The following is a 144,179-nucleotide window of genomic DNA, read 5'->3' as shown; positions in this document are numbered from 1 at the left end:
AACTCAGAGCAGTGATCAAAAAGTGTTTGAGGAGCGTGTCATTCTCCAGCAGATCCTTTCAGCCTTCGGCAGCAATGCTTCTGCCATTAGAGGTGTGTCTGATTTCCAGACTGCTGTTTCATTGCCCATTACAAATGCACAGTGATCGCCGCCTTGCTGCTCGTTTACCTGTTGTACCATCGTGGTTTTCCTGCCAAGTTTCTCTGCTCTATTGAAGGCTCATCACTCTGATAAAGTAGCCATACAAGTGCTACCGCAGGAAGAAGAAAATCTTACTTCACAAAACCTTGACTTTCTCTTTTTATCCCATCTTGATGCAATCAGCTCCTCATACGCCGGTACCCTCAGTGCATGTAAATTTCATTAAAGCCCTCTTGGTTCCTTGCCCACTTCCCCACCATGAATCCAATCGCTGTTATTATTTCTGCCTGTGTCACTTTTATTTTCTCTTACCTTTTCCCTCTCGGTTTTATGTAAATAATGTTTGGATAATGGAGTGAAATGGTTTCCATGGTGCTGAACAAATACAGGTCACAGTGTGTGGGACTCCTCTGCACCTGAACATAAAGGTGAACATGTATATAATTCTAAATTATTTGGTTTCTTACAACTAGGAAATAAGTTTTGTGTGTCTTGTAGCATCGTTCTGTTGATGAGGGGGGAAAAAATAGTTCATTATGAATTGTGCAGAGGTAATTTTTTTCCCACTGTATTCATACTTTTGTAAGGAAGTGATGCTATTGTGCATTACATTACAGCATCTGATTAAGAAATCTGCTGGAATAATATTTGCACTGAACATCTGTCATTGACAGCTGTAAATATGTTCTGTATTTATCTACAAGAAATCAAGCGAAGCGCCCCATGCAGTCAGCAGAACTTCTGACAATGCCTGAACACCCATTGCCAGGCGTTTTCTTCCATTACAGATGTCCTCAAATGGGTTAAACACGTGGACCATTAACTCAGACCCTGCAGAAGTTATGCAGGCTATCTGTAAGGTACTCGACAACACTTACATGCATCCTGGGGCACTAGTTGGGTTGTGCAGGTGTTGCTGAGAGCCTCAGCCCCGTGCCTTGCTGCTGTTCTCAGTAGGGGAATGTGGGCACAGGAATCTTCTTGTGCATTCATTTGCTGGGTCTGAAGAAAAGTCTGAACAAAATCAGCAGATGGTGTGGACACAGAAATAGATAATAACTTCCTGTTCTACGTGGTGTGCGCCTCTCCATAGGTTTTCTATGGCTTTCCTACCTACTGCAAACACTGAAAGAGGATTTCATTCATCTTCAGTGAAAGGATGATAAAATGGGTTTTTGTCATCTTTATCTTATTGCCTGAGTTCTGCCTAAACAGAGTTTATCATCTAACTATATAGGTCCTGCCTCTACCTGTCAGCTCTGTTAGCTGGGCTCCAGGCAGGTGTGTGGGCAGCAGTGTGACACCGTTCCTTACCTTCAGTGTATTCCTCATTGAATATCATTGTGCTGCATCACATTGAGCAAGCGGTGGTGGTTTCTAAAAGAGAAGTGTAGGATCTTGTTTGCTGAGGAATTAGAAGCAGCTGTTTTGCTGTTTGTAAAACTTGCTCCTTCAAGCGGGCACGATGGGGATGGGCTGATGGTTGGACTTGGTCGTCTTTGAGGTCTTTTCTAACCTTAATGGTTCTATGACAAGTTAGTTGATAGAATCTTGGAGCAGAAGAGAGTTTCTTTTTTTTGTATACAGGTCTGCAGCCAAGGGATGCCTTGACTAGCAGGTGAAAATACATTCTCATACATGGTAGGGAAGCTTGCAGAAGCAAAGCGGTGTCTCCTTTTCAGAAGCTCAGCTGAAAAGTTCCAGGGTTGAAGGTACTTTAATTGAATACTCCCTGCCGAATGGCTAAGGCCTTTATATCCAGTCTGAGTTCCCTTAGCTGGGGGTATGCAGGCCATTTGGAACTTGTAGGATAACTGTCTGATGAGAAACAACACTGTGTGGCTGAAATGACCAACCAGACAGAAAACAAAAGCCCAAGGCAAGGCTCGATGGTCTGTCAGCAATCTCTAGTTATCCTTGTTGTTGTAAATGAGTCACTGAATAAATCAAAGTAGCTTATAAATGAGTGTAACAAATGGGTATCAACAGAAGTTTGTGTAGGGATAATTCATAAGCAGAAGAGGGTGGGAACGTTTGTCAAAAAAATGTTCTCCGCGTGTAATTTATCCATTGCCATAATCATCACCTTGAATTAGTCCTGGTAGTGAATAAGGAAGTGGGATGGCCTCTACCATTGTGATATAAAGATATATTGTCTTCAGCTGACGACCTTAAATAATCCCATTGCCACATTCTGCACCAGATGGAGAGCGAGTGACCTTTTGGCACAGCCTCGTGCTGCAGCCCGTTGCAGTAATCCAGTCTGAGGGCGACAAAGGGATGAATGACGACTGCGAGGGCTGTGTCTGAAAGGAGAATGCGGTGATGTGCTGAGCCCGGTTTGGAGCTGCACTGAGCTGTGCAGAGCCCTGGGTGTCCTTCCTGCTGCCTTGCTCTGCTTTTGGGTGAGCAGAAAGCACAGAGCTTTAGGACTGCCCTCACCTTGTGGCTGGTTAATCGTGGTGCCTTTTGCCTGGTGTGCGTCGCAAAATGAGGGTCAAAGGGAGGGCCTATGGTGTGGGGATGGAGCTGGAAGGTTTGCTTCTGCCTACCTGTGGCAATCTGAAGTTATTTAAGTGATGCCATTAGTTATAACATCCTTTGGGTGTTCCCTTTGCCATGCTGAAGGACAGTGATCAAAGCTGCTTGTTGCATTACTGTTGTGCTGGGTGTGCTACAGCACTGTTAACAAACATGAATGCAGATGACTTCTCTTTGCATAAAGCTGCTTTACGGAGCAGGAGACATCTCCAAGGATGATGTTGCTCTGTTAATGGCCATTGCAATTCCATACACTTGGCTTTTGTGGCCTCACAGATAGGAAAATACTGGCTTTACAGTACTCTGTTTAGAAGGTGTTTTGTGTGAAGGAAGTAGAAAACTGGTGGTTATGGTGGAAAACCAAAACCTGTGTGTTATAACCTGTTAGAAGCGACAGCTGCCAAGAGCTGCTATGGTGTGGGACAAGCTTTCTCCATTGTTCTACCCCAACTGTGATGAGTCACAAGGGAAAGTGTTTTGCCGAGGAGATGTAGAACATGAAGAGGCATAGGAGTGAGCGTTAATTTGCATCCTTCAGATGTTACGTCTCCACAGTGGGTTCCCCAGCCACAGGCAATTGGTGTGCAACTGCAGGACCATTTACTGCAGAACTGCATCAATGCAAGCATCTGCCAACCTGCATCATCTCCAGCATCACTGGGCATCCCAAAGGGACCAGGCATCCCAAACTGCACAGCTTCTCTATTTGAATGCTCTATTTAGGATAACACCAGAGCTCATCAGCTTAACATAAAAACAATAGCACGGGGTTGGTGTAAGTAGGAAAGGCAGACCCCGTGCTATCATTCTTATTATTTAAAGGAACAACTCGATGTTCTTTCATTACCGCATGTAAACGCTTAGAAATCACGTTTACATTACACAACAAAATTAGGTTTCTTTGTTTGTGTTTTTTTTTCTACTGTCATCTTACAGATTAAGCGTACCAGAGTGATGATAACAGCCTTTATCAGCTATTAATAACTGTAATTTTCCCTGAAGTTTTGACAGTAAAAAGTTTGCGGGGAGAATTATGGCACTTAATATCAGCAGTATGTTATGGTCTAAATTTAGTTACTGGTGCTGTAGGAAAGTAGGGGAAGTAGTTTGGGTTTAGGCTGAGGCTGAATCAAAGAAGCCCACCCTTCTCGGGAATTAATGGAGGCTTTCATTCCTCCTGGCACAGCTACTTTATCATTCATATGACTAAACAGACAATCAATTTAACAGCAATGTATGGGAATGGAGGGAATGAACAAATAAGCTATGAATGATGAGAATAGAAAAATCAAGTCCCCCTCCCTTATTCTCTTTTAATGGCTAATACCAACAGGGACAAGACCAGTAAAAAGAGGTTAATGAATTGCAAAGATCCTTTGGAAAGTGATTGACTGGTATTGAAGCTCAGTCAAATCAGTCATAAATATTTACTTTTATTAGCAACAGTGGGTTGCCTGTTATTTTCAATTGATTTTTAAAGCTGTCAAAAATCTACCACTGTGACTATTATCAAGTGCTTTATTTCATCGATATTTTCAGGCTGCATAGAGCTGGGTGAGGCACCGTGTCCCGGCTGCTTTGTAAGCATTGCTCACCAACGAGTCAAAGAAGGAAGGCGAAGGGAAGGTTTGCTGTACGGTGCGGGCTGACCCTCCCCAGCGCTCCCTCGCCACTCTGAGTTGCTCATTTAATGCAGCATCCACTCCGTGCTTGCTGGCGTGTGCTCATCTCCATTGGAGCGCTCAGGAGCCCTAAACCTGCAGTTCTGCAGCTTGTTTCGCTGCGTGGAATGGAAGGAGCCGCAGACACCTGCAGCACACCCAGTTCCCAGCTGGGAGGGTTGTGATGGAGAGCCCCCAGGGGTTAAAGCAGCAGCGCTGCCTGCAGGCACCGTGCCTGGCTCATGGCACTGAGTGCGGCTCTGCAGCGCAAGCAGGGCTGCATCCCTCCCTCCTGCCCATGGGATGCGGGTATGGCCGTGTTGGAGCCTGGTTGTGGCATTCAAAGGGGGATAACAAAAGGGAATTTCCTGGAGATAACAACAAAGAGTTAACGTTTCCCAGGGCAGACAAGTTTCCAATTCAATTAGTTTTAATGAACCTTCTGCTCACTGGTTACTGAACTAGAAAGAACAGCAATAAATGCCCAGAGGAAAGAGAGCGAGGATATTAAAGGAGGGTTAGTGTATAGTATATAAATTTCCAAGTTGACTAAAAGAGTCGCCCTGGTGTGGTTTTAGGAAGCAGAACCGCATCATGGGCTGTGCTTTCTGCTTGCAGCGGGTGGGTGGGCTGAGCTGCCACCTCCTCAGGCTGTGCCAAATTATTGACCCTCCATTGTCGCCGAAATACTGCAGGAAACGGCCAAGTGTATTCTCGGCTGGGTTCTGTAGTCAGCTGGACAGCTTGAAAAGGAAGGGTTACAGTGTTAGGATTTCATTAATCGAGCAAAGAGAAAGCGCCAGCTAATAAGGAAACGGAAAAGCAAATATAAATCCTCCGGTGAGAATTTGGTATCAAATGTCTTCTTAATACAGAATTCACAGTAATTTTTAGCAACCCTCTGAAGGCGTTATCCGGCTGATTGCTACCAACATTTCTGCGCTCGTTTGCTCTAAGTTTACAGTACGATTCTGATACGAATTTTGGCCACTGAAATCACGCTCTCTCATTTCTCTTTTGTACTTCCAGCGCCCGGCAGTGTGTGTCAGATTGTGGTTAACGCAAAACCTCACAGCAGCACATATTTACACATCTGTGCTGTCTAAATATTTGAGAGAAATAGTAGGTTCTAATATGTCCTGCATTTTGTGCTCTAGTTTCAAAGAGCGTTTTCTGTTACATGGAGCCTCTTTCTCCCATTTATTATGTGTTCATTGTTAATTGCTCAGGCATAAATATTTTGAAGCCGATTATGGGATTTCAGTCTGTGTCCTTCTACCAGCTGCATCGAATGCTCAACGTTCTTACTGTCTTTTAACCATTAGTTTTGCCGTTGATCTGTGATTGAATTTGAACTGGTTAAGAACAAAAATGTTTTTCTTTCTACTGGTGCAAGTTAACAGCAAAACTCTGCTGGTTGAATTGTGTCAAAAATACTTGCATTTAATCCCAGTGCTGTTCAAGCAGATTCTCAGTTACACACAGTCCTGTTCAGCTCTGCACTTCATTTGCTCTCGTTCGTTCCAGCAATGCTTATACCCATCAGACTCCTACATGTTACCAGTGCTGTATGGGTGTGTGCTGTGAACAAAAGCCATTTCTGTGTCTGCTGACCTATTCTAAGGAGAAGCTTTAGCACTCTTCAGCCTTAAGACAGGAGATCTTGCATCCTTTCCTTGCTGACAACTTAGTGCTACCAATAAGAACCAAAGGTTTGAGCTGTATTTCTGCTATGGTTTTGTTGTGCATACAGGAGATGGACCTGGTAGATTAACAAACGGTGATGAGTCCTTCCTTGTTCATTAAAGTGCTTAAATAATCCAAGTGTTGTTGCCCATGCTTCCATTTTGGCACAGTGTAACCAGGTGGTAGATGGTGAATACAGCACATGATGCCTTTTATGCTTGTTATGAGTCAGGGACAAAGAACTTCTTTTTTGTTTTTATTTATTTTGTTATCCAGTCTTTGTGACAGCATGGAAGATTATTACAGTAATTTCAGAGTGCTTGATAAAGGAGAAATGGAGGCATGGGGCAAAGCTCTTTAGGAATATATCTGTTGGCAGGGCTAGAAAGGAGGGCATGGGAGATGCATGGAATTAGTCAGCAGGGCTTCAATTGGCACCTGAAGGATTTCCATTGCTCACCCAATTGGGTCCTTGTCTGTGGTGGGAATGTTTGCTCTTTTCAGTTTCCTGTGCAGTGAGAGTCAGATGGTCACTCGCAGAGCAGGACTGGTGCATGGGTGGGCAGTTCCTCTGCAGCACTGCAGGTCCCACAGCTGGCACTGGGGAACCGCGGGGAGTGGAGCAGGAACCCATCAAGGAGATAAAATAACTCTGACTTCCAGTTTCTTAAATAGCAACTAAAGCTCCAGAACTTGCCTCTGAGATATTACAAGAACTTTGTCAAGTAGCACATGAGAAAATAGAGCCCACAGCCATATAGTAAGCAAAAAAATTCTGTTTGAGTATTGACATGACAGTTTTTGAAAGTTCAAGCAGAAAACCAATTATAATGAGCACTGAAAAGCCCGAAGCCCTACTGTTCAATAAATAAAAAAGTACAACAAACTATTTTCCAAAGGGGTTCTGGAGAGTTTCTTCTTGTCCCACTACTTACGATATGATTACATAAATAGTCTCTATTTGCTGTTGAATTGCCAGGCAGCTGTATTAAAGTACAAATCAAATCAAGTCAGGATTAGAAAGTAAAAGAGCATGGTTTAAAGTAATCTATCCCCCAGGAACTGTGCTCAGATTCATCAAACAGAGCTTAAAGTACAGTATATCCTATACCCTTGTGTTTCCGTGCTGCACTGCTGCAAAACCAGTTATTATTTTTGATATCCAGAGAACGTTGCTCGTAGCTTTAGGAGGCTCACTTGCTTATTTAAAGCACTATAAACCTCCTCTGTCACTTATTATTATTTCTCTTGGTTAAGATTCATGAGGAGGACGTAAGTGTGGGAGACAAGAAGCTTCCTTATTGATCAGATCATATTTGCCTCTGTTGAATTGCTCTAAATATGCGCCGCGGATAAAGGAACGATACGTTTTCCTCTTGGTTCCCAGTGATCTGCAGGTGCAATATTTTTAAAAGCTTAAGTACTGAGCGTCGTTCTGCCTCATCAGCAGCGGCTGTTCCTCCCTGGCTGTGCTGCAGGACCGCTGCCTGAGGACCCGGATCAATAATCTTTATGCGCGCAAAAGTACTAACTGCTGCTTGCCTAATAAAAGCTATTTGTGTTGTTTCAGAAGCGTAATGGGCCCTCAGGATGAGTGTAAGTCATGCCATCGGTGTGCCTTCCTAGAGCTTTTTTTGTACTGCTGTTTTGAGACCATAAAGATGTGTAACTGCGTGGGATTCCACTCTGACCTGTCTGTCAGAGGAAGGCAGAGATTTGGTCTGGTTTTGTGCCTCTGTGGGTTAAGATGGAGACTTGGAGGGAACAGATCCAAGTTCTCGTCGCTCCTTTTTGCAAAAAGGCAATGTATAAAAAATAATAATAAGAATCATAAACGTGAATTGGAGTAGAAGAGTGCTTTGTTACCTAGCAGCTTTGTGTTCCTTTCCTAAAAATAACCAATAGCTGTCTGTAACTATCAGCTGTCTGTTTGATAACAGCAATCTGAGTGTATCAGGGAGGTCACCGAGCAGCGCTGGCTCTTTGCAGAAGGTGCAGGCAGGGCTGCTGCTGTGCTGTGTGCTCCCAGTGCTTCCTGCTCACCAGCACAGGCTGCTGGAAGGAGCAGAGAAAGGGAGATCTAATGCTGCCTGACGGTGATTTCCTGCATGGACCCGTGTGCTTGTGATGATTACCCCTTCTGCTGCTTGCCTTCTGCAAGGCAGGATGCTGATGGTGTTGGGAAGGTGGCATGGGAAGGGCTTGGGCAGCCCCATAAAGCAACCCAGCCTTTATGGTAAAGCAAGAAGTACTTGTATGCTCAAGAAATGCTGTCAGGGAGACCCCTCTGCTCCCTACAGTACCCTGAAAGGAGGTTGTGATGAGGTGGGGGTCAGCCTCTGCTCCCTGGTAACAGCGATAGAACAAGAGGTGATGGCCTCACGTTGTGCCAGGGGAGGGTCAGGCTGTGTGTCAGGAAAAGTTTCTTGGGGATCTGTGGGGATGTGGCACTGAGGGATGTGGTCAGTGGGCATAGTGAGGTGGGTGGGTTGGCCTTTAGGGATCCTGGAAGACCTCTCCAACCTCCATGGTTGTATGAATCTATGTCTTGTAGAATGTGGCACGCGTGTGGTCTTTCAGTACTTGGAGACACTGGGGGCCTTCTGCCATCTGTCCCATCTTTTGGCCTCCTGCTGTGCTCTCATGATTTCTGCTTTGGGAACTTGCCTTGCTGTGTGGCTGTTGTCAGTTATTGTCATTCTGCTGATGAACACCATCCTAAATTAAAAAAGGAAGAGCACCTTGGTCTTGTACTAGGTTGCTTCCTTAGGAAGGCTAAAATAGAACAGGCCTAGGATGGATTTTATTGGTCATTTCTTCAGCTGCCTTGTGCTGGGCTGGGGGTGATGATAAGAGTGGTTAACATGAACCACTTGTAGCTCTTCCCCAGAAACTTCATACTGGAAAGCCACTGTTGTGCATTTCATTGCTAATGGTGAGAGACTGGGACATGTTCTTTCTTTCTGCCATCTCTTCCATTTCCACAAGCTGCACACCTTTCTCCCTGCTGTTTTCTAAGCTGGCAGTGGTTATACAAATGTTAGAGTTTTTTACATAAATAATCTCTGTTTTCTCTCCCCCCTTCCCGTGCTGAAATTAACGTTTTGGGGCATCTTTTAATGAAGTATTGATTTTTATCAAGGGCATCAAACTAAAGGTAAATGTACCATTGTGTCATGTATTAAAAAAAACAGTACAAAAAAGAGCCCTGGTATATTACAGGTAAACTAAGATAAATGACTTAAGTGCTCAGTTTGTGGAGTAAATTGAAACCATACATCACGGGCTTCCATTATTTTATATTATAACTACTGTAAAGAGTAGGGAAGATGATTGAACAGTAATATGGAATTAGTGTTAATTGTCACGGCTGCGTTGATGAGGAGAAATGTGTGTTTTTAATATAAACAAGGCGTAGTAATCCTCATAACGGGAGTTATTTTGTCGTACAGCCGGCGATTGCAGGGTGATAATCGGAAGACTCTGACATCCATTAAATTGCCCTTCCCAGATCCTGCATGAAGAAATGAAGGGATCTGTGTTAATTTTAAAGCTCCCTTTGATTGGGTGAACTTGTCTCCGTTTTGTGTGACACTGTTGCCACAGGTCATTGCCTGGTGCAGTGTACCATGAAAAAAACAAATAGAAAAAGGCACCTTCTGGCACTTTAAGTTTCCCTGCCATCTGACTGCAGCCCCGGTGGTTTGAAATGATGAAAAGCACAGCCTTGGAAAAATCTTCCTATGGTTAGATTGGGAAAAATGAGTATGATTATCACATGTGCTGGGAAGGGCAGGATAGACAGCTGAAGTCATCTCAAAACTCAGGAGAGAAGAAGAAGACAAGAGGTCACAATTATATTCTGGTATCACACTCCCTTTCACGGAGACCTGATATATTTGGTTTGTTCTCGTATGGTGCTTAGGGAAGTTCTAATTAAGGGAAGAAAGAATTTTGACACATGTGAAGCAGAGATCAATATTTAGCACTATAATCAGCAATTCCTGATGGTTTGACAATGTCACTATACACACTGTAACTATCCATTATTCTCTGAGAAGGGAGCCAGGCGGAGGCTAACAGGCTTACTGCAAGCTATCATGAATCACATAAAGCAGTGCCTCATTCACTTCTATTTGTCTTCCTTTTCATCTTCATTCATCCTTATAAAGAAGGCTGCGCTGCCACCAGCATGGAAAAGCCACCGTGCTGCAGCCGAAAGGGAAGCAGTCACTGAGATGTGTATTGCATGGGAACAGCAGCTGCTGCTGCTAGAACGGGGAGTGTTTGTGACACCTAAATATGTGTAGTACCACCACCACTGACACAGCTGCTGGCAGCTGCTGAGCCTCGGACTATTTCAGCAGTTGATAATACAATGGGAAATGGTAACAAGCCCATCGTACGGTAGCCAGAGCCCCTGGTTCTGTCTCCTCTAACAAGAAATTGAGAGATCAGGCAAGTTATTTTTAGGGTATGATCCTGTACCTGCTTAAATTGATGGCATCCAGCTCTAATGGTGTAGCAGGAAAAGAAAAATGGAGATGAAGAACCAGCTGAATCTCCAGTTTTTGCTACTGGCGCACCCGAGGCAATCAATCATCCTGTTTGCTACTTGAACTCTGAGTGGAGCTGGTAGAGCATTAGGGAGAAGAATGGCACACAGATGAAGCCCCTGTTTGTTTGTTTGGGTTTTGTTCTTCTGCAAGCGTGGCTTTAATTGTTTAAATGTGGAAGTCTGCAGGGCGTTCATGGAGCGCTCAATGGGTAGTGAAACGTTGCATGTTTTTGTGTAAATAGAAGTGTGCCTATGTGTTCTGCTGGCCTTGGGGTGTCATCTGCTCCTTTGCATTGAAAACTGAGTTCCTATGGCTGGGAAGCACAAATAAAAGATGTGACTGTGTGGCTCTGGGCAGCCTGGGCTGCTGGTTGGTGACCCTGCACACAGCAGGGGGTTAGAACTGGATGAGCACTGTGGGCCTTTGCAACCCAGGCTGTTCTGGGATTCTATGTCTGTCCTGGCTGAGGACGCTGAATCTTCCAAGTAAGTAACTCTTAAGAAAGGGTGAGTTTGTACTTAGCCATACAGTTCACACGTACACAAATGATGAAGACATTAGCAGATGCCCAATGCAGTTTATGAGCTTCACAAACTGATCAATTCTCAACAGAAACTGCACTCAGCTCCTGTTTGGGTGGAACGCTGGTTGTAACAACGATAGCACAGTTTGTGTGGGTGTGAGTATGTGAGTGGTGCAGGGCTTTGGGTGGCAGTGCCTGGTGCTACACCATTCAGCTGTGCTGTGGCATTTCCAGCTAAGTGATAGAGAGTAATGTTGTTAAACAGAAAGAATTAAAGCATGAAATTCAGTGTGTCTTCGCGTTATGCCTTGAAAACATCTGCTGGCCAACTTCCACTCCAGCCTTTGTGGTGGTGTGCAATTTTGTATCCTTCTGAAATACAGTTATTTACCACGGAGTGCTCCTGCTGCCCATCTGTGGTCCCAGGCTGTGAGTCCTCATTTTGCAGAAGAAACAAGGATTTCATATTGAAATAGTTGCATGACACCACTTTGATTTCAAGTCAGGGTGTTTAATGAGCTAAGAAGTGATTTTTTTTATCTTTATCTGTTTATTCTTCCACCTCCATCACTAATTTGGTTGTGCAGCTTGTGCATTTAGTTTGAACTTAAAGCACTAAATGCTTGGTAAGCTGTAACAATACTCAGAGGCTGTTTAACGCAAGGAAGGCTGTTGCACACGTTGCTGGCAGCAGCACCAGGTATGCAGCTTGCATTGTGCTTTTGCACCCTGCAGGTTGGCTCTGTCTGTGTGTGGACGGATCCTGCCTGGTGCTGAGTGCTGTGTGTGCTCAGAGCCCACCGGATGGGGACCCACATGAGATGCTGACACAGGCGCTCATCCTGACTATCCCAAGTAGCACTAATTAAGGGCTGTCCAACTGTGCTTTCTGTTGAGCAGTTTGCTCCGGTGGGTGACAGGAAACAGCCTGGGATCTGTCTGCAGAATGACATAACAAAGAAGGAAGGGAGGAAAAAAAAAACCCTTGAAGAGGGTGGGCTGGAACAGAAAGCCCTAAACTAGACCTGAATTGCGTAATTTGTTACTGTAAATATGGAATCTCAGATTAAGTACTGCAGCTCTGTTACTGCTTTCATTATACATTTATTAGAGCTCCGGTGGTTACTCAAGTGATAATTACAGAGGAGCATAAATTAATAAGGAACTTGGGGAGGGATCTTCCCTTTGTTAGAAAGGTTATCAATAAATCTTCCTTTTTAAAGGAAAACAGAGATACGAGGGTGGTCAGCACTGTTGCTGCTCAGCTGTTGAGCTGGGAGATGCGGCACAGCCGGGTGGGAGCAGAGACCTCCATGTGGGTGCAGGCAGAGCAGCAGGCTGTGCCCCATGGAGCACATTATCATACACATCCATTGGAGCAATGAGGGGCAGAGGTGTGTTCAGCCCAAACTTGGCTTTCCTGTTGTGTGTCCCACACCCCCATAACGATGCCCCTGGGTGCTGTTCTGGAAGTCTCCATTGCCCAGGGTGCCGCAGTGGGGGTCAGATGGGGTAGTGTTACAAGGGACTTCTCCAAAACCTGAGAGATACTCCCAGAGTGTTTCCCTGTGCCCAGCCTGGGTCACTCCTGCCTTCATTATCATCCCCTGAGCTGATATGATGTTAGTAAGGTGCAGTGAGCCCCAGTGCTGTGTCCTGGCAGCCCCACGCAACACCTCCCACCTGCATCTGCCGCTCATAAATACTGTCTGGCCTACTCTGCTACTGTCCTTTTACAGAGGTATCATTTAATTGTAAACCAAAGATCAAAGGTCTTTAACTCTTTAACCAAATTCCAATGTCTGCCAAATTCAATAGCTGTCATTCCCTTAGAAAAAGACAGTGTAATATGTGCGTTCTGATCTAATTTTATAGAAAAAGACAGAATTTACATACTGTTTATTTAGTTAAGCCTCTAAAATCAATACCTTTGTCTGTAGCTCTTTTATTTAAAATACATCATGACATTGCAGACCGCTGGGTAAATGAATTTCTCTAAACCACACACATTGTTAATGTTTTGCTATTGCGCATTTTTTGGGGGGAGTTTGAATCGTAGCATTTAATAGATCAACTTAAATGCATTTTAATATTGGATTACTAAAGAATGTGAAGTTTTACATTTCTGAAATTATAAATATTATTTCCAAAGGTCAGTCATTTGCCCAAGACGTATCTGTCCAGTGGAGAATATATTTCAAACCATCCAGACACAGAAACCGATCACGTTAAATACTAAGAAAAAAATGAAATCTCTTAATATTGCTTTTTTTTTTTCTTTCTGAGGGAATAAAGGAGTAGCCTCAGAAAGAGCCACAAAGAAAGTACATCTGAAGGCTACCAGCAGCACCTCAGCAAAATAGACCTTTTTTTTCTTGTGAGAAAGAATGGTTGTTCCTGGTGTTCATTTACATGTAGGTTAAAGAGTATTTTGAAGCCTGTAAGCAAATGTAAGAGGACTTTTATCACTGTTGGTTTGGCCTGAGTTAGATAACATTGGCCTGTGGCTGCACTGCTTTCAGTGCCCAGGTGAGCTGTAGCTTAGCTGTGCAAAGTCGCTGGTACCATACAGTGTTATTTAGGCTTGTATATGGTACAAATGTACTTTCTGTGATGAGGATGGCCACCAAAGAGCTGCCAGTGCCCACGTAGACTCAAGAGCTGCTGTTAAGGCAAGAGACAACCAATGCTTGTTGTGCAGAGTTATGTCTCCAGGCAGGTGTGGGCTCTGTGCAGGGAGATACCCTGTGGTTGTGCCAGGAGAGGATTTGGTACAGGCAGTATAGATAGCGTTAGGGCTGTGCTTGTGAGTGTTGGTCTGTCTTCATGCCAGCTACAGCTTGGTTGGTTTGGTCTGTGATGCGAGCACAGTGCTCGTTGAGGGCCCAACTGGGGAGCAGCTCAGCCAGGACCTCTGAATTGCCCATCAAAACCAAAACTGAGTTTGTTTCTCATCTTCTTGACCTTGAGCAGTGCTGCAAATCCTGGCTGGAGGCCTTCTTCCCCTCTCTAGATTTCAGCTCTTCTAGGACAAAGTCATCAATTTTTTTTCTAGCCAGCGTAGTTGTTTCTTAACATTTGTTGGAGTTTTCATTCATGGTCATTGACTAATGGCTTGGTTTTCCCTAGAAGAAATAGAACTCAAGTCTTTCTGTTTATCCCTTGCATAGTGAGTTCAAGATCACGGTAACCTTCAAAACTAGTTCTGGCACAAGGTATTGTGGAACTGGCTATAAAAGTTATCTTCAAAGTGGAGTAGTTATTCATCTCAGTATAACTGTATAAACTCTGTGTGAGGGTTTTTGTAGCTTTCTCAGTTGGAAGAAACAACTGAAACAGTTGAAACAATTCTCACTAAAGCATGTCCCTCAGCACAGCATCTAACATCTAAAGTTAGATCATAAGTTCATCTGATGTACTTGCTGTGCTATTTTCTCTTGATTTGTACCTTTGAACTGGATGCTTCCATTTATTTCCCTTGAGCTATCAGTATCTCGATAGACAAATTAACTCCTGTGCTTGGCCAGATAAACTGGTGTATGACTGAACATAACCAATCACTTTCAGACTCTATTAGAAATGGAAAACCAAGGTTGACTTCATGTTTCAGTTCTTCCTCTTGCTTTCTAACAAACACGTTCAGATCTTACTGCCTTTTTTTGCTAGCGAGTGTCTGTTCTGAGAAGTTTTGAAGCCTAGTATACAATATTGCAACAGTTTGCAGTAAGCTCGTGGCTTGTATGGTAGCATGCTATTAATCAAAGGGCAGGTTTTTAGTTGTAGGAAATAGTAGGGCTCAGCTCCCAAAATTCTCTTCTTTGTGTTATTTAACCACTACCTGAAAAATGGCTCCTACAGAATTCCTGCTCTTTTCAGGTAAGTCATGGTCCTGACTTACAGCGTGTATTTTAAACATGAGAGAACTGAATTTTCCCACATAAGTAATAAAAAAGCAACTTGATAAATTACTCTATGTTCATTTTGCTTATAGTGTTTAGTTTATGTGGCAGCAAAGTCAAGCTAATGTTGTGAAGAGTTATGATACATTCCAGCTATAGAGTTGTAGGGCTGGTTACAACTTGGTTTCCAGTTGCACATGATGTACTTGTGTGGATCTTCTGCCTTCTCCTTCCCACCCCATGCGGCAAGCAAGGTTTTTTGGAAGGACTTTATCACCAATTTAAAGAGCTGCAAAGTTGATTCTTTATTATCAAATAACCATCATTGAATTTCTTTTCCTATCAGTGGACAGTTTGTGCTTTCTCAGAAGTTTAGAGATTTAGTTTTGATTTATAATGAAAGGTTTGTAATGGAGCCAGATTAAATGCTACACTGTATTTGCAGGACAGTGGGCATAATTCACCTTTGAGGAAGCACCTCATAACAGAACATCCTCCATAAGGGGCCTTTGCTTCAGCATTTGCTGGTTGATTTTAGAAGGAGTCAAAAAGCATATGAGTAATGGAAAAGATGTAATGGAATATACAATATATGAATAAGCTAATGTAAACCATGAGGTGAGCAGTGTGGTCATCTGGAAGAGAAGTGATTGCACCCCCCTCTGTGAAACACAGCTCATTGGTGGAGTCTGAAGGAAAGAGCCTTGAGTTTAAAAATGGAGCATAGGTGCAGTGGATTTGTGCAGTTTAATGCTTCTGTTGATGAAAGCGTAAAATCATTTCAAAGTCTGCAAGTGATACCAAGACAAAAGGATTAGTGAATATTGAGTAAAGCAGATCTCTGATATAGAGAGGCTTGGTAAGTTTTACTTAGGAATATGTATTTAGACTGCACACCTGGGGATAAAATGTGTTTGAGGGCTGAAGGCACAGAAGAAGGTATCATCCTAGGAATCAGCCTCTGAAAAAGGCTTGATCATCACAGTGATGTACTGCAGTGCCATGTCCAGTTGTGCTGCGGTGAGATGGATGTTAATGAGTTTCTGGATGCTCTGAAAGATTAAAGGAGTAAAAAAGCCCCCATGATTTTTAGCTCCCGTGATTTATACTGGAGGATTGTAGAAGTTCACCTGCCTATCTGAGCGAAGACATGGTTAGGGAATTATTTGATCAAACCCCAGAGGTCCTTATGAAGGTCAAACTTTCTTAGACTGAAGAGCCTATTAACAGAGGTCGTTTTGTAGATGGATGTGTAAGCATCAGTAGCATGAGCTCCTCTTGTACTCATTCCTGTTGATGTGGTGGAGACATCAGGGCCCCCTTTTTGGGTGGGAGCTGCTGGACCCCAGAAATCTGCTGTCCTGAGTGCAGGGGTGAGTTGATTCTGGGTCTGGATTTTTTTTTTTTTTTTTTCCCCTTTAAAGTGACTTGCATATATAATAGAATCATATCAGTGAATGGCCTAGGTTGCAAAGACCCACAGTGCTCACCCAGCTCCAACCCCCTGCTGTGTGCAGGGTCACCAACCAGCAGCCCAGGCTGCCCAGAGCCACATCCAGCCTGGCCTTGAATGCCTGCAGGGATGGGGCATCCACAGCCTCCTTGGGCAACCTGTGAACAGTGCCTCACCACCCTCTGAGTGTCTTCTAATTACATTACACAGCCTTTAGATCTTGATACAGTTTCCTTGCAGTGGGTAGGAATTTCTCTTGAGCAACGCTTGAGTAGGGCAGAATTCAAACCAAGTGATGAGTTAGACACTGGAAAGCAAGAGAGGTGAGAACAATTCTGCCTGGATGAGTGTGGCTGGAGGCACCACTTCTACATCCCAATCCCCAGCTTATGCATGCTGCTTGTCATGCCTTTTGGTGGCCCTCTCTCTTTGAATGTGAATGCACAGCCAGAAGAGTTCTGATTTGCTGTCTGGTTACTGATCTCATCTGACTTAGCTGCATTACACAAAGTTGTTGCCTATTCACAGCGATGGGAGAAAGACTCAGGCCTCATAAGTCACTCTTTTCATTTCAGGATTCAAATACCTGTCCCTTTTCTCTCAGAAAGTGGAAGGTTATTCTTTTGTGACTGCTCACTAAAAAATGCAAACAAAACCTTTTTATTGATTTGTGTGTATTGGCAGAATTACTGTAATTGCATCAAATGACATAATTGGTGTAAATAGGTGTAATGATGTCATTAACATGTGTGATTGTGACATTTAACAGTGTAATTAAAATGTATAATGACATGGTAGAAGTCCTTATTAAAGTATGCAAGAAAGGCTCTGCAGGTGGACCATGGTTTTAAAAATTCAATATTGCTGTCATTCTTTCATATTCTTTTCAAAGAAACAAAAGCCATTAGGTCACATCAAAACTAATTTAGGAAACCAAAGGTCTGATCCTGCAAAGCCCTTCTCAAGCAGGCAGGTTCTTGGCAGCACCCTCGGTGACTTCAAGGGGTCTGTTCTGAGCACAAAGTGTGCTCGTACATCTTGGGCCCATGGCTGTGGCACATCTCTCCTGTGGCACCATGATGATTTCTTTATGGGCAAGCAGGCTCTGTGTGGCTACAGGACAGCTCAGGCTGTAAGGGACCTTGGGAGGTCATTGCCTTCCTGCTCCAAGCAGCACTGGCTCAGAGATTCCTCTGTGGAGATGTGTCAAGTCACTTAAAACCTCCAAATGATGAATTGATGCACTGATACAGAGAAACTCCCTAAATGAACCTCCGAGCTTTAGAATCCCTGGTTGCTCTGTTTTCAAACAAGAATGCCCCAAGTGACATAAAAATCCTTTCTTGCACACTTGTGATGGCACAACGTAGGCTCCTACACACAGCTGCCAATTCTTTAACTGTTAGGAAAACAGAGTTATTTATTCCGAGTCTTTGATTTTTGTTGGCTTTGAGATGGTCACCGTTACGTCAATGGAAATCCTTGTTTGCTGTATTTACACAGCGAAGTTCTGAGGGTGCATCAAGAGGGAATGAGATCTGAGGTGTCTTCCCTTCTGAGTGTATGGATGGCTGAAAGTAGGTTGTGATGTACCTGAGAGAGTTTCTGGGGTCATGTAGTGCTCAGGTCACTGGTTTGATTGTAGAAGCAGACATTTTGGGGGGTAAAAAGACAAAAAAGGGAAAAAATGTGACATTTTCTTTCCAAGTTTTCCAAATGGAGCTTTTCGCTTTTCATTTCAGAATGACCTTTTTCTCATTTAATACTGGCCAAAATCAAGCGGGAGAGAGTTAATGGAGGAATTAAAGGATATAAATATAATTTGAAATGTTTTAGAGTAGTGAAAAGATTTCAGCTTGTTCTCAAAGGATTTTTTTCCCCTCAGAAAACAGAAAGAAATTATATATATGTGTATATATGTAACATATGTGTGTGTGTATATGTATGTCTGTAGCTATCTATCTACATGTTAGTTATTCTCTTCCCTTTTGAAGTCAGCCTGGCTTATGAGATCCAGATTCCCTGGGGCTGGGTGCAGTGTTCCAGGTGAGCTTCTCTGGGCTGCAGCTGCAGGACCTGAGTGTTTGGGGTGGGGGGGAGCAGTGCTTGCTGCTGGGTTGGGCTCATAGCTTGTGTTTCACTCTGTTCAGATGGTGGGAAGAGAGCAAAGCTGCCTCTCCTGCAGTGCTGCTGAGTGAAAGGTCTGCAGGCCAGTGTCACAGCTGCCCTAGGCTGCGAGCACTGCCTGTGTAAGCCAGGATCCCCCAGGAAATTGGTGTAAATAGGCAGTGGGCAGCACTGAGTGCAAAGCTGCATTGAGTGCTGGCCTTAGACTGCTGGATTGGTGTTGTACAGTGGCCACTTGGAAGCACAGCCTGGCAAAAGCTTAATTAATTATTTTATTTTTGTTCTGTTCAGTGCTGTCTGTGACCATAACGAGTTCCAAGGAGCGCTCACTTCCCCACTCTTTGCTGATGTTCCCATATGGATCCTTTCTAATTGGTGGTAAGAGTGTTCTGCAGTGAGCTGCCCAGTTTGGAGATGCTGCTGATTCCCTGATTGTAGAACCATGGAGTCACTGAGGTTGGAGAAGGACCTTAGGATCCCCAGCCCACCCTATCATGCCTACTGTCCCTCAGTGCCACATCCACAGCTCTGGGACACCCCTGGGGATGGTGACCCTCCGCTCCCTGCGCAACTGTGCCACCCCCTGACTGCTCTTTGGGGAAGGAATGTTTCCTCATTCCTGCCTGGATTGCTGGAAGCAGTCAGGATGTTGCCCCAGCTGAGCTCTGACCTCCCTGCTCACTGACTGCAGTGGGGTTCTGGCCCTGTTTGACAGAGGGGAGCCTGGTGGTCTCATGGCGGAATCCACATGCTGCAGTGGGCAAAGCACAGTGTGGGTCCATAGGACTGGCAGGCACAGCGTGCCATTGCAGTGCTGTACCTGGTGCTTTGTGCTGAGGGCAATTCCTTCTCTGAAGTTTGGTCACCTCGGTTGTGTTGATTATGAAGGGCAGAAACTGTTGCTTCCCCTTGCTGATGAACGCAGTTAATTCTACCATGGGAATATCTGAGTGTTTGTCATTCATCAACTTTGAGCCAGTTCCCACCACAATAGGAGTTATTGTCTCCTTGACTTAATAATGCAAAACATTTTGTTTTTTTACTCCTGGTGTGTTAGTAGTAGCCTCTACTGAAACCACATGGGTAACTTCATTGAGAGACTGTGTCCAGCAAGGGGCTCATGTGGGACCAGATATTGTCATCCTGCATTGCGTCCAGGATGACATGAGTTCTGTTTCAGTTATAGGGTTTTTTCAGTGTAAGATATGTTTTCTGTTGGAATGTTTTACTCTGTATGTGTCAGCAGAGACAGATAAATGATATGATAAATACTACTGCCCCAATACTGAGAGTTTTGGTGTGTGTTGAGTTATTCTTAGATCGTTAAAGAGCAGACCCAGGAAACAGGATCCAAGCACATTTCCTTCCTGTGAAGTTCAGTTTCTTTAATTGCACTTTTGGATCAGGACAGCAGTGTGGAGAGCTGCAAGCTGTTTCTCTGTGTGGCATCTATTCTCTATCCCATGGGTTATTGCTTAAGCTTAAGTTTGAACCTGATGACTTTATGTTAAATTAATGCTTTATGGTGTAACTTGGTGTAGAAGTGGGTTGGGTGCAGTTGGGTTGGGGTTGGACTTCCAGTGGTTGGCGACCCTGCCCACGGCAGAGGGGTTGAAACTAGATGATCATTATGGTCCTTTTCAACCCAGGCCATTCTATGATTCGGGGACCATAGAGGTCTTCTCCAACCCATGATTTCCTCTGCAGTGTGCTGGGACCACAGTGGTTAGCGTAGGTACAGCCACAGCTGCACAGCTCAACATGCAAAGCTTGGCTGCTCTGTGCAGGGCTTTGAGTCCGCACTATTAACTCCCTGCCAAACAAAACAAATCTGACAGCGCGGAAGGCTCTGCAGACTCACTCCTCTGACACTCGGAAGGCTGAACCATTTGTAAGGACACCTGTCACCCGGTGGCTTTCCCAGCACCGCCGCCTGTCTGAGCACAGCCCCTCTGTCAGCCCTGGCAGCACGGTGGAGGTCCGCTCACTCATCCGGCGGTCAGTCACACTCTGATAGCGTGTCTGTCATCCTGCTAAAACAGTCAGAGGGTGACATACTTTATGGGCACGAACATGTTTTAGAGATGAACAAAAAGGATTGGCCTTTAAAAAGAAGCAAGGGTAGCATTTCCTCGCGGTGGAAAGACGTATAATTTGAAATAATAGTGTGTCAACAGCGCTTATAGGAGATTGTTGGAAAACGGGGATTTCAGAGTCGGCCTCCAAGTGGGCAGCAGGAGGGCAGTGCTGTGCAGCAGCCCCAGCTGGCCATGGGGTCCTGGCTGTGTCCTGCAGCTGTGCATGCCGAGCTGCACCAGCCACTGCTCTGATTGCACATCTTCCAGTGGGGAGCATCGCATGTGTTCAGAGTGACTGAGGAGTTACTTCACATTAGGGTTACTTCACATTAGGCGTGAAGGCTTATGGTTATGATGATATGTACGTACCTGGCACTTAACATGCTGCTTTTATCATGGTGCACGTCTGGATGTGTATGAGAGACAACATTTGGAGTGACTCCATTCGTTAAACCACAGATTATCCATTTCTGTCCCAAACCATTAAACGACCCAAACTATTTCTAGGAGGTCTCTACTAATTTGGCAAATAATTAAAAGTGCAGAATGCTTCAGCAGGGTTTGCTGCCCGGGTGTGATCGCGGGCTGTCATGCTGTAATTGCTCATTTAACTAATTTAACAAATCCCAAAGCACCTCGAGAGCTTTATTTATTTAGATGCAGGTTCTATATTATTTAAAGATGTTTTATTCATGTGAATTTAAGCTCTCTCGCTTAAACCTTTGCAAAGAGGTAACGGTTCTTGCTGTCATTTACTGCTTCCATCGGCTGCTTTGGAGGAGGAAATATTTCAGTTTGAAGAGGAGAATTCTATTACTCCAATTACCATTTGCTAAGTAACATCACTCAGTGTTCTTGGAATGGCAACTAAACAATTCTCGTGCCTGGTCAGACTTAACGTTGTTCTTAAAACTGCATGTTTTACACGCAGTATTGTGATGGTTAAAGAAGTCTACAAAGCAAGACAGTTAATGTAAGAGTGTCCTTAATTTTCTAACTGCTTCTCCTCTCTCAATGCATTTGTGCCATGATGTGCCGTAAGCATATTAAAATGCATTATCAATTGGGTAGCAAACTGCCTTGAGGTGTTTGTATTCATGAGGCAACTGTAAGCAGAAGAAACACAGCTTTATTTCACTTACTCTGCGGCTTTGTTCATTAAGCTAATTACTATCTCCTGCATTCCTCTTTTTCATCCGGCTCGTTTCTGGAGCTTGATCCTTTCCCAACCCTGAATCGACTGTTACCGAACAGTTGAAGCTGAACAGGAAGGAATTGCAGGTGTCAACTCACAGTTTACAAATATGACATCTCCTCTGGCATAGCTGGAAATATGAAATATTGATTTATGTGCAGTAAAAGGTCTTATAAAAATGATCACATACACATGAGAGATTAATGCGCTGGAGATCAATAGAAATTTCATTCTTGACGCTAGACTGTCACCTATGGTGAAATGCTAAAATACAGAAATCAATATTATCTATGAAATGTCAAATTTATTATAATTATGAGGATGAAAGCTGGCCAAGTGGCTCCCAGGAGAGAAGGAAGGATAGGTTACTGTGCTGAAGCATCCTTCATGTCCCTTGTTCACTTGCTGCCAATTTGAGAGCAATATTGGTGCAGGGGGTTTTCAGGCATTATGTATCGCCGTGCAGTAACAAATTCCTCCTGGAATATTTAACTCTTGAATCTGACAGTAACACAGGCATCTTCGTGGTCAAATGGCTCACGAGTTTTGGGGAATACAGTGCTGCATCTGTGTGTGCTTTTGCACCAAATGCAGGGTTGTTTCTTAGCACAGTTCATAATGTTCCACACTCTGCAGCACACCATGTAGGAAAACTGAGTTTGGAGAGTTGCACGGCTGTGAGGGGATCGCTGCAATTTGGCTCATGCTCCCTTTTGTTCTTTGAGCCGTGTGCTGGGAGGACTTGCCCGTCACCAGACTTCGCATTTCCTACAGTCTATATGGATGTGTTTAAGGATATGTCTGCCAGGCCTGCTGGCTTGGCCAGGCAGCAGAAGGCTGTGGCCATGAAGGAGTGTGCTGTGGGTTGGGCTGGGCACATGGACAGCCCTGCTTGGAGCAGCCTTTGCTTCTGCTGGGGCAGCCCTCACTCCTTTACCAACACATTGGCATCTCTTTCTGTTGCCTGAGATGCTTTATCTCACACAGCATTGGCTATGTGAAAACCGAACCCTTGGTTCTCCTTGCCTTCCTGTACCCCTTTGGTGCCTCTGTTCTGCCTGTACACCCAACCAGCCCAAACACCCTCACCTGTGTCTTTGTTTCCTACCAGGACACTGTGCTCCCTGCAAAGCCCTTCTGCCTCCCTGCAGGTAACGTTCCCCATTCCTTCTGGGTTAGCTCGAGGAACATTTCTTCTGAGTTCCTTCTTCATCTTTATGGCCCTTGTTCTGCTTTTATTTCCTTGTTATCCTGTAGGTGGGGAGATCAGCGTACTACACGCTCTTCATGATGTGACCTACTTGCAAGTGACTTTATCTCTAGAAAAGAAGATTTTGCATTATCAGTATTTCCTTGTCCTGATCTGTCCTGCATACAGTCCTGATCTTGTTTGCCTCACCCGTATCTTCCCATTTGCAGTGGGCAGATGTAAAGGAACACAGCACAGCTGCTGAGGTGGTAAGAAATTGGTCCAGGGCAAGATCTGAATTTCTCTGGGTGTTTTCCAGGGGCAAAGAGCCTTGGAAATGTTGGTGTTTTGTTGTGTGTGTTTGTTTTTTGTTTTGTTTTAAACAATCAGAAAAAGGAGAAATCAATACTTATACCAATGCAAAAGAACACTGTGTTTTGCCACTCTGCTGGCTTGCAAGTGACACCTATAGTCATGAGTGCAGAGCTCCTTCCTGTTAATGGGCTCCTGGGAGGGACAGGTCCTGCTGTTCTGCTGCTGTTATGTGCTGCAAATTAATTGGCAGAAGAAATATTGTTTGGTCCTCCTGAGAAATTGGGTTTGAATGGGAAGACGTCATTAAAGCTTTTCTTTCTTTATTTTTTTGTATAAAGTAGAAAACAGTCATTCATGAGGAGTCATTCTGGTGGGTCACCATGAGGTTGCCTGGTAGTGCATTTTGTACCAGCATCTGTCCAAAGGCTGCAGGTAGCACTGATGCTTTCTCCCCATGTTACAGAGGATAAGATTGACTCAGAAGGATGTTCTTGCCAATTTCTTCAAAAGCATTCTGAATCATAGAACGTCCTGGGTTGCAAAGGCCCACAGTGCTCATCCAGCTCCAACCCCCTGCTGTGTGCAGGGTCACCAACCAGCAGCCCAGGCTGCCCAGAGCCACATCCAGCCTGGCCTTGAATGCCTGCAGGGATGGGGCATCCACAGCTTCTCTTCAAGGGCTGGCTGTGCTGGCAGTGAGATGCACACCAGGTTCCAACATGAGGAGGGATCAGCTGCTGTTCTTCACAACTGGAAGGGCAGAACAGGTCGTTATGTTGAGACAGAATGAATTCTGTATCACCTTTAGCTTCTAAATAATTCCTTACCATTAATTTCTTAATTGTGTCGCCTATTCCTTTTCCAGAACATTTGCATTGTAGCGCATTGCTATTTAAGACAATATACATAAGAAGTCTACTTTTGTTTCCAGCATATGCTGCTGCTTTTTTTTCCTCCTTCATTTGAAAGAGGAGAAGCAGAGGAGGAAGGAAAAGGATTTTATTTTTTTATTGCACTGTAGCATTTACACAATTTCTCTAAATAGAGATTTGGGGAGATTTTTCACCTTTTTCCTCTCTTCTTAAGGTTTTCAGCACCTCAAGTAGCCAAAGCAGTTAAAGTTAATACTTAATGCACCACACTTTAAGAGATAGGCATTTCTTGCAGTCAGGTCTCAATTAAGAGATAAAAGACAAAAAGTGCAAAGCGCTTGATAAAGCTAAGAATACAAGGACCGGCATGGAAGTGCTTGAAGCTGTCCATAGCGATAACTGGATAGCCAGCTGGAATCTTCTTGAAATGAAGTGGGTGCTCTAACTTATCAAATTCCACATATGGGGAAATTATTGGTGCCTACAGGGGTGATTAACACTAACTCAGTGGGTCAGAAACAAGCTGGGATAAAGGTGAAAACTGTATCTGACTATCAACACCAAATACATCCATTTAGAGGAAGATAGCGGTATTTTCTTCGCCTCTCTATATATCTTCAGTTGTGCAGGTTGTCAGGGTAGGCGCAGAGGAGAGGCTGCACATATAGAGTGTGCCGTATAATGTGCAAATTGCAGTGCACATTAAAATGTAATCTATTTTAATAAGTCATATTAAGATTACATTTTAGATAATTGTGTGTTTATCTTATACAACAAATATTTGCCCTGCTGCATATACTCTCTGTCTCTGTCACACTCTCTCTCCCTTTAAATTAGAAGCACCAAAGGAGGAAACGCTGTAGTCAGTGCTGTGGCAGTTAGCTTAGAGCCTGGATTAAGGCTCTGTGCACTGCTTACTTGTGAAGTTATTTGAGTTTGGGTTGGATGCTAGGAATTATTCCTTCTCCAAAGGAGAACCAGGTGCTGGAATGGGCTGCCAGGGAGGTGTCACCACCCTGGAGGTGCTTGAGAAACATTTAGCTGTTGTACTGAGTAGACATGGTTAAGCAGGGAAGCCACTAATGAAAGGCGAGTGGTTGGACTGGTTGGTCTTGGAGTTCTTTTCCAGCCTTGGTGATCCTATGAACGTGGGTTCAGGGTTCACGTGCTTTTGGTGCTTTGGCTTTTATGGCTTTATTCATCATCTCACTCCTGGTTTGAGTGGTTACTGTTGCTTACTATGTTGTTGTTTCCTGAGAACTGTGGAGCTGCCTGAGGTTTTTATTAGCAGTACTGCAGAGATGGAAGCTGATCACAAGTTGACACCCGCAGTGTGTCTCAGGACCACTTATGGCAATGGTCTGTAGTGCAGCAGAACCGTGATCCAGCCGTAACCTCTGTGGTTTAAATGGTTAAACTGACAATGTTTGCTTTTTATTTTGGATCAGAAGCTGAAAATTCAAATCATGAGCTGCTGGGCCCTTTGCTGCTGTAATACGCAGCTGTTTCTTCTATGTAGACCACCACAAATGCTGCATGTCTGTTGCAGCTGGGGGTGCTGAATACCTTAATTTGGTGGTGTATTCGGCCTCAGATCCCACCCTTTTTTGCTCATTCTGTGGATAATCCTTTTCATTTTGGATAAATCTTTTCCCACCTTTTCAAATAGGTGGTAATTTTTAAATGAGGGTTCGCTCGTTTGGCAGAAAATTAATCAGCGGCTGGAAAATGAGACAAAATCTTAGTAAGGAAGTGTTCAGGAGCAACCAGCTGAGCAGTGGGGTCAGCAACAGGACTTGAGTGAAGCTGGGCTGATGGTGGCTGACCCTGCCTGTAATCTTTGCTCTTGAGCATCGTGCTGAATGTCAGTAGGTTATAGTCACAGTCACATCCCTCGGCCTGGAGATCTGAGGGTATTAAGCATCTTCTTCCCTGGCCACAAACAAACTAACAGCTACAAATGGCTCTTAACCTTCATCTCCATGAGCTCCAAAGGACCAGTGTGAGATGTCTTTGTCCCTCATCGCTGCAGAAGTCCAAGGACAATGTGATCAGTGGGCTCAGGGGTTGTGCCTCCTTATCTGCAAACATCTTCTTACGTTCCCCTTCCCTTAAAAACCCAGGAGAAAAAAAACCACAGTGTTTTAGTGTAGCCCCTTCTACCCATGGGTACTTATGGTGAAGCAGTTCCAAACTCTTGATGTGAAAAAGAATAACATCTTATCCAGACAGTACTCGTATCTGTGTTTGTTTTCTGTGCGTTGCATGTTGTCAGTAAAAGGAATTTTGGGGGTACCACACAACCTTTTCTTCTTTGATGTGTTTATTTTCCTCTTGCACTTTTTTGCCATGAAAATTACACAGAAGAAACAGCATTAAAGCAATGCCAGATTTAAATAGTTCAGCATCTCTGAATTGGGATGCTCGGAGTGTAAGATAACCCCTTAATAGTTGCGTGCTTTATTTCTCTTCATTAACAGTGCATCATTAACACTGTTACCCCATTAAAGGAAATGCTGTAATTTGCCTGAGGTAGCAACAAAGGCAGAACAGCAGCATCATGTTTGTGCTCTGACTGCAGTGTTTGCATGGAGCAATAGAGAGGCCTGATGCTACCTGGGATGAGGTGATGCTGTTAGGAACACTGGGGGAACTTAGTAGTAATTGCTTAATATTCCCTGCCTGGAGGCATTTTGTGTTGCTGGGGCTGCTGCCTGGGGAAAATCCATCTACTCCTTGGGGAAAAAAAGTTGAAATATCTTAAGGAAGCGTGTTATCTTCTGAGTATAAAGCAAATGTTAATCAAAGTTGTGTCTTGCTAAAATGAAGTAGAAAGCATAATTGTACTCCTTGCATTTGTGGCTGGAGGCAGCATAAATCTGAGAGTGATCAGCAGTACTGTCATGGTAAAACCCAGGTTGAATTGGGCTCTGGGCAGCCTCATCTGCTGGGTGACAGCCCTGTCCACAGCTAATCATTCCCAGTCAAAGATAAGCCAGAAGCTGTTGCTCTGTCTTCTTATTTTCAGTAGTATGGGTTGGCACTTCCAACCTCACAGCTAATATAGCAGTCTACATGGGCTTTTCTTCTTTATAAGGAACGGGGCAGAAGGACAACCCACATTCCAGGGCCTGTTTGATAGTGTGCCACAACTTGAGTTAAGCAGGTAGCCGGGTGAGATATAAAGGGCTTGCTAAACAAAGAATTTTTATTTCCTGGTTTGTGCCTGCAGGGGGGGAATAATGAAAGCAAAGCAGAAATCTGACAGCCAAAGAGCATCCCGAATTTTTAAATGAGCTGTTTTATAGTTGTTTTATAAAGCTATGCAGATTAACTACAATTTACAAATAAAAGAGGCTTTTGCAATGATGAACCCTTAAAAAATGAACAGAATGTCAGAGTGGTCCATTATACCTTAAGAAGTTGCTTTCTGAGGCTGCCAGAATAAGCTGCCCTCATCTGCCTGGTTCTCATCTGCAAACTGCAGGTAGCAAAGCTCGGTTGGGCCGCGTGCTTTTTGACCTACAGAAGTATGAAGTGGTGCGCAAGTGGTGGTGGCTCTGTTTCTCAGGGAGGTGAGCAGCTTTGGGGTGCCCCATCCCAGCCTTCACCCCACCTGCTCCATAATAAAAACATCTACAAACCGTGAGCTGCGCCGTGAGCTCCGGCGGCGAAACCGCACTGAGCAATAAGCAACCCTTGCATTGCTGAAATTAATAAAGTTAGTTTGAACCTCAAATGTCACCTATTTGCTTTCCTATTTTCATAGGTGATTTCACTAAGCAGAAGCACTTGCTAATCCCACATTCACATAGATAGAAGGTCTAAGTTGGTCAGTGAGCCAAGAAATACCATATCAGGGTTTCTTTCCTCTCCAATTGAAAGAGGTATAAATTGTGGAATTAGTGTATTGATTGAAGGCTACAACTTCAAGCAATCAGTTTTTCTGGCTTGACAAGATTATTTTATCCTACTTTTCTTTTATTATTATGTGTTGTATTTGAGTCATCCTTCAGGCAGATGAAGTGACAGCTTGATTTAACTCAATAAAATCCACCAGTTAGGAAACCTACTGAGCCGAACAAAAGATGAAAACGGCTGCGAGGGGAAGGTGCACAGTTAGTGTAAGCAAGCATAGCATGCTGAAAGAGGGCAATATTAACCAAAATTATGCTCTAATCAATGCATTTCCTTGGGAACTTGGGAGAAATGTGTAGGACCCTTGTGCTGGGCCAGCAAACAGAGAATGCTGTGGGTTTCTTTGGTTTAAAAGATATCTATAGATATTTTTTGCAGTGTTATTGAAAGTGTGCTATTTAGGAAGACACTGTACAAAAGAGTGACTGAAGGCTAGTTGTTTCTACCTCTGTGTGAACCTGTTTGTAAATAAAGAAACACAATGGCCTGGGTTAAAAAGGGCCATAACGATCATTTAGTTTCAGCCCCCATGCCATGGGCAGGGTCGCCAAGCAGCAGCCCAGGCTGCCCAGAGCCACATCCAGCCTGGCCTTGAATGCCTGCAGGGATGGGGCATCCACAGCCTCCTTGGGCAACCTGTGAACAGTGCGTCACTACCATCTGGGTGAAAAAGTAGCACTGCTTCCTCTTCCTTCCATTGGATCTGCTCCCTGCAAGGTGAGCGATTCCTTTCAGTAGGACGGCTGAAGGCAACCTCCTTCCAGTTTTCACTGCTTCTTTGGGAACAGCATTTAGGTGTTAGGACCTGAGGGTGCCGTGCAGCACCTAGAGAGATGCTGTGTATAAATAAAGCAGCCTTATGGTCCGCTGTGCTGGCTGTTAACTGAGCATAGCTGGCACAATAAATCAGAATTGTTGTACCTTGTCCTATTCTGGGAGGTTTCCTGGAGCGCTGATACCGCCCTCAGCAATTGGCCTTGATTTCCCTTGGGACTGCATTGCTGTTTGATTTTCTTTCTGTAAAGAACTTTGCCCAGCAGCAGGAAGATGCAGCTCCATCAGTGTCCCTCCAGGGGCTGCTGGGGCCTGGGACCCACTGGCTTTTTGGGTGTGTTGGGGGGGGAATGGTCCCAGTTCCTCCTTTCCCTGCCCAAAAGCCTCAGCGTGCATTAAAGCAGCGTATTTGGAGAACAGCTTTATTTGGGAGTGGAGTACAAGATCAGAATCCTCACTGCTGACTCATAAATAATCTCCTGCACAGTTTCCTTGCGGAGCCTTTGGATTTACTAGCAGAATGTTTTTTGCCGCTTTAAAGAATATTTTGCATGTTTGCAGTCTGAGACATTCAGTTGTGTGAGAACTGCTTTCAGAGTTACATCTCACGGCGTGTAAATACATATCGAATCCCCTGCTCTAAATAGCGTTCCCGTGGCTAATAACAATAATTGTAAACCAGTTGTGTACCATTAACGTGGCGCACCTGACTCCCTTCCACGTGGTCTGAGGACTCTGCCCGTTCCATTTCAGCCCCTGTCATTAAGGTGAGGTTAGAGCGCGCAAAGGACAGCCGTGATTGCCAGTTCCATGCTGAAGATCAGTCTGCTGCGTAATTATTTCAAAAGACATGGTTTGTGACTTTCAAGGAGGGAGGGCGGTGCATTAACATTTGTTAACTTGTGTGTAATTTCTCCCACCCAACATTTCTTTACCATTTAAAGTTGTTTTCGTCTTTCTGGGAAGAGAGTGTGTTGCCTTGATCTCCTTAAGCTGCAGTTTGGTGAATGACTTGTTTAAATTTAAGGAAAAGAGGTTGTTGATAAGTATAGTTTTCTAATACTCTTCCTCAGCTGTCATTTACTTTGACTAAATTTATTTAAACCACCTTAACCTTTCAGAGAAAGGCCAGGAGATGTTTAAAAGAATAATATGTGTCTGACATTTTGGTTTACCAAAAGGACACCATCATAATTCTGTAGTGCCTCTGTTAAAAAATAAGCGAAGAAAAGGAAACGAAAATCTTTCTCTTTCTGCTTAATTTTGAAAGAGTGGAAGGGAGTGTGATAGATGGCTGCATTAGGAAGTGGCCTGTGAAGGTGGTCACCAGCTGCGTGGGTCTGGCGCTACACCAGGAGATGCTGAGCACCCTCCACCCATTGGCTGTCTTTCTCTCTCGGTGTTTGGTTGGCGAGCACTTGCTCTGCCTGAAGCTGACCTCTCTTTGCCTTTACCTTGCCATGCCTTTACCTTGCCATGGTGCTCCAATGTCAGCCAGAGTTCCTGACACACTTCAACCTAATTTTGCCTTTCCTTCCAAGTATTTCTTCTAATAGCGATTCCCATTTCAGTGTTCCAGAGCCGTGCTGATTTCTTCTCAAAAGTCTTTAAGATTTAAAGATCTCTTCTAGCAGAGCTGTACAGCTTCTTCCACTCATGTTTTTGCTCTCAGTGAAACTGTGTGATACTGAGAATTGATAAGCAATGCAAACACAAAGGTTTTGCATGTTGTAGTTTTGTTATCTTGTGATTGCAGGTGCAAAAGTTTCAATTAAGTCTCATATTTTTATGGGGTTCTGGGGGATCAATGCAGACATACCTGGATTTTAGCAGTGGGTGAAGTGACCAAATATCATCATATATGTCTGTATGTTCAGCCTGGAGAAGAGAAGGCTGTGGGGAGACCTCATTGCAGCCTTCCAGTACCTCAGTGGAGCCTATAAGCAGGAAAGGAGTCACCTCCCTGGAGGTGTTCAAGGCCAGGTTGGATGGGGCCCTGGGCAGCCTGGGCTGGTATCAATGTGGAAGTCGGTGGCCCTGCATGTGGTGGGGGGAGATGTGGAGCTTTGTGATCCTTGATGTCCCTTCCAACCCAAGTGCTTGCATGCAGCAAAGCTTGGCTGTGTTTGAAGCTCTTTGGTGCAGCCCAGGTGGGGTGAGGCTGAGCAGGAACACCTCTCCCTATCAAAGCTGGCTCTGACTGAAGCACCACCCCTGCCCCAAATGCTGCTCTGAGAACTTAGCAGGGAGGTGAGGGAGCTGATCTGTAATCAGAAAATTCCTGTTGGTGTTTAATGCTTCTGGGGGATTTATTAAATGAGGGAAAATAGTAAAACTAGAACGAGGCAAAACTAATGATGCTACAAATGTGTAGGTTCTATTTCACTGTTTCATTATGCAGAAGCAGAGTGGATCATCTGTGAATCCTGTCCTAAACTCTGCTCGAGTTATTGTGCGGAATCCCATTAAACCCATTAAAATTGTTAAGTAAGCAAACACTGCAGAGTGAACAAGTGGTTTTGGGTTGAGAATCTCGGCTATGTAGTTGATAAAGGATCAGATGTGTCGTTTACTTTCACTTTTAAGAGGTGAGTGGGTGGGAAAATACTACTTTCTGTTGTGTTGATGGTTTGCTGTTGTTTAACTTCAGCCCAGCTGCTCCAAGGGCTCAGCTTGCATATAGTACTTTAACTGTGTTGTATTGGTGATGATGGGTTGATGGTTGAGTTTGCTGATCTTACAGGTCTTTCCTGACCTTAATGATTCTACGATTCAATGATTCTATTATTTGTGTGAGATTTTATTGTTTACTCCTTTGTAACATTCAGAAGGTGTAGTGATGTCATGGCCGTATATGTGCTCACATTATTGCTAGTATATGATTCCTATGGTAGAACTGGCATAATGAGTTCCTGTACAGGGTGAACGCTTCATGATATTCCAGCTTTCCTGGGTGGTTCTCTGTAGTTTCTTGTTTTGCTCAATCCAAGAGTGGTAACAAAACCAGTTTTTGTAGATAAAATCTTGGGCAGCACCTCTGGCCTGCAAGGAAAAGAGCAGCCCGTGAGTTGGGCACAGGAGCTGCATTAAAAGTAATTGCTAATTTCCGTGAAAAGATTTTCTTCCGCTGAACAGAAGGGTTAAAAATTTTAAAGGGATGCGTTAAGACGTGGTTACAAAATGACAGAAATCAAAGTCTGCAGACTTCACACCATGGCTGCGGATGCACTCCTGCCCTCCTGTCCTTCCCAGCCGCTGTGTGAATTAGGGGCAGTGTCAGCTATGGCTCTGCGCTCCCCAGCTTTTGTCACTTTGTGTCACAACCTGAAGTGAACTTTAAAAAAACAGAATACATATCTATATTTAATATTCATCTTCAAGCCGTAATTCCTGTTAGTAAAAGTGACATTTTGTAAAGTTCATTTTTTTTAATTTTTTTTTTTTTTACAGAGAAATCTCAGGCACTTAAGAAAAAAAGAAGTAGGCATTAGATAATGGAACAGTGGTGTCTCCAGGCTGGCAGCCATCCCCGCAGTTTGTCATTTCAATATGCAAATACCTGTGAGAAAGATATTTGATACTTCCTGCGTTATTTAGCCTGACCCAGGCGACCAGCTGCTTGGGAACTGAATCCATCAGCGCGTGCTGCATCGTAACACCTCTGCAGCTCCTTGGCATCCAACGGCCACCCCATGTCTGTGCTGCTTTTGATGCTTCTGCGTGGCATTTTCAAGCAGCGGTGCACCATGAAAACCTCTGTCGGGTTTATCTCCAGCTGTGGTTTCATGGGTGTGTGGCACAGCGTGGGCACCATGAGCTCTTACCTTGTGTGTGCCCGATGAGTGATCAGATGGTATCGTGGCGTGGGAGAAGTGGGCTGGAGATGCGTGATGTCCGTGGCTCTTCCAGGAGTACCCAGTATGGCCACAACTCCTTACTTTGAAGGGGTGGTGTAGTAAGAGGCAGCTGCCCCTCTGTGGAATGAGGTTAGGCTTACAGGATACAAGACTGGTTGGAAAAAGTGATGGAAAAGGCAGGTTTTGACTGTTTATGCAATGTTGTTGAGTGAATTGTAATGTAGAATTTATTCCTGCTGGGAAGACTGTAGAAGTGCCAGTATGTGCTCCCACCATCCCAACTGCTGAGCGGGTTTGAGCTCTTCTATTTTTCCACTCTCAGGAGGCAACTAGCAGGCAAATGATTCCTTAGCCATCTCAGGCCTTGAGAACAGCAAGCACACCAACGTCAAATGCACTGTGATGAGTAGGAGGGGCAGCAGGAAATGGCCTTGTGATGCTTCTGCATGAAGCCCCATTGCTTTGGGGTAAGCAAGGGAGAGGGTTTTTGGACCTGATTTGTTTCCCAAATGGAAATGCGGCCAACTGGCCTTTAAAGTTGGATATTCTTATGCCTTTTCATTTACAGGAACACGACAGAAGGAAAATGTGTTCTCCTGTACTTTTCTTAGGGCACAATTATCCAGATCCTGTAATGTAAAAAATGAATTTGATACTTGAGTTGGGAGATATGGAAAAAAGACCAAACTACCATTAAATCTGAAAGTTTCAGACATGACTGTCATGATTAAGGCTTGGGGTTTATTTAGCATATATCTATTGTTGTTGTGAGAATAAATATCCTATATTTGAGGGGAGGGGGTTGGGGAAGTGAAAAATGAATAGGATTTTGCTAAGATGTGTGTTATGATTTTGCTTCATCCAGAAATGTGCTACTATGGGAAATTAGTAACAAAATAACCTATGTAGTTTGTATGGGTGGTTTTATGGAAGGCAGGCAGGCTCTGCGAGTGTGGTACCTGAAAGCATCTGGAGGGCATCAAAGCTTGAACTGGAGAGAACCAGCACTCCTCTATGACTGTTTCAGCCACTGCAATCAGCAGCCTTATTCTGAGCCTTGTGCCAGCAGACTCCAGTATCTCCTTTAGATAGCAGCTTTTAGAAGATGAAGCAGACCTACAGACAGGGTGCCATAGGAGGTTGCAATGTTGCAGCCACTAGCAGCCCCTGTAACTGATGGGATGTAATTCAGGGTGTGCTTTAGTACTAATGGAGCAGTGGAACTTGAGAATGATGTTGAACTTGGTGATCCCATGAGGTCCCTTCCAACCCATGTGATTCTGTGGCTTTATGCTGAGAGATACAAGCACGGTCATGTCTTGTTCTTGCTAGCTAAATGCCGGCTCAGGTATTTGAAGTTCAGCCCTGACAGGTAACTTTCAGAGGACACCTCTGTGCTCTTTGTGTCTGTTGGACAGGAATGACCACTGCCCACAGCTGTGCTGCAGCCAGCCCAGGGGCGCCTGGACACATCACCATCCCCTCATCCCAAGTTCTGTCCTCGTGCTGTTTCCATCAGGCAGCATTTTGCCATCTTTTGTGGCATTTAAGGAGAGCTCTGGGTCGGTGCTTGTAATAAAGTGCATCTTTAATGGAATGACTTGGTGATGGAGAGTGTAGGATCCCATAAGTAAGGAGGAGAGGGGGACCTGTTTGTCACAGTCTGTGCCTGCTGTCAGCAGCTGATTTTTGTCGTACCTGAGCTGAGTGCTGTAAGCCTCCTGCAGGGGCAGGTCCCCTTCCCTTGCAGTGATGCTCCATCAGGTGCCTGGTGTCACATCCCTTGTATGACAAACATTTGATGTGACACTTATGCACGCAGGTTGCTCCAGAGATATTTTTATAGGTCAGACTAAATATCACACATCCAGCCCTTCAGTCAGGTAGTGGAGCAGGCTGTGATTGCAGCTAATGGTCTTGGAAGTTGCTATGGTGCCTGGTAAACAGCAACCTGCGGCTTCTGCTCTCCTCTGCACCCAAGCAAGGAGGCAGGAAGCGTTGGGGCCATTGGGTGAGTGGGCACCAGCATTAGCTCCAGGTCACTCTGTGCAGTCAGCTAACCCAGCTGGCTATCATTTCTATTTATTTCCCCTCCCTGATGGACTCTCACCTGCTAGCTGCCTTCTCCTCAACCCCACATTCAGCTGTGTCCAGCTGCTCAGTGTCTGGATGTACTGTGCCAGGCCCTATGTAGCACACCACAAGTCAATGGTTTGTCTCCAGCTAAGGCTTGTGGTGAATGCTTGAAAGAAGAGTGTATGGCCACGAAGCAAAGGAGAACGTGAGCAGGGGGGTCCTTGGAGGTGTGTGCACATTGAGATGTAGGCAGTTACGCGGTGTGCAGCAGTGCTAAGCCCTGCCTGAACCGCTTGGGTCTGTCCCCATTGGTGCCCTAATGCAAAGAGTGTGATGTAACAGCAAAGCTGGTACTGAGAGATTACAAACCATCTAGAAATTGGCTGTAGCTGTTGGGGTGTTTCGTCTGATGACAAACTGAGGATGGTGATAGTTAACATTTGGAAATGTAGCTGCATAAAACAAATGTGGTGGGTTTTAATTTTCCTTTAGTCATCTCCCAGCTCTCTTTTGGCTGATGATTTACAAGATGGGCTTTCCTGGTATCTCTGATGTCTTACAGGGGACTCTTGGGGAAGGGAGCATTGCAATGTGAGAGCTAGCAAGCAGTGCTCTGCTTTGTCCCCCTCTTCCTCCCATGCTCGTTGCTTGCTGTGGAGGTAATTCAGCACTGGAATCTCTGATTAGCTCAATTTTCAATTATGCTTTCCTGTCACCTTTAAACAACCGCTGCTTAACCCACGTTACAGAGAATGAGTTGCAGATTCAGAAACAGATATCTACCCAATTATGTTCTTTTATGTATTCCAGATAATGCCAAACAGGGTTTGTATTTACTTACGTAGGGCATTCTCAGGCTCTGTGTGCTGTGGGTGTTTTGTTATCTCCAGTTGACGCCACGGGGACTCTGTTGCAATGCTGTCTGTGAACAGCTCTGTCTAAACATCTTAAATGCTTCTAACATAAATACAGAAAAACACCGTGTACCAATTATTAAACCGGCACAAACGTCTTACTGATTTTAACAGCGTTCGAGTGGTAGTTTGTTCTTCCTTAAGGTAAACAAGGAATCTAATTGGAATGCCTCAAAAAGATCTGCTAAGAGGAGCACCAGGAAGGAAGCAGCCGGAGGTGCTGTCTGGAGGGTGGGCAGGGGAAGGCGCTCATGCAGGGAAATGCTGCTGTGCTTTGGAATTTAGGAAACGAGTGTAATGTGTGGAGTTTTGGAAGTGTAAAACTCAGAAGAAGATGGGAAGCAGCAGGAGAGGCTGAGGAATGGAGGATGAAGACATGCTGTGTGAGTGTTGTTTTATTACTTAATGAAATAGTAAAGTGAAGAAAGAATGTTAATTCACTGTCATTCATTGTGCTGGGCACTCACCAGTACATATGAAAATCTTCCTGGCCAAAGCTGCCCCTCAGCCCTTGAGCAGAAAGGTGCATGGATCAGAGGGGAGCAGGGGGGGCCCGCAGGGTGTCCTGCAGAGCAGTGATGTGCTGGAAGGACAAAGCTGGGCAGGGAGGATGGCTGAGGTTCTGCAGGTGGGATGGGTTCAATGTGTGCTCTGGAACCAGAGCCATGGGTTTGCTTTCCATTGGTTTTGCTGAGGATGATGTGGGTTATGGGAAGCTGTCAGTGTTGATGAGTTACAGACCACGGGTTGTGATGTGGTGTATTTATTGGTGCATAGGTTGGATGCTGAACTTAAAGCTAAATTGGTGCTTTGACAAACGCTACCCCTTTCATCAGGGGTTATTGGTTTGAAATGCAGAGCCCAGCCTTTGGGTGAGAGCTGAGGGGTTTCCTGGGTAGGGGAGGGGACAGTGCAAAGGGCTGGGCAGCCCACTGCCCTTGGGTTCTGCCATCCCATATTCATGGTGCCAGTCCTGCCATCATCTGGAAGTGATGTTCGATTTACCCCAGATTGTTTGAGCAGAGGTGGCTGTCTCCAGACTCCCTGTCTATGCCTTTCATCCAGTTCTGACATAATTTATTGGAAACAAGGGGAATTGTTTCAGAACAAGCATCCCTGACAGCTTGGCAGATTGATAGAGAGGTTTTCCGATTTCATCTCTTTTCCTACTTATAATGATGCCTTCTGACCACTTGCCAATCTCTCAAGTACCGTTGGTGTCATGGTAGCAGATGCCGAGATAGCAAGTTCCTGAGTTAGTGTTGCAAAGAGGAGCTTGTTTAATCAATTGTGCCTTGTCTTTTGGCTATTTATCCTCTTATAAAACTACTAAGTCTTCTAGTGACATGCAGAGTGTGTGAACTGTGAATTTTATTCAGCCTAGGAGGAACCTCAGCCAATGTACTGTGGGTGCTGAGCTGGCACTGAGCAAGCCGTGTCAGTCAGAACCCAATCCTGCAATGGGCAGAGAGGCAGAATTCTCATAGTCCAGGGGGTTGGAGCTGGATGAGCACTGTGGGCCTTTGCAACCCAGGCCATTCTATGACTCTATGAAGGTGTAACTTATGGTCCCATGAAAAAGGTTTAATGAAGTATTTTTTTCTCCTTTTCAAGTAAATAAACATCTTATTTTGGATAAACTGCTAAGCATCCAAGTAGTTCTTGGGATCAGCAAAAGCCCATTTCTCTGTCATGATCCATACTCCTGTCTGGTGGTAACTGGACTCTGCTGATGGCAGGAGAGACCCAACGGTTTGTGCCAGCTGAGGTTGTAGCAGCTATTTGAAAAGGCAGGAACAGATCACGGCTCTGCTCTGAAGTCGGTTTAACTGAAATGCAAAAGATCCTCGCAGGTTAGGTGCACATTTAATTAATTGTAATCCAACCTCCCTAGACAAACCACAGATGCTCTGCTTATTTAGCACAGCATCTCCTAACCAGCTGCACTCATCTATTCCCTAATACTACCCTGTAGCTAAACATCTGGAGAAAGCTGGGAAAGAGAATAATAAATAGTGCAGACATCCAACAGGGTAGACACCTCCAAGTGACTGTACAGCAAAGCGAGGTGTGATTGGGTGTGTGGGTGAGAAGCCAGGCTTGGGGCCTAATGCAGCCTTGGGGAGAGGAGCATCCCAGAACCAATGTAGATAATGCACTGATCCAGCATCTGGTGGTCAGCACAGTGGCTCACGCTCTGTATTTCATCGCCTGGAAGTGGCCAGTTAAAATATTAACATGCAGTTCTGTGAGCTCAGCTGGAGACAGAACATCTCAACTGCATGGATGGAGCACTGAGATTTTTAAAGTCATCCCCAGACACCATTCTTTTGGGAAATACACCTCAACATGAGGACACCTCCAATTTCACACTGGGACCTCAGGATTTAACATAGACATTTCATAGAACCACAGAACAGCCTGTGTTGCAAAGGCCCACAGTGCTCACCCAGCTCCAACCCCCTGCTGTGTGCAGGGTCACCAACCAGCAGCCCAGGCTGCCCAGAGCCACATCCAGCCTGGCCTTGAATGCCTGCAGGGATGGGGCATCCACAGCCTCCTTGGGCAACCTGTGAACAGTGCACGTAAGGAATTAACATGTTTGTGGCTGTCTAAATTAAAAACAAAATCTTTTATATGTATGTGTATATATATATATATATATATAATTTATTTATTTATTGCTTTTATTTATTGGAGTCATAGAGGAAGTCAGCAACATTTTAGTAGAAAAAAATGATAATTGGCACAAATATTCATCAGAATTGCAGCTCCAGTCTGCCCTACTTGTAGTTATGCTTGTGATGCTTCGATGAGTTCTGCCTTAATTCCCTATTAGGTCTTCCATCATTATCTGAGTGTTTGGAAAACATTTTTTTATGGCTTTCTTTTCTGCCTTGGAAAGCTTTCCAAACCATTCTCAGAATTGTTGTCCCATCAATTAAATTACCCCATAAGTAAATGTTATCTATCAACTAATCTGGGAAGAATGGAAACAGACTGATGTTGCTGTGCTCCTGATCCACATCAGATGCTTTGGATGTGTGTCACATTGCTGCAGCGGGTTGGTTAGTACTGGTTTGTCTCCCCGCTTTGTGGCCCTACACAGGTTGTTAGTCCTGAATGGAGCAGGGCCCAATTCCCTGCTCCTCTTGTAAGGCTTCAGGTGTGCTGCTGCTTTGCACTCCATCCCTTTGACATCCCCAAGGTAGCAAGTCAACTAACTTGCCCTTTAAACCAGGGGATAAACCTGCAGGCACGTTTGGAGGAGGCTGCACTGCTCCCCAGACCTTTGTGCTGTCCTTTCCCACCCTCCCAGCACATCTCCAGCCCCGCGCTGCTGCGTTCTGCAGTGCCAGCACCTTCCTCCTCCCCCTGCCCTTCTGCGGCCGCTGCGGGAATGGGAAAACGCTTTTCACCTCCAAAGGCTAACCAGCCCTTTTCACATTCCTTTAAATAGGTATCAATACCTGGCTTTTACAAACAGGAGAAATTAAACTTTGTAGCATTTTGCTATTTGAATGACCTACTCAGTGGAATTACAGTGGCAAACTAATCCTTTAGGAGAGATGGCTCTATCAATCTTTGGATTTTTCTAATGTGGAAGCTACTCAATTGCATCTCAGAAATCAGGGAGGTAATTACTCATGCAGACAGCACAAAATGAAAAAAAAAAATGCAAGTTCTGCTGAGTATCCCTTTTAGAACAAGCAGTGGAACAAGGAAAACAACCTCTATAATCAGTCAAATTCTTCCACTAATTTTTCAGGTGTTGAAGGCTATAGTGAGGATACATGCTATGAAAGTTAACAAAGCAAAGTGGCTCTAACAGAGGGTTTTACCGGAGAAAAATGCCTCTTATTAGGCAAACATCCTCTTCTGGATCCAGTTCTCCGTATTACAACTTCATTGTTGAAAACAGACGTGCTCTGAACTGAATGTATTTGCAGATCCCTTCCATGGTGTTGGGCTGCCCTCTTCCATGAGGTATCTGACATGAACAGGGGTAACGTTGGCTTTCAGGTAGGCACAGACCAAATTCTGCAGCCTGGCTCCAACACAGCATTGCGATGTGAAGGCGTTTCTTTCTTTCTCTCCTGTGTGGGATCAGGCTAAGTGCAGCCATCTGGTCAGGTTAACCTGAAATGAACCCAACTTTTGGTAGGTTTCTTATAACGGTAAGACATTTGTTTTCTCATCCTATGGTTATTATTTATTTATTTTTGAAATGCACGTTCTGCCTTGTGCTAAAAAAAAACAAGCTACCAAAAAAACCCAAAACAGATAAAACTGTGTGAAGGTCGACCAGATTTGGTGGTTGGGGCAAAGAAGGCAGCGATTGCCACGGTTGTTTCTAAGTCATATCTCCTGCTCCATTCAACAGCAGTGCTTTTCCTGGTCTTCCTTCCTTCTGCAGGTGACAATCATGGAACTGTTCAGAAATGCTCAGCTCTACTTTCCCTTCCCTTTAAGGTGCAAAATATGTTTTTAATGTAAGCCACATACCCTTAAACATGAGCAAAAGATTAAGCAAATACTTTGGAGAGCGTTACTGTATTAAGACAGCAGTGACTGCCACGCGCTGTTGTTGATGCCAGTGTGGGCCCGGTGACGTATGCAAAGATCTTCTTAAAAGATTCATGAAGTGAGCAGTCGTAGTTTTTGTTTAAATCTTGAGACTCCCAAGGAAACGAGGAGGGAGCGGTGCTGCCATCAAATGCGCTGTCAGTTAGACTAAAAATCAAAGGGATGCTTTCAGTGTATGTGAGGGCCCAGAGGGTCTCCCAGTGACTTCATGCCAGATGCTGGAGCAGGGGTGAGGTCTGCTCAGCGCCCACCCTGAGAATTCCTTCCGTGCTCTGCTGTGTTTGGGAAGCCCAGCTTGTCTGCTCACATGTGGTTCCTAATTGGAAATAATGATACTTGGGAAATACTGAGTGAGCATAAATGAAGAACGCCAAGTCCCAAAGTTCTGCTAGCTTTCTTGATTACAGTGAAGTTACAGCGACGTATGCCCATCCAAATCCAGCTGTGAAGGGTTGCAAAGGGAAGCCTTTTCAAATTCCTGCCATTGCTTTGTGTGCACATCACTCAGCTTCTATGTAGAGTTGCTGAAATCCATTCTACAAAAACAAATGCTTTAGAAGTCATCCTGTTGGATATGAATTTCTGCTTATTATGAGTGTGGTTTTCTTGAAAGCAAAAGCAGGAGTGCTGCACAACGGTGCTCTGTGCTGGCCGAACACTGGGCACCTGGAGCTCTGTGCAGGCTGCCAGCATGTGCCCATCCCCAGGGATGCTTCCACCCCACTCCTTCTCAGAACTTGAGCTCTGGTGTCAGGCAGAGGGGAAACACTCCCTGAGAGCCTGTGCTGAAGCCAAGGGAGTCCCTGTTCCTGAATCATAGAATGGTTTGGGTTGGAAGGGACCTGTAAGATCCATCTCATTCCAACCCCCTGCTATAGGTAGGGATACCTCCCTCTAGAGCAGGTTGCTCACAGCTTCATCCAGCCTGACCTTGAGTGCTTCCAGGGAGGGAGCATCCACAGCCTCACTGGGTAAGACTGAAGACTGAAAACCTCTGGGTAGGCGTTGCAGGCTCTGTAACCCCTTGTGCACTGGGGATGTTTATTTTTCCAACCTACTGCTGCTCCTTTTGACCCCTGTCATTGTTTAGCTGTGTTCATGTCTGGGTGCCCTCAGAGATAACTGGGTTTTGGTTTGTTTTCTGGGTTACTTTTGGTAACGGTGCTTGGCTCAGCCCTCTCTAGCCCATGTGCATAGGGATGTGGCAGGAGCCATGGAGGTGAGCATGTCCTGAGATCAGCTCCATCTCTCCATGCATTCTGAAACAAGGAGACCATGCTTCTGGTCTGGGCAACAATGTTGATCTGTCCAAACCTCCCCTGCTTTCTGCTGACAAGAAAAAAGACTCCTGGCTTCTGTCCTAAGCTGGTAGCACTGCTGTGTGTGTTACCGTTAAACGTTTCCATCACCCAACTCGTGGAATGGTTCGAGGCTTAATTATGCAGTATCTGCAAAGCACCTTAAGATCTGCAGATGAAAGGCTCCACAGAAGTGCAAAGTATTATTTTTATTGTAGGTTTCACAGGCAGAAGTGGGTGCGTGCTTGACCTGATAACGTTAAAAGCCTGGTGGGTTTGCCAAGCTTTAATATGATCTGTTAAGGCAGAATTAGTGGGGTGTCCGGGTCTGAAGAGCCACGGCTCTGACGACAAAGGATTCGTGCTCCCTCGCTGCTGCAGGCACAGCTCTTGTGCAATTACTGCTGGGGTTTGTGGAAGGAGAAGGAATTTTTCACTGCCTTTTTTTTTTGCTCCTTATTTTTACTCATCCGTAGCATCCTTCTACGCGCTCACACCGAGTGGGTGTTCGTTCCCATTTGATATAAGCAAAGGGTTTTTATTTTTAAAACAAGGCAATAATCCTTTTCTTTTTTTTTTTTTCTTCCCAAGCCTTGCACAATGTTTGCCAAATTTGGAAATATTCCCTCTTTCTCATCAATCCATCTTATATTTGTGTGTAATTGTTAGAACTCGTGTCATAGAATCACCAAGGTTGGAAAAGACCTAAAAGATCATCCAGTCCACCACGTGTTAGCAAACATTTGCATTGTTTCATCTAATTATTTCTACAGCTGATCATTAAAAATAAAAGATGAAATTAATAAAATTAGCAGAGGTGAGAGATCAGCTCTCAGCACACACACATTTATATGTATACAGGCATGCTCATGTATGTGGCTGTATGTGTGTGTGTGCATGTGCTCCGGTGATGTCTGTGTGGGATATAAATAAAAGCTTATGATTTGTACTCACTTCACTGGCATGAAATCACAGATCCACCCCCAAAGGCGTTGCAGTAATTGCTGGAGCAAGAGCAGAAAAATGGAAATAATCTTTCAAGGGTATCGTTTTCTGAAAGCAAGAAGCTACAGCATAGCTTGCTGTTGGTATGTGCGTAATGGAAGTGTTTGGAAGGTGGGCAGCTCCTCTGTTTTGGGACTGAAATCTTGCCTGCTCCTTGTGCAGTACTGGGAGATGTGATCCCGTTATAATGATCCGTGGTACTTTTAAGGGATCACACATGTTTAAAAGCACATATTTGACGCCAACATTTTAAATTGTAAAGTAAAGCAGAAGCATTTTGTGTGGTGTGTTCTGCAGAAGGAGCTCTCAGGAGAAGAAGGAAAAACAAAACATTGCTTGCACATAATCCGCTGCATGGATTGTGTTCTTGTAAGGGAGTTTAAAAACCGTGATCCGATTAAAAATGCTGGATAGAGCTGAATTTATCTGTATTGGCGTGTTTAATTACAACCTCAATATATGTCGACATGATGCCCCAGAAAATAATGCAAGCTAAAATAAGTAAAGTGTGTCCAGGTGAGTTTGCAGTTGAGTGTTACTGCCGTGCTGTGTAGGTCACTGCATCGTGCTCATCTTCACACCGGGGTAAACTTGCTCTGTATTCTGCTCACAAAGCTTATACTGTTTATTTTTCTGTTTTCTGGTATCTACCAGGTGCTGCTCGGTCCAAACTCATGATGGAGTCCCTTCTGCCATGGAGTTGACCACAATGCCCCCCAACACTGGGTGCTGGGCACCGTGCAGATGTGCCCCAAGGACGCCTCCTGCAGCACCAGGTGTGTTCCACCTCTTGCTTTGTGCAGCACCCAACCTGGTCTAACAACCAACCTCCTATGGGCAGCTGTATTGTTGCTGTTTTTTATGTGACAAATGCTGTTGATGAATGTTTTCTACTTAGTTAATTAGCAGAACAGGGACTCCAACTGGCCCTCCGTTGGTCTCAGAGTGGTTTAGCGACTGTAGGTTTCACTGGTTGCTATCAGTTTGTATTTACTTTCTGTGTCATCTTCTGCTTAAATGACACACTGCAGGACTCCTCATGCTGAATAACGTCTTTCTGGTTGCTTCTCCCCTAAAGAAAATCAGTGTTCATGGCTGTCTCCCTCCCCGCTCTGCCCTTTAGCCGATGTCAATCCATTTTATGTTACATTTCTGTCTATTCCGCTTCCTTTCTTTCTGTAGACCTCAATCTCCGTGCAAAGACCTTAATCTCTGATGTGGAACTTTGTCAAACACTGTCTGGTAGTCTGGAGGCTGGCTGCCCAGCATGGGGAGGTGTGAGCCTGAAGGTGACAGTGTGGCTGAGTGAGGAGCAATGCATTTTTGCTGCTGCAGAGGTTTCGGGCTGTAGCCCCGTGCATGCCCACAGACACCACTTTGCATTATTGCCCTTTAATGCAAATTAATGCCCTTTAACCTACCCCCCAAAGCACTTTGCTTTGCCATGAGAGCGCAGTGTGTGAACAGAACTGCTCAGATAAAATTGGTTGTAGAGGAATCATAGAATGACCTGGGTTGCAAAGGCCCACAGTGCTCATCCAGCTCCAACCCCCTGCTGTGTGCAGGGTCACCAACCAGCAGCCCAGGCTGCCCAGAGCCACATCCAGCCTGGCCTTGAATGCCTGCAGGGATGGGGCATCCACAGCCTCCTTGGGCAACCTGTGAACAGTGCGTCACCACCCTCTGGGTGAGTAGTTTAGTTCACATTTTGCAGTGCTGCTGAGGACAGACTGTGTTATTTTCCTTGAAGTGTATGGAAAAGTTAAATTGAGGGCAGGAAAAGTTGTGTTGTGGTTTTTTGTGTTTATTTTTTATATATCAGATTTAATTTGTTTAGGAAGTAAATGTTATCAAATACGTGCAAAGAAGCACTTGAAGTCTGCAGCGTACTGCTAGTTTTGCCCCTGCCAAACACTTGGAAAGTCTCTTAATCTTTGTGTGCATCAGCACTATAAGACAGGTAGTGCTTATCAGTTTGTGAGGGATTTTGCAGCCTTTGCATGCCAGACGCCTTGGAAGCACCAAGAACTTTGGTGCCTGTGGTTTCTCGCTAACAATTCCCCTTTTCTGTTCTTACGATTTTTTAAAAAATATTTCTTCCAAGCAATAAGTAAAACAATGCCACAAAAATGCAATAAACAAACCCATTAGTGAGCCTGCCCTCCATCCCAGCCTGCTTCCCTTCCCACGTTCCTGGCCAGACAAAGGGGAAAATGAGAAGTTGCTTTCCCAGCGCGGGACAGCACAACCAGAACCACCGCGAAGCAAGGCAGCGCGGTGCATTCTCATTACTCATCAGCTAATTGTTCTGTGCATTTCCAGCTCTCTGCTCCCACACCTACAGGAGCTTGCTGACTCCAGTGCCGCGTGCCGCTCTCTGCAGCCAAAGCTCTTCTGATGGTCAGGGAATGGATTCAGCCCACCAAAATATGTTGCATGTTGCAAGTGGAATTTGCCCTCTGGCCTTCTGCTCCCCCTCTCCTGTGACCAACAAGTGCTGTTTTCTCCTCTCTTCCCCTTGCTGGTGAAAGCTGCCTTTAGCTCGCTGCGGGTTCTTGGTTCGGAGCCAGTGACGAGTTTCCTTCACGCCTCCGTCTGCTGTGCAGCCAGAGGAAAAGCAATGTGTGCCATTTTCCTCTGCAGTGGGCAAAGCCGCTGCTTCCCGAGCGCCCTCCCTGCCCCACCAGGACTGGTGGGGGGGGGGGGAGGGGGCACCGAACAAGCCTCATTTTGTCTCATTTCTTAGTATCTGTGGTGACACAAAGTGAAGTAGTGATAATGGAAATGAAGTCTTGGGCATCAAAATATAAACCAATTGATAGTGAAAATCAGGAACAGGAGGGTAGGCTAGGATGAGAGTGATGGAATGAGAGGTGGTGACTGTAAGTTGCGCTAGAAGAGGTTCAGGTGGGATACTAGGAACCATTCCTTCTCCAAGGAGCAGTCAGGCAGTGGCACAGCAGCACAGGGAGTGAGGGGCCACCAGCTCTCGGGGTGTCCCAGAGCCGTGGAGATGTGGCACTGTGGGCAGTGGGCATGGAGGGAGAGGGAGGAGGGTTGGACTTTTCCAACCTTAGAGATTCTGTGATTCTATGACTATAAATACAGCAAAGCACAGGAGGTGACTGCACTTGTGTGGTGTTGCTGTGTTAGTCTGTGTAGGAAGCTGTGTCTTGAGCTGAGGGTTTGCTGTGTTCGGGGAGCCTCTGGCCCAATGGCAGTGCTGATATTCCCCATAAAGGCTCTCCCTTCTGTCCTCCCAGGAGCGGCATCCCCCGCTCTGCATCCTTCACTGACACTGGGGGGCTCTCTATTGAAATGGTGGTTTTGTAGTCAAGGGTGCTGCGAGGAGTTCACACCATTCTTCTGTAAAGCCAGGCTGCTGTGGTCTGAAAAACTTTGTGTTGGTAAGAAAAATCTCTGAAAGAATCCTCTCCTTGTGAGAAAGAAATTCTTTTCATGTGGTGCTGCTTTATCAGTGCCATGCAGGCATCTAAAGCAGAGGCTCAGGAGGAAGAGTGGATACAATTAGAAATGGGATCCAGAAAGCGGGTGCTGGGAGAGGAGAGCTGTATGCTCCCAGCACAGGGGCAGGGCTGGCTGCAAGCTGGGCTCTGCTCACAGGGTGCAGGTGGAATGGGAACATCTTTGTTTTTCATCCACACTCTTCTGGAGTTACATAGCCAAAGTGTAACATTTGGTTTCAAAGCTGGATGGAAAATGCAGTCTTTCATCAGGACAGCTCTTTTGTATTTCGTTATTAACCAGTCATCAGTCTTTTGTTGATGATTTTTTTCCTGCTTTATTAATGTAGCTGAGCTAGCCCTGATTTCTGCATTACCTTCAGCAGAATGATGTTTTTTCTCACTGTAAGACTAATTCTCGGTACGTTTTTAGCTGTGATTTTGGAGTTGCGTCATTACTAATAATGAGAAGGTGAGCAATAGCTTCATTAATATAGTGCAGAAGAAATGAATAAGATTTCCTTTTGCTTGTCTTTGAAGCTGTGTCACCACTGCTCATCCAGCATGCTGCTGCTCCTTGAAATACACTTGCAGGATCCATTCTTTCATAGCCAGCTTGTTTTCTGTCTAACATATCCACATCCACCCACAGAGGCCAGTAATAAAGAACTGAAAATTAGCTGGATTTTGGCAAACTTTAAATCTGTTCCTGAGAAAAAAAAAATCATTTTTAACTACTTGTGGGAACAGGGCATTAAAATGAAAGGTAAGAAAGCAGCAACAGGTGAAAAATTAAAGTATAAATTTCCATGTTGCAATTTCACGTGCAAATATTGCTCAGTTCATATTTAATTCCAATAGAACTAAGCCTGCTTCTTCCTTCTCTTTATATTGTTTTATTGGAGAAGATGCTGGCCTGTATTAGCCACTTATTAGATAAATACAGGAAAACTGCTTGTCATTTATGGGTTTATCTGTTATCAGCGCGAACATCGGATGGAGCAGCCTGATTTCAAAGTGACAGCTGGTGGGACCTCTTCTTGATACATGCTAATCCAGTTTTTATTATGGAAAAATTGCCTGTGCTTCCAGACGGTGAAAGGCAGTTACAAGACTTAGCTGCCGAGGGTGGAACCTTATGATCTCTACTCTAACAGCCTAAAAATGAACTATTATCTGCCAGCGTAATAGCATCCTGATAAAATACAGACTGTGGGTAATGGATGGCACGAGCACGTCAGCACGTACAGTTACTCTTAGGGTCTCTTTCGTGCAGTAAATAAAGAATAGCCGGTTCTGCAGCAGCTCCAATTCGTGTGATGGATGATTGGGTGGGATTGGTGCACACACTGTGCTGCCTCTGGAGGGGTTGTGGTGCTGGGAAGGTGTCCCTGGGCTCTGGGGACCCCTGGGGCTCTTTGGTGGGAGGCAACACTTCAGATCAGAAATGGTGGTGACTGGGAGCTGCCACAATGCGGGGCTGCTGCTCCTTTCCGAAACCCCAACCCAGTCAATGTGGCACTGCCTGTGGGGTGGGGAGGAGCGGCTCGCTGGGGGCTGAACCGCCAGGTGGAGAAATGGGCTGTTTGTTGCATTCTTCCCACATTATCGGCCTCTCTCTAAAAATATTAATACAGCTGCTATATAACAGAGCGTCGTTTAATCAGGAGTATAATAGATGCTCTGAACTTTGAAGAAAGGCCAGCGAGGAGCTCCAGTCTCAAAATAGTGAGGTAGCAGCAGGAGATGGGGTTAAATATGGCTTTGAGACGTGGTGAGCAGTTGCTTTTGGTGAGGCTGTCTTACGTATTTCAAAGAGAAATCAAGTGCTCAGGCACAGAAGCAGCGTTAGATGCTCAAGAAGTAGCTAATTAAGCTCCCAAAGATGCACGGTCCCCGTTCCATATGGTCTGTGCATGAACCACACGCAGGGACCGGAGCTGGTTGTGTGCTGGGTTAGAGAGACTTTATGAGAACAGAACGGCCCCTGCAAAGCGCATTGGCTGCTCTGCCATCCTGGTGCAGCCGACAGCCTGGCCAGAAACATTTTTGGGAAGAGCGTGCCATCGCTCCTGTGAAATGCAGTTCTGGGCTGCGTTGGGGGTTGATTTTGTTGGGAAGCTGGCTATGAATTCATTTCAGTGGCACTTATTAATAATCCCCATCCCTTTTGCTATGGTGGGTGCGCGCCGCTCCCATCAGAGAGGTTTTGTCCTGGGCTCCAGGGTGGAAATACGTTTTGTTTTCTGAGAATGTTTCCCATACACAGGGATTGTGCATGCTATTTTCTTTACTCCATGTACTACATCTATCTGCGCATATGTGATATTACAATGAAAGGAACAAATTCTGAGCCTTAAGAGAGCCCATTGGGGTGCTGGGTCCCATGGATGTGAGGGGGCACAGCACAGCGCTGCATCCGTGGTTCTGAATTCCCCAGGTTCTGAGGATTTAATGCGTTTGAATGCAGTTTTCTGTGATTTAAATGCAGAATTATTTCAGTTCCCAAACTGGGAGGAAAATAGCCGACACTCTTTTTGCTGCTGCTCCCCCTCTTCTTCCCCCCCCCACCCCCCCCCAACCCGCCTTTTAAAGGAAAGAGCTTTATCTTAATTAAAGTTTAATTAAGGATCACGTTTGGCAGTACTTTTCACACCGATCTCCACCAGCAGATTTTCTAAGGCTTAACTTTATCGTGCAGAAAATCCTCTTTTATTACTCCCAACCTGTTGTAAAAGCTGTTGGCATGGCGCGGTGGCTGCCTCATTCGGTGGCCTTGTTTGCCGCTGGAAAATTCCCAAGTCTCCAGAGATAGCACCACTGTGGTTCAATTTAATATCTGTCCCATCACTACAAGACTCCGGCTCATTATTAATGATACTATTCATTAATTTCTTGTTGGGCTGATGTTGTTATTTATTAAAATATTAAAGAAAGCTCCTGAGACACATACATAATGAGGGACACCTCCATTTGGCGAGCTGCACCAGCGGAGGGAATGAATGCAGCGCAGATTTAGCCGTGCCGTATCCCTCCCTCATTAGTCCTGCTGCATCTCTGAGTGACACCGTAAATTCATTTCGCACACTGTCCAATCGGAGCCTAATACAAATGTGGGGCTCTTTTTTTTTTTTTAATGAGCCATTCCTATGCAAAATGAATTGACTACTGTCCGACTCATCTAATCGGCGCGTATTTGGGGGAAGGACTAAATGGCCTACATTTATATAGGAAATAAATAAAAGTCGGCTTATTTTTTCCCTTTCCAGTCTCGCGTTTGGAGAATTTCAACATCATAAATTCTGCATTTTAAGAACCTGCCGCCTCAGTTAACTGAATCCCAGCATGACATTTAGACGGGCGATGGTTGTGTTGAAAAGAAAAAAGCCTCGACAAGCAGTTTGTGCCCAGTGCCGGCCATTTGATGTGTCTTTCCTCCCATCCCAGGTGTAGCACACGGAAGGCCCCGCAACACTTGATGTATTGCTCACTCTTTTAATCAGGGAGGTTTCTGACCGCGCTGCTTTGAGTGCGAGGCTGCACGGAGGGAACCGCGCAGCAAAACGCATCAGGCAAACTTGGAATTAGTTGAGCCATGACGTCACGTGCTTGTTCTGATTGCTGGGAGAGGGGCTGGTATTAAGGGTCTTTTTTCAGGCCAAATGAAGATCTGCATGACAATTGAGGTAGCATCTGAAGGTAAAGTTTTAATTTGTTCTATATGGTTGTTATTTCCACCCTGTGCAAATAATTATCGCAGTGAAGAAATACCTCAGTTTTAAGAGGATTAACAGGGTGTAATTGCAGCCTGGTCTGCTCCCTCCTTTAATAACTATGCTCTCCATCCATGCTCAGGGCAGCAGCTTTGTGTGCTGCTCGAGGGCTCTGTGCCAGGACCCCCCAGCCAGGTGCTGATCGGGATGGTGTGTCACAGTGTCACACGTGGGCATGGGCTGCAGCGCTGCGCCCTGCTTTTTGTGGCACGAGGGGTTGTGGTGATGCAGGATGGGGTGCTGAAAGCAGGGGCTGCACGGCAGTGAACGTTGCTGTAGAAAGTAAACTGCAGAGCACTCCTCTTCCTTTCCTACTTGTCAAGAAATACGAGGTTCCTGATGTGACCAATATATTGCTTTAGTGATATCTCTGCAAATTTAGAAACTCAGCTTGTTTAAACAAAGTCCTTTATTATATGTTCCTTGCTAATAGTCTGGCTTGCCCGCATGAACTTACTCCTTAACTTGGTTTCTTTCCTCAAGGCTGACCTCTGTGGGGTGTGTTTACTCATTCCCATCATACCTACAGCGATGTGGTGGTCCCATGCTGTGCACTCCTGTTCCCCGTGGCCCTCAGTGGGGTCTGATGGTCCACACTGTGCTCTCCCATGCAGCTCTCCAAGGCAGAGCTGTACCCAGCAGCCAGGCTGCACATTCCTTGCTGTGGGAGCAGGGTTGGCTCAAGCAGTGCAGGTGAGCATTTCTTAGATTAGATACCAGTGTGATGATGTGTCAGCCTGGGGTAGAAAGCTCAGCAACCTTGTGATTTTCCCCACAACTTCCCCACGTTAAACATGAAGTATTTTACTAGGCAGGTCTGAATTTGCATCTTCAATAAGTGATGTGAGAGGAGGTTTCCTTAAGGCAATCCGTGAGTGCTCTCAGAGGTCACGGTTAGGCTTTGAGGTGCACCTGACCCACCTGTGGCAGGGTTTCCCTTTTGCCTTTGAAAGCTTGATTGAGTAGGGTGGTATTATTTGACAACTTGCTTAATACCCTGTTCACACCTTCACTACCTCTCTCATGTGCATGCAGACACAGTGTGTGACTTGAGGTCACCCAGTGAGATAGTAAAGGACCAGAAGAACCTGTGGGTGAAATTCTAATTCTGCCTGCAATGAGAAAAAGTCTGTTCTGAACCTAAAAAGGAAGGCATGGTGCTCAGATTGATGGAAAGTATTCCGGTGCTCCTGTCAGAACTGTAACCCATGCTCTTTGTGCTTGAAGTCAAAGCTCAAGATTATTAATGATAATTAAAAAAGATTGGGAAGTCTGAAAGCAAAGGAGAGAGCAGATTTAATAAAACTCCTGGAAGGAAACAGATTCAGAATGCTGTGTCCCTAAGATCTGAGAACACTGGGAGGAAAAGGAGCCCCTCCATGCAGTCTCAGAGAATTGCTGGACCAGCTGAGTGTTCAGGCACATTTCTGTGTGTATGTTAAAGAGGTTTGGACTCTGCTCATCAAAAATAGCGATGTTTTTTGGATGAAACATTGAAGGTGAATGGCACAATCAGAGTTCTTGCGTTAAGGGAGGCTGTGGATGCCCCATCCCTGCAGGCATTCAAGGCCAGGCTGGACGTGGCTCTGGGCAGCCTGGGCTGCTGGTTGGTGACCCTGCACACAGCAGGGGGTTGGAGCTGGATGAGCACTGTGGGCCTTTGCAAACCAGTCCATGCTGTGATTCTATGATCATTTCGTCACCAGTCCCCCTGTGCTGCTGAGCAGTGCTGGCTTGTTCAGGCACTGAGCTGCCGTATTGCCAAGTAAGTTGCTAAAAAGTGTTACAGGATGACACCCCAAAATTTGCTGACTATTAACAGAAAAATCTTTGCAGTCTTGTTTCAATGGCGCATTTTATTGCTTAATTGCACCTTTCCAAGCTACTATAGGTTGCTACAAGTTTTTCTTGCAAAGCTGTGCTCCAGAACATAGTTGCAGTTTTCCATACTTGCATACTATCCATGTAACACTCCAAGGCTCTCATTTAAAAGCCAGGAAGGCTGGAACTGTTGAGCACCAGCAACTGCCCAGCTCACCTCTGAGCTGTCTGCATGGAGAGCACCAGCATTGCACCTGGCTGCTGTGGCTGCAGTGAGTCAGTACTGACTGCTTTCAGAGAGATGAAGGCATCGAGCATGGCACTGTAATTAACAGCCCCATCCATCTGATTGGAAAATAGACCATTTTCCATGAGAAACCACCCTAACAGTGCAACGGTTCTGATTCCAAAGACTGTGATTTTCTTTAAATTCTTTCCATCACCTGTTGTGAGCTTTAGTCAGCCTGTGTGCCATAAGCTCTTACAGCAGATACGCTGCCAAGGCTGGCTGCTGCTTGGAGCCCGTGGGCAGCACCAGCTGCTGGGGGTCTGTGGGGCTCTGCAGGAGGGTTAATAACGCTCAGGGAGATGGGAAAAAAGAAAGTACCGTGTCTCTCACAACTTGCAAGGCTGGGAAATGCTTCCTCGTGTAATTTTCTTGAAGTTAAAGTCGAGGTTATTAGGGTTCACTTAGCAGATAAAGTTTGCCACAATTTTCCTGGTCTCCACGATAAGATGACAAGATATCTAATTTATAAAAGCAGAGCAGTGCGCTGAGGGCTCTGAACCATGCTTGAGGGATGCACCGAGCTACTGCCAGCTCTTCTCTTTCCCGTGTATTTTTATTTACGAGGAAATTTGAAAGCAACGTGCTTGAACTTCACTCGGTAACCCTCAGAGCTGCTTTCAATTTGTTTCTTTGTAAAACAATCCATGGTGGCTGCACGGAGCTGAGGCAGTGGGGTGGGATGGGAAGCAGTGCTCACTGCAGGATCCCATGCCCCATTGCACTCCTGGCCCCATACCTACATGAAACCTCTGTTTATCCCCAGCCATGGGGATAAACGCTGTGATGCCTTCTACCGTCTTATTTAACTTAGCTGTTTAATTTTATGTATTTTATATCATCTGGTTTCGTAATACCATAAAAGATATCTATAGGCATGTTATATATAGACGTGTATGTGTTCACTGTTTTTGAATAATTTGAGGCTGAGGGATGCAAATTCAGCTGGAGTTTTAGCAAGAGGCGTGAATTCTGCTGCTTTCCCCCCCTACACACACACACAGGAAAGCCCTCCTGTTGCCCTACTGGGAAAGGTACAGGCACAGCTAGTCAAAACACGCCCTAAGGCATCTGTCTGCTGCTGGATCTTCTGGGTCTTTATGTAGGAAATGAGGGAAGGCCTTGGCATCAGAAATTTGTTACCCACACGAGTAATTTAGGTCATGCTCAAGTCACAGAATCATAGAATGACATGGGTTGGATGGGACCTCAGAGGTGATGGAATGGCATCTTCTGAGTACACTACATAGGTGGACCTTCTTGATGCTCTCTGCCTGCTGTGGGTTCTGCAGACTCCAGTCAGTCCTGTAGCACTTCTCAGGAAGCTTTAAAATCTTTAAACACTGTTTGTGAAAGCTGAACTTTAGAAGAGTTGTCCTATAATAGATTGTCCCATTAATGGTCTTGCCAATGGTGTATGCATAGATAAAATCACCCTCCTTTTTCTACTTTGATAGTCAGTTTCCTGTTGCTTTCATGTTATTACAAGAAGTAGAGAGAGGTTGAAGTTATTTCTATCTTCTTTTGGTTTTATGAGTGGGAGAGAAGAATTACAAGCTACCTTCCTTGTCAGTGATGTTTGTTGTCTTAATGAGGGAAAAATAGCCATTAACTGGCCTTAAGCATGTACTTGAATTTCACTAAGTGTTTTCTTTGTGTAACTGAGGACAGGTAACAGATCAGACTTAGTAGCTACTGGATGTGACCAATTTATAAATGCTTCATTTGTAAGATTTTCTGATGCCACAATGTGTATCTTAAATTAAATAACTGATCATGGGAACTCATCAAGTGCTTGATTTTTAGGTCTCACTGTTTCACCCAAGGTAAAGGCGAGAAGACGTGTCTCAGAGATGCAGAAATACTCTCAGCTGTTCCAAATTGGTTAATACCTCTCCATGCACAGCCTGAAGTGGAGCGTGTCTTCAGGCAGCTCTTGCATATTGCACAGGTTGCGTAGTAGAAGAAAACACAAGGACAGTGGTATGTCTAAAGAAGGTGGAAATAAACAAGAGGCTCTCTTTGAACTCTAATATACCTCTGTGGCACATGAATGTGGCACTGCTTTTCAGGAGATAATAATTAACGACATTCAGTTGGCTTCCCTTATCTTAAATTAGGGTAAGCTTAAGGTCTAAAGACTCTTTGTGCTGGCTGTCTGGAAATAATGGCTGTGGAGTTCAGGTTTCTTCAGCATTGTGGAGTATTTATTTTTCTGTTGAATTTCTACTTCTTGCTGTGCACTCAACCTCTTGTCTTTCACAGCTGAAAGAAAAAGTAAGGATACAAATCTGTGTTTCACCTAAAATTTTGTTAGATGGGTGTTTCGAACAGTGGATTTATATATATATATATATAAATATATTGTATATATATATATATAATGTCCTTCTTCTAGGCATATTTTGCTTTCAAGGGCAGTTTTTAGCAAGGAAATGCATGTAAATAGTAAGTCTTCTGTCTAAAGTTGCTATTTATTCGTTCTGCAGTTGTGCTGGAATACAGAGGCTCATTCAGGACACCTCTGTTACATGGAGACTCTTCACGCTGTTGAACTCCAGCGCTGTACTAAATTTTATGTTAAACAAAAAGTGCTTAAGCTTTGATAACGTTGCAAGAAGAGAAGCACGGGGCTCTGCCTGCTTGCCAAAGTGCGAAAATCATTTTTATTCTCTCCTTTTCAAACTCCCATACATATGCTTTGTGACTGTAATTACGCTCCTTGGGGTGTGCAAGGCAAAAGGTGGTAGTCAGGTGAAAAACAACACTGGGAGATTGATGATGCTGTGTTTTGTTAATACAGTGCAAAAGATGCTAGAAGATTATGATGCTCACATTTGCCTGTTCTATTACTGTGGTCTAAATGTTGTTTCCTCAGTGGCTTCTGAGCTGATATTTCAGTTATCTCAACTGTCTTTATTAAAAAAATGATTAAAGCCCCCCAAGAAAAATGAAAACAGGAGAACAAAATAATCTCGCCCTCATTTTCTATGAAACCATTTTAAAGGCTCTCGGGACATTGTTTTTCATCTTCAGATTAGAGATGTGTGCTTCTTCAGATAATCTCTTCTGCATACAATATGGGCTAATGCTGCCTACCTGGGTGCAGAGGGGAGCCTGAAAATACGAAGGCAACTGATGAAATGAAGGTTCCCGTGTACTTTTAATTGGACAGACTGCAAGTTTCCTTAGGACAAAGTCAGATAAAGACACATGAGAATAGATCTGAAATGTAAGCAAGTGGTTCTGCTTCTGGTGTAAGCAAAGCCTTTTGATTAGCAGTCATGGATTATAAGAGGTTTAACAGCTTTTTGTTTTCCTGGGCAGGTGAAGCACTCACAGTTTCTGAGTGAGTCCCCAGTTGTTTCATGCTGCTGTGTGCATCCATGGTCATGATTCTCCTGGTGGAATTCCAATGGTGTTTCATTTAACGATACTACTGAACTCCTCATTACTATTTTTTTTCACTTCTTAGCTGTTACATGTGATTGTTCTGTATTATCTCCTACCTTTCTTCTGGGACAAAAGGGCCCAGCTTAACATGCAAGGAAAGCTCGTTTTTTATTCCTGCTTCTTATTTGCAGTGACGTGCAGTTGGTGTATGACCTGCCATAGATATTGCATGAGAAATGTGATTCCAACAGCATGTTTACCGCTCTTGCTATTCCCCTGCCCAGGGCGGTGGTGGATTCACCGACCCTGGGGGTGTTCAAGGAATGTTTGGATGTCATGCTGAGGGACTTGGTTTAGTGAGAACTGTTGGTGATGGTGGTTGGACTGGGTGATCCTGTGGGTCTTTTCCATCCTTGGTGACTCTGTGGTTTATGACATGCCTGCCCATGGAATTACGGCAGGAGCAGCTTATGAGTGTAAGCTACAAAATGGCAACACCAGGATGCTCTCGTGTCCGAAAGCACAGAGTTTGTAAAGGGTAATTGTATAACGTGACTTCCAGCTTACATGGTAGTAATTTGGAGCTTCTTGTCATTACTGGGATGAGTTTGGCAGGTGAGGGTTTCCATGCACCTGGCTACAAATGTTACGTGTGTTTTGGCTGGGTCCCTTTGCGTTTGGGTTTTTAAGAAGACATTTTAAAATCAAAATTGTATAAATTAGATGATTTAAAGATACTCAGTGTCCTGCTGGTTCTCGTTCCAAAGTGGCTGTCACCTTTTGGCCATTTTTTAGCAACAGGGCAATTCTTAGAACTCGGGGTCAGCCATCTTTGCGGTGTCCTCCAAATCTCCATGCTGAGGTGCTTTAGAAGTCCCAGCTTGGTGTTTGTTTGATTCCTGCTGTTGGAAGGCATCATTCTGCATCTCTGATGTCGGGCTGGCAGAGACCCTTTTGCATTTTCTCAGTAGCTTTGCACCCAAAACATCAATGCCCTCATTTCTACCTCGGTTTGACGAGGACCGCTGTCGCATATTACAGATTAAAATCACATTCAAAGTCTTTGAGTTTTGAGCTTTACGGTAATCCAGGCAAAATCGCCATCGCTCATCTGATTCTGCACCCCCCTTTTTTCTAAAGCTTTTTGCCACCTGCGTGGAAGTCCCGCTATCTGATTTTTTATATGCTGCTGCCATTAGGCTGAAATGATTTTTCCTCAGTTTGCTCAAAGACAGATTTAAAGTCAGGTCCCAGAGGTAGCAGGAAAGTCGATCCCCTAAGCTACTCAGTCGTTGTTTGCTTTTTTACATGTAATATCCCATTTCTAAGCCAGAGTGTAATTTAAAATACAACACACACCACAAAAATACGTCCTTCAGAAATGTTGTAATTTGACATTTAATGGAAATTAACGGCTTTTATTGTCAAGTTTTCTTGCACTCCGGACCTGAAGAAAGGATAAGGGTATCTGGGATTGTTTAGAAATATTTCCCAGCCTTTTCTTTTGGCCGGAGTTCCCTGACTTTAAATCAGTACAGCTCTAGAATAATGCTGTTGAACTCATTTAAAATACATCCAAAAATATATAATGTTGAGTGCATTAATTCACTTAAAAATTAAATCTCTCTCTGACCCCGTAGTTGTGTTTTCATCCCCACTGAATACGCGCAGGTCTGCAGGGAAATACCCATTAAACCCTCAGATTTATTGCAGAGCTGAGAGCAGCAAAGGGTTACTTCAGCCCCGGCATTGTAAGTACAAGCAACAGGACTCCATTGGCTTTAATTTGTCCATGTCTTTCATTTGATACTACCAGTATTAATAGCTTCGCAAGGAAATTCTGCAGTCATTAATCATAATAATTAATCAGATCCAATTATATTGCATATAAATGCGAACAAATTGCTGAAAAAATAATGATCTATCACCAACATGTCAGAAGGAAAAAGAGACTAAAATAGTAATTAGAAGCAGGGCTGTAGTTGTGTACAGGTACCCCGCGACTGATTTTAACAGTAGGATCATCTGATGATGTAATTAGTGGGAAGAAGGTCCGGCTGGTTCTGCAGCAGCCCCCCACATACTGGGGGTGGGGGAGCAAGAAGTCATCTTCCCTTCAGTGACCGTTTTTACATTCACCACCGATTCCCTGCTTTTGACAAAGAAGATGCAGGAAATGTGGCTGTGGTCATTTTACACCAAAGTTTGGCTCGGTGTATTTCCAAAATCCCTCAGAGCCCCTCTCAGGCTGGAGAGGAGCAGCAGCATTTCCCCCCTCCCACCTCCCACCCCCCCCACCATGAAGGTGCCATTTAGTGAAGATTTGTGCAGCTCAGAGGAAACACTCAAGTGGGATTATCCTATAACAGGGACCCTGCTCCCCCAGGTCCACGCGTCCGCTCCTTTCCCTGCAAGGCAGACTTTCAGTATGGGCTTTTTGTGTGCCGTGGTTTGTTGTGCACGCTGCCGATGGGTGCACGTTCAGTGAGTATTAAAGCATCCCCTTTTAGAGAAAGCACCCCCAGATCTTCAAATCCTTCTGCAGCGGTGCAGTGGATTACACTTGAAACAGTTAAGGACTGATGAGCAGTTTTGTGATAGATTTTCTACTCGAAAATAAATGTGAAGTTCATCATAGTTTTCAATAGTAAGCACTGCACTTTGCTGCCTTTGATCTCAGCGTTGTGACTACTACAAAGAAATAAAACCTTATCTTACCTTTTCCAGCATCTCCTGCGGAAGACCTCAATAATGCATAAGAACATCTGGAAGTGCGGTAATTTCAGCTATCAGAGATAAGAATTGACACAAAACAGGTAAACCCTACAAAGTCATCGTGTTGAAATGAGCTGATTAAGGTCTGCTAACATAAAACATCATGTAGAGTATTTCCATGCTTGCTACATCTTCCCATTTTATATATGAAAAAAGGAATGCCAATTATTTAATCCCTCTCGGTGTGTTTAATAGGTTGATTAGCTGGGAGCTATATTATATTTTTCCATAAAGAGACGGAATAGGCTGCAAATCTATTGCCGTACCCATCTATTTCGAGCTAACCGTGAGTTCATAGAAAATACATGGGCATAGTAAACAGGGTTTTGAAATGACAATTTTTTACTGGTTGCAAGTGCTAATTGCTAGTTTCTCAAGGGTATAGAATTAATCACCTGCTAGATTTACAGTCTCTAGGTTGAGACCTGAGGATGGAGGCAATAAGAAAAGCTCTTGAGGGACATATCATATGGTGAGTCTAAATATCAGTCTCTATGCATATGTAAATTGGCAACAAAGTTTTTTCAAAGCTCAAGTATGCTAATTTCAAACAGGCAAGACTAAAGCTAGCTTTTAGCAGCTGTTTAACGTCTGCCTGTGGGTGGTAGAGAGAGCTTAAAATACAAGCAAACAGTGGTGCATAAGTAATTAAGCAACATTTTGCCGGGCATAAATAATTCTGTTTATATTGCTCTTTGAAGAGTATAGAATACAAAATAACAGATCAAGTGCACCTTTGGTCGCCAGAGGTTAACTGCTCTTCCTCTTCACCTTTTCCTTGCTTTCTGATTCTTTTAGAGAAGAATTAAGTGGGGGTCGGTGCTGTTCCCTGTTACTTGTATATCGAAGGCAAGTTTAGGATGTGCCATTTTGGTGGCTCAGTAGCATCCCCAGATGATTCCTCATCCTAGGATAAACTTTTCTGGCGATACGGGGTGGGTCTGATGTGGACCTGTATCTGTATTTCGAGCACCGTGCTTTCCCCAGGTCAGACAAGGCTGGTAAAATTATGCTAGATTCACTCTTTTGTTAAACTTACAGAAATTGGTGAGTGGACTCGGCTGCGTTCAAGGCCACAGGGCTGCTGATGGGCCGTAGAACAAACTAATCAGGCTTCAGCAGTCTTCATAATTTAAATTATCCACTGTGTTGAGACCATAGAGGAGTTGTTGTGATCACATTCTTCTAAAACCCTGAGCTCCCGATGCGGCCGAAAACAAAGTGCTCCTAGAATTTGGCTGGATGCTCAGGGTTAGCAGGATTGGCTAAAAGCCTGAAAGGCTGCAACAGGGGGGTTTAAAACATATCCTGTTGGATTCAGTAAGGAGCTTGAAATTAATCGGAAGGAAGATGAAAGATTTAACGTGATTTGGAAACACCTCCTCTGGAAAAAGGATTATGAGTACTAACAGTGATAAGAGCCGGGATTTTAACACTTGATTTTGATGAGATGTTGATGCTTTAAGGAATGAATAGGTGAAGCGCTAATGGTTACGAGAGGAAGCTGTGCGTGTGGATGTGCTGTGTTGCTATAGCAAAGGCTCGTGTAGGTATTGCCACCCTTCAGACAGTGACCAGTTTGCTGTCCTGAGAAGGCAGGAGGCTTGAAGAGAGGGAAGGGATGTGGTGATTTGCTGGTTGAAGATGTGTTTAGTGTTTGCAAAGCAGCACAGGTGCCCACGCGTGGGGTGACTTCCCTTGTACACAGCAGCTAGGGCTGACACTGAGCACAGCCTGGCCAGGCTAACTCAGGACATGGCTGCCAGCCTCTCATCATTCCAGCTTCCCTCAGCATCTCCTATTTCTCTGAGTTTAATTATTCATTTCTTAATTCCCTTGCATCTCCCTGCAGCACCCAAGGGTAATTTGTCATTGCGTCTGGGGGATGTGGTGTGGATCAGGCATTGCACCCATGGGGATGGGTGGGAGGGCACTCCATGAGCTCTGCCTCCAGCACTGCACAGCCCACTGCAGTTTGAAAGGGACCTTAGAAATTGTAGAGCCACAGAATGATTGGCTTGGAAGGGACCTTCAGGACTGTCCATTTCCAACCCCTGCTGTTGTCAGCCACCAGGCACAAAATCACGCTGCCTGAGGCCGCATCCAGTCTGGCCTTGAATGCCTCCATGGATCAGCACTGACCATCCGTGTATTCACTGCCACAGAGATGTCACTGCACAGGCTGCGAGCCATGAGCAAGAGGTGGCCCACAAGGTCTAGGGGTGGAAATCACTCCTGTCTGGGTGGAAATGGAAGCTCCCTTTTGTCCCCATGAGGGTATCCTGTGGCATGAGAATTTCTACATACACACACAAGGGGGGAGGATTGGTCCCCTGGCTTACCCTGATCGCCCTCTGATGAGCACAGTGGTGTGGCTCTGGAATGCTGCCTTGTAATGGCATATCTGGAGAACAACATCTTGTATTGATTTTTCATTTTATTTTGTTTTTCCTCAGGGCTTTTTTATTGGTATGATTATGTGAGTTGGCTCCCACCTGCTACCAAGCGCTTGCTTTCATCTTATGGGCACTCATTTACATAAAACCTAAAAGCAAGAGATAATAACAAATATTTGGCTATCCCATGAATTTTAAAGCTGTTTTCATCAGCGGGGAGAAATATGAGTTCCTACTGAATATTTGACTGCTGTCTGTAAAGTAAAAACTCCAAACAGATGATGAAGGGAGTTTCCTATTTCTCTTCTTTTGACAAGAGCTTTGCATTTGCTTGAATGTAAATACTTTACAATGGAAGCCCTCTGATTAAAAGGAAGCAACGCACTGCCAGTGCTGCTGCTTCCCAGTGTTGTTACAGTGTTGGAAGACCACATCCATTATGAGTCTATCAGCACTGGGAGGATTTCTGTTAGCTCTGGAAACTTGCACGTTATATTAAAAAAAAAAGAGCCCCCTTCAGCTGTCACGCTGCAGTGGCAGAATTTCGTTCTGTTCTCAAGAGCTTCCTTGTCCCATGAGTGCAAAGACAATAGTACACTATATAGAGAGCCAATAAATCAATTAGCTTTAACAGCCGGCGTTCAGGAAATGCATTTATTCTCCTCAATGAAAACACAGTTTTTACTTGTAGCCATACTTCATACTGTTAAGGTCAATTTTTCATGTGGAAATTAAATCCGGTGGATGAAAAACTGCTTGTATATTCCATAAAGGGGGAAAGGACTGTTCTTACTGATGTGGGATCACAAGTTTGCTTTATTTGTAATTATCCTTCTTAAGAGTAATTGAGATTCTAAACAGTGGCTAATAGCTCGGCTGTCTCAAATTACCACCGTCTGCAACTTTACCTTTCCAAAAATAAGTGAGCTTTTCAATTGCAACACAACTACTAAAGCCTGGGTCATTTTAGAACAATTAATTGAAAGAGGTGATTAATAGCTTAATAATGGGTTGCTCTATAAGTGCCGGGAAGGTGTAGAAAAGGAATATTGCAATTTTGTATCCCTAAAACACTGCCTAATTGAAAACCTAGCAGTCAGTTTTCCTGTGGAGGCCTGGGGCTTTGGAGCCCGATGACTTGGACACCCAGATCAGCCCCTTGCCCTGGGCTCATGCCCAGCACAGTGAGAAGGCTGCAGGGTAACCCATACTTGGGGGGTGCTGGGGGTCTTTATGCATGGCACTGCCCAGCTTTGCAGCTTTGCTCAGCTGTGGGCAGGCACCACCAGTCCTGGTTTACAGATGGAGGTGTGGGGAGAGAGCTGGAGGAATGGGTGAGGAGCGGCTGAGGGAGCTGGGATGGCTCAGTCTGGAGAAGAGGATGCTCAGGGGAGACCTCACTGCTCCCTGCAGCTCCTGACAGGAGGTTGTGGTGAGTTGGGGGTCAGCCTCTGCTCCCAGGTAACAGCAATAGGATGAGGGGGGATGGCCTCAGGTTGTGATGGAGGAAGGTCAGGGTGGGTATTAGGAGCCATTCCTTACCCAAAGAGCAGTCAGGCAGAGGGAAAGCTGCCCAGGGAGTGGGGGGTCACCATCCGTGGAGGTGTCCCAGGTGTGGCACAGAGGGACGTGGGCAGTGGGCATGGGGGGGTGGGTTGGGCTTGAGCATCTTGAATGATTCTATGAATCACCCAAAGCAACAAGCCCAGGGAGGGGAATCGGGATTTCCAGTGGTGCATTCCTTCATCTGCTGTAGCATCCTTACCTGTGGGTCTGATGAGCCACTGGGAGAGAAGAGGATGGAGAAGCATCAGTGCGAAGGACACAAAACAAAAGAAAGGCATTTTAGAGGAAAACCACTATTGATGGTCATGCGCCTTGGGGAGACAGCAGCAGGCAAGGCAAGCTGCCCTGCTGGGTGCACAGATGCTGGCAGTGTGAGCAGGGCTCCCTGCAGCTCTGAAGGTCCTGAGCTCCTGCAAGGGAGAGTCCTTTGCCTGCCACCATGAAAAGCAGCTTTGGTGCCTGTAAGGTGACTTCTGGTTTGCTTCCTCGTTTCTCACTGCCCCTCTCCTGATGTGCCCAATCTGCTCTGATCACAGGAAGTGGCAGCATTTTATTTTTTCCCCTTCCTTTTTGTAATTTTAATTCTCTCCCTTGCTAGGCCACCCCCAGTGCCTCTCCCTTACTGCTCCTCGCTGTTCCTTTGCACCAATGCTGATGACCTTGGTACAAATGACACCTTCACACCACTGGCATGGACAGGCTGCCTGGCGGCTCTGCTCCTCCAGGTCAGCATTCATAGCCAATTTCAGGGGAAGCACTGGGGCACTTTTGAAATTACAAATCCTGTGTGTTATTTAAAGAGTTCTGCCCAGGTTGTCCTCTGCTGCTGTGTTTAATCATTCTGAACAGAGGGCTCAGAGCAGTTACAAGTTAGACCTATTTAATCATTGTTTTTAAAGGAGCGTAGCCACGAGATGCTTACAGGCCCAAAGTTCTTTATGGCTGTTCTCTTCTTACATCTGCTGACCCTTTGTGTCCCTTATATGCTTACAGAGCAGTTCCTTACGCAAAGCCATCCCTGCTTGCTGCCACTCATGATGTTTACAGACAGGATGACACAAATCCTTCCACGACCCCTTTCCTGCACTTGTTCCGCTGGTTAACACAAGGGAGAGGAGCAGGCTGTGAGATGAGATGATCCCTGGTCTGCATTCAAAGGGAGAAGTAGGGATGATTCTGGCCCTGCATCCCCTGCAGGGAAGGAACCCAAGCACTGCTGCATGCTTCATAGCAACGTGCTGGGGTAGAATATGATTTACACTAAGTTTAAACAAACTTCATTTTAAAACCAACTAATGCATTCATTTACGTTAATTAATGCATCCCAAGCTATAGTAATTAGTTGTAATTAGCATTTGGCTGAAGTACAGGTAGAACTCGGAGTGTGGCTGCTCAGTCTGGGATTTTTGCATTTTCCATAGACAAAGCAACGTCTGCAACGTATCTGCTGCGTGGGGAGGCATTCTTGGAGAGCAGATATCTCTGTATAGATTTGCATATTGGATATCAATGAAAAGATTCTTAAAATTTCATGAGAAACAATTTCAGCTGTCTCGGAGCCTTGCAGGAGTAATGTTCTCTAAATGCTCTTGGGCAGTATCGTAGCACAGCAGAATCATTAAGGTTGGAAATGACTTTTAAGATTGCCAATCCAGCCCCAACCCGTGCCCACCATGCCCGCTAACCACATCCCTGACCAGCTCCAGTATGCAGAACGCCTCTGTTTTGCATCGGTGTTACCTGTTCAAGGTTTAGCTCCTGGGATGGGAAGCAATAAGAATGCACTCTCTGGAGGTCCAGAAATGGTAGAAGCCCAGTATGGACTATATGCGCTGGGTCCTGAAGCATTTGAGGTCATACTGGAGCTGCAAGGGGGAACTGGGTGGGAAGGGTTCTGTACATCTCTGTTGGAGCAGTTGATCTCATGCTGAGTTTCCACAGTCTCAGGTCAATAATGAGCTCATCTGTTTGCACCTTTTTGTCTGATGAATGTGTCAGAAAGGGTGAATGGAGGTAAGTAGGATGTGGCTCTGGAAGGGAAGTGGGAAATAATATTTTTGTGGTAGCATTTGCATGATTGGCATCTCACCGAATTTCTTGCAGATAATAAGAGGAAGAATCACAGGATCGTAGAATCCTTAGCATTAGGAGGGACCTGTAAAGGTCACCTAGTCCAGTTCCCCTGTGATGGACAGGGACACCACAGCTAGGTCAGGTTGCCCAGCACCTGGTCCAGGCTGACCTTGAAAGTCCCCAGGAGATGGGAACACATAGGTTGAGGATGGACAGTCAGTTTTTAGTCATGTTAGAATGTTTTCTCTATTTGATAGGGTAGGAATAACACTGTCATGGTGCCAATGTTTGAGAGAGGCACTGAACAGAGCATGGGGAGCTCCAGGAGCAATGTGCTGTGATTGCAGGGCATGGGGCACCATGTGGGAGGAAAATGTGCACCAGCAGTGTGTGCTGGGGGACGGGTGGCTGTGTGCGGGGCTGGTGGCAGTGGGGTGGGAGGAGGCTCTATGGGGCGAAGAATGGGGCATGAGGAATGGGTTCTGATGGAGATTCATGTAACCCACCTGCAGGAACCTAATTTGTGCACAGAAAGTGAAGGGTTGGGTAAAAGCTGCTTACTGTATTTAATACAGGAGACCTCCAGCCTCCTTGGTACAGGCACCGTTCCGCACTTGTACAGGCTGCTGCCATTGGTGCAATCATGGGCTCTTTGTTTTCATTTTCCCATGTTCTTGTAGTGCGTTAGCAGAGGATGTCATTTAGAGAAGATGAACATGTTTTTTAACAGTTTCATTGCCAACACATTCATGGAGCACCCAAAGGCTCTTTTTTTCCCCTCACCTTTATGTGAGCAGGGGTTATGTAATTAATTTAAGGAATTTAAGATTAAATACGATGATAATAACTGACCACAGCTAAACAGATGGAAGGGCTCCTGATTGTTTTATGCTAATTGTTGAAGACGTTGTCAGATTTGGAAAGGATTTCAATTCATGCTTGAAATGTATTGATTAGTGAGACTTAATTTTTCTTGAGCTCCGATAGTGTTGTAAATATTTTCATTTGTTACGCATAACAAAATATACATGAATCTGTCAGAATAGAAATGGTTTTCTTCTGGCCACGATGGCTTGAGGGATTTATTCCAAGTCAGTTGTGTTACTGTTTGCCCTCAGGATGTATAATGTATATTTTAAGGGAATGTGGATTACTGTAAGACACTTATATTATTTGTGTGATTAATATTAGTGTTACGATGAATGAGGTCTTGTGGTCTTACTTTGCTCTTAGAGTGACTTAATCATTTCTCATAAGAGCGAAGTCATCTTAATAAAACATTCCATGGAGTAGTTTGCGTGTTCTCGGATATGACAAATGCAGCTGTGGTAAGGTGTGAATTTTCTGTTATTAAATATATAGTATCATGAATTTAATTTACTCTAAGACACATACATGATATCGTTATGTAGCTGAGTGAGATCTGAATTCAGGCCCATTGCTCCTAGCCTGGGTGGGCCCGAAAGGAAGCCCGGTGTGAAACTCTGCATTTTCAAAGCTGATTTCCAACCAACAAACTCATTGCTGAAGTTCTGGGTGTGGGATTTCACACGCTGGAAAGGTCAGCCCTGCCGAGGTGTGCTTGTGGTTGTATGTGTGTAATTTCCCATGGTGGGCACTGGGCACTGGCTGCTACCCCGGGAGCGCAGGGCTGTGTTCCTTTGCTTCTCTTAGAACTTGGCAGCTCCATGTATGGGCCCTACTGCTGCAGTAATGGGGTCTCTCAGGGGTGAGCCTTCCTTGGGTCTGGTGCTCAAGGGCTGTAAGGCAGGTGCTGCTGTCTGTGGTGGCACTCCGTGTCATCAGCATCAGCAATAGATGTGTGGAAGGCAGGGTCCCTTCTCCAGTGCTTTGAAAAAAGTTTACAGCGTGTGGACAGGATGCTTTATGAAAGAACCACGGTAAAATACCAGCCTTCTTTCATAGCAAATCTGCATCGTGCATTTTATGCTTGAGAAGTACTTAAAATTGTCAGGGTTCTAGTGAAAGTTGTCTACACTGCAAAAGAATGATGCTGGTAATTACAATAAATTCAGCTAGGATACGGTGGACAAGAGCTTTAGAAACTTCAGAAACATCAATTAAAGCCCAAGTTCTGTGCAATAAGCATCAAAAATTGATAAAAACTGAAATTTAGGTTTTTAGATTTAGTGTTTAAATCAATCAACTGCAAACAAGATTTAATTAAAGAATATTATTTCAAAGTGTAATTACCTACTGGGATTAGAATGAACCTCTATTGCCCATAATGTTCTCCCACTGTGATCCCACACTGAAAAATGTTGAGTTTTAGATTAATATGCATCTTGTAAGTACAAGTCCTAATCTCAATCTTAAAGGACATTTAAAACACACTTGGAACCTTCTATGCAATCAAGCACAGTGTGACTACAATGTCCACCATGCGAAATTTGTGATTACATTTTTTATGTGCATGATTTAAATCGCTTTAGCAGCCGTCCAGGGAGCATTTTACCCTGCATATTAATTACACAAAGGCTTTGTCATGTGAGGGTCTCAGTGGTCATGGTCTGTAATCCAGCTCATTTGAACTGTGAGTACAGTTTTTGAGCATGCTGTGCACATCAAGCTCAGCTTTAAAGCTAGAATACGCTGAGATGGTTAACAGGTATGGTTCCTGCTTAAGGAATGAATGCCATTTATTTAGTGACATCTGCAAACTAATTGCTTAAGAATCTGAAACTGGAAAAGCATGGTCACGGAGCTTTTATGAATCCACTGTATCCATGGGCTGGTATTCCTGCCTTCTGGTATCTTCAAAAGGCAAAATACCAGAAAACATCACAATTGTTACTCAAATTAGATACTTAACGTTATTTGAGTATCCTTACCCTTGTGAAAAAGGGGTATCTTGTCTGGCGTGGCTTGGTTTCTCTTTGCCCATCTTATTTGGACATCGCACACTCTTAGTTTGCAGGGAACTTACTATAGCATTTAACACTGCAAATCGAGCAAGTGAAGCCAGAACGGTGCTGAAGAAGCATCCCAGTGCTCATATTTTTCTCTGCCCATGTGTGTATATTTTAACATCTGCTTCGATCATTTTGAAACGTGTCATTGTGGTGTGTAGCAGAATGCATCCCTTGTGTCTGGAGGTGGGAGCAGAGGAGGCACAGGGGCTTAGGGTTGCCCAGTGCTTGCACTGGGGCTGTGGGCTCCTCCCGCAGGAGTTGGGTTTCCAGTTGACTCTCAGACAGGATTCTGCAATTCTTAATTATTTCACACATAGGAAGCATCTAATGGAAGCCTTAAGTAGGCCATATTTTTATTGTTCTAATGAGATTCATGGGACTAATCACGTAGCAGAGGTGGACCAGGAAGCTCCGTTCCCTTTCCTTTTTGTGCAGGAGCAAGATGAGAATAAGGATACACTAAAGTTTTGCTCAAATCTTTGGGGAAAAGGTGCTTTTAGTGTAACTGGCTTGTGGAACTCACTGCTGTGCAAAGCCAAAGTCTGAGAGCCTTACGTGTGTCAAAGGCAGGCATGCATCATTTGAATGGAAACTCTTCTTGTTTCATTTTAGTCAGATTTTAAGGTCTGAATTAGTAAGCAAAATGGAAAGGAAAGGTTCAAAATAAGAAGCTGGAATGCTTAGCTCTGAAATACCCATGTAATATATACATATTTCAGTAGTAGTTCTTGTGTCATCAACTTCATGAATTTGGTGTTTCCCTGTTTTTGTTTTTGCTGTTCCCACCCCAAAAATACTGTTAATCCAGTCAAAACTGACATAAATGGAATTCAAAATGTCAATTCCTTTTATTCCTTCTTCTCCAACACATTCCCATTGGGAGCACATGGTGACCTGATCCCATGCAGGGGATGCTGCTCTCCATTTATTTGGGTCACAGTGTTCAGTGCTGGGTTCCTCTGGCCAGCTTTGCTGCCACGTTGCTGGATGTTTTTCCCTTGTCCCCTGTTTGCCACACAGGAGCTTTGGTGCTTGCTTTTCATCACTCGTACATCTTGGCTGTGGTTGGTGAAGGTGTGCCCCAACATCTCTTCTGTCCATGGCTGTGCATGGCAGATCAGAGGTGTGTGGTTGCTGGGTCTGGGGTGGTTTCATGTGAGGTACGGCTTGGCTTTGTGTAAATTGCCTCAGTTTCCCTTGTGCAGTTTTCTCTCAGCTTTCTAACACAACTTTCCTTTCTTGAAACTTATGCGGAAAGGCCCACATGGATTTGGAAGTGAAAATGCCACTGACGTGGTTTATAGTGCCTTCTAATAGAGAAAGACGTTAATGAAATCTGTACTTTCAAGTTGGGAAGCTATTTTTCTTGAAAACCCACCCCAAATCTGTGGCCTTTTCTATTAGATTTTAATCAGTCCTGAATTTTGAAATCTCAGCATAAAGCTGTTGATATCGGTCCCCTTTGATAAATTATAAAGGTAAACCTTAATGAACAGTGAATAGAATCACCTTTGCTACTTGGGGGTAATAGAATAAAAAAGCAAACAAACACATTTTTCTTACTGCCACATGCCTCTCCTTAATAATAAGTTTTGTGTCTTCCGCAGAAATAGACGCCGTATAAAGTCTCATTAAATTAGCTGACTGATGGAATAAATACACAGCCCGTGGCTCTCCAGTCCGCAGTAAACTAAGCAAGGGTCTCGATATCTCAGAGTTCTGCTTATTTACACACGCCTCGGACTCTTCTCACAGATATGTAAATTATTCTGGTTAAAACTAAATGCTAAAGTCTACACCATTAGTCTTCCACTTCATGATCTCCACATGGGGCTGTTAGAGGGATAATGTACCATACAATACACGGTTTACTTTTAATTAATAGAAAAAAAATGTGGAATGAATATTAAATGTAGCTTAATGTGCAAGAAACCTCAAAGCAGTATGGTTGTTGTTATTATTTTTTAAATATTCAGCTCTGGTTCAACATTAGGAAATAAGAAAAGTAGATGTAGTGAAGCAGCGCCGGTAAGGCAGAGAGGAGGAAGAGGAAGAGAGGGTGCAGGACATGGGGCCCTTCCATCAGCACTGGGGCTGCCCAGAGCCCAAGGGGCAGCGGGACCCCCATGGGGCTGCAGCCCATTGCTCAGCACGCGGCCCAGAGAGCCCGGCGTTAAATCTTAATATGAAAAACCTCATCAAATGGGAGCATTTAATTAAAACACAAGATCTGTTTGTCTGCGTTATAATTCAACGTGTCAAAATTAATGCCCCTGTTTTTAATAAATAGAATTACCAATTCGCAAACAGTTTATCACACTGTTCTCAACAACGGAATGGAATTTTAATGATATACCATTATTTATTGCAACGAAACGAGGCTGTTCCATAATATTTGCCGAGAGTACAAGTTAGGATTTAAGAAGAAAAGCTCCATTAAGTCGAGATGCTCTCTGGCGGCATCCCCTTTGTCTCATTTGGCTCACCTAGGATAAGGTAAGACTCTCAGACTGAGACAAAGGCTGCCAACAGCTCTGCCGGGGCTCTAGGAGATAACAAAGTACTCACCGAAGGCACTTATTTGTCAGATTAAAGGGTTTGAGCTAAAGCCTGAAATTAGTAACTTCTCATCCCTTCTACCGAGGCAAGCCTGTGTTTTGCAATAAAATAAAGACCCTGCATTTTAAAACCTCTTCAGCGGGCAGGGTGTGAGGCTAAAAGCTACTTGCTCATTTTTAAATTATTCATACATTCTTAATTGTGATGTTATCCTTATAAATGGTAGTAATGGTGCCGTTTAAAGCCTAAAAACCAGCAAGCACCTGCCAGTGAAACGGGTTCATTTAATGCACAGCGGCTGAATCTTTAATACGGGGATAAATGAGGAGGCTCTGCTGGCAAAAATACAGGAAGACACTTGGTTTTTTTCAATGAGGTGACAAGTAACCTGATCCAACTGCTGGGTGGGAAGGGAAATTCAGAGCCTGATTCCTGGCCGAGCCTCGCGTTGGTGTGGTTGGATCCTACTGGGCTCTGACAGGAAAGGGGCTGCAGAACACCAGCAAGCTTTGCCTGCAAGCAGTTCAACTTCCATGGAACTTTTCTAGTTTTCTTTGAAAAATTACACCATTTGTCCTCTTTAAGTGTCGACACTTTTCACTCTGACCATGTTGTGGTCACTTTTCACTCTTGCTACTGTTGTGAATGTGGCTTGAGGAGATTCTCATGCTGTTTCCTCTGGTAGGTGAAACCATGGAGCATACTGTGGTGTGATCAATAGCTTCATGTGTGTTCTTGGAAGCAAGAAATACTGCAGAAGGAAACACGTTGGCAGTTGGACTGGGTGATCTTTGAAGGTCGCTTTCAACTTTTGTGTTGTGTTCTGCCCTACCCTGCTCCACTCTGTTCTGTTCTATTCTACTGTGTCCTACCCTACCATACTCCATTCTCACTGTAGTCCTCAAAGAAGAAAATGGACTCAGAGTGGGTGGTTCCAAATCCTCTTTACTAGCACAGTAAATAGGGGATGGGAAAATGGAACTACATGGAAGAGCCCGGCAATCTCTGAGAGTTGTTTAGAGGTAAAATGGTCTTTACAAAATCTGTTTTGCCCAAGCTGAACTGATGATGCTTTTAAATGCCATAATATTCTGAGCACTTCTTACGAACATTTTTATTGGTTGCCCATGTGGGACTCTTTGGAGGCTCCCAGGAGGTTCCTATTGTCTCCTAGGGTAAAGCCCTCAGGTGCAGCAGTGGCCAGGGCTTTCAGAGGCTGTTGGATGCCATTGAAGTTAAGGGAAAGGTCAGACTGTCCAAGGAAATGCTTTTTGTCTTCCTAGATTTGGCTGCTATCCAGTAAAAAACTCAGAGAAAGAAGGCTTGTTTAATAGGGTAGAATAAAATATCTGCTCCCGGAGTAGGTCAGGGAACCACTCCATTTTCACCTTTTTCTGTGTGAGTCAGACCGCAGGGGGAAATGCCCCCATAATTAGATCTTGTATTTTCAGCTAGAAATCTGGAAAGATCTGGTCTGCAAACTTGATCTTTGGAACTTCATCTGCACCACAAACCTGATAGCGAGGGAAGCCATGGTGTCTCATTTCTGCCTTCAAGGCGTACTGTGAGCTACACAACTTGATGAGGGAGAGGGGACTGGATTTACACTTTGGTGGTTGGAACTTATCGGAGTCACTGTGCAACACGTGAGTCTCCACCATTGAGCACTGCTGGGTGCTGGGCACTGCCGTGCCCGGTGCTCCAGTAGGGGCTGCAGCTGTGGGCTGGGTGCTGGGGGTGGCACTGGTGGAAAGTGGCTCTGCTGGAGGAGGTCTCCACTGATCCTACCACTGACAATTAGCAGCTTTCTTCAGGCTGTTAAAGAAAAAACAAATTCCTAATGGGCTCCCAAATAGGTCAGAGGATCATACATTGAAGATGAGAGTGATTTCTCATGTTTTACAACAAACTTACACAAAAGTATTAATAGCATTTCAATTCTCTGTGTAATAGAAATACTCTTAGCTCGGTCGTATTACAAACATCACATTTAAGATCACTTGAGATCCCCAAAGCCAAACTATATTTATTTACAGATGAATATATCCCAGTGCTGTAACAAATGCAGCAAATTCCCAATGGGATTCCTTTTCCATGCTTGCTTCAAAGTGTGATTCACAGACAATTTTCTGTGTGGGTTATGCCTCAGGGCACTGTTATTAAGGGAAAGAAAAAGTGGATTAATTTAGTTAACCAACCTTTTGTACCTTTTCTTCATAGTGTTCTCCAGGTAGGTTTTCATTTCCTAAATAACAGGGCCCAAAGCTCTGCCTTGGGAGCCTCCTCCATGCCATAGAATTTAACTTTTGCACAGAACACAGGATAAAAGGATGCATTCTCTTGCCTGAGTTGTGCTTTTGTCTGTTTTTCAACAGGAGTAAAGGTTATGGCCATAGCAAAGCACAGACCTGTGGATATGGCAGGGAGCTGGTGCAGAAGGTGGGTTTTGAGGATGGATGGTGGCATCTTGCTTGCAGCCTGGACAGGGCAAGAGGCCAAAGGGGACCCATGGGCTTCCCCATCCCAGATATGGTGAGGCATGAGCTGCTCTTGTATGGGGTGGGGGGGTTCCCATCCTTCTGGTGGGGAAAATGAATGTATTCAGCCAATGTATGCTCATGAAAGCTGAGTGCAGTGGCTTTACAGACGGCAGGGGCAGTCTTAATTCTCGAGATGTGAGCGTTATTTGCGAATAAATGCCCTTCGTAGTCTCACAGAATTATTATTCAGGATGTCTTCCCATCTCACAGATGAACTATGAACTAATGGTTCTTTTTTGCATAGTTCACTTGACAAAGAATTGGTAGATTTTCTGTGTAATTTGCTATTATCCTAAAACTCTCAGCAAACCAAAATGCCAACCTGGGTTTTAAAATGTGATGTGTTTGAAAATGGAAATTTGACCACTCCAAATAGCAAAATCTTCATTTCCATTAGGATTTTTATGAACTGTCTGATTATAGATCAGAAAAACTCACACTGTTCCACAGCCTCCCGCAACGCACTAGGCAAAATGATGAAAACAAAGGCAATTATTTGTACTGGGAACGGCGTGTTTCATTTAACGCTTTATCGCAGGGTATAGTCACATTGGAGGCTATTAGGTTTTCAAGGATTTATTTACCTGAAGTGGCTATGAGTCCCTGTCGGGCCCCATGCTCACCCTGCCATGAGAGCAGCAGAGCTCCCCAAGGGCAGAGCACCATGAAGACACTGGGGTGGAGTTTCTGAGGTCGATTCCTTCAGGGAGAGGTTTCTGCCTATTCTGCAGCTGTTAAATACAAGTGGAATACATAGCCATTAAAGCAAGCAAGAGACCTCACTCTTTTCTAAACTGTGATGCTCACGTGCTTTGGTGAAGCAGGCATAACGGTGCTGCTCTTGGGGTGTTGCTGCTGCCTTGTTCTAGCAAGGACAGCTGTCTGGAGGCTGAGCTTGGTGGCCACACACCCCCTGCTCCCACCCTGCCCATAGCCAGGTCTTGGCATTGTGTTGCTGCACCCCCTGCACTCCCAGCAAGGGGCTGTGGGGCTCCCCAGCCTGCGAGCTCGCTATTGCCTGGAGCAACCCGGGCACAAAGGCAGCCACAATGCACAGCAACGCGCTCCTCTGCCCTTGCAAATGTGCGGTACAGCTGGAGGAGGTCTCTAAGGGCTCATTTGTATCTCTCCTCTCCCCAGGGCTCAGCTTGCTTTTGGTGCATGAGCAGCGTCTTGGCAGCGATGCCAACCTTGAGGTTCACGCACGCTCACTCATTGCAGCACAAATCATGGGGACTGATTTAGGATCCTGGTACGCTCCCTGACCGGATTCCAACATCACGAGCAGACTGTGAAATTATGATGCATGTCAAAACTGCCAATGGGCAGAGACAAGAGCAGCAGGAGGAAAAAATACAGTTCCGTGCGACTCCAAGAGCTCACTTTGCATAAAATGCTCGTGCCAGATTGCGCTCCAACATGTGTGTCCGTTTCTAAGTAGGTCCCTTCACTGTGCTGCTAATCTACACAGTCTGACTGGTGTGAACTTGTATGCATACCAGGGAGGAGGTTTTAATTTGTTGGGAGGCAGATTTTGTCTACTGCTTCTTCTTAGCATTGCTCTTAGCATTGGAATGGTTCCACAGAGAAAGCCACATTCAGATTATATATGAGTTGTGTCGCGGCTCACATGGTGTGAGCACCCCGGTCTTGGCAGAGTGCTCCAAGTTCAGAATGGAGTGCTGCACAAGGAGCAGCCCAGGGAAAACAGGGTGTGTGCAATGCACGAGCAGCAGTACAAAGTGCCCAGTGTGCTGGGGGTACCATAGCTGTGCTGATGGGCATGTGCTGTCTGGCCGGGGGGCTCTACTTGTGCTGTTGGAAGCTCAGGAGAAAAGGTCTAGGATTCCATTTCTATTTTTCTTCCATTCTGGTCATGTATTATACAGTTAATTATTTCACTGTCTCAGTAGGCAGCATTATTGGTTCTAGACCGAGTTTAGGGACGGTCTGTGGTATCTGAAAGATTCAGGTGGCAGAGATGGGGGAGAAATTGTGAAAGCTGTGGTTTCCAACCCTTCATTGGAATCGCCCCACCTGGAATGGGTGGCGGTGAACCCCAGATCCGACTTTGAGATCTGAGCTCCTTTCTATAGCACATTGGTTAAAACAACAAAGTTATGCATAGGCGTGTTAATAAGTCAGTTTGTTATGCACCCCAGAACTCCCCAGCGTATGGCTGGCTTTGCTTACACTGGAAGGGTTTCACGGATGAGTTGTGTTGGTTGCAGTCTCACAAGAAGTAGATGTCAGTGGCTCCCTCATCTTTTCATTCAGCAGCTTGGGTATCCTCAGAGTTTGCTGACCCATCTATAAGACACCAAAGGGGCCTAATCTGATTCCCTGATCACTTCTTACAAGTACCCAATATTATCTCAGACAACAGAGTAGCTCATCTCTCCAGCTTGCTCCATGGGTTTCTGCTTCTCCTTCTCCCTTTGGAGGCTCAACCTGCACTGTGGGGACCCGCGTGTGTGTGTGGATGCAGACCATCCCTGGAGCAGCAGCTGACGTTCTGGCAGGTGGACTCAGCACTGCTTGGAGAGGGAGAGATTGTAGAATTTGAATAGGGATTTATGGGCTGTGGAAACAGGACATGTGTATGTGCTGTTGTGCAGCTGCAGAGCTGGTCTGGAGCACAGATACATCTTGCAGATATCTTTTTATAGGTGCGACAGTTTGCATGGATAAATATGAGATTTTAAGCAGAAACTGTGTTCTAATAAAGAATTTTTAATCGTGTGATGAAACCCAAATACCTTCAAATATTTTGTTTTGGATCCTGTTCTTTTCTTGGCTGTTTAAGTTTTAATGACTTATACAGCAGATGTCTGTTTAGGCATGCGGTAGGGAAGCTGAGTGCCACAGTTCAATCTTAGAGAATAAAAGCAGCTTGCTTTTAAGTCAGACTCTAGAAATAGGAAGCCTGTTTGTCTCTTTGTAATTATTCCTATGTATTTTCGTTCTGTTGCTAGAAGAGTTTTTTTATTTGAATGTTAATTCTAATAATGCAGTACACAAACATGGTGGTGCTCCTCCCAAGCACAGTGATGTGTTACAAGGTGTTAGCAATTAGAGAGTACGATAACGATCAGTATTGCAGCACTTTAATCACGTCGAGAAGAATTTTCCAAAGTGTATGCAAAGGTTTGCGTCTTCCTTCCGTTGACTTTCAGTAGTGTTGGCCAGGGACTGGGCTGCCTCTTCTGTCCCCATCCCTGCAGGCATTCAAGGCCAGGCTGGATGTAGCTCTGGGCAGCCTGGGCTGCTGGTTGGTGACCCTGCACACAGCAGGGGGTTGGAGCTGGATGAGCACTGTGGGCCTTTACAACCCAGGCCATTCTAGGATTCTCCTTACAGTGCTGGGATGCAAAAGCTGAAATTTGGAAAGCTCATGCTGTATCAAAATTCAGCAATGTGATAGGCATGGGTTTGGAACTGTTCCAACAGAGTCAAAGCCATCCAGAAAGATAATTACCATAAGAGAACAAATTCAATTCTTTGTTTCTATCTAATGTGCATTTAGCATGTTTTCACCAGTCTTGAGCAATAGCTCTGCCAGGCTGAAGGTGCTGGAGCTGTGTGTGCAGGTGAATCTCTCTAGGCGAGGATCTCTCTCACCGCTCCAAGCAGCAGATTTGGAGCAGGGTTTTCAGGGCACTCAGCGCTGGGTACTCCTGGTTCCCAGCTTTGGTTGGCGTTTTGCAGGGCACGACATGGAGAACAGTGGTTCTTTGTGGTGGGTGTGCGGGGCGTTGGCGGGGATGTCCCAGGCTGACGGCAGCCGCTGGTCCCCACATGCAGTGCTGACCACAATGTGCTCCTTGTGCCCTGGTGGGCGGCCGTGGGCTGCTGTGACTCACGGGGACGCGTCTGCTCCTGCAGTGCCTGGACCCATATGTGAACGGACTCATTCAGGAAAGCCCCTCAGCCAACCCAGGCCTCCAGCTGAAGCTCTTTGTTGTTGGAGGTCGGCTCACCAAGCTGCTTCCTCCCTCCTTGCAGATTGTGTTGGAGTGGCTGGGCAGTGCAAGCCTGAGATTTATGACTCACTGTGGTTTCTCTTTCCCCAGTTCAATGGGATGTAGAAATAAGGCTGAGGAAGCTGTGCTGGGGTAGGGAGCACAGAGAATGGGTGAGAGTTGGGATGCCGGTTGGGGTGGGTTGATCTGGAGCAGAAGCCGAGGTTGAGGCTAGGCTAGGGGTGTCCCCAGGTTAGAGCCATGGGCACTGCTTGCCCCCCAGGTGCTGTGTTGGCCACCACTGCCCAAGCTGAGCCGTGCCCTTGCCTGCTCACACGTGGGCAGCAGTGCTGGCAACTGTGCTGGGTGATCCCTCCCAGCCAAGGGGACTGCTGGAAAGCAATCCCAAAGGTTAATCTATCCATTATTATAAATATTTATAAATGGGTTGGATAAATCATACTGTGTAATTATCTACCTAACTAGTCAAGCCATTAGGACATTAAATAGCACAAATCAGAACTCATTTGGTTCATCATGAGCCTGATATTGTTATGAAACAGCTGAGCAGTGCTGTGAACCTTCCAGGGGTTTCAGGGCAGGGGGTTGGGTGGGAACTTTGTCTGTGAGGTGTGCAAGGCCCTATGAGCTGGAGAACTGGAGGTACCTGGTTAAATGGGAGGTCTGTAATGGGGAAGCCCTTGAGGGCCGGAGCATTTTACCAGCTTTAATAAGGCAAATGATAGCAGACCAACAAAGCCATGACAAAGCTGGCATCCAAACACCAACAGCACTGAAACATCCAAACCCCCATCTCTGTCCTGGGGTGTTTTGTTGAGAATGCTCATTCAAAGCATCTTCCACTGTTGTTTAACTTACATCATTTGTGGTCATCTTTGGTTGTGGGAGAGACAGCACAGCTTTGAGTCCAACTTTCAATAGTATGAATGTAACAAACAAATTCAATTGCAAAGAGGCTGTTGTGAAGTGCCCCCACGTGCCTTCTGTGTGCAGTTAGTTGCTAAACTTCAACTAAACCACTGGGGAATTCTGTAGAAGTTAGTGGATCAGACCCAGGTGCATGGCTCAGGTTGCAGTCCATACTTAAGGCATTCCTGTGATGAGCAAACCCTTCTGTTCTATGCCTCTTCCATTCAGAGGAATGTCAACAGTGCAACTTCTTGCAGCCCCACTGAGCAGTGTTTTGGAGGCCGCTGAAGACCCCCAAAAAGCAGATTTCTGCACTTCTCTCAAGTCCAGCGTGCAAAGCCGTGTGTCAGGAACTGCGTGCAAGGTGTTGGAGTGTAGTGGAGGGGAGGAGGTGCTGTGCAAGTGCTCACAGAGCATCCCTCATCCCGCGGAGATTGACAGCACAGGCACCCAGCTCCTGCAGCCTGCGGGTACGGGCAGCTGCCGGCCCCAGGCAATGTGCAGCACCGCTGTGATCTGCGGCAGCGGCCCTGGGTGTACGCGACCGAGCAGATTTGCTGCTGGTTTGTTTGTATACAAATTGGAGGAATTATTTTGCTGTGACATTTAAATAACAATGATAAAAAGTGGGAACTGACTCCTTAGGAGTATGCTCTGCGCCTGGTGCCTGCGCGTAGCTCCCACCGGTATTGATGGGAATTTTGCAGATGCATCCGAGGAAGAAAAAAACCCTTTAGCATTGCATAACCAGCCCGGATTTCTCCTGAGACTGATGGATGCTGAAGCGGTTGGTCGAGGTTGCTGCATTTGAGAAGTTATTTGTTTTACCTGCAGATCAAACTCCAACCTATATTTTCCTTTCAGCAGCGTATCACCCATCCGCCTGGGGGAAAACAGCGCGTGAGCGTCCGAGTTAAATTATATTTCACACTGTGCCTAAATACATTTCCTGAAATGAGATTCAAACAATTAAGTACGTCTTCTATGATTTTGTCTCCGTTAGTCCAGCAGCCTAATAATTACCTCAGCTGTTTTAATGTGACTTGCACCACACCGTTGATTTATTTAGTTGGAATTAGTTTCCTATTTCTTTTTGTAAGTGTTGCCTGTTTACTTAACAATATTTGGCTTTGCCTAATGATATGTACAGAAGACAGGGCTAAGTGGAACATCAGCTGTTTACATCAGCTCCAACAATTAATGCATGTTAATTTTTAATTACACTGATTGTACTAGAGGCAGAATGTATGTTTTTTCGCAGAACAGATGTAGCAGTCAGCTTTGCTGGCGAACACGCATATCGATTAGATGTTGATGCTGCCAGCGTTTTGGGGGTGTCAGCTCCTGATGTATGGATTGTGTACACACTGTGCAGCCATCTCTGGGGCGGGAGATGGTTCTGCAGTGCTGGGTCCCCAATGGGTCCATTCTGGTGGTGGCTTGTTGGATGTCCTCATGGAGTGGAGGGGATGGCAGGGAGTTAGGGGTGCACATGGCTGTGGGGAATTTGCCCCAGACAACAGCAAAGTGAGGTGTGTGTGGCTTCAGATAATGCTCCTGCTTAGGCTGTGCTGGTGGGTGATTTTTTTTCTTTGCCTTCCCACAGTTTCCTTCTGAATGGAGGAGGTGGCACGAGAAGTCAGCCAGGATGACGAGAGAGTGTTTGGCTGTATGAGGCCGGAGTTCTCATCAGGCAGACACAGAATCAAACACAAAATTCTCTGAAGTCAGCTTTTGAATAGAAAACTGCTGTAATTCCAGGGGACAGTAGAGGAGAAAAGCAGCCGTATGAAAGCGTGCCTCTCCTAATTGGTAACAAACTCATTTACATAGGATGATAGAATCCTAGAATGGCTTGGGTTGGAAGGGTCCTTAAAGGTCATCCAGTTCTCACGATAAGTGCGGGACCAAAGCTACTAGACTGAGTGCAAGAGTGGTTCTGTTTCAACGTGTTTGCCCTGATGTGCACTCTTGCATCTGGTAGATGTCTCAGTAGTTACTAAAGAAGTTAAGAATTACAAATATTGCAGGTAGCATAGATTTCGTGCATAAACTGCAGTATTCATAGAGTACCAACGAAGCAACCTAACGAGTAGTAAAAATGAATCATAGTCCTCTCTCAAGACATATAATGTACAAGTATTATATGGCTATTAAGAGAACCTTGCCAGTTCTGCTGCATCTCGTGGGCCTTGTGTACAAGCTGCACTGATAACTGCCTCTGAAAAAGGAAGAAAAACAGATACACTGAAATATTTCCTCTTTCCTGTCACAGGGAATTACTTTACTGACCCGATGGAAACAAATGGGAGTTGCACCGTTTTCAGTGGGGCTGCGTGTTGTAGTCATCATAAGTGTTCGTACATTGAATGAAATCAAGCAGTCAAAGACAGACTGTGACCAAAATGGTTTGCTGTGGTTTGGTGGCCTCAGCACATGAGTGAGCTGGGAAGTGCCAGGCTGGATAAAAGGGAGAAGGGCATCACCAGCAGTGTGCAGGTACTGCTCAACAAGTCGTAACTGCTGGGTTACCAATAACCCCAGGTTTAGTAGCGTGCAGATAAATGCTGAGCAGGAAGGATGGTCTGGGATGCTTTTTCTGAGTATTCTGGACCCTTCTGTAGTGCAAAGCTGCAAACAAAGTTACCAAAAGTGCCTTTTTTTTTGTGGAGTTCCTTCAGCGTGTTTAAAAGTGATCTTTTCTAGGAGGCTGCTCTCTCCTTTGACTGATATGAGCACAGGCATATGTATGAAAGGCTGGAATTGAGAAGGCTTCCTCTCCAGTATGAAGGCAGATTGCACATATGCATTTCTACATACGCAGTTTTTCAATGATAGTGGTGGACCCAATGCCCATAAAATCACTTTGTTTTTTGATGCATGAAAGCAACAGTATCTAAAACTCATGTATGGCAATCTATACTTCAGAGAGACAGCAAATATATTAATCCAGAGGGAATGCATCATTTTAAGTGAAAAATCCATAAATAACAGCATTTGGTGTCTTTTTTTTTTTAATGTTAAAATATGTTCCTTTTTAATTAGTCATTATACGTATTGATTGATGCTTACTGTACTTCTGATGCCTTTCCTTCAGGGCTTTGTGCCTTTCGTAGATTGTGAGATGTAAAAATACTTTAAATCAAAGCAGTAAAATAAGCATAGTTAGAGGGAGAACACGAGGGTTTTTTCTTCATTTACATTCATTACATATTATGAGTTTAATTACCTCCCTCAAATAATACCGGTTTGAAGGAATGATGCTGAAGAAGGCGTACTTCTATGATGATTTTATTGATTGTGACTGATGGATGGCATCAACATTTCATAGTGAAGAATCATGGTTTTGTTACATCAGGAAAATTAAATTGGGAGAGTTATTTTCTTTCCCAGTGATAGTGGCAGTTAGAATATTTCACCTGTAATGAGATGTGTGCGTTATGTGCCATAGTGAACCACTGCTGAGCCATTAAATATATGTAAATGAAGAGAAACACAAGAGAGCCTGGGTATAATAACGCGCAGAACAGAGAAATGGATCCTGGAAAGTGATTAATTTATTTGATGATGCCTCAAGTGAGGAATTTTAGGTCACAAATGAAGTGACAGAATGACAAATTACCATTTTAAAGAATTTACTGGGCATCATTACTGAACAATTGTCAGGTAGTTTATGGTGGCTGAGAAGATGGTATAAATATAGATCTTTTCCTTATCCGAGATGAATTATTAATCACCTTTTTAAAAATCTTTGTGAGTGATGGTTGGCTGTCTGATTGGAAATAATGTGTTCTACAATTTTAACTAAATTCTAATATGATATGTAACAGGAATCTTTACAATTAAAGTCTCAGCGGAGAGTGGTGGGAGGTTTACAGTCAATTGCGGTTTTAATGTGATAAAAGAGGCTGAATTCGCCAGCATATTTCAATAGGTTTCCTTAGGTATATTATCCCTGCTGTGATGTTAGTCAAATGTTTACCGTTTATTTTCATTTGAAAAATGACATTCAGATACTTAAATTGTTTTCCTTGGTTTGTTAGTTAATGAAAATGAAATTCGTGTAATTACTGTATTTTTGCTGCCTGCCACGTTGTTTAAAGGGAAGTGACTGCTTTTGTCAGCCAGGTTGTAAATGCCGTCGCCTCGTGTTTTGTTCGGCTTCTGTTTGCTTTATGTATGTCATGTCCCTTCCCTGTCTGTGTCACTGCAGCACCAGCAACAGCTGGGGTGGATGAGGAAAGAAGTAGCTATGGGAAAGGAAAAGAGAAACAGTGACGCTCTCCTATGTTTATTTCATCTGTTTGCTGATGAAAACCACTTCAGCTTATCATTGAGCAGAAGTTCTCTATTCCCCGACGGTGAATGTGCCGAAGCTTCTGGCTGGCAATACTACCGAGGCTTTCTGGCTGTGTGTGTGCCTGTGTGTTGTTGCTTTCCTTTATAGCTGTGTACACGTGTAAACATGTGTGCAATGCTCACAGCCCTACAGAAGGAGACACTTGAGCATACAGTAGGCTCGCACAAGTGCATTAGAATCGGTAATTACTCTCTCCTTCTCCATAGAGATTTAAGGGTCGATCCGCATCTCCTAGTGTAAAAATTTTCTCATTCAAAAGTATTGAAGGACTCAGGATAAATACAGCTGTTCCACAATTAAGAATAATTCAGATTGTTCTGCTTGTTGTTGTGTTTCTCTCCTACTTGCTGGCTCACAAAAGTCCACCCCTCCATTTTGGTGGCTGTGGGGCTCCACCACTGCATCACTATGGGGCTGCTTGCCTCCAGCTGACATCACATGTTGTGACACCACACATTGTGACACTTAGAAATTCCCATTACGCATTTCCTTTGTATTTTATAATTCAATAATCAATTTACCTTTGAAATATTGGGCACAGAATCACAGCATGGCCTGGGTTGCAAAGGCCCACAGTGCTCATCCAGCTCCAACCCCCTGCTGTGTGCAGGGTCACCAACCAGCAGCCCAGGCTGCCCAGAGCCACATCCAGCCTGGCCTTGAATGCCTGCAGGGATGGGGCATCCACAGCCTCCTTGGGAAACTTGTAGCTAACTTAAATTTTGCAGCCTATTGGAAAGTATCTCTCAAATTATGGAAGTGTTGACTTGTAGTATCACTATTTCACATCACTAAAGGGGTGAAGTAAATCAAAGTGAATTTCTTTTTAACCACTTCTGACCATGTGTTCCATTTTCCCCCAGATGGAGTACTGAAAGTCATTTTCTTTACTTACCACACTCCCCACTGTAGGTGGTTACTTGCTCGGCATCTCCTGCTGCCACAGTGCTGCAAAGCCTGGTCCTCTGCATTAACTCACTGCTCTCAAGTTTCTACACAATACCCGTGGAAGCAGATGGATAGCCAGCACATGTACCCCGAGTACAGCGTTGTGCAGTGCTGCTATCTGTTGCTTGTCATTGACAAAGCACAGATTCCTGCTCTGCTGCAGCAGGGTCCATTCCGGTGACAAATGGGAACGTTTCTGATGCGGCTGTGTGCTGCATCACTCAGAGAAATCATGCAATGTCTGAGTGCTGGAATTGCTAATTGCCTGCTTTGCTTTGCGATTGGGTACCTGAGATCCTCCAAGGAGGTGCAGACAGAGTGACTTTGAGGAATTCTTTCCCTCTCGTGGATTTTGGATTACTCCCTCTGGTTGTTCAGGTTCATGAGGAAGAGAGAGACCTTTTCGTGTTCACACCTCATAATGGCAGTAAATAAAGAAGTAACTCTGTGACTTTGGGTTCTGGGCTGTGGTTGGGGCATTAAATAGATGCAAATGATCTTGATTTTCTCTTTTGCAACCATCGCCCCCGGCAGAATTGACATTTTGTAGGTAACGTAGCAAGGCGTTCGGTAAGAGGTTCATTTCTAAGGACGTGAAAATTGTGTTGTTGGGTTGTTGTTTTTTTACCTTCACATTTTCAAAGTGCTGTTTATGGGCAAGGACATCTTAGATTGCAGAGTTAGAACTGCAGCATTTGGGGCAGGGCAGAAAGTCTCCTACAGGACCCAAATCTCTTTGGTGTTGAGTTGCAGCTGAAATGAGTGAAGCTGGCTCTGGGGCTCCCACACGTGCTCTCCCCAACCCATCACCTCCTGAACCTCAACTCCTATTTATTAATCTCCTCACTTAAAAATTCCCATTTGTTCATCTCTTATCATCCCTACTGGGTTTAAATCGCAGCGTAACTCGGAAAAAGAACTGTGCCACTTCCAGAGGTGTTTGGGAAGAGTGCCACATGCTCTGCTGCACTCAGTTGGTGCCCATGGGTTGCTGGTGTAATACTGTAAGTGTTCGTAAACTTTTGTGTGTATCCATTACAAAGACTGTTGTCATAAATTCACCTTAATTGTTACTTACTGGCAGAGGTAAAAGGAAGTGCATGATGGATGCTGCCCAGTGGAGACCCAATAAAATATATAATCTATTCGAGTCTACAAATTCTGAGCTCGTAACTTACTGAGACTCGGATCTGACAAACTCCAAATTACATATACTGTAGAAAATTTAATATTTAATAAAATCCATTCTCTGCCCTATAATCCTTAATGGCCACACTGTATTTTAAGAGGAGGATGGAAAATAAGGCTGTAGTGGAAGTACTGACCGCGTTCCCTATGATAGATTCAGTAATCGGGTGTTTGCTTACAAGTGATTTATCTCAGTGCATACAGACACCTGAGGTGCTCCAACATCTCCCAGTAAAACGGGTCCTGGAGTTTGGGAAGGTTAAGTATTAGGACAGTAATACTGCAGATGAAAGAATAAAGTGTTTTATGCAGCAGATGGAGGATGGCCCGAAAGTAAACTGTGCAGCAGTGCTCAGCCTGTAGTTGCTGCTGTTGCTTTTGCTGTGTTGACATTGCTGTTAATGGACAGTCCTGGTGCTTCCAGAAGACTGGGGGCAGTGCAGAGTGATTGGTGTGCCAATAGCTTACAACCAAGACTGCGCATTAAGACAGGCCAATGAGGGGGGGAAACATCATTATGTTGTAACCACGTAAAAAGTTCTTCCTCAATACAATTCAGATTCATCACAGAAGTGCAGCATAAACCAAAAGGTGTGACTGTGGATCCAGGACTCCTGCAGTTGTTTATCTGAACTGAGGTCTGTCCAGCTTGCTCATCTGGGAGAGCCACCCTTTCCTGTCAGGGTCTTAGGGCAAGGATGGGTTTCATTGCAGTAAACAGGATTTAGTTTTGTGGATGTAGAAGCAGAGAATCTCCTGCTCTGATAAGGGTAGCCCAGAGCCACTGCGGGGTCTCCTCCTTGGAAATCTCCAGCAGCCACCTGTTCATGGTCTGGGGCAGCTGGTGCAGGTGGCCCTAATGGAGCAGGTGGGTCCACATGGACCTGAGGTCCCCTCTGACCTCAGCCAGTCTGTGACTTAGTAATTTAAACTCTGCCTTTCTTCCAGTGTTTGGGAAAAGAGGCAGGGCTCCAATTGCAGAAGGCGGAGGGGTCTCCCTCAAGGTGAGGAGCAGAGCAGGTCAGCAGCCAGCTGTCCAGGGGCATCACTTCTCAGCTCTCTCTCTCAAGAAGGCTGCAGTTCGGGATGCAGAGACGCATCTGCATTTCGCTCCGGCCCATTGCTGCTTTTCTGCTTTTGTTTTCTGCAGTCTTTCTCATTCCTTAAAACACTCTGTACCAAATCTCCAGCCTTTGATACGAGGCACTGTGTTAATTTGTTGGTTTTTTTTTTTTCTCTGTGGGGAAGCCTTGATGAGAAATTATTGTAATTCGTGAAAGCTTTATTTGTGCTGCTGATGACTCAAAAGTTAGCAATGCTGCTTTGCTGTGATTACTCGGTTCTCAAAAATGGCACAAATGAAAGTGGGACTTTCTGATTTCAGCAGAAGTACTTTGTGTGAGGCAAAGAACAAAAGGATTTTTATCGTTATCGTTCGCTCCCTTCAGAAGAGCTGTGCTCGCTCCTCGCTTTACAAGGCACGATGAATCTAAAACGATATTCATCTGCTTGGCGCACTTCTAAGGGAGTGAATAAGTAAGAGAGGATCAGCAAACCTTGGGAGCTTTGGGGAATGTTGAGTTAAAAGCCAAGTTAAGGATGGCGAAGGTGTGCGAAGTAAAGGAACAGTGCTGTATTCTATGGAACTGGCTGAGAAACAGAGGGGAGTTGAAAGGAGGGGAGGGAGCTGCAGAACATTGGGGAGTCCATGGGAAGGTGCCCCCAGCTTCTGTTTGCAGGTTGCTTTCTTTGTTGTTGTTTTGTTTTGAGTTTTTTTTGTATTAAAAAAGAGAATTTGAAAATGAATCTGGGCAAATTAGAAGGGGAATTTACATGGTATTTGAGGGATTTCCTTTGTCTTACAAATACTTTATCTTTTCTATTAAAAAAAACCATGAGGAGGTCTGAAAGGAAGGAGCTAAAAGGTCAGGCTGTGAGCTCATTTGCTCTGGTGTAAATCTGGACCAATACCTTTAATATCTGTGCAGCCGCCCTGGATTTGTCCAAGTGTGGATGAGAGAGATCCGAGCACTACAGTCTCCTCTGGTGGCCTTGGGTTGGTGTGTGCCATCGACTTGGAGCAGGACACACTGAGAGGGGTTTTGTTGCATGTTGTGCAGCTCAGGAAAGGAAAGGATGGAAATCAGGCTGGAGGTCGGGATGAAACCTTTGTTAAAACAGAGTGCCGTGCAGATGTTTGCAGCTCTCTGGTGTGGTGCACTTGACTCTTTAAGTTTCTTGGAGCCAGAGATTAAGTTGGTTGGTGTGTCCCCAGGAACGTCCTTGGAATGCAGGTGTGGAAGGCTGCAGAGTTAAAAACCGCAGCTCCTGGGAGGAGAGAATTGGGAAAAAATGGTTTATTGAGTGCAGTGTTTAATGATATTTTTAATGCATGTTACGTATGAATTGGTACTTCTCATTCTGTTGTAGAGAGAGCAAATACGCATCTCTCGCAGAACTCCTCGGGCAGACATGTGAATGTCTGAGAGTACAGAGGGGCTGCTGTGGATATCTTTGTCCATATGAAGGAGGGTAAGTGATAGACCTGGCCCTCAGCTGTCTTATTTTAATTGTAAGGTGATCACTTTAAACTTAGGCCATGGGTTTGTGCTTTTTTATTCTCCATCCCTTGTTCCTTCCCTCCCTTCCTTCCTTCTGTCCTTCTTAAATGGTGCTGTATGAAGCAATGCCCAGACCAAAGCATTGAAGGCCTGCAGGTGGCCACATACAGAACCAGTGTTTTACACTTTTCTGTAAACTGCTTGCACAAATGGGGCTGTTCCTCTTGATTGTTGCTTGAAATTACTTTTAGGTAATGGAAGCGTTAGGCTGAACAGGGCAGGAATGCAGTAAGGCATTGGGTGTGTTTCCTTTGCCATGCTGAGCCCTGTGCCATCAGGCAGTGGAGGAAGAGCTCAAGGAGTGTAGACATTGGGAAGAGTGAGCTGCATTTCATACACTAGTTATGCAGAGGACAGGAAAAAAGCATGACAACAAATAAATGCATTCATTTTTTATCTCACGTAGGCCATGCTGTGGAAAGGTGTGCAGCCAGAGCTCTAAATCTGTAAAGGTCAAAGACTGATAGCAGCATTCATAACTGCCCCTACTTAACAGAACTGGCCAATTATTCTTTGTAAGTAACTTACCAAGCACTTCTGAGTCTTGTGTCAGACAAATTATTTGCTGTTGGGGAAATCCAGTTCTTAGCAGACTCTGCGCAACCTTTTTTCCATAGAACCACAGAATCATTGAAGCACAGAATGGTTGGGCTGGAGGGGACCTTCAACGTCACTGATGAAACAGCTGAAGTCCAGTGCTCTCATTCAGAAAAGCATTGAAATGTAGTTTGGGGATCCCCTGTTTTTTTCCCCATGCAAGTAGCAGAGGGCAAACAGCTTGCAGAAGGCTCTGAGCAGATGAACACAAAGAAGCTCTCCTCTTGCACCTGAGGTAGCAACTTGTGAACTGCTTGATCCAAGGTGTGCGTGGGTTCAAGTGGCAGCTGAGCAGCATCGTTGACAAGAGAGAAGGCTATTAAATACAAAGCTGAGATCTCTGCATCAGGAAATTCTAGAGCTGCAAATAGACAGATTGCTGGGAAGTGGTGTGGGGAAATACCATGGGGTGTTTGCTGTGTGCTCAGACTCCTCCCTCAGGTCAATGGCTCTGTGATACGAACCAGGACAGCCATTCCTGTGCTGTGCTTGAGGCAGGGCCTGGCAGCTGTCTTCGGTAGGAATGAAGCCCAGCTGAGATGGGCTCTGAGTTTCCTTGTGCTCCTATGGGAGGCTGAGCTGTTGGAATGCAATTTCCTCTTCTCTTTTGCTTTATCTTTTTGGAGTCTCCCTGACCAGGTCAAATGTTGGTGAGCTGCCTTCCAAACCACGAGTAGACACCAGGTTAATGGTGGAACTGAGCAGAGTCCGGGTGCAAGATGACAAGCAAGGAAAAGTGCAAGTACTGACCAATTGATGCTTATTGAATGCTGTGTGTTTACGCATAAAGCACGTGCCTTTAAAATGCAGGTGAATGTGAGAATATGAGCGATGAAGGGGTGTCTGAATTTTAATGCAAGTACTGTATGGATCATCGTGTGGGCTGGGCCGTCAACTCAAGCATGTCTGGAAGGCAAATCTATGAAGCTGCATTAGGAATGCTTTCCACGTAGTGGTTGGGTGGGGAGCGTGGGGATGGCGAGAGGGAAGAGAGCTTTGGGTTACAAAGACCTGGAAGTACCTTGGAAATCATGGATTAGTTTTGTTTAATGGGCACACTCTGAAAATGATGTTTCTGCACATATTCTGGAGATTCAGTCTGAAGCCTCAACGTTTTCAACGTCTCGCCTCGAGAAAAATAGCTGCAGTTGAAAATCAGGAATTGTCAGTGTGCATTGTCAAAACAACTTTATTTTATCAAGTCAAGATAATGTTGAGAGAAGTCTATACCCACTTTAATTGCTTTGACATTCAATTAGCAAGACATTCTACTCCTCTCCAATAGAATGAGCTTCTGTGTGGCTCACAGGAAAACCTGGCTGGAAAAGCACCGGGGGATGTCATCAGGGCTGTGTTCCCAGCGCGGTTCACCTTACCCATCTCACTGCTGACAGCGCATGCACCTTCCTGCTCTCCCGTGTTAGAAATTCCCCAAGAAACCTATTCCGGTTCTTTACACTCCCCTATTCATTTTCTTTTCCCCTACCACAGGACTTGAATCTCCCTCACTGCAATTTAAATCCCTGAATTTTTTGCTCGGTTCACCCTTAGAGTGAAAAAAATGATTTTCCCTCCATCTTTGCTGCCAGCAAACCTGAAAACTGTTATTGTGTGCTCTACTAACTGCTCTTTTTTTTTAGGATAAACAGCCCCAACTCTTCTAATCTTTCCTCATATGTCAGGTTTCCCAGACCCCTGATTAATTTCATTGCTTTCCTTGAGATGCATTATGCTCGGTGAATAATGGCCCTTGTCCCCTAGGATAGGTCATTTATACATATAGCCGAATATTTATTCATTTAATCATTTCACAACATGTCGACTGACGTAGCAGCTGAGTGCTCGCGTAGTTCTTACAGCTGTGAGCTTCAAACTGTTGGAGGACTGAAGAAGTGGTGACAATTAAATCAGATAAAGACACGCTGCTCTGGATCTTGTCAGACTTTGGCATTAACAGATGGTTCAAAGTGACTCTTAATTCTGACAAACTGAACGTGTTGCATGTGGGCACCCAAAAAATACCATTGTTGGTGTATTGAGTTTACCAGAAGAGTGGAAAGATCCTGTGTCACGGAAAGAAATGAAAGTTAGTGCGAAGTTCTGGTTCTGCTACTCCTTAGGATTGTCTAAACTTGCTATAATAGGACATTTTGAGGGCTTGTTAGGGGAAGTGAGGAGGGCAGTGTTTAAGCATGGGCAGTGTGGGGACATCTTGGTACTGTGGGACACAGGTCCTGGGCAGGCATCTGCTCTGTGAGCAGTGCAGCAGGCTCCATGCTTTGCTGTTTGCCTGTACTTTTTGCTAGGAAGGCAAATCATACAGAAATCAGATTCTAGGCAAAAAGAAATAGTCCTTAATAATGAGTTTTCAGATGCATGGAATTTTCCCCCAGAGGGTGGTGATGCACTGGAACAGGTTGCCCAAGGAGGCTGTGGATGCCCCATCCCTGCAGGCATTCAAGGCCAGGCTGGATGTGGCTCTGGGCAGCCTGGGCTGCTGGTTGGTGACCCTGCACACAGCAGGGGGTTGGTGTCTGGGGTGTCCCAGAGCCGTGGGGATGTGGCACTGAGGGACGTGGGCAGGGGGCATGGGAGGGGTTGGGCACGGGGATCCGAGAGGTCTCTTCCAGCCTTAACAGTTCCACAGCTGTATGATTCCACCAGCACCAGATGTTTCCCTTGGGCCAGGCTCTGCAGCAGGCGGTGGCTCCCAGCCCGGTGGGATGCTACTGGTTTGCTCTGACCACAGCCGCACTGCCAGCCCAGCACACCGCACTCTATGGAACGCACATTCTGCATTTCAGATCAGCTTTGAATGATTAGGTAATTTGTACCAAATCTGAGCTTGATGTTAATTTACTTAGCTCTTTTCGTTACTAGATTGAGAACTATCTATCAAATTTACATGTAATGAATTTTTGATAAACAGGTTAGGCGTTATTATGTGCAGAACAGGGGGACGTTGGGAGGGCACGGTGAAAGAGCATCGCCAGCATTTCGGGGGTGCCGGGGCTGCTCTCCTCTGCGTGCCCGGGGCTCTGCGGAGGGCTGCTAACAACGATCCCTTGCAATTCCCTCCGGCTGGTGGCAGGAGGAGCAGCGCTTATCTGGGTTAGGACTGAGAAGTGCCAGCCCAGGCTGCCAAGCGAGAGCTCACTTTGGATGTCTTCATTTGTCATTTTCCCAGCTCAAATATTTTGGCTGGGCTTTGGAAAGGTGCCGAGCACCTCCTCGGTGCAAAGAGAAGAGATTTCAAACCTTAACAACGAAAAAAAAAAAAAAAAAGAAAAGAAAAAGAGCAAAGCTCTCTTTAGAAATCAGTCATTTTTGTTCTCCTCCAGGCCCGCGTGTGCTGAGCGCTAGATATTGTGAGCTGGGAAAGCAGACTTTACACGTGGCAGTTCATATGTAAATACCCGGCATTTGAGCATCCTCAAAAGGAAGCCACAGAAAAGTGGTTCTCCTTAGCATGAAAGGAGGCAGCGTGAGAACCATTAATAGGGCTCTTTAAATTACAAAGTCTCTTCTTTTAACCCATAAATATTTACACTCCACATTTCTCGAAACATCTGTTCTAAATGTGTAGACAAGTAGCCCCATAACCGTACATATGACGCTAACGGTTAAACTGATAAAGAGTAATAATTAATGTGAAAGTCGCAAGAAATTAACTAGCTCATTTGCATTTTCAGATTGTGCCATTTCAGAAAGTGATAAAGTGTGGCTCCTGTCTGCGCCCCTCCGACCCCCGGTGGGTGGGAGGTTATCGCTGAGCTTCTCTGGGCAGGTTTAATGGGGGGGGAGGGGGGTGAGCACCCTCCAGCCATTTCCCGGTGTTTAAACAATTTGTGCCCCTCCACCCGTCATTTTGCAGAGCCGTTTGTGAAGCGAATCTTTTATATATATATATATGTATATATATGTTTTTTTCCTCCTTTAAAATGTATAAGGAGAAGGAACTGATGTGACACGAATTAAGTCGCGCCGTGACGAAAAGCCGGTCTCCCCATCAGAGTGCCCATGTTAAGGCACTAAAAAGACATTGTCCTTAATGAATACCAAATGTAATGGGCACATGACAAGTCAGTTACCGTCACCCTGAGGCGATCCGAACTTATACATCTTTTTTCTTTTCTTTTTTTTTTTTTTTTCCCCTTAATTTGAGAACATTTTAATTTATGTGGGTACTTGAAATGTTAGGAGGCACGGTATCCTATCCCGGCTGGTGCACCAGTGCAAAGAACAGACGGGGACGCGTGTCAAAGGCTGAGTGGCCGCCCCAGTGCTTCCCCAGTGCTGGGCTCAGCCTTGCAGGGCTCTGTGGGGCAGAGACCCTGCTGAGCATCGCCGAGTCCCACCTCCGTGCAGCCTCTCAGCACGGATGGAGATGTCATGTTGCTGAGTGCTGGTGCCGGTATTGCCTTTGGCAGCAGCTGGCTGCAGGTGCAGGGAGGTGATGCTCCTGGAGCTCTGTGATGCCCAGCTGCCGGCCATGGGCTGACCACCAGGCTCAGAAACTGTGAGAGCTGCTATCTGATGCTCACCTTGCACTGCCTGCCTTCTGTGTAATCAGTGTTACCGTAAACGATGCTCTGTGAAGCAGACTTTACAGCTCGGGTTGTGTATGTTATTCTCCAGGTGAAGGTATGCCCGGGCTGAAGCACAGATTTGTGGACCTTATCCTATTTATCTTTCGTCTTGGATGTGGCAGCTCGGCTATACTGGCTTTTTTTTTTTTTTTTTTTAATGATAAATGGTGGCTATTGTAAACAGAAGCACTCAAATCATGGTCTCACTGCACATGTCTTTCATGACTGTGCTGCCACAATAATGAGGAATAGGAGATAATGACTTAAGGAAAAAGTGCTGGATTAAGTGGGACAGTAAATTAGGCATTTATCTCTCTCCATTGGAAGCCTGTTTCCACTTCCATTCCAGTCTCAGCTGAGCTCTATTTAAAAGTAAACCACGTCGTATTTCACAAAGCCAACCCACTCCATAGAAATCAGCATATAAGCGCTCACATTAAATTACCATATTACCCAGGAGGTCCAGGTTTTCAGGAAGGTCAGAGTTGAGGTGTGTTAGCAAGAAAAAATAAGGCTATACTGTTCTATCTTACTCCTAAGCAGCTGGAGTATGGAAAATTCCCACTTACCATCTTAGTCTCTCTTTTTTTTCCCCTCCTCTGTTTAAAATTCTGGTAATTTTGAGATGATAAGGAAAGTACTGTGTACAGAAATCACATGCCTGCAGTTTCCTCTCAAGGGGAAGGGATTGTATGGTATTAGGTTCAATGAAGTGTGTATGACTGTGTGTATGTTAGAGTGTTTCGCTCAGGAAACTCTGGCAAAGATGATTATTGCGGTAGCAAAGTCATAGGACCCTCGTTTTATTTAATTCAGAGGTTGAACTACTTAGAGAACGACTCAGGATTGCACGGTGGAGAAGGCTGCTGCCTCCTGTATTATTTGTTGCAAAGGTAGAATGAGTTTCGGAGGAGAGAGATTTGGGCAACTAAAGCTGGTTTTGATTAATCTGAATCTCTTCCTGCACATCTCTTCTTCACAAATACGATGGAGGTGTGTTTGCACTGTGGTGCTGCTCATAAGGATCCAGGCAGGGAAGGACTGTAATGTCCAGTCTCCTGCTATTTCAGGCTGCCAAATCACATAACTGGTGTAAAATCTGCTAATTTTCTCCACTGAATTGGCCCTTACTGAGATGCTGTTTGTTCTGATGGTAGGGAGCTGTCTTCCTTTTAAGCCACAATATTGGATGACCATCTTACTCCTGCTTTTCTTACAACAGCAGTATTTTAAAGACTGAATGAAAGTTGTTCTTCCTTGCTATTTATTTTTTAAAAAGAATAAGGAAAATCACATATCCCTGTACTAATTTTATCTCACTCATTGGAGTGACTTTGCTCTTTTACTCCTTTTTGCACCAGACTTTTCTCTCCTGGTCACCTTTATAGATTTCCTGTTTTGAATTCAGTTTTATTCTGATGACTGTGTTCTAAAATTAGATGTGTTTTCACCTGCGTGCTACACTATTAGTGATGGATAACAATGATAGCAATATAATATATATATATATATTTATTATCTGCTAAAACAAGTCATGCTAACTAAACTTTTAACTGGCAGCCTTTCTTATGGGCGCTTGACTTTGATCTGTTTTGGAGAAGTGCTGAGCTGTATTTTCTGCAACTTATATTAATGGAAGCCGAGCTTTGAAGGAAATTTGATGGGAATTCGTAGAATCACAGAATGGATTGCAAAGGCCCACAGTGCTCATCCAGTTCCAACCTCCTGCTATGTGCAAGGTTGCCAACCAGCAGACCAGGCTGCCCAGAGCCACATCCAACCTGGATCAGCTTGGATGACCATCACAACTTTATTTCTGAAGGGAATGGCATTTCTTTGCTTTTCAAGCTTCCCACTGGCAGGCTGACCTGTCCTTGCTCTCAGAAAATAGCTGAATACTGGCAAGCTTATTCGCGGCATTTGGTGCTGGAAGTTGATCTCCTAGTTAGTTACCTTGTAGGTCAGAACACCGTTAATAAATTGCATTAAGTATTGAGGCAAAGGTTGGAGAAGGCAGAATCCAGATTGATATTTTACTTGGTTATAGTATTTAATTAAAATATGTAAAATTATATATTTCTGCATACTTATTTTCTGTTCTTCGTGATGTTTTCTAAACCAGATTTCCTTAGACTTACAAAAAGTAATGCAGAAACATATTCTCGACATTACAGTATCCACATCTGAACTCAAGCAGGGTCAGAGGGGCAAACTTTTTAGGTGTTAGCACCATGGAAGTTGATAATCAGGAAAAGGAGGCTGATACCATGAAAATATCAATGATTCTAATTGCTGCAAAATCAAGTCCTGACCTTCATTTCTAACAAACTTTGTAGATTAATTCAGACATGAGATATTTATATGGCACCATCTGAAAACTTTCAGTTTTCCAAAGCAAGACTAATACTCTGAATGGAACTTTAACTAAGCGAGCAGCTCCTGAGCTTGGCAGTGATATCAGGTAACGTTAATTCAGCTTTTTATCCATAGCAGCGAGAAAGAGGGAGAAAAGTCGAATCATGTATATCTGAAACAATTTGCAGGTCCTTCACATGAAGGGCTGTAAATGGAGCTGCTTTTCTGTCACAATCCAAGTGGAAGTAAACTCTGATACTGGAGAGGAAAAAGAGAAATGTGATGTCTAGTGCATGCTATAGAATGTACTGCAATGTAAATTCATTTCAAGAGCTACCTAATTCCCTGTGTTAATATGGGTATTTGGGCAGTTTTGTTTTATGGCTTGTTTTCCTGCAGATGCTGTTTGGTTTGGCCCACTGCTTTTCTTATTAATGCCCTTACAGCTCCTTGTGCAAAGGTGGCATTGGGGAAGCAGGAACAGACACTGAGGGTATCTTGCTGGAGGTGTTTTTTGAATCCATGTGTTGGAATGTGTGTATCTGAGTTGCTTGCACTTAGGAGGATTTCTTTTCCAAATTTGCCACTGTCTCAAGACTTGACGAAGTTGCCCATGTGCACTGAAATTCATAAACTGCCTATTTGCCAAGATTTAAATATCTAACCTTTCTGATGGCACTTGGGATTGAACTATGGTTCTTGAGAGAGGTTATTAAGCCACTGTGCCCGTTATGCTTAATTTTTTGAGGATAGGAAGTAACGTCTGCACTGTAGCCAGAATTCCTCTCTATGCTCAGCTCAGCATATTTCTTAATGTCAACAATTAAGAATTGCCATTAAGGAGTATCACAATCAAAGAATGTCTGCAACTCAGGACAAATTAATGAGGTACGCTAAAGCCTCTACCACATTTTCATGTTCCTGGAGAAAAGCCTTTTTTCTTTAGTAAAGCCACCTGTAGCCACCGTAGTTCTTTTTAGTGCCTTTAAGTGAAACTACTCAGAGGTTGTGTACTTTTTATCGTTATAGTAGAGGTAATTCACTGGCAACAAGGATGTGCGTGCATGTATCCATAATGTATATGTGTAAACCTGTTAATGTGGAGCCTTGCTCTGGACATGCCATGTGTGACCTGAAGAGAGTACTGCTGAGGAAGAAATACAGCAGTGACCACTTAAAATCAATGATGGCAACTAAGGTAAAATCTCAGTGCTTTCATTGATTTACGGAGAAACAGACTTTCACCACTGTAGTGCTTGCAGTTTCCATAAACATTAGAGTATCTTTGGGTTTGTCTGTAGAGCTGAATGTCTGACATTTTTCTTATAAATGAGACTTCAGTATTTCAGGTGGAAAGCCTAATCTCTGTTTTTCATAGAAAAAATAAAGGAAAAAAAGAATATTCTAGAGTATTTGTATCCTTATCATGAAATCACAGAATGGCCTGGGTTGCAAAGGCCCACAGTGCTCATCCAGCTCCAACCCCCTGCTGTGTGCAGGGTCACCAACCAGCAGCCCAGGCTGCCCAGAGCCACATCCAGCCTGGCCTTGAATGCCTGCAGGGATGGGGCATCCACAGCCTCCTTGGGCAACCTGTTCCAGTGCGTCACCACCCTCTGGGGGAAAAACTTCCTCCTAAGATCCAGCCTAAACCTCCCCTGTCTCAGTTTCAAACCATTCCCCCTTGTCCTATCACTGCCCACCCTCACAAACAGCCATTCCCCTTCCTGTTTTAAATGCTCCCTTCAAGTACTGGAAGGCTACAATGAGGTCTCCCCTCAGCCTTCTCTTCTCCAGGCTAAACAAACCTGGTTCCCACAACCTTTTCTCATAGGAGAGCTGCTCCAGCCCTCTGATCATCTCTGTGGCCATCTCTGCACCCACTCCAAGAGCTCCATGTCCTTCCTGTGCTGGGGGCCCCAGGCCTGGGTGCATTATATGTGGGGTTCCATCACTACACATACTGGAAACAGCAACTAACAGCCCTTTCCTGGAGCAAGTAGGTTTCAGATCCCACTCTTTCTGAGGGGCTGCTGCTGCGAGTTTCCACCTTGAAATATTTTTGTTTCAGGGTAAAACTGTGTCAGCAGAAAAGAAAATAAACAAACAATGAGATAAAAACCACTGACTGCACTGCTTGGGAGGCATGAATAGCATTTTCAAACAGATTGGAAGCAATTTGCTTTTTAAATTCTTGCATGCACGTTTTGCCATGCTTTGTGATTAACACCTTACAGAATTCTTTATTTCCTTCACATTTTGCCTTTGCGTTGCAAAGATCAGTGTTTGTGTGGTAGGGAAGCATTCCTCTCAGGAGTACATGATCTCAGGGTGGGAAATGCTGTTTTCAGAAAAACTCTGTGCTTAATGAATTCTTGTGAAGGTCTGTGGCACATGCTCTTAAGTCAGCTGCTGGAGAGTTGGGCTGCCACGGTGCTGAGCTGCTTTGGTTCCCTGCTCTGGATCAGGGCAAAGGCTGAGGCCTCAGCTCTTGGTTTCACCCTCTCAGGCATTTTTTTTTACAGTTTCACTTAACGTGGTGAGATGGTGATGGGTTAAGACTGTAAGAAAGGACAATTTTAGCACTGAATAGCACGCGTCTCTGAAAGTAACTGAAACCCACTGGGGGATGTAATGCATAACAGCAGTGGAAAGGAGAACTGAGCATCTCTGGGCAGAGCCATTTGAATGAGCCTCTCCTTTATAAAGGTCATTGCACAGCCAGGCTGGGGGCATGGACTGGAGGCTTGGTGGGGGATACACTTTGACTGGCCCAGTAGGGCACAGATTTCAGGTAGGGACCAGGGAGAGCAAACCTCATGGCCCTCTTTCCGGAGAGCTCTAAACTCTGAGGGATATGATAATGGAGGATTTCTTTTTACTGAGTGATTTGGGAGTTTGGACAAAGAGCGATGGAAACTATTACAGACTGTTCCCAAAGCTGGCAGACCTGCTGGATTTGTTGTGAAATGAGGGAATATTTGGCTTTGGGAAAAAAATAAAATCAAAGAAATAAGGAAAAAGAGCAGCTCAGGCTGGAGCTGTTATTTCATTAATGTGTGTGCAAAGGGAAGATGTTTTCAGGCTTTCATTTTTTCTTGTTTTAATTTTTTTTCCCTTCCAGAAAGCCGTGGCAGCTGGATTGCTCTGATCAATAACATTATAGCGTGGAAGCAGCTCGCGGTTCGTCTGCAGGTTCAAATCCAGCTCTGGTGAGGTGATCAATAACTTTGTTTATAATGACATCTAGCTGGCAATGTGTGGTTGTTGCTGAAAAGCCTTATCAAAAAAAGTTGGTCTGAGTAATAATGATGTTTGAATTACCATATGGGACCAAGTGTGGCCTCTTTTGGTGTGTTTTAAGATGAAGTTCCTGGACATAATGGGAATAAATGTAGATATGACAATTTATTTGTGTCCTTGAAGAGAAAAAAACCTTTTTTTTTTCTTTTTTTTTTTTTTTTTCTTGTTACTTGTGATACTTGCAGGAGTTGGACTTTCAGTGATACTTATGGGTCCATTCCAACCCTGGGTATTTTATTATTCTTACAAATGATGTCCCTATCCTCTTATGATGATATAGCTGTGTGTCCCACTTCCACTGCACTGTGAGCGCTTGATGGAGCTGTGGGTGTCCCTGTTTGCTGCAGGGCTGTGGGACCAGGTAGCCTTTAAGGGTCCCTTCCAGTTCACACCATCTGTGATAATGCATGCTGGGTGAGGCTCCCAGGCCTTGGACATCGGCCTGGTGGTGTAACAAGGCTCTTAAAAATAATTCCGACTTGCAACTGTTAGAAACCATGTAGAAACTTTTAAAGGAAACAATGAAAACAAATCCTTATTCGTTTTTGGTATAACAAAATCATGGCTGAAAGAAAGATGCTCCATGCACTTCAGCCTGGGGGTTTCGCTGATGGTTTTCCAGGCACTTTTCATCCTTGGGTTTCCAGGCACTTTTCATCCTTGAGCTGAATGCTGCCTGTGGGGCTGGGAGGAGGATGGAAACGAGGACTAGAAGGCTTTTGCACGCCATGCTGGTGGGCAGATCGCAGCGAGGCCAGTGCAGGACCTGGTGCTGGTGCAGTGGGGCCGCGTGAAGCCTGGGCCTAATTGTCTGTGTTCGGAAGTTAGCGTTATTGGCAGCTGCCATTCCCACGCCTGGCCTGCTGTCACTGGCATGGCCGACCCGCCTGCGCTAATTGCAGTGGCCTTTTCATCGCGTCCGCTTGCCCGGCTAACCACACAGAGCTGTCTCCTTGCTGTTAGCGCTCGACGGGCCGCGCGGTGCGGGCATGATGGGGCTGTCATATCGCTGCGGCCTCTCCCAGCCTCGCCGTTAGCACAGACCCACACGGCCAGCTCTGCCCTGCGCCCCATAACCCCACACCCCCCTTGTTTCCGAGGGCGCCAGGCCCAAGCTGAGTGCGGCATGGCGGGCAGCCCTGACAAGAGATCAATAGTGTCCTCCGCTCGCCGGGCGGCTGGCTCTGTCAGGGGATGTGCGCTGTAATTGGATCGGGTGCGGGAGCCATCCAGCCGCCGTCAGCGCTGTCACAGCTGTCAGATGTCATCCCACCCTACAGCTGTCACCGCGGGAGGGCCGGCCTCCTCCTCCCTCCTCACCCCATGCAAATGTCCACTTAGCGGGGGAATATGGAGGGTATTAGACACTTCTCTATGCCTTTATGCAAAATAAGGATCTGTGTCATCTGCAGATTTCATGGAAATAAGTTGCAATTTATTCACTCTGAGAAAAGTGAAGTGAAGCCTGTAGAAATGAGAAATTATTTGGTTCAGGCTATTAAAAAAAATAAGAAGATTTTTAGAGAATAAACAAAATATGCAGCTTTTCTTCTGAAAAGTAAAAAATCTCAGATAAATATAAATATATATATATATGGAATGAAATAGCATTTTCATACTAGAATGTTGCTTTTTGTGTCTCATTTCTTGACACCCTTCCTCAGAGAGAGCACTGAGGGTAGAGTAAACTTTGGTTTCTTCCAAAAACCAAAAAAGAAGCATATAGATTTCTGAGCAATGCGACCTGCCGGCTGTTTCCTGGCAGTGCAGCCTGGGTGCAGCTTTAGGCTGCGCTGGAGGCAGCTTTGGGGCAGCAGGATGGACAGACATCCCCACACACATAGACATGGGGCCACGCTAGGCCTGGTGCCTCCTGCAGCTGCTGTGTGTGGGTCAGCACAGGTCCTTCCTTCTGTCAGTACCATGAGTTGTGCCTCAGTGTGAAATTAACCGGGCTGCCATGCTGAACTGATGAGTGTGATGTGGGGAGATAAGGGCTGTCAGCCTGTGAGCGGTGCTGCGGGTTGGCTCTGTTATCTCACGTCCTGCGGAACTGGGAGAGTCCCGTGGTGTCCTTACAGAGAGGAATGAGCTGCACTGTGATGAGCTAAGGAATGGAAAGGCAGCTCTGATGGGCATCTCAGCAAAGCTGGCCTGGCTGTTGGTTCCAGAGAGCAGAAAAGTGAGATTTCCATTGAGTTGAACAGCAGCAGTTGCTTTGGTTTTTGCACTCTTGGGGCAGCTCACAGCAGATGTTGCACCACTTCTGCTTTCTCATGGTGCAGTTGGAGGACTGATGGAAATCTCGGTGTAAGCAAAGGGAAAGGTCAGGTAGGGAAAGGTGCTGCATGGGCTGCACATGTGGCACAGTTATGGTGACAAAGGAAGTACTTATTTCCTTTTTATTTTTTTTCCTTTTAATTTAAAAAAATGTGGTTTATGGCCAATTACATCAGAGATCCCAAACAGTCCTTCTTACATTTTCATTAGTAAGGTGCATCACATGATCTATACTTGAGTAGGAGTGTACATCAAGGGTAGATTAAGGGTTGGTTAGGCATCAAACTATCTTCCATATGTAAATTTATAGCAATGATGTGCTGCGGACTGATAGCTTACCCTCAATTTCTGTGCTACTAAATAAAATTAAAAATTCACAACTCTGCTTTATGGGGATTTAAATGAATTTGATCTCTCTTTTGGGCAGGGCAAATAAGTGTTTTGTGATGTATTATTTTACAAAAAGGGGAAAAAAAAAAAAGAAAAGGAAGAAGAAAAAAAAAAAAAGACCATCGTTCTGGCTCATTTAATTTTGCGAGTGAATGATCTAAGATTAACTACAGACTAGTCAGTGCAGTTTAAAAGCTGAAAGCAATTTTCAGCCATAGATGGTAATGCCACATTTAGTCCACAACCGAATGACTCTAAATGACTAAGCTGCAAGGTCTTTGTATATGACCACAGGGCCTGATAAAGCCATAGGAACACAGTAAAAGCACAAAAATAGTTCCAATTTATTTGGTGCCATCACCTTAATGAGATTAATACGGACGTGTTCATGTGCCTAATTGGTGATTTTGTTTTAACTGGTAATGAAGGATTAAATCTTCAGGCAACAGGCTACTTACAGGAAGGGGGATTTGAGAAAAAAGTTTTTAATTATAAAAGGCAGCTAGTGAAATATACCACTGCAAAGTTAACAATGCATCTTTAATAAAATATAAATATGTCACATTTGCCACTTCGCTGTTTGCCTGAATAGTTTCAGGGAGTATTTCGTTGGAGGAAGCGGTGAACACAGTCGTGTGTCATCAGTGTCTCTCCGTAGCAGCAAATGTGAAAGCCAGGCATGCGGCACGCTCTGCTTCCGAATTGGGCATCTGGAAACCCGCACAGCCCATAGATTCAAAGTGTTGTTACAGATGTTCTTGCGTTTCTGAGCAGAGTCTGGGGAAAGCAGCGCCCGGGGCTGTGCTGGGCTCTGCCCTGCTGCCCGGGCACCGGCAAACAGCCGCACTGCAGCTGAACTTCGCCCCGCCATGCAGCGAGCGCTGCCCTCCACGTCTGGTTGTGACCATTTAAATGCTAACGCTATTAAACATGCTGCCAAAACACAAACACCCAGCCTGAGTCATTAGAATGTAATTACAAGGGGGCAGCTGAGCCTGCTTGGAGTTTTGACTCAGAGGAATCCTCCAAAAGAAACCCATGCATAAAGCCCAGAGCACCCACCCAAGACTGCTTCCAGCTCCAGGCCCGCCGGCAGGCAGCTGAGCAAGAGAAGTCTGCCTCTTGGAGCAGCTCTTGGCTGTCATTTGGGCACATTGCTTTGGTTTGCTTTGGTGATTTTTATGTACCTTTTGCAGATGGGTGTGTAGTGTCAATCCTACCATGGTGCTCTTTTTAAGTTGATCTTAGAGTAGAGACAACGGCAAAAAGGTCTTTAGCACGTTGTATGGAATGTGTCCTTATGTTGTTAAAGCATTCTTCACTCTGAGTGGCATTTGAGTAAGGAGGCATGTATTAATTGAAGGACTTGTTGGTAACAAAGCAGATTTGGGAGTAGTCCTGATGAAGCAGCAGCTGTGTCACTGTGCATTTTCCCACCTCTCCTCTGCTATCTGAAACCAGGAGGCATACTCTATATTTTCTCACGTTTTCCATGGTTCTATTTTACCAAGGAGAACAACAACAACAACAAAAAAACAAACAAAAAAACCCCAAACCTCTGACAATGACCAGCACCCCAAAAAGCCCAAACCTGACCAGCACTGCCTCCGGGCAAAACACTGTGAACTTCAGTGCTGCATTATGAAGTGCCGTGAAAGGGCTCTGGGTAGCGATAGCACGCGCTGCGAGATGCTACCTTCCCGGGCAATGAGGATGGGAATATATTTTCCATTTCTTGTCAGATTGAACTTTAAGACATCTCGAGAGCTGTGCGTGTAATGCAGCCCTCGCAGCCCAAATGGCAGCACGGCGCTCGGTTCCGGCGGCGCGGAGGAGGCGGTGGTGCCCACATGGGCGCAGTGCCGCTCCGTGCCGCGCTGCCGGCAGCGTGTCGAGCCATTATAGCGGGGAGCCGAATGTCACGGCGGTCTCAATGGTTCGTCAGCTGAAGGATATGGTTAACAAATGTAAAACCAAACTTCAGAGGAGCTGCTTTTCTGTGCTAAGTGATCTGTATTCCCTCTGAATTTACTTTCCCCTAACCCCGTGAAATTAACAGTACTTTCTGACATTCGACCCCCTGACCTCACATATAATAAGAATTTAAAAAGCACCATGCATGAGTGTGTCTGTGTAATGCAAAACTGGAAAAAATGACCATGTCACAGTTTTATTATACAAAACCTTCTCAATCTCCATTGCATGCTTCATATATGAGCGCTCAGTTTAAAGTTATTATAAAGAAAAACACAGTTTTAACAGTAATAATTCACCGCTCGTGACTTTTATAGACAATAAATTGTAGCAAATACATATTGCTGCAAAAAAAGAAGCTCCGTTGTCCATTAATGCAGATATTTACCGCGCTCGGTGTGAAAACCAGGCGGTGGGCAGGGGTGGGGGGCAGCCAGGGGCCGCTTCTGGGGGGCTGGTTGCCAGGGGTGCAAGTGCATGCACAATGTGTAGGTCTTGGGGTTTAAGAGGCAGAAGCAGAAAAGTGTTATGTGGAAATGATTTTGCAGTTATCAGGCTCAGGGGATGACAGCATACAAGAGTAAGAACAAGGTGCTATGTGGCTTTTTCTTCACTGTGAAGTAAAGATTGGCAGCTGGAAGTAAGGCTTACAGGCAGACCTGCACACAGGACCTCTTCACCCAGGACTCATAATCACTACTCAAAGGAAAACGCATTTACCAGTAAAAAGCGGCTGTAGCCATCAGAAGTGTGCTTAAAACACCACTTAAATATCACTTTATACGCTATTACTTGCAAACTGTGGCTTGGTATTAAATTATACTTGCATAGGCTTTTGCTTAGGTGCTGATAATGCTTTTGAGGTTGCATTGGTGAGGAAGAATTTAGGCTGCTTTACAAGAGACGTGACTGGAATATCCCACCGTGCTGACAGTGACAGGGTGAAAAATTGCAGAACTGTACTTTCTTTCCCCATATAGATTGTAATTTTAATTGTCATTGTGGCCCTTCTGTTTTAATTATGGGACTTCTTTGATATATACCAGGACATCGTATTGAATGAAAATATGGTGCTATAATAGTCTCTTTATAATTAATGACCACATGTAGATCTTGGTGCATAAAAGGAAAGGAATAAATGAACAATTTATTTAACTAGGTTTTGGATTTCTTTCTGTCTTCCACTGAATATAAAATGATCCTGGGGCTTCTGAGGCTGTTTGATGTAAGAACCGCACTGAATATCTAATAAAATTACATTGGTGTAGATTACAAAACATATTAGGTGGTTTTACTTAAAAACGGTCCCATTACCGACGGTGAATTTCTCCTATTTACTGTGTTAGCCTTCCTCGCTTTCAGCTTTTGAAACAAATGATCATCTTTTAGTTCATTTGCAGAGGTGCTTAAAAAAATTAAAGCAGCTTCTCCTCCCAAAGCAGCCGTTGGAGGTGGGAGCTGACGTGAACTGGAGGTAATATCTCTCCGGAAGGCGATTTGTATACGTACTGTGCCGCGCAGATAGCCGTGCCTCCCCCCGAACTTTTGGTTTCAAAATATGATGGATTTATGTTCTATTAATTTCTGGTTGAAGAACTCGTTCTGTGCGTCCAATCCCAAGCAGAAGCAGCGCCGGGAAACACAATAAAAATACAAATGACTGCTAGCTGAGGGCTTTGCGTGGTGGGGAGGAGGAAAAAGCGAGGAGCACGGAGCGAGTGCCACTCTGCCCCGGTGCTCGCGCCTGCTGCTTTCCCATCCAGGAAAGCAGAGACTTGCAAATCTGACCGCCTGCTATACATTTCAGGAGAGTACAAACCTCTGTGGATTTCTGAAAAGCAGACATATTTGTCCAGTGTCTGTCACCGTAAAACCCGAAAATACGCCCTGACAAGCTTCTGCTAATTTTATTGCGGCGCGGAGTAGTGTGCATACATCCCGCGCAGTGTGACTGCAGTTCAATTGCAGAGCACGATAAAATTGGATCGGCAGAGACAGGGACTACCCTGGGGTCAGCCGCGACCATGCCACTTCGATGTGATGTCTAGTTGGGGTGATGGTGTGTAAATAAACGTGGGGAATTGCAAATCTTGTCATGGCCACGCAGAGCAGCTCAAGCATTTAAAGATGGTTGCCCGCAAACCTGGCTGGGAGGTGGTTGCTCTGTGTGGTGGCGGAGGAAAAGCGCCCTTCTGCGCCCGGCTCTTCTCCTTCTTGACATCTCAGGGAGCACTGACCCAGCGCTTCGTTGCTGAAGGGATTAATCACCAAATTGTTTTTCATCTTAGTGGAAAGTAAAGAAACTAACTGAGCGCCTTCTAATATTGTTCTTTTAAAGCCGAGCTGCCCGATGCTGACGGATGCTCGGGATTTGTGTTATCTAATGTGATTTATTTGTTTTGGTAGGGTTGGTTTTTTTTTCTGTTGTTTGTTTTTTAATGAGAGATCTTAATGTCCCACTGCTTAATGAATTTAGGCACATTAAAGTTCCATGAGGTCTTTTCATTATTGTGAACTTTGCTAATGCTGGGAAGTAAGATATTATAGAACTCGCATTTTCTGCGTGTGAATCTGATTTATTTAAATGCTGCTTCCCGCAATCATTAAAACATGCTTCAGTTTTGCTGCCTTGGACCAGTAAGAGGTACATATATATATATATATATATATTTTACCAGTTTTACATTTGCATGTATCTGTTTTTCTGTTACTTTTCCCACACGACAATTACCTTTCATTACAAATTTATAAAATCATTTACATTTTAGCAGTTTAAATGTTTCTGCTGACATTTTGTAACTATTACCCTCTCCTAGAATGGCATATGTTCAGGCAGTTAATAAAAAATTAAATGGAATAGCAGTAGACAAGGTGAAGCTTTGTAGCAGGGTGTTCGGCACATTTCTGAAAATACCATCTTTGTGTTGCAAACTGTGAAGCGAGGTTAGGGCTGTGCCAATATGTGTATTTGTCATAACTGTCACAGAGTCCGTGAACTAGCCAATCATCCCGCTCTTAATTAGACAGTTACATTTTGCTTTTTAGAAAGCGTCCTCGTGTAAAATGGTGTCTGAGCTGCGGGAAAGGTGCTGGGAGCAGAGGGGGCAGAGAAGATGGGCGGCAAAACACTTTTTATCTGGAGGAAACAGAGTTTTGAGCAGCTGCGTGACTTCTAAATGAGGGGTAGCGATTGTGTGCCGTCAGGAGCCCTCCCTGCCCCATGTGGGGGGCACATCCCTGCGGCGGGTGGAGGGGCTGCCTGCCTGTGGGGCTGCTCAGTTGTGGGCTGCCTGCGGGGCCACACTAGTGAGGGTGTGCATGCACAAAAAGCTGCGCCGTAGCTGACGTAGGGCTTGGTCGGAGGGCTGTGCTGGGCCCGTTGTGCTGGTGTTGTGCTGGAAGGGCTTGTTTGCATAACGCTGCAGCTCGCGTCAGGCGCAGCTCTTGTCTCGTAAATCTGATCTGACTTCATGCAGATATTTACAGCACTTTGCACTAAACAGGACTTCGGCGGCGAGATTTGGGATAAGGGGAGCAAAAATAGTGGTAAAACTCACCCTGTGTGCCTGCTGTGTTCCTGCCTGCCTTTTTGTCCCTCGCTGTTTCAGTAGGAATTTGGGAATATATGTATACTTAAAACAACACAGCCCCCATACAAACAAAACACTTTTGCAGCCCTTCGTTTATGACCGACTGTGCTGCTTACAGCCGTACCATAAAGCTGTGCTTAATTGGAAGTTCTCAAAGACCGCTTTTAGAAACAGACCTTGGTTTACTCTGCGAGAAGTCAGGGTTTGTCTGATCAGTGCTGGGTGTCCGGGAGGAATTATCAGCATTCACCACTGAATTTACCTTGGGATACGGCTGTGCTGAATTCCTCAGCACCGGATTTAAGCGAGAAGCACAATGAGGAATCCGGCGGCTGTCTGTGCTGCTGGCAGAGATGGAAGGAGCTGTGCAGCAGTCAGCCCACAGCTGAGCAGCGAGCGCTGCCGAGGGGCAGACAAAGAGCGCTTTGTGGAGTTCCCAAAGTGCAGCCCGGGTGGGGACTGCAGGCTGTGCCCTAACAGTGGGGATGTTGTGGGGCACGGGCAAACTTTAAGGAAGAGAGCAGAAAGGAAACAATTTGGGGTGGCTCGCATGGCTCGTCCTGCTTTCAATCTTTATTCCGTGGGCATATCAGAGAAGTTTTAACAGTCACAGCAGATTAACCTTCCTGTGCTTTGTGTGGCTGCACGTCTGATGAATTTACATGCAGCCGGACGAAAATGCTATTTGGAGAGAGATTGAGAGTTTATTTGATTAAATCCCTTTCTCCAATACCTTGACCTCTTTCTTGTGAAATAATCAGAACTGTTTAGCAAGAATATTCTGGCATTAATAATGAATAGCTTTCGAGCGGGGCTGTCCTGCTCTGCAACAAACCCACCCTTGCCTGTGCTTGAGGCCGGAGGACTGCGCCGAGTGCTCGGTGCTGCAGACACCTCGTGCTGGGAGATGCGCTCTCTGAGCCGTGATCTGCAAGCCAGTGTTTTTCTTAGGGGTGTGCTCCACTGTAGTGCACAGTGCCTGACGGGTGGCATGGGGCTGGGAAGCTGTGCAGGCCCTGCCTGGGGGCTGTGGGGCTGCGGGTGTTGCACAGCCATTGCTCCTGACCCTCTGCCTCCTGCTGCATTCAGAGCAGTGAAATGTGCCTTCTGCCCAAAGTTTGCTCTGTGTGCCCGTTGTTTGAGTGCTGACTGGCTCCGTATTTGTTATTTTGAAAAGAGCATTTGTCAGTCATGATCACAGAATGCGTTTGAAGCCACGCTGATGACTTGATAGCATTGCTTGACTCTAAGGTGACAAGCTCCATGCGAGGCCAGGAAGGTGCGATGCAGTTGCCGGGTCCTTCAGTGCCGTGCTCCTTTTGCTTCACACCGGTGGGGTAGCAGCAAAGGGAGATACCTCCCTGCATTGCCAGCACGGCAAGGTATCTCATCTCCCAACTAAATTAAGCTCCATTATAATTTGTTTCTTAATAACATGCACTTCACTGTAATATGTAAAACGCTTGGCTTTCATGAACAACTCTATGGGAAAGCTGTACAGTATCTCATTTGCATTTAGCAATTATATTATATTACAATATATTAAGCTGCAGAAAACCTAATCTAACATCATAATTTAAAATCATAATTTACGGTACTTTACAAGGAGCATACAAGGCAGGTTACAATAACACATTGCCAGTAAAATTATTTACTCATCTATTTAGTTTTCCAAAATGTTCTGTATAAATTTTACCCGTAACGTGCAGGGAGAGCTGAAGGCAGAACTCCACCAGCCTGCCCCAACCTGCCCGACGGTGCCACTGCCCTATTCACCCAAATTCAGTGGCTGCTGCTTGGTCTGATAACTGTTTGGGTGGAATGTTTGCGTTACGAGGGGTGTGGTTTAAGAAAAGAAAGGTTGTTCGAGGAAGATTGGGTTTATGCAGATGGCCCATGCTGCTAGAGTCGGATGAAATGAGGAAGGATCCATTTTTTAAGTCTTGGTACAGGTTGTGACACAGCATTTGATGAATCATTTAATATGCGACACGTGATGGCAGAGAGTCAACACCCGGATCCTGTTGCAGCCTTTGTTTGTAGCCGGGCTCGCGCGGGCACAGACTAACTTCAGAAGGCAGCAGATGCCGCCCCTCCCCACTGCTGGTCCACAGCGATGGGAGCAGCTTTTTGCTATTGGGAATTACTGTTTAAATCTATCATCAAGAATCTAGCACTGAAAGGAACATGGGCTACTGAGTCACCAACCTATTAGTTAAAGGTTTAATCTGAAGATAATATCTGGCTTCAATTTAATATTTGGGCTATCAATGTGTTGTTATCTGCCTATATATTAAGCAGCATTTTTGAGTTGGCCCTGCAGAAGCAAGCAAGGTGCATCGGGTCGAATTCTCTTCTATTGCAAAGAGCACTGCTCTGTGGACCAGCACGGTGGCATTGGCTCCACGTCAGTTGCTCTTGTAGAACAATAAACCCCAGGATGCTGTGAGCAAGGCATAGCGTGAGTACAATAGAAGTGTAGTATGAGCATATTATGACAGTGTGGAAATAAGCCATGTGCGGTTTTGGATGGAAGGTGTCATATTCAGCAGGAGCATCTCTGTTCCCATCAGTTCAGGAGCTAGAGTGGCTTTATATGTGTCCAGTGCACTAGTTCTAAGTTTTGGCTGCTCTCTTTTATTATGTTTTATTTAAATATATGTGTATATATATACATATATGTATGTATAAGTTTTGTCACTTATATACATCAACTGTGTTTTACTTCTCATATATGCCCCAAGGCAAATCACCTTCACTCTGTGCAGTCCAGAAAGCCAAAAGTTTGGACATACGTGGCCCAGAGCAAATCATGTGTACAGTGCCGGTGAATGATTCCTGTGCTGTGCTTTGATAAACAGAAATACTCTGTATTTTAAACTGTGTGCTGAATCGTTCTGCACAGTGATACTAATGCTTCAGTGTATGACATTAGAGTACTTTTCTGTTGAGAATATTAATGATGTCGTTGCGTGCTTGCAGTATATGTGATAATTACATAATTTTCAAAACCAGAAATTGCCTCAGATAAGCTTGGGATGCAAAAGCTCTGAGGTTTATTTGGTGCCTCTTTTAGCTACATCTTATGTGGTACGACTACCTCCATAACCACAGTCCCACCAGAGTGAGCATTTTGGAGTTCAGGTGACTGGAGGAGGTCACTGCTCCTCCCAGTGAAATTGCTAGCTGCTTTCTTCCCAGCTGTTGGATTTTGGATGATGCAGATACAGGATGAGGAGGTTTAGGTCTTGATGGAAAAGACCGTCGCCCTACTGTGAAGCTTTCCAAATTCACGTTTGTGTATTTCGTTTTTGTACCTCTGCTGTAGAACCGAGGAAAGCAAATTTCTAACTGCTGTTAGCCTTTTCTTTTGCCCAAATATTGCTCTTCAAGTCTTCTCCCGCGTGTCATCACATGCCACATTCACATTCAGCTCTTTGGCCTTTGCTGTGCTCCTATGCACAGTCTCATGCATCCCAAAAACCTACCTCTTGATTCCTGTGAGCTCTTGGAGCAAGACCAAAGTTCAGTTTTCTCTTCCAAAGGCTGAAATGGGGACAAAGTCTGAGACTTTACGGAATCCTAAGCCAGCTCCTTACCACCTGGCAAGGAGAAATGAGATGCAGTTTTTCCACCTCACGCTTCCAAGCTTCATCTTGCGCTGAATCCCAATTGCAATCTGCGGTTCGCTCTACATTCGTAGCGAAGGCAGCAAACAACATCATTTCCATAGAAAGCCTGTGCTCTGTGATGTCCCGGTGAAGGCTTCAGTATAAATGGTGTGCGTATGCAAATCAACACCTACGTTTAAAACATTTAATGGTTTCCACTATTACATGTTCAAAAGCAAGTCTGGTGGTAAACGTTAGCTTGTATTCTGTATTGTTGGTATATGGTGATGGAATAAGCAAAAGTTGGGGAAGTAAATGTTGTAAAAAGAACTAGTCTAGAAATTGCATGCAAGACGGTCACAGCATATTAGCCTTTAAATACTAGCAGAAGCATAGAGGAAAATCAGTGCAGTTATTTGCCCAGTCCCGCCTGTGATGTTCTGTGATAAGTTAACCACGATAAGGGCGATAAGCCAAAGCACGAAGAGATAAGTTGCAGTATCTCCTGGTAAGATTATGTAGTGAAAATGTATCCTTACATTAAAAGTGTTCTGAATTGAGTTGCTTTTCCTAGGCATATGCCTGTATTTTGGAGCAATATTCCCTGAAATCGAAGGGGCCCTTTGTTCTCACGTGTAGTTCTTAACCCTGGAGCTGCCTTGGAGGGTGTTCAGACTGCTGCAGCCTTTGGGTGGCTGACTTCCAGCCACAGCAAAGTCCGAGGTGAAAAGTCCTTGAACTTTCTATTCATTGTCTGTCTTCTTTATTACATTTAAATTGATTGACTCTGCAATGCCATTAGAAGTGTAATATTTCCAAGTTATTTAGCTGTGCTCTATTTTTGCTGAGGCCTCATGATATATTGCATCCTCACCCCTCACAGATCTACTTCTGTGTTCAAGTTTCTTTTGGAGACATTTCAGGACGTGTGTGCAAAGTTCCCCCTGATAAATGCCTTTGTTTGGGAAACTCATGTCATGCATATGCTTATGACATTATGAAAGTCAGCCAAAGGAAAAGAAAAAAAAAAGAGAAAGAAAGAAAAGAGAAATCTTGAGAATGACTCTCGTCTCTCATGTCTAATTTTTTTAATTGTTTGAGAGACAATGTGCATGCAGTCAGCAGGATGGAAATGCCATTGCGCAAATAAAGACCTCGGAGTCCTTTCCGTTGCTCCTGGGCTCAGACAGCTGTACTTTGGTTGGGAGCTGCAGAGCATCGGCTGGGTCTCACAACCCTGTGGCAGTGTGGGGCAGGAGCATCCCCAGGCAGCCCCATGGACAGACTGCCCCTCCCCACCCAGAATGGGGCCAGTGACCTGCAGGTTTGTACCTGTGCATAATGGAGCAACTGCAGGGCTTGGGTGATGGCATTCTGGGCTGAAATAGGAGCTGGTTGGGTAAGAGCATTCAAGAGAGCACACTGCTGTCCAGAATGATATTGTTCTTACATACAGCTGCAATAGTAAAATGTACAATTGTCTTTAGTCTTCCCTTTGGTTGTTTGAACTCATATCCTAGCCCTGACCCTCCAGATGAAACAGACAAACACCAGGTGTTGCAGAGCAGATTCTGCCTTTCTGCTAGCTGTCCTTGCTCTGCAGGTCCTCACATCTAGGTGACAGCTGATGCTAACAACACGCAAGCATGCACTCAGACGTGATTAAAGATATCACGTTATGTTTTAAAGTGTGCTTTAAGAAAAGGAAAGCACAGCCCCCACATCCTCTGGGGAGTGGGAAGGACAGGAGCAGGCTGGCGATTTGCTTTTGGTCCCTCACACAAAAGGAAGAGGACAGAAAAGGGGCCATGAAGCGGGACGTTTTCCTTCAGCAGGCAGCAGCACAGTGGACAGCACTCTACAGCAAACTGTGGTTTTGTCTGCGGTTATTCTCTTTGATTCAGGGCTGCGCTGCTGAGTTTAAGGACAAAACCACCCCGCTGTATTTATTCACATACCTCTGAGCATAGTTAACATATGCATAATAGATATTCGGGGCACACATGTAGCAGGTATGTGTGCACACCCGGCTGTGCAAACAGCAACGTGGGCTGGGCAGGAGGGCTGCAATGCCCTGGTGTGCTCTGAGACATCCCTGGACTCTTTGAAGAGCAAACGCAGCACTGCTTCCCTCACAGTGAAATGTAAGAATATTCTGTCCTATATCCTTCATATTACCCCGCGAATATATATGTTTGCATGAGTCACCACAACGTAAATATACATCTTTTGGCTATAAGACCAAACTGACGTCTTGATCATTAAAGACCGCGTGACATTTTTATAGCAGTACAGGTGTTAACCTTTATGTCTTAGCTCGGTGCAAATGTGGGTAATTACGGAGTAAGCGATCCTGCTGCCCGCTGAGCAGCCCCGGCAATGTGGATAGGAGTGTGCCTGCCTGCTGGGATTGGGGCAGAGCTGTGCCTGCGTGGGTTGAGATGGGCTGAAATACACCCAGCAATGGTCTGCTGCAAGGACAGCCTGGGGCAGGAGGGATGGGGCACTGGGCAGTGCTGTGGGGAGTGGGGCGGGCTTGTTATCGCAGTGTGCACACCAGGATGCCTTATCAGCAGGCAGAGGAACCAGATAGCACTGATAATCTCGAGTTCCTGCTTGTGTGCTGTGCATTTGCAGGGCCTTGCAGAGACAGGGAAGGACCATGAGAGGAGGAAAAAAGATACGTGCATATGTATGTGTGCAGAGCATCTTCTACCCTTTATGATGTGGATATTTTCAAGAGTTTTAAATGCCATCTGCGGAGCATGGGATTCAGATGGCACATGGAGGGAAGGGAGAAAAGTTCAGAGTATCTTTTAGAGGCTGTTTGAAAAGGTGCAGTAAATTAGTTACCACAAGGGTAGATGTGGCACTGAGAGGCATGGTCAGTGTGCATGGTGGAATGGGTTGGGGTTGGACTCGTGGATCTGAGTGGTCTTTTCCTACTTTAATGACTCTGTGATTCTGTGAACATCACCATCTGCCACAGGCACGATGGTATCTCACCATGGCTGAGGGCTGTGACATACCATTAAGGGAATATGGTGGATTGGGAAGCGCCATCTTCCCGTCCCCGTTCACTCTTGCAACACTGCATTAATGGCAGTGGGATTGATGTAAGGCTTTAGGCTCAATTTTAATGGCATTCAAGCAATGGAAGCACGTGGCTCAGGGCATCTCCTTGGTGAGGAGCAGCCTGGCAAAGGACCGAGAAGAAGCTGTGCTGGCTGTGGAGTTAACAGCCTTTCCCTGCAGCGTTTAAATTGAGATGTTTTTACCCTGTGTTTTCTTTCCCATACTTTATTTTATTCTTCTCTCATGGTTTTCTCATCCGTGCAGTGATCAGCCCTGATATACGATAGGGATTTTCACTTGAAGGACTGTGCATCTTTAAAATGTCTTCCCTTTATTCTTCCTAGTTCTTACACATGTAATTTCCCCTTTAATTTGACATCATTTAACGGCACATTACACGTCAATGATGTGATCTGTGAATATTTACAATGTTCGTGTCATTTTTATTTTCTAATCCAATTTAAGTAGCTCTGCTTTTTATGACATCATGAATTCTTCAGTCTTTTTACTCTTTTTGGAACTAATTATTCCATCGGTTCCTTTGAACTGGCTCTGTGTTGTCAGTCATTTTCCTCCCTTTTGATCACAAGACCTTTGCTGCCCTCCTTTGCATGTGCTGCCGGAGCCTGAGGAAGATGTGACCGCTGCAAGTAGCTCTTCCCGCTGCCCCCCATCCTCCAGCCACGTTTTGCTGCTGAAACAAAACTACAGAGCAAGTCCTTTGAATGTATTCATCTGGGGAAGTTTCATCTGATTCAGACTTTAGTGCCTTCGCACTGAGGGTCTGCAGTGGCCCTTCCCAACCTGGGGGCTGCAGAGGATGCAGCCATAAGGCAATTGTTCGTGCATCTTGCAGGAGATGTCACAAAGCCCAGAGCGAATGGGTTTGAGTGTAAAAAGGAAAGAAAATGTGAAACAAATCTCTCTTGCTGCCATATGGTCCAGCTCCTATATTATGACTCATGATTTATGCTTAATTTTTACTATCTGGGCTTAATATATGGACTGAGGAAAACGGGTTGAACTTGTGAAGCAGCCCTGGCTTCCCTGGCACCCAGGGCAGCAGCGAGGCTCCTTGAGAGCACTCCCAGAGTGCCACAGGACACAGCTCCCTGTTTACCGGGGATATTTAACGTTTCCTTGAATGCTAAAGATCTCTGTTGTCTGTTGCTGCCCTCTGTAGTGATATAGCAGAGACCACAAGACTGTGCAGCAGTGATTCTTTTTATTAGCGATCGTAAATGCATTATATAATTAACCGTTAGTGTGCAGCTCAGGGTTTCTCTCTCTCTCTGTTCCTGAGGCTTTCTCTTGTTCAGGATTGTGTGTTCTTCTCAGGTTTATGAGAATGGCAGGGCTGCGTGTCATCCTCCTTTCTATTCATTTAGCCTTCAGAATGTGCCAGGATAACGTTTCTGGCATTGCTTTCAGTACAGCATCATAAAGCCTATCAAAAACCAAAATAATTCTGCAACAACCATAGGAAAGGAAAAGGCGTTCCTCTCCATTTCTTAGCTCTGCATTTGTTTTTCTAAAAGGAAAAAGCACATTCACAGAAAATCCCCTGCTCATTGTCTCATCTCCTGGAAACTTTAGCAACTTGTTGTGCAGTTGGATAAGAAAAGACGTGCTTCTTGGGGAGTGAAAGGCAAATATTGACATTTGTCTGTTGTCCGGCCTGTTACATCACCGAGCAGGTTTCTCCTCAGGACAATGCTCGCTGATAAGCACCAGGGCTGTGCAATGGCAGTAAGTGCAGTGTAAACTGTGACGGTTGAGGAGAGCGTGTTGCCAGGTAGTGCCATCACCTCACCTCCCCGTGCTGCCCAAATTAATCTTCTTGCTGGCATGAAAATTAAAAGCTTCGTGTTTGAAAATGGGGGAGTTTATAAAACTTTTAGCAAAACTGGACAATGTGTGGTAAAAAGAAATTTGGAAATCCTTGTGTTTTAGGTGATGGAAGGAGAAACCTCCCATTGTTGTCTTAAGGAAGTTTTCAAGTAGTGGTTTCTTAGTGGTGGTTGTTGGCTCTATGTGGGGCTTTCTGTAGCAGCAAATAGCTTAATTTTCAGAAGGCAACCTCTAAAGCTGAGCCTAGCCATCTCCCAGGTCACACAGCAGGCTTGGCATGATGGAATGCTTCTTTTGCAAGTCTGGAGCGTGTGGGATGTGATGCTGGAAACACATGCTGTTCACTTTAGGTTGTGTTCATCAGAACAGGGCATTTTAACTGGGGGGTCAGAATGACTGCTATGTTGGAAGGGGTGTTTGCACCAGTGCATCTGTGCTGGGTCTCATCTGTAACAGTGCATCATCTGCTCTGACATCACTAAAGGAAGGTAAGAAATGGCATATATAGTAATTCAAATAGAGGAAAATAAGCTTAGGAATTGCAGAACAACTGTTTTTGTTTTCATAACTCTCAGGTTTCTGCAGGGTTACTTTGAAATTTCCTTTCTATTTTCATTCTCCCCCTCTAGTTCTCCCATCTCTTCGCTGTTGCCTGGTGCCTCTCATTGCCATGGGGGTGCAGACAGATGCCCCCAGCTGTGCTTAGGTGGGTCTGGTCTGAAGGCAGGAGCCTTCTGTGTATGGTTTCCTTCAAGGCTCGTTAACTTCAGCTTTATTATCTTGGATGCAAACGTGTACATACATAGCAGCTACCTAAAGTGCTCTCAGCAGAGAAGTATGGCATTGTTTGAGCAATTGCCAGAAGTTCTCTCTGCAGTTCCCAGTTGAGCTTCCCCCTGTTTTTGCCTGTGTCACACCAGCAGCAGGGCTATTGCCTATGGTAGGCAAAGAGAGTTTGTGTTCCTAGAAGCTCTCAATTAGGCAAGATATAAAATTTTCACCAAAACAATCATAGAATAAAATCACAGAATTGCTCTGGTCAGAAAAGATCTCAAAGACCATAATGTCCAACCACAACCCAACCATCCTACCCTAACTAACAGCCCTCTGCTAAATCACGTCCCTGAGCACCACATCCAAATAGTTTTTAAACACATCCAGGGATGGTGACTCAACCACCTCCCTGGGCAGCCCATTCCAGTTCTTAACAGCCCTTTCTTTAAAGAAGTTTTTCCTGATACCCAACCTGAGAGTGGTGCTGAGCCTGGACCCTGCACACACAGCAGACCACAATACATCCTACACTGCACTCACTGCTCTCCCCTAAGCTGAGAAAAAGGCTTGTGTGCTTAAATACTCAAGAGCAAGGGATACAAAAATTGATTCGGACATTTATCTTCAATCTCCTGTGTAATTATTTTAAGTGTACTAAAAATGAAAGTCTGTGGGGATCTGAAAGAAAGGTATTTTAAGCAATGAATAAGATTTTGAGCAATAAATAAGATTCAATAACAAAAATACAATAAAAAAGCCCAGAAAACAATAATGTCAGACAAATAACTACCGACGTTAAATAAGTAAGGGAAATAATGAAAGACATGTAGTCACAACAGCAGAGCTAGGTGTTAAATTTATATGCTAATAATTACATATTTTTTAGAAAGAGTGGTTGAAATCAGTCTGATCACGTAGAAGGAAAAGCAGTAAAATGCATTGTGGAAAGGATTTTCTTTAATCCTACTTGCCTGGCCTATATGTATGTGTGTGTTTTTGCTCTCTGGGAGAGGTCTCTAGGGAAGGGCTGCTGCCCCCCGCCAGGCAGAAGAGCTTCCTTTTCCTTTCAGGAGCATCTTTTGAAATGTTTCCTGTGTTCAGAAGTTTAAAAGACTGCCACTAGACCCTACTGAATTCATTAATAACCATTTCCCCCCCCCCCCGTCTACCACATTATCTGCAAAGGGAGCTAAAAATAACGCCCCCCCCCCCCCCCCAAAACCAAACCAAAGACCCAACCCCAAATAAAATACAAAGCACCTTTTATAACCAAGTTGCATTGTCAAAGCCTTTATTGCTGACGTATTGCAAATACAACCCCGTTTGTTACTCTTTCAAGTGCAAATGGGAAGAAACACATATTCCTCTTCTGAACGGAGGATATTTAGTTTGTAATCACTTAGGAGCAATGAAGTGGAACTCCATTAGGTCTGCAGCCGTTCTGAAGCCGCTGTGCTGACGCTCGGTGAGGGTGGTGCTCAGCAGAGTCACGTTAAATGGAAGAAGGAATTACTGCAGCTGTCTGATAGAAAAGTCTGTCTGGTGTCATTACCCAGCTCTTGCGTTCATAATAATCACTGTAGAGGCCATAGGCAAAGCAAGATGCTTAGTTAAGGCTCTGTGTATCTTCCATGTGTTTACATTGCTTCTGCACACTGAAGAAGTACCATCCATTGGGCCCAGCTGGGTGGGATGAGGGGAGCTGCCCCAACCAGGTTAGGATAAGAAGTTACTTAATTCATCTCCTGTGATGGTTTTGGCAAACAGGATAGCTGGGCCTATGATTCTATGACCTCTAGATATTGTAAGACTCACACAATTTCTGTTAGCTTCAAGGGAAAGTTTTACACCCAAAACTACACGTGTATGCCTCCAGCTGGAGCACTTGAACTATCTCAATTTCTTCTCATTTCTAATACGCTGTAAGTAATTTCCAATCTCAGAAAACCGATGCTCGGTTTCTGCTGAGCAGCATTTGAATTATATGAATATCGATTGCTTTGCTAGGGGAACTGCAGTCGGATTTTCCGTTATTTATACATCTGTGTCTATATTTTGGCATTTATTGGTCCAACCCCCAGGTAGATTGCCTGCATTTGTAGTGTCTGTATCTTGATATGTGTTGGTCCAACCCACTGCTAGATTGCCTGCACTCGTGTCTCCCTGCAGGCATGTCCGTGCTGTCTCCATCCCCATCCCTGTCCCCAGGACGTGCTGTCCTGCTCTGCTGCAGTTTGCTTGATGTGGTAGAGGGGATTTATTCATCTCTGCCCAAATGCAATAAAGCCCTTTGCACAGCTCTGCCTGGAGGCTCCAAGGTGGTAAAATTCACTGCTGGGGGTTAAGTCCAATTCAGCGCAGCTTTCCTCGGCTGCAAAATGCGTCGAATAAACAGTTTCAGCTCTTTCAGCGTCAGGAAACGCTTGAGTCTCAGAAAAGCCCATAATTGAGTGTACCTGTGGCACAGGGCTGCGTCTAATCAGTCGCTGTGTAGGTGGGTAGTGTCAAGTGCCATTCATCTGCTTCCCCTGAGATCTGTGGAAACAAGGAGGAGGGGAAGCGATAAGACAAAGATATATAACCATGTTGACCACTGAAGTACATGGTTAACAACTTAATTATCTGAGTTCAGCTATCAGTCAGAAACAAACCTGTACAATTTAGACATACTTTATAATTTGCTATAAAAATGGCATAATGATAAGGACAGTGTCGCTAGAATTAGAATCTGCATTAAGTGTGTTTAATTTAATTTTTCTAATTAAATTTCTAATAGCTTAAATATGTGCACTGATAAAATGGTTAGCCACCTGCATTTAAATGCCACCTGATGCGTTTATTTTGGAACAGTGGAAGATTGATATAATTTGAGCTCGAGTTCCTCTGAAAATTCCTTTATTAATGGGCGTTAAATTATTCTCTGTGGCGATGCTGCTCGTGGAGTCGGAGCGCTGCTGCCGTTGTGGGAAGCACTGTGAGATGCTGCGCATCCAAAGACGGTCACCGCATCTTCTGAGCTGCTGGGAAGGGCTCTGTTTAATTAGGAATGAAAAGGCGGGCTGGCACGCTGTGTGTCTTTGGGCTGCCTTTGCAGGGGGACTCTTGGTTAAGTCGCCTTGAGCTCGCACATTTTTGCATCGTGGTGTCTGCATTGAGGGTGTTCCTGTGTCAGTTATGGATTTACCTAATTAACTTTATGGCCAAAAATGCCACGCACCATGCATTGCAGTTTCAAGGAGATCTGCCTCTTCTCCTTGAGGTTTACTAGTTTACCCTTTTTTGATCTGGATCTGTACACTTCTGCATAGACCTCTGTCCAAAAGGGTGTTAAAAAAGTGACCACAAAAATAGGGGAAAAAAAACACCACCCTCCTTCCTTTCATCTGAGTAAGTGAAAATTGGTGTTCTGTTTTAATGCTGTGCAGCTGGTCCTGCCAGGGGATCTCTCCAGGCCAATTTGAAATGTGTAATAAATTACAAATAAAACAGTGATTAGAAAGCCCACTATTAAAAAATCAAAACAGCTTAATTTCATGAATTTCACACTGCAGATATTGCTACGGGGCTAAGAAAGAAGCATAAACCCACCAAATCAATGTTTATTAATAGTTTATTTGTACTCAGAGCTCCATTCATTTTTTGTATTTTACAGCCCAAAGAGAGAGCTATGCTTCCACATCAATCCAGAGAATACAGAGGAGAGCAGGAGCCCTTCTGCAAGGACAAATTAAACCTGGACTGTGTGTGGATGGAAAATAGAAATGCTAAGAGGCAAAGTCAGAACAAACCTTTCTCCCTGACTTCAGCTCTTCGACCAGGGCCATAAGCAGCAGTCCTCGCTCCATGCCATCTCTGATGCTGCTTGGGAGCCTCTGCTTCACAGACCCAGTGCTGTTCATGAAGGAGGTAGTTAAGGGTTCACTGATGTTAAATCTCTTCAACAAATAGCCTAAAAGACAGCAAAAAAAAAAAAAAAAAAAAGCTAAGCACAGCTTGAGAAACTCCATAGCTCGATGTGCCCTCAGCTGAGCCCTGCTGGGGTCTGTGGGGACATGGGCAGCTGTGGCTGTGAGCTCCATGTGGAACTCACCCCATGTTGGTGGATGGAGAGGGTGGCATGTAAGTTTACATTAGATTAGAGGTTTCATTGAGAGAGTGAGGCCCTGGCACTGCTGCCTAGAGCCGCGGGTGCCCTGTTCCTGGATGTGCCTTGGGCAGCCTGAGCTGGTGGTGGCAGCCAGCCCGAAGCAGAGGTGGGGACTGGGGGAGCTTTGGGGTCCCTTCCAACCCAACCATTCCATGGTTCTGTGTTTTCTAATGTCTCTTCTAACCCGACCATTCGGTGGTTCTATTATAGTGCCAAGGGCTCATGGATCGAGCCGGCAGCACATGATGCTGAGTGCCAGTGGATGGAGGAGGTAGCAGTAATGTTGAGTGCTGATGCAGCAAGAGGCTGTGCCAGGTGTTGTGAGCCTGTGCTCGGAGTTAAACTCATACTTTCTCCCTTCCCCAGGGAATGCCACCACCCAGCATCCTCAGCAGTGATTTACCTCGGTTTTGTGTCATGATGCAGGCTGTCTCGGCTCCGATTCCTGCTCCTTTGGTTCTGCCACACCTCCACCTTCCTCACACTCCTGTGCACGTCCCAGGGTGAGTTTTTAAAGAACACCCAAAGGCCATTTTAATGTGATTCTAGCACTGACGCTGGAAGCAGCCGGAGTGTGCAAATCTCACCCTAAGCACTTTAAACAGGGAGAGCACTGATTTTTCAGAACAAAACACGAGGAAACTCCACGCTCTGCCTAAGCTCCTGGAAGTCCATGGGATTCCTTTTATTGACTCCGCTGAGCGCTGGATAAGGCAGCAGAAGTGAACACTGCTCAGACAGAGGGACCCCGACTGCTCGGTGTAGGATTGTTTTCAATTTCCTGGCCCCTTGATCTCATATGGATTCCCTTAACATTTACCTTGATATAAGAAATATGTCCGGCTGCTTGCACCGTTGGGGTGTTAATCCTGGAATATGCACACCTGGAACTGGGTGGGGGGTGGGCACCTGCCCTGTGCCCACAGCTGCATTCAGCTTTCCTAGATTTGCCACCCATCAGTATATTTTCTATTCGAGTCTGTTCTAACAGCTGGTTAGAACTGATAAATACACCATTAGAAAGTGACGTCCTTTTTTGCCTCCAGCCTTTAGCTGATCTTTGCTGGGGGCAAGTGTCGAAACTAGATAATTATTTTGGTTCTTTTGAACCCAGGCCATTCTGTGATTTGCTTTGCTTGAAGGCCAGCCACAAGATCATTTAGGAGGTGACCCATTGAGTTTGGTGCCAGGGTACAATTGGGCAATGCTACTCCCACACCTGTGGGCTTGTGCTTGCATGCAGCACTCACCAATGGCTCAGTATAAGAAGCACTCAGTCTAGATCATCTGCCGGAGAAGGACGATAAACCGTAACCAGGTTTTATTGTCTTTTTGAATGAATTCTAATGAAATGAATTAATCTCCATAGAAAAGTAGCAGTGTTTATAGCTGTAAATGTGTATCAGAAATGAACGACAAATTTGCTGTGACCGTTTTAGGGCCGGCCCTTTCTTGCACCGAGTGTTTTGTGTACAGTCCTGTTATTGTTCACTTGTGCTCTATATGGTTATTCTTTTGGCAGCAGTGTGTTCTGTTTGAAGAACCTCATTACATGCGATATTGCCAACAACCTGTGTTCAGAACAGCCACTGCTACTAATGGTGCTCTTGGGTGCATGGCCGGCAGCCAGTGAGGGTGCTGCTGTGGGCAAAGAGGCCAAAGAAGGGCATGGGACAGGGGCACACTCCCTGTGTCTGCACTGCAGTCTGCAGTCCAGCCCCCCCAGCTGTTTGCTGGAGCCCCCAGTCCTATGCTTCACTGAGAAATACTTTTAAAATGCTTCATTATAGCAGGCGGCCGAGAGACAAGTGAGATGAGTGAGTACAAGAAAATGAAATCAGTCTTTAATTACTAAATATTCTACATCTAAAATAAAAAAAAAAAAGCTTAAATAATTCAGTTTGATTTGGTCTAATTAGCCTGATTTCCTAGTATTTAGCCCTAATTATGTGATACATAAGCCCTAATTATGTGGTACGTATACAGTGTGCTCTCTAAAGTTAAAGATCAGAACGGATACTGACTTAAATGATAAAATATGTTAAATTATTAATTATAATTAATCTTACAAAATAGGCATAATTAGTTTAAGTACTTTAGATATTCTACTTAATAGCGTTACGCATTATATGCAAGGTTGAAACATTTTACAAATACTGCCTCAAATGACAAATGCCAGCAGGTCCATGGGTTTCCCATCTGCAGCCCCTGTAGGGTCGGAAGGGACAAGTCCAGAGGGGCTGAGAAAACCCTTCCTATTGTTGGGGCTGTGTGCGTGGCGGGTGGATTGGAGGAGCTTGTGAATGTCTGTAAACATGTTGTAACTGGGACGACTTGTTGCTGAGTTCACTTCACACTTCTGGACACTGGAACAGGTTGCCCAAGGAGGCTGTGGATGCCCCATCCCTGCAGGCATTCAAGGCCAGGCTGAATGTGGCTCTGGGCAGCCTGGGCTGCTGGTTGGTGACCCTGCACACAGCAGGGGGTTGAAGCAAGATGAGCACTGTGGGCCTTTGCAACCCATCTTCTATGATTCTAGGAGTTGCTGCCTAGCACACAAGTAGCAGGAGAGCTTGAAAAACGGTGGGCTTTACAGGTTTCAAGATACACCTTTACAACATTGTCTCTTTGCTTGATAAACAGTAGAGTTGCCCCAGGTATGATACTGCTAGATAAAGCAAAGCGCCCTCCAAGGCAGAGATATTTATAGTTCTGCTATTAAAATGTGCCTTACAGCTCATTTCTCTAATGTAATGTTGGCAAAATTAGGCTGAAATTACTGCGAAAACTGCTTCTCACCAGATTCTTTTTTATAGTTCTGTCCTTTGATTAGGTCGGGAGTTGGCGGGGTCGGCTTTCCTCGGTCACTGTGGTGAGTATGCAGCACTGTGCAATAGAGAAATAAGAGCTGACTCCAAAGTCACTTGCAGAAGTGTTTTCTATTTCAAGATTTGTGGAACGAAAGGGAGGAAGGCATTCCAGGATATTCTCTTAAACCAGCTCACCAGGTGCTGAAAACTATGGAGGCGATTGGCAGCACCTCCCTGCGTCCTGGCATACCGCCCAACTATTAATGGGCCTAATGAAAAACAGTGATGAGTTCACCTTGAAAACGGTCACGTTATCAATATCACAAAGGTTCTCTGTATTTTATCTTTCAATTTTCTGCTGTAAAAAGTCAACCAAAATGTGCTTGAAAGCATTATTTGTAGACCTTCTAGTTGTGTTCTGATGGAAGTTATAGAATACCCTGTAATCTGTTGCTACATCATTCTTTTATTTTTTTTAATATCTTATAAGTATTTGTGTACGTATTCCAGTGCAATATGAAAGCATGTGTGTTGTAACGAGGTGTAAGTGCGTTGCGAACTGTGTGTGCGTGCATCTAAGTAGTCATCTACAGCATCATGTCTTCATCTTGGGAATGCACAGGCACAAGCCAGGCTTGTGAGTCTGAAGATGCACTATAAGATACAGGGGATTTAATCTGCCATACGTTTTTTGTTTCCTATATAATGACAAAAAAAAACTATGGTGAGGAAGACTTGAAGATAGGAAACTAAGCATAGAAACATTGTACGTGTGTGCACTGGAGATCCCTTTAAATAATTCAAACTATTTATACCAACACAACGTTTGAGGTGTTGGCAATGCCGAGAGCATCAAAGTAAGTGTGGAGAAGCTAAATTGTGAGAGAAGTAACCCAGGGTGTAGTTTATAATTAATACAATCAAATATAGAGGGGCAATAAGTGTCAGTGCTAGGAGAACATTCACCATCCCTGGGGGTGTCCCAGAGCTGTGGGGATGTGGCACTGATGGATGTGGGCAATGGGCATGGTGGGGTGGGTGGGGTTGGATGTGGGGATCTCAGAGGTCTTTTTCAGCCCTAAAGGTTCTATCTATCTTCACTTGTCCAGAATGAAGTGGGACAAGGAAGCTGTTGTTTGCTGTGTGGGGAAGAGCCAGCTGCTGCAAAACAGAGCGAGGTGGTGAGATCTTTGGCTTGGGATGCTTTGGGCCAGAAGAGGTGGTTTTGTTCCATGCAGTTTGCCTCCCCATGTGTGCATCTCCCATGTGCAATGTCTTAGAAGGTGCCAGGAGATTCCCACCAGGAGCTTCCTACCAGCTGCCCAGCCTGATGCTGAGTAGGTACCGGATCCAGTGTCCCCAGGTGCTGCCTGCTCACAGTCAGGCAAGCTGCTAGCCCCGCTCCTTCCATTTCACCAGTGTCCTCCTGTTTCTGCTCCATGCCGTATTGGCTGTCTTCTCACCCTGTAGCAACATACGCATTTGAATAATGGAAAGGACACCTTAAATTACGTTGTCTGCAGATATTACTCGGGCTCCCAGGATTTGCCATGCTGGATCAGAGCACTGGTCCATCTCATGGGGCTCCTGCCCTGCAGCACCTGTGTGCGGTGCACGGCAGGGCTCAGCTACACCAGCGCTCACAGGGGGCACCCCAGGCCCTGCTCAGGGCACCTGTATGCTCTCTTTCTGAGCTGCTACCTTGACACAAAATGCCTTTTCTCCCTTAATTAAACTCCCCTTAAGGTTTTCTCCCATTTTTACAATTTACACCCTTCTTCTCCCCCCCATTTGCATTATTTTAATAGTTTGTTTTAACCAAGCTTGATTTTTCAGGCCATCCTTTTGCAGCATGGATCACGCTATCAAGAAGATGTGAAATAAATGTGACAAAGTCATACAGTCCTTTAAATCTGCCTTAATTTTACTGGGAACACTGGTGAGTGAGCCTGCAGTGGCTGAGATGTCTGCATGTCTCTGCACACATGGGTGCACAGAAGGGCTGATTGCGATGTTACATGTAACACTTTAGATCTTTTCTGAATTTTCTCATTGCCACGTCGGTCTCTTTTCATCACCCTTTGCGTAGCTAAGCCTATCTCTGCTCTGTCAAACCAATCTCCCCTTGCACTTCAGCCCCTCCTGTGGATACTGGTCCAACACCAACACAAGGCCCTGTTCATCGCTAGCTGGGATTGCTCTTCCCATCCATTCATTCTTTGCCTGTGCTACATAACAGGCAGAGGATGTAGTGCTGAGCCAAGCATGGGAAATAGCATAGTGCAAAAGTGTACTTTTTTTTTTCTTGAAAAAGAGAGGATTTGCTCTGGTGAGGGCTGATGAGTGCTCAGGGGGCTTCCTCACTGGAGTTCAGGTGGGCAGGGGCTCCTGGTATCTCTTTGTCTTCCCTGGAAGCAGATGGCCCAGTGCAGAGGGAATCAGCATAGCACAGAGCGAGGGACTCTGGCTAAGACCATGTGCAAACACATTGTAAGCTGTGCTTTCCTGGGGCATTAATCCATGAAGATATTAAAGAAGCTACCAGCAGCACATCCCCACATAGAGGCCTGCTGACAAGCCATGGTCACTGGTGCAGTTTTCCACCCTGTTGTTTCCCATGAGACCCCCTTGCCTCCTCTGCTCGCGTGGGTCCTCATGTCTGCTAGGGATACGTTGAGGTCAGGAGCATTGTGGAATTCTCCTCTAGAAAAAATACGTTGGAGCATTTTGTAACATAGAATGGTGTAAGCAATAGAGAGCTGCAGAGGTACAAGTACACACAGGTGTTAATGGAGGCACACTCCCTAAGGGATTCACTCAGTCTCAGATTCAAAAGAATGGTTCCTATCCTATCCCATGGTGTACTCCTCAATGGCACAGACTTCTGTTTAGCTTTTTTGTGCCTTTGAGTCTCTCTTGTTATTTAAAGGAAATCCTCTTTCTCCTTGACAACTGCACGTGAATACCCAAACCCATAGAAAACTTGGGTTAGACCCGTTACTCCACAAACCAGACACGAAACCAGGCATCTGACCTGATGTCACATTTGATAACAGAAGGGCTGGAAGGAAGTGGCATGGCAATGAGAAGTTTGGATGTGTTTTAGAAAGCAGAAGCAAATCCACTAACCTGCACTTGTCAAGTGTGTTGTGCATCGTTCTGTTTCCAGTGAGCAGGATGGGCTTGCTTCCATCTATTCTGCCTTCCATCCACTCTGCCTTCCATCCCTGCTGCCTTCCATCCCTGCTCCCTTCCATCCACGCTGCTCATGACACTCAGCAGCCATGGGTAGGGGTGTGTGCTCAGCTCTTTGTTCTCACCCAGCAGGAGGCAGGTTCCTACTTTCCATGTGCCTAGGTGCTCTTTAAGCTAGTATTTGTCTTATAAAATAGCTGAATACAACAAAGATCTTTTGGTTTATTGAAACTGCCTAGGAAAAAAAATTATTTCAACTAATACACAAAGGAATTCCTAAATCTTGGTTTTGTTGTGGGGGTTTTTTTGTTGTTTCTTTTAATTCTGCATTACAATACAGAAAAAAAGATCTGTCCTTCTGTCTGGCTAATGTTAGTTTGATGATTATACTAATATTAACTGCTTTACTTGAGTAAGCAAAGAAAAGGTAAAATACCAGTCAGACCAGCTGCTAATTCACAGAGTGTTGTACGACGGTTATTAAAAATACCCAAAAGATGTACCTTTGTGGTTCAGTCTTTTGAATTAGAAGCAGAATATTAATTTAGGCCTGAAGCATGATTAAACATTGTAAGGCCCCCTAAGAATTTTCACCAAATTTTCTTGGATTTCTCTTTATTGGGTCTTCCTCGACTGTGTTTAGCTCTGTAATTGCTTTGCTCCTTTGTTGATAGGCTAAAGCACAATGTGATTTTCTCCATGTCGTAATATTTAAGAGGACGGTTCAATGTTCCGCATGTATGATGTGCAGCTGGGGCACACGGAGCCATGATGGGGGTGTGGGCTCTCGGTAGCTTTTCCTTTTCCCTTTTCCTTTCCATTTTTTTCTTCTCCTTTTTATTTTTTTCTCATTACTTTTGCAGCTCTGTGGAAGGAAGTCACAAAATTTGTCCGTGTGGGCAACAACCCAGAAAATGCAATATGTGTCTGTATGGGGAAGAAAAGAGCAGACCCTGCCCCAGCACCTGGTGCTACACAGCACAAATCCCTGCCCAAAGGCTCGTGTTATTTTGCTTTTTTGTCCAGTTAAACTGTATTTGGAGGTTTACTAAAAATACGGATGATTTCCAAAGCAGAGTTGTAGGAAATTCAAATTGTAGATTAAAAAAAAGTGGTAGAAAATCCAGCTCCTTCCCTGCTCTCCTCTTTTGGAGAATGAATTCAAAACATTACACTGATTCAAGTTCCCTGGGGGTGACTGAAGAGTTAAAATGTAATTGGTGAAATCCATTATATGTGTTACAAAAGGAAAAACATGTTTGGCAGTAAGAAAAAAAGAAAGTAAAAAGATCCTAGAGCATGAAGAGAATGTCAGCAGCATCATAAGGTCTTCTCAGTGCCTAGATCTGGGATGCACAGAGTCAGGTCCTTGCTAGGTCCATCCATCCCTGGTGCTCTGCCAGCTGCAGGAGGGGTGGTGAGAGGGAGAAGGGCTGCGGTGCTGAGCACCTGCAAGGCTTCCTGGGGAAAGCTTAGCCAGAAAGGAGGGTGTGCTGTCACAGGGGTATGCGTGTATATCACTCCGAGATCCTGAATTGCTTTGGAAGGCCCAAGATTTGGCTGCGGTTAGGTAACTTATATATAGAACCACTAAAACTCTTCATATGTCGGCAGAAATGCCAGCCTAGTTCCGAAGTGCCATCAGATAGAGATATTCAGATGTATTGATAACATTACCCAAGAAGGTAATGATCATCTCCTACATACATTGATAAAGGCCTCCAATTTGCTAAAAATACCAGAATTTCCATTTTACATGATACAAAATAAGAGAGATCGAATGCAAAAGGATCGTGCTACATCTGAGATGTGCCCCAAGGCCGCCTGCAAGAGCAGGGTGGGGATAACAGTCAGCAGAGGTCTGAAACACATTTTATTTGAGCATCTTCAGTGAAAGTTGGGAAGAACAGCAAATCTGTACTGACAGCAATGCTGAATATTGAAGCATATCAACAGTATGGAGAATGAGCTAGCTGTTCATTAAGAAATGATGATTTATGAGGATAGTAATGACAAAAAAATCCAAACATATTTTGAGGTATTGCATCCAAAAATCTTTTATTTAAATTCTTTATGAAAGAGGGAGGGAAAAAAAAGAAAGGAGGAAGATATTAATTATATAGAGAAGAAACTTTTAATCAGAGGTTTGATTTGAATTGGGATAGTAAAGGTTACAACCAAGTATCAGAGTGTGCAGGAAGCACTGTGTGGCATCTCAGAGCATCAAGGTAAAAGGTCACTGAAGCTCTAATCATAAACTCTCTCAAGCATTACTCAGAGCTTCTGTGACTCCTCCTGGAAGAGCAGTGGAAACAGAAATGGCCAACAGGCCTTGAGAATGCCCAGGATATCGAACTGAGCGGCATTCGTGATTGCTGCGCTGCAGTGGCTTTAACTTTGTTCTGCATAGAGTCAGCAGCAACAACGAGGATCTCCATATCAGCAGGGGAACTGCGCCCAAATAATTATACAGAGTCGGTAATGAACATTTCTGAAGTACAAAAAAACAGGCAGCCCCAAAATGTGTTGTCCTGGTCGAGCTCGCGTGGAGCAGTCAGTGCATTAATTAGCGGTAAAAGCAGTGCAGACTCTCGGTTTTCTAATTCAACAGTGCAATTAAAACCCCGCAGCTCCCCGAAAGCACCGGCTGTTAGCTGGGATTTGGGATCAGTTTCCTTTCAGACTTTCTCTGGCTGTGATTCATGCGAGTTTGGAGTCCCAGTTAAGTCATGTGATACCAAAAAATCACTTACAGTCTTGTGAATACGATTTGAGTATGTTCAAATCAAACGAGTGTTCTGATGCACTGTTTTTAAGTTTCCTAAGATGGGGTGGGCTCTTTGTTTAAAAAGGAATTAATTGCATTTCTTCCTCCAGCGCAATGTTTGTAACCCTGCAGTTCTACCATAGCACCCAGTGGGCTCCCTTAATGATGCAGCCTGTTCCCCAAGGGCTGCCTGCTCCCATTTGCTCCCATTGATAGCTTACATACAAATTCAGTTCAGAGCAATTGCGCCATAGATGACCTAAGTCAAACTATTGAGAGAAATACAGAAATTGGTGTTTTGAAGTCCTCAGTACAGTCTGAATGCAGTACTTCAGTAGGAAGTGTGAAATACATGTTTCCCTTTGCTGCCTTGTTCTAAATCAGCCCCCAGGAGAGTCCACAGAACTTCCCTGCTCCCTTCCCATGCAGCAGGAGCTTCTGGCACAAACCCAGGATGTGGAAATATCCCACCCTGCTATGGGTTAATGTGGGGGGAATCATAGAAACAGGGAACCGCGAAGACTGGAAGAGCCCTCTAGGATCCCCAAGCCCAACCCCAGCCCACCATGCCCCTCAGTGCCACATCACCATGGCTTTGGAAAACTGGATGGATCACAGAATCATAGAAATGGCCTGGGCTGCAAAGGCCCACAGTGCTCATCCAGCTCCAACCCCCTGCTGTGTGCAGGGTCACCAACCACCAGCCCAGGCTGCCCAGAGCCACATCCAGCCTGGCCTTGAATGCCTGCAGGGATGGGGCATCCACAGCCTCCTTGGGCAACCTGTTCCAGTGACCGATTGTGCCGTCCTCCACTCTCAACTCATTTTTAACCACATATCCTCGATTTTGTGTTCTGTACAGTTGCTGTGCATTTCAGCCATTGGTAAGAGTTTATGCTGAAGCTCTGAGTTTTCCCAAGAAAGCAGAGAAGAGACCTGTGTAGCAGGTGGAAGCATGCAGTGAGTCCCATCCTTGCTCTGCAAGATGAACCCTTTTCTGTTTCTCCAGTTGGTTTTGTCTCATGTGTGATGCTGGCTAATGGGGCCTGTGTTAATGAGTTGATGTCCTCAGTAGCTCCTACCACACTCTGGGGAAGGTTCCTGCATTCAGTGCTGCCTTTGGGGAGGGCTCTTGGTGTGCAGCTCTGCCATCCCAGCCGGTGAGTGCTATGAATAACAATGCTGCTCGCATGGAGTCACTGCAAACTCACTATCATTCGCTTTCTGCATTATCATTTTTCCATATGGGAAGTGGAAAATCATTTTGAGTGTGTAGAAGCAGATAAGTATTCTGGTCCTGGACATTTTCTGAGCTTGTTTACAGAGCACCCGGGCTCCAATCGCTAGATCTAATTGACCAGGAGCAGCGTGCAGCTCCACTCTGATTATTGTTGGAGTTATCTGCACCGAGAGGAGCAGTGACTGCCAACAGGGGCTGACGTCCATGCCCATCTACTGGGGCTCTGGATCTCCTGGCACTGCCCCAGCAGCACATAGGTGGGGCAGAGCCCATTGAGCAGCCCTTGGGTTGTTTTTGGATCACGCTGCCCTGGTGATAGCACCTATAGAGGCCTTTGGGGCAATCTTCAGATCCATTCAAAAAAATTAATTCAAGAAACCAACCAAGTAAATACAGGCTTGCAAGATCCCAGGAACCCCCCTGTCTGTGTCATTTCAGGGAACTTTAATTTTAGGTGTGGAAAAAGTGAAGAACTGCGACCTATTGTACCACCTATAAATGAAAAGTGGGTACTAAATATTTTATTTTTCCCCACTGCTCTGTTTATTCTTCTGCCTCGCTTTTCAATCTTCATGCAAAGTTTGTGCATGAGTGTGTGTGTGTGCTTTTCTCTCCAAGAGCACATACAGTATCGGTAACCATGGGCTGGATTTAATAATTCAAAGTAATATGAAACCTTGCTGGTATGGAAATGGGCTTGTGATTGGCTCGATCTGCTAGCTGGATGGGATGAAAAATCTCATTTTTGGAAAAATAATCAAAGATTATCAGCCGCATCCAGGAATTGTTGGGCTCTCGCAGAGTGGTCGATTTCTTGGCACACGTGTATTCAGTCCCATCCACTGACACACAAATGTAATGCTTATATTCAACATGCACCCGAATATCTTCACGTTGTACCCCTGTCACCTGTCTTGCTTCCTGTTTTTTGTGTTGTTTTTTCCCAAGGTACCAGTGAAAGAATAAGGTCGTTGCATGAAGACCAGTAACTCTGGTTACCAGTGTACAGAGGGAGAGCATTAACAGAAATGTTGGAAATAACACACAGCTGTATCAGCTCTGGTCTTTCATCTCTTGCTCTCTTCATCATTTACAGAAATGTATTTGTCGTCTCTTAAGATATTTAGCATTTCACTACCAAAAAGAATAAGGATTCAAGGAATGTAGTCTAAACTACGGCACAAAGAAACAACATATAAATAGGTACACATATATATACTGTAGGCATTAGGTACAGATTCTCACACATCACAGAGGAAAAAAGGTATCTTTAGCGGAGTGATGCCCTTCATTTGAAAATATTCTGGCCATTACCCAGTTAAGGTCCACAGTCTCTCTGCTCTTCATAATGCCTTCATAAATACGTGTATGAGCATATGTAGATGCACATAGATTTAAACAATATATGTACATATGTTATTTTTTCTACCTCTTATATAAATATAGATACAGAGCATCATGATTGGAGTTCCCAGGGGGTGCTTATGTGGAACTTCAGAGTGAATGTGGCTGACACTTGTTCTTTGTTGCCCCTGGGCTACTGGTTTGATCACCGACTGAATGGATTTATCCGTGTCAGCGGAAGGAATTCTTCACTCTTGTCGTACGTATATTTTACAAACCTTTCTAATGTGTAAATGCAGTGCAAGTACATTCAGGTGCTCGGCGTTTCAGCCAGCTTTGGTGAGGCAAAGAAAAGGGTGCCAGCGGGTAGAAGGGCTAAGAGCTGATGTCTGAAACCCTCTTTTATCGAGCGACTCCAGGAAACATGCTGCAGTGGAGAGGCCTGATTTGTTCTGAGCATGGATAGCAGGCACATGGAATGCCAGAGAGCAGCACTGAAATAATTGGTACGAAGATAGAGAAGCTTAATTTTGATGAAGCAATTAGCAGTTGTTTCCTGATTGCTCTTACTACTCTGAAGAGGAGGTGGGAAAGATCGTGTCACCTCTATCAATTCCAAACCATCTCAGGGCTCAGGAGACCTTTTGCCCCAGGACTGGGCACCAGAAAAGTTGCTTTGAATTTTTTTTTAGGAAGTGTGTTCTCAAGAAGGTTAAACATAAATTAGTTATAAAGCCAACAAAAGAGAGAGGAAGGGATGGGACTGGATGATTTTCATCCAAATCTCTGTGTTTCCAAACTGTTTGTATTAAATTTGAGGGGAGAGGTTGGGGGGGGGGGGGGGGGGGAAGCAACACCCCACACCAAAATAAAAGAAGAGCTGAGTTCTTTTTCTCCTTAAAATAACGATAATAGAAACCCTTTGGAAAACAGCTCCGTTTATGACCTCAGACATGAATGTGCGAGGTAATGCTGCAGATCTGAGTGGTGTTTAAGACAACAAAGTGCTATTTGATAGTGTAGCCTTTCTGTGGAACAGCTCCTCTTCCTGCCTTTGATGTCCGGATGGTTTATTTAATCAATTATTAATCAAAGCGGTGGCATTCTTCTTATATATTTAGGTAAAAAAGAAAAAAAACCTAAAAGATGCCTTTTCTTGCTTAAATAGAATGAGGAAATACTTGCTTTTGAAGACATAAAAAATACATATTGGAGAGATTCCAGCTTTGAGTGCTCGAGCAGCACACGGTGCGCCGAGGAACAAGGAGGGAAAAAAAAGCCCGTTTGTGAGTTGTGCTGAGAGTGCGAACTGCTCGGCTCGGCCGCCTCTGTGCAACAAAAGCACTACAAATAATCAGATTAGTGCTTCCCTGGCACAGGTGCTGAACCCGACACGGAGCAGCGCCATGGAGCGGGGCGGGCAGCCGGACAGCGCGGAGCATCGCGAGCAGTTGGTAACATTTGGCAGCTTAACAGAGAAAAAAATGACTGCTAGGGAAATCTCAACCGCCGCTAATTAGCAGCAATGAACTGTGGGTAAGGACAGTACATTTTAATGTGAGAAGAATTTTACAATAACCACCACCTGAAAGAAATAGAACGAAATGCTCCCTAGCTGACCCTTGTGGCAATCTAAGCTGCATATTGCAATAATCCTGTAAATTACTATGCTTTTTTATACAGTAACTTGGAGTTAATTAGTAATTTAACATTCCTCTACGCTATTAAATGTCTTTCTTGCATTATATTATGTTGTTTCATGGTCTTACCTTAACACTAATGGGGTTTAGTTATATTTTCTCAAAACAGTAACAGTAAAATAAAACCGGGATGGAAAATTAATTAGCTCTTTTTTACCTCTGATTTACCTGTCGGTAACAATTAGGCAACCAGGCTGGGCATTGCTGGGGCACGGTGGGGATGGAGGGGGTGGGGGAGCTTGGGGCCAGGCAGGAGCTGGGTGTGGTGGGACGTAATGGGAGCTGATGGGACACAGTGGGACACAATGGGATGCAATGGGATGCAACGGGATATGATGGGATGCAATGGGATGCAATGGAATGCAATAAGACATGACAGGATGCAATGGGACGCAAGAGGATGCAGTGGGACACAATGGGAGACGGTGAGATGCAATGGAACATGATGGGACACAATGGGATGCGATGGAGCACGTTGGCACACGATGGGCTGCAGCAGGATGGTGCTGACAGAGCAGTGGGGAGATGTCCCCAGGGCGCATGCACCCAGCGAGGATGGAGCTCAGCGCTGTTTGAGCCTTCCTCTGCCCCTCCCTGCCAATGCACAGCTCCGTGGGCTAATTAGGCCAACCAGAAATGACGGAACCTGTGATCTGAGGGAAAGTTTTGTCTATAATTATATGGGGCATCAGGTGAAAGCGTCTCCTCTAGATTAATCCCACACAAATTAAAAGTTGGAGCACTTTTTGTCTCCCTTTCTGCTTGCTGGCCACCTTCTCAGCTGCAATCTTTGCTTTGGGTTTTGTGGATGTTGGTTTGGAGCTACCATCCTCTCACCTCCCTGGGGTCAATGCGGGCACCATAATGGAGCGGTTCAGTGGGACAGGCCTGGGAGGAAGGGATGGTGTGCTGGGAAGGGCTGAATCCAACACAAAACACTTCCAGAGGACTTTGTCTCTGGGGGCTCCTGCTAAAAGCAGAGCTGCTACCATTTAAAACCCCATTCTTTGCAGCTGGATTTGAGCATCCATAAAAAATTCATCCGTGCTTTAAGAGATTTCTGCTTTTCTGTCCTCTCCATTGTTAGACAAATTGAAGTGTGCACTCTGAAGGAGTGTGGCAGTGAACTGAGAATTTATTTACTCATTCGATTCTAATATTGAGAGAATCTGCTCTCCCCGTTCAAAGGGTAGAGCAACAATGCGAGTGACATCGGGTCAGCGGCACTTCACAGCTACCTGTGAGATAGAATTGTTCTCCTGGCAGATAGGAAGTGACTGAAACCTCTTTTTCTCATCAATGTCTATTATGATTGATGGCTCTATGGTCACACTGAATATGCCCTTTTTAAATAATTCACAATGTCATCATCATAGTACTAGTTTATAACTAGCCTGTTATTTTTACCTTTGTTCATTCACTAACAGGAGATTCGATAAATTAAGTGCTATGGATTTTGGTAGCATTAGGGCTGACTGAAACCTTCCTTTTCCTTTATGTTTTCTTCTTTCTTTCTTCCTTCCTTCTTTCTTTTTTCCTTTCTTATTTTTAAGACGAAGCCTTCTCACACACTGTACCAAAGAGTTTTAAAAAGCCACAAGCATCAGGTATGATGATTCATTAAAAAACAGCTTACCAAATCAATATATTCTCTTGATGACATTAATTAAAATATAAACAAAGTACCGAAATGAAGCAGCTGCCGTAACTTAGCTCGGCTTGCAGTTCATCTATCATTCAGAGAGCAGCAAGGACGCGTTTCAGACATCACAAATGCATGCCGTGGGTTCAGCATGAGAACCCGTCGTTAATTGGTGCCGAATATTGTTCTTGGAGTGCACTGGAAATAGTCCAAGTAAAAGGTGCTCAGTTTGGATAGCAGAATGATTTTAACGGTGCCTAATGGATAAAATATTTAACAGTGTACTTTGCAAATCAGGTTTTATTTGTTTAACTTGGAAATTGGGCTTAGTGAGTTCTATTAGAGGGTTGCTGAGCATTTATCTTCTTAACTGTGGAAATGCTGCTGATAATTAGTGGATGTTAGGAATCACCAGATATGTTTCTTTGCCAAGTCTTTGTAATTGGAAGGCTTTATGCAATTCTCACGTTGCTTGAATTACTTTTCATTTAACAGCTGTAGATGTCTACTTTGTTCCTAAGCCCTTTTTGTCCCTGGCCATGGGGCTGTCCTGGAGCACCATGGATGTGCCCACAGCAGCAGCAGGGCCTGAGCAGCCATGGGAGGGACATGGGCAGCATCAGTGGTGCAAATGCAAAGGATGAAGCCGCCCTGGGGGGAGGATGGTCTCAGCACATGACAACACAAATGTGGCTGAGCTGGAGATTCCCATGCCTGGATATGGGAGCAAGAAATCTGAACCTGCTGTGGGTTGAAGAAGCCTGAAATTACATTCTTGGTGATGTATGAAATCTTCTGATCCCTGGGATTTTTGACTGGAGTCATTAAGAACATGAGTACCTTCTGTTTCCTACAAGTACGTACCTGAGATTCCTGCACCTTGTAAACCAGAGCTGGGTGACCACTGGCTCTTCAAATCTCAAGTTGCACACCCAAAATCTTTTGTATTTTCTTAACTTTTTCTTCCCAGAAAGAAGCAGATGCTTCTACAAAGACTGAGGTTTTGGAGATGCTCAAAGATGATGCCTCACGGGAGCGGAGATGATGCTGTCGCCCTGCAACTCCCTCTAGGACCCCATGGTAGTAATTAATAAGAAGTCAAGTTCTCAACTAGCTGTGACAAATTGGAAAGCTGTGAATTTGGAGATAAGAGCGGAGGGTCACAGTTTATTTGTAACTGGGTTATCTAATCGTAATAAGCACTTACAGCAAAAAAGCATCATAAAAGAAAATAGTACGGTACAAGAACCTTGGAGTAATTGGGTTTTCCCACACAAATAAGATCCACGTAGCAGAAGAATTTCCCTTTGAAGCAGCTGTTATAAATTTTGGGTCCACAGTTTCCATTAGCCCCTCATCATTACTGGTCCATTGCAAAATAGATAAAATGCATAAAGCATCACCAACATTTGATATCATAATCCTATTTGGTTTTATATTTCCTGATGTTTCTCAATGTGGCTGTGAGGACTGGCAAAATCACAAGAGGGATAATACAACATTTAGTTCTCTTTCATGAAAATATTATTATGAGGGTTTTGGTTCTTTTTAATTTTTGCTTTTTCATTATTTGGTGATTGGCTTAAAAATGTACCTAATTTTGTGCACCATCAGCTCAGAGATTTAAATTTAAAAGGTGACAAATTCATTCACAGCCTTCAGAAGAATTTCTTCCTTCTGCTTGGAAGGGAGGGTGGGAATTAAGGAACGACAAAGTAATAGGGGAAATAATGGTTTATTTTCTGGGGCGGGAAACTGAAAGGTGAAGTGCTGACTCTGCAGCAGGTAACTGCAAACCTTCTGTATCAGCACTGCAATATTGCTGGGGTTTTGGACAAAAGGTTTGGACTCGATTTAATTTCATTTCTCACCAGGCTTTGGGAGCCAGACTTTGCGAGCACATCTTCCCTAGCAGGGATACTGCTGCAGCAGCAAGCAGGGAAAATTACCCTGAGTTTTCAGAAACATCAGAAACACCTTCCCTTTTTCCTCACAAGCATCAGCCTCTCTGCAGCTCCCTCCTGCATCAGTGCCAAGAGAGCAAAGGCTTCCAATGCTGGTGTCGGGGTAATTGTTCTTCACATGGCACATCTCAGCCAGGTGGGTGACAAATCACAGGAGCCCTCTGAAACACTCTGAAGCATTGCACAGGACTCCCAAATGTTGGTGGGAGGGAGAAGGAATCCATTGCTTTGTGGGTGACGTTTACAGCCAGCCAGCACAACCCAGGGCTGCCTGGAGAAGGGAGGGAGGTTTGGCTTGATGAAGGTGGGAGCAACAGAGGTTGTAGGCAACTGCTTCTGACCTATGGTCCATGCTTGTTCTCTAAGCCATCCCTACCAGTCCCATGTACCTCCAGGGCCATCTCATAGCCTTACAATGACAACATCTGCACCATAAGTAAAACTCTTGTCTACTCTCTTTCCACCTGCTGTTTAGCAAGGCCCAGACCACAGAGCATTCCCGGTTAGTCTGAGCTTTCCCTTGTTAGAGATACAGACTGAGGGCTGAGCCCTCATCTTGAGCACAGGAACCATCCTGGAGGGCACCATCAATGTCTGCATGAGAATGATCATCATGTTGCAAATCTACTTTGTCCACGTGGGATAGACACGTCTATATGTATACCACAGGTAGGAACGTGATATACATACCTCATTCAAAATTAGCGTACCCTAAGGAGAGATTTATCCATAATAAATAGCTCTGGATGATGAAGTTTAAACAAACACTGTATTTCTAATAGATTGTTTGTTCTAGACAGCAGCAGATCTTATGTCCCATCAGCTTGCAGTAGGGATACCTTCACCCTGAGCCCCTGGGTGCTATGTGTGTCTCTGGCCTTGCCATTGGTGATGCACTGTGCCAATGGGGATGCTTGATGCTTTTGGAGACATTCAGTGCTGCGAGGACACTCAGTGCCATAGGGGATGCTCAGTGCCACTGGGGAAGTGTGGTGCTAGTGGAGACATTTAGTGCCATTGGAGACATTTAGTGCCACTGGGGATGTTTGGTGCCATTAGAGACATTTGGTGCCACTGGGGATGCTTGGTTTCAATGGAGACATTTTGTACCATTAGGGATGCTTGATGCCATCGGGGATGCTTGGTGCCGTTAGAGACATTTGGTGCCATTGGAGATGCTTGGTTTCAGTGGAGACATTTGGTGCCACTGGAGATGCTTGGTACCATTAGAGACATTTGGTGCCATTGGAGATGCTTGGTACCATTGGAGACATTTGGTGCCGTTGGAGATGCTTGGTACCATTAGAGACATTTGGTGCCATTGGGGATGCTTGGTACCATTAGAGACATTTGGTGCCATTGGAGATGCTTGGTACCATTAGAGACATTTGGTGCCATTGGAGATGCTTGGTACCATTAGAGACATTTGGTGCCATTGGAGATGCTTGGTACCATTAGAGACATTTGGTGCCATTGGAGATGCTTGGTTTCAGTGGAGACATTTGGTGCCATTAGAGACATTTGGTGCCATTGGGGGTGCTTGGTTTCAGTAGAGACATTTGGTGCCATTGGAGATGCTTGGTACCATTAGAGACATTTGGTGCCATTGAAGATGCACGGTGCCCTGGGACAGGAATCACTAAGCTCCCCCACCCATGAAAAAATGTGCTAGGTGGGGCTATGGCGTCTGGATCAACGTCTTTAGTTTATGAAAATTATAATTATTTTGATTTTTGTTCCCAGACAGCTTGAAATGTTGCAAAACTCTGCAGGTGCTCTCTGTTATAACAAAACCCCGGAACAGATGGCACAAGGTACCAGGCCAGCTCAAGGGATTAAACGCAAGGCTTTTGAAATTTAAAATTAAAGCCGGGTGATCTTGGGAAAATGTGCTGCCAAACAAGCGCTCTTAAGAAAAAAAAAGTTCTCCAAGTTCTCCATGCAAGCTGATTTAAATTCAAATGAGTCAAAAATTGGGCACTTTAAAAGTGCTTAAGAGAGGATTAACAAGAAAAAAAGGGAAGCAGACGCGATGCTTGTTGCTGCAGCAGGACTGTTTGTGTCCGAAGGCGGGTTTGCTCTTCGTTCTATCCGCAGTGCTCTGGCAGGTCATTGTGGGTGAGCGCTCCCCGGACGTTTTCTCCCCTCTGCCCATCGTAGGACCTGTCCCCGAAGGGTCACTCACACTTGGGCGCTGCTGCCCCGGCCTCGGGGGCAGAACTGGCTCCGGAATGCAGCGGGGAAGGGATGCGCCCGGTGTGTCGCGGTGCCGTCGTGCGGGCGGGGTGATGCGGCGTGCCCTGCGCGGCCGTGCTCGTGGTGCCCGTGTTCCAGATGTCCCCTTTGTTTCAGCCGTATTGTTTCCCCTGCCCGGAGCAGTTCCAATTTCTCATTGGCACGGGACGCTGTTTTCTGCATATTTTTGAAAATGGCTCTTAATCGCGAGCCTCGTGGGGGCACCGAGGCTCACAATGAAGAAAAAGCCCACGGGGGTGAGAAAGCGGCAACCTCGGGGCTTTGATGGCCTTGTTGGCCCGAGCCTGGACTCCAGCAAGCAGCAGCTACGGCTCCATTCAGCACCGAAAGGGCTGGCAGGTCCAGCGACGCTGGCCGGTGTTTGCGAAAGCCTTTGTTAATGTGTTAGATAACCTATTAATCACAACTTCTATATTCATATGCAAAACGTGCCCGGAGGACAATTTAAGCGCTGATTGCGGTGCTTTCTGTGTTTGCGTTTTGCTCCCCCCACGTGAAGCTCCCGGGGCGGGTTTGGTGCCGGTCTGAACGCGGTGTGACTGCAGCCCCGAAAGGGTGCTCTTATTTTCCTTAGTGATCCCCGTCTCGTCTTGTCATCCTAAAGGTTTGTAAGGACTTTAATTAGGTACGCCGGGTAGAGAGACGACAGGGAGCAGCCCTTTCCACGCCCAGACACTTGATGGAGGATGATCACTTTGGCAGGTACAGGCTGGCAAGATGAACCGGTGTAAATTAACTAGGAAAGGTTAAATTAGAGTAAAATGAGGATTGCAGACAAATCTTGGAAGCCGAGTTAATCCAAAGCGGGGCCGTAGGCTGCCTGTGCTGCTGCGTCCTCCACGTCGGGGCTGCGGTGGGGCGGCCATTCCGTGTGGGGCAGCAGGAACCGCAGCAGAGGGGAAAACTGAAAGCGGTGCCAACGTGGTGGCAAAGCATCAGCGTCAATGAGTCCGCATTATTATGCTCTATGCGGAGAGGCTTATTAGCCATGAATTGTTCTGGATTGCTTTTTAGAGCTGTAAGCAAACAGAGATTGATCCTACCTTTTTTTTTCTTTTTTCTTTTTTTTCTTTTTTCTTTTTGAATTAAAAAAAAAAAATCACTTTCGTGTTTTCTCAGGACAGCTCTTTGTTTCGGTATTCAATTACAGGGCTCATTACGTGGAGGTACCTTTGGCTATATTTCATCTTTCCTTTGCTGTGTGACTTTGCACACGAGGAAGGACCTCCTGCCCACCTCGGTGCCTGCAGCCCGGAGGTGCCCATTGCTTCATTCGGTTGGGGCTCATCGCCGTGTTTCCAGATGGAGACCTTCTGCACCCCACCAGTGCAGCCAAAGGCGTCACCTCCGTGAGGGGTGTGGGAAAACGCTCCGAGGTCCCGCAGCCCCATTTTATCACAGCTGTAATGGCTGAGAAAATGTTTGTAATTTGTTTGGCAGCCGTTAATCTACCCCTTTGTTCGAGTGTTTGGTATTGAAGTGTTTCTTCAAGGACTTCGCGGTGGCTCTAGATATTTTCTCCCACAATAAGGATTATATGGCACGTAATCCCGCGAAAAGATACAGTAATTAATTTGAAAATTGCCGAGGAGTCGATAAGTATTTAAAGCCTTAATGACATGCGGCCCTGCTATTTTTTTCTATCCTCTTGGTGCTACCAAGGGGCCGGGCACACGGTGGCCGAGCACACAGCATGGCAGCCCCCAGCCCCGAGCTGCCCCCGGCAGCACCAGGCACTGCACAGAGCACAGGGAAGTCGCTCTTTAAAGCTCCGGAGAGATGCAGTGCATTTATCAGCTGTGAGTGGATATCATTGTGTTTATAACAGAGTGGAGGCACCATGCAATTTTGCTCTTGAAATTGGTTTATATAGATGACTGGTTGCTGTGAAGTGTGTGTCAGAGTTGCATGCAGCGGTTATGAAGTAGTACAATTGTCATCGCTTCTTACATGGTTGTTGAGAAGAGCTTGAGAGCCCGGCTCAGTCAGCTGTTGAATAGATAACCCAACACAGTTAACGTGGCATACATTGTAAAGAATTACATGCCTGCTACAATGAGCTCTGGGCCTTTGGTCTAGATAATAATCCTGGTGGGTGTACCACGTGTGCGGCTGTCTGATCGCTCAGATATGACTGACGAAACATAAAGAAAAATGTCAGTCGCCGAAAAGAAAAATGCTGCTGGAAGTTTGTTTAAGGTTCACGTCAACGGCGGAGCTTTTGGATTTAACCCCTATGCTCCCACAGCCCCGGCTGTCGGCTCCATGCATCGCTGTGTGTGCTGTGGGTGGGCTCCGTTTGGGCTGTGCTGGGCTCTGTTGGCTGCAATAAGGGCCCGGCCATCCCTCCGTGCTTCATGCTGAGTGTGGTCCCCTTGTCACTTCCCATTTGTGACATGTGAGCCCAACGCCACTAAAAAGGGTGAATGTTCGCGGCTTCTTAAGTGCCGTGGCAGAACTCATTTCCCTGAATTGAAGCAAGCCAGAATAATCGAGCTGGCAATGCGGACTGGACTGCAGAAGTAGTAATTAATAGTGCTAGCAAATTAGAAAAGAAAAAATAAATAAACGAGAGAGATTTGCTGTGCAGAAATCAGTGCTTTGTGCACTGGGAGGCGGCTCACTCAGCACAGCTGTGGGCTGGTGCTTCACCCTCAGGTGTTTTCACTGCGTGGAAGGGATTGTTGGAGAGTTGCTTTTGTTTGTCAGAGCGGCTGAAGCATGAGGTTGGCCAGGGAAGTGTTGTCCCATCAAGAATCCCAGACTGGCAAGCTTGTTCGTGATGAAATAAAACCTCAAAATCAGAGGCTCGTAGGATGGTGTGTGTTGGGAGGACCTCCCAGCCAGACAGGGCATCCCACTTAGGTCATGTCCATGGAGCAGCAGCAGTGCCTGTACCATGGCTGCCATTTAGGGAAGCTCCTGCCCCACTCCAACCCCCCACGCTGCTTTGAGTCCTTTTCTCTTCTTGCACAGCAGTCATGGCACCAGTAATACCTCCATGGCACAGCAGGACACTCAGTGCTGGGTTTGGGCATTTGCATTTTTATTTAAAAATTGGAGCCGAGCAGCAATCTGAAAAGAATCTATCAAAGATAGTAAATAAGGATTTGATAAAGCTGTGTGTTGCAAGCCCCTGCAGACACAGACAAGGAGAAGCCACGTCCTGAACAGCCCCAGGATGGCTGTGTGACCCTGCAAGTGATGTGTTTCAACCAGGGTTTGCTACTGAAAGAAAGCAAAGGCTGTGCACGCCTTTCTCTTTGGGTGCATCTCAGAGCAATCTGCTTTAACATGCGGGGTTCCTCCTCTGCTCCCTCTACTTTGGGGTCTGTGGGTTCAGGGCTGCTGTCCCAGGAGCTGCTGGGAGCTTGGGGGTGTTCTCATTTTCAGGTCAGCAAATCTGAGTGAAGTTCCTCCCTTTGCAGGGCACACATGGTGCTGCTTTCCAGACACCTGTCCAGATTAACCCTCATCTGAACGCTCTCCTGTTGCACAAACATTGCCTGGAGCACAACCACGACCCACAGCGATCTGATATTTTTATTGCTGGGACATGGCCAGCCATAATTTGGCCACTTGCATCGTTCCTCTCTTCCTTTCACCCCTCGACACTTTTTATTTTCTCTTTACAGAAGTCACCTTTTGGGAATTACCTCTGAAAATGTCTAATAACAGAGCTGCCAATCTGCTCTTATTTTGGAAGGGGTGGGGGGGAAGGGCTAAAGCACTGTATAAAGCATTATACTGAAGCAGTCTGATATTGCACACTTATTTGGCACAGGGAAGGGTTCAGAACTTATCCCACAAGGTAAAAATATCTCAGGGCAAAAAAGAATTCCAAACAGCATCTATGTTATGTTCAGTCCTATGGTGGAGGCAAGACTAAAAGGAATTTATGATGCCAAATAATGGGAAGAAAGCAACAGAATGTGCCATTTTGCAGCTATATTCACAAAGGTGAGGGAGTTTTTCCCTGACACGTGATGAAAACCCATTCTTTACACAGCCAAACTGGGCCTTCCTTGTTGAGATTCTCAGAGTTGCCCTCTGGAGGCACCTGTCTGCTCCTCTGAATAGTTTAACTGAAATCAATAGCAGCGAGAGGCAGCTCCAGGTCCGGCCAACAAGCGTGTGCCCTTCCTATTCGTTCTTAGTGGCATAACCATGTCCTAATTTCTGCAGTGACGCTGGAGGATCCCATGTTTACATACACATGACATATGTGTCTGCATTTCAATATGAAATCCCTTCTAGCGGGTTTGCAGTCTCCAGTGATGCAATTTGTGCTGTGGTTTCTCCATTTCTGCAGCTGCATTTTACTTACGCTGCTCAGATTTTGACTTACATTAAAAACCCGCCTCAAACCCATTAAAACAGATGAGAAAACACCACTTCAGAGAAAACCCTTCCATTGCTTGCAGATTTTCTCCAAAATGTGCAAAATGAATGAACTTGACTGCCCATGATGGCTCTGGGACCTGGAAGACCATCAAGGGTTGGTTCCATTCTGTTCTTTTTCCTCTGCAGTGAGTTTGGGGCTGTTACTGCTGGTCAGTAGCTTTACTTTAATAACTGTAACCAGCTCTGTTTGCTTCCTTTAGCCATAAATCCCCACAGTGATTACATTCCTTTGCTAATGGAAATAAAAGGTGAGAGAACTAAAAATAATAATAAAAATACTTCAGGTCTCTACACTTGAATTCAATTAATGCCTCCATCTTAGCTAGCAAACACTTGAGAGAGGCACAATAAGAGGAAATATATCTATAAGTGCCTAAACAAAGTGGTCAACAGCCGCACAGCTGTATAAATCACCACCTCCTCATCACTTGTGTTGCCCTCCATTACTTCAGCCCTTACAGCCCCGCGGGTTGCCCTGGGCACTGCCCTGCCAGCTGCGAGTTGCACAGCTCTGGGTTGGCAAAAGGAGCTGCTGCAAATTCATCAGTTTTGAAGTGTGAGTGCCTGGGGATGAGGTAGGGATCATAGAATCACAGAATGGTTTGGGTCAGAAGGGACCTTTAAGACCATGTAGTTCCAACCCCCTGCTATAGTCACAGACACCTCCCTCTATCCCATGTTGTTCACAGCCCCATCCAGCCTGGCCTTGAGTGCTTCCAGTGAAGAAGGGAGTCTCTGTCTGCTCATCGGAACATTCCCAACCAGAGGTGAGCACAAACTGAGTGTTTCACTTTTGGAAACCCCTCCACATCTCAGAGGAGGAGCAGAGTCCGCTGTCCCACTGACCTCATATTGGGCCATAGAAAGGCACACCTCCGTTTGTCACTTTCCAGATTTCTAGGAAACACTTCAGCAAAAATACAGCTGCTTTATTAGTGTCAATAATTCCCCAAACCTTCTTTGTTAAGAGTCATTTTGGTGCTGAGCACATGCTTAATTTCCATGAGACGAATGCGTGTTTGCAGATGGCAAGAAAAGTGCCCCAATGTCACTATTTCTTGCTGCTCCTGACAACTGTTATTTTCACTATGATCATTGTACAGTAGGGTACCTTCTCCTGGAAGGACCAGTGAGGCTGAAAGATTTCCCTCTTGTAGAACAGAAATCATTAATCCCTTTTAACATTGTTTTTGTGGCGTTGGTTTTTTGTCATCCATTCTATTCCCCACTCCAGCATCGTTGATTTGAGTAATATGGAAGTGTAAAAACCTTTTGAAAAAATTAAGATGTTTCCACACTTGTACCCATTCATTACTACTGAGGTGTTAAAATAATTTATTCCGTTATATTAACGACTGTTTGATGCATCAAAAGATAATTTGCCATGTAATTTTGTTAAACCTGAAACTGTAGCGTATTTTCTTGATAATACCATTAATATATCAAGAGTAAATAAAATGTTTAGTGGTAGGCACATTAATTATCGCCTTCATCTACCGGTGCTTAAAACCAAGAAATAATTAAATGCGCTTTAATAAGATATGGTTCTGGGGAAGCCGGATCGTTTATGAATTGCTGGAGGTGCGTGCAGCTGCCTTTCCCCTGAGAGGAGGAATTTATGCCGAACACCCCGCTGATTGTTCAGGAGGTAAGGAACCAATAGCTGCATGTACAGAGGTTTAATTTAAAGTGTGTTTCTCACTAGGCTGCTCACAACACTTAATTAAACTCTGCTGTTTTGGCAATGACAAATGCTGTAGTGCAAAAGGAACCAGAGTAGCGGTGACTGAGAAGCTCCCGTAATTTCTTTCATGCGCGCTGGCAGCCAGATCCAGGGCAGACAGAAGGGGAGACAAAAAGAAGATTTATGGAAGGTGTTCGGAGGAAGTTGCCACTTCCACATGGCTGCCCCAAGTCCTCGAGGCGTGAATGGGCCCCTGCATGGGAACACGGTGCTGTGCCACCAATCTGCAGCATTCCTGCTCATCGGAGGATGCTCATCACACTGGGCTCTGTGTTACAGAACCCAGAACAAGGGGAAGCTGACGAACACCCAGTTATTGCC

The 144,179-nt window shown here is 45.0% G+C and overlaps 1 long non-coding RNA gene across 1 annotated transcript; it reads left to right on the top strand.

The window, feature by feature from the left end:
* The first annotated feature begins 43,321 nt into the window (after positions 1-43,321).
* LOC116653699 (uncharacterized) lies at positions 43,322-131,593 on the top strand. Its single transcript, XR_004308076.2, has 9 exons — positions 43,322-43,444; positions 58,133-58,221; positions 96,922-97,009; positions 118,298-118,551; positions 119,159-119,295; positions 128,427-128,524; positions 128,640-128,724; positions 130,251-130,407; positions 131,317-131,593. It is a non-coding gene; the product is annotated as an uncharacterized LOC116653699 (long non-coding RNA).
* Positions 131,594-144,179: the final 12,586 nt, after the last annotated feature.

This window comes from Coturnix japonica, chromosome 7 (genome assembly GCF_054131305.1).
Source record: "Coturnix japonica strain WE chromosome 7, WE-NBRP24, whole genome shotgun sequence".
NCBI lineage: Eukaryota > Metazoa > Chordata > Aves > Galliformes > Phasianidae > Coturnix > Coturnix japonica.
Note: the sequence above shows the minus strand (reverse complement) of the source record. Positions and strands in the feature narration are given on the sequence as shown.